Genomic DNA, 144,179 nt, shown 5'->3' with positions numbered 1-144,179 from the left:
AAATCAGCACAATCCCATGCCATCCATGCCCTCAATGATGTTTACATTCAAGACACCCCACAGAAAGACTAGGCCCATGCACCACTCACTACCCCTGGGCATAATGGATGAAAGCTAGGCAAAATGGGTGCAGGCCTGAGAACACTGCCTGCATTCAAAATGGCCCCTTGCCTCCCAGCACATGGCCAGGGCCCACCTGTACCAGCACTCAAAAAGGCCCCCACCCACATGGCCAATCCCCATGAACACCCCAGAAAATCGAAAAACACACAAAAATTACCACAATCCCATGCCATCCATGCCCTCCATGATGTTTACATTAAAGAGACCCCACAGAAAGACTCAGTCCATGCACCACTCACTACCCCTGGGCAAAAGGCCCCAACAGCAGCCAAAAAAATCGAAAAACACACAAAAATCACCACAATCCCATGCCATCCATGCCCTCCATGATGTTTACATTAAAGAGACCCCACAGAAAGACTCAGTCCATGCACCACTCACTACCCCTGGGCAAAAGGCCCTAACAGCAGCCCAAAAATCGAAAATTCCAAAATTGTAGTTGCAGCAACTGTAATGCCCCAAACAAACTTACTTGTGAAATTTCTGATCCAAAAGTGATCCAAAGAAAGTCAAAAAGGCCTCAAATCCAAATATCCAGCAGCATCCACAAAAAGTAATCCTTCCAGGTCAAGATCCGAATGAAAGTGACCAGCACATGAAGAAGGAGTTATTCTGATAAAGAGCATCATTTTCAGAAGGTTTATGCTGCTTGCTGGTGGATTTCTTGTGCATAATTGCTAATTTTGTAATTTCGCGAGTGCGAGATTGTTGCTGCCCGCCGCATCAACGTGTTCGCAATTGCGAACTCCCGCGATACGTGAACACGGCGTGCTCGCGTTGACAAACTCTCGCTGTGCAAGTTGGCAAGCCGCGATGACGTAATCGCGGTCGCCAAACTCCCGCGGGATCCCGCAGCAAGATCCAAAATGGCGCAGCACTCGCAAAATATCAAGAAAAACAACTCGGCAAACGCTGAATGACAGTAAGTGAACACCGTGCACAGCAATATTGTGTCACCAAGCAAAAAAATCCGCAGCGTGCGAATTTGCGGATTTTCAGCAAATTAGCGAGAGTTCGCGGATTGCGAATTTACCGAAAATCCGCGAAATCCGCGAGCGGAACGGATTTTACGCCCATGCTTACTGAGAAGGCAATCTGCTGCGTCTGGACCTTCAACCACGTGGACATAGGCTTGAATCTGTCGGTCTTTATAAGATAGGGTTGTGCTGAACCGCCCCAGTCACGGTAGTGGTTTTCTGGACATCCAGGTATAAACTCGTACAGCTTTTGGCTTCAGTTTCGGCCGGGGTTTCATGCTTTGATATTCCAGGGCGCAGATGTAGTTCAGGGATGCTCCTGAGTCTAGTACCAACTTGGCGGGATGATTCCCTATTTGAATGTCCAGTTTTGTGTCTTAATTATGTTGAGCATTCAAAATGTTTAGTATCGTATGTTACATTATCAGGCCGGGCGGCTCATAATATTTTCCTTGTTTGTTTCAATTTAGACCCCTGAGGAAGGGTCCCAGATGACCCGAAATGCATTGGGAAGATACAAATTGTGTTTCGTGATGATGTGAAAATCACTAACAGAAAGTTCAGAAAGAAAAATTATAGAGAAAAGAAATTAATGAATAAACAAACATGGTTTGAAACTATTTTTGGATTTGGAATAAATTATTTTGAACAAGAATATAAAGGATTAAGACCTCCCTGGTCTGTGTATCACAGTGCACACCACCTCTGAAAGCGGCAGCACCGCTTTCCTCCAATCACAGTATTCAGAACAGTGGGGCATATTACCAAGCAATAGCGATAATTATCGCTATGGCTTGGTTAGCGGGAAAAAAATATCGGCGAGCACCGAGGATTTTTACCGCTGAGATACCTTGATATTATCAAGGTTTATCTCAAAAGCGGTAAAAATCCTGCGAAATGCATGAATATCGCTGAAAAATCAGCGATATTCATGCATTATCGTGACAATGCTCTTAGCCATGTTATCCATCTTCCATTGGATAACATGGCTAAGAACTGCTTTTAGCAGGATTTAGCTTTTGGAGATATTCGCGCTTAGCGCGAATATTTCCAAAAGTTGTTAATAGGAGTTAGAGATGTTAGCGACTGTTTTCAGTCGCTAACATCTTGGCACGCCCACTTTGCATGTCATTAGCGATAATTACCGCTGACATGCAAAGTGGGCCCCTAAATGCCCGCTATCGCCTACCAGCTGTCGCTAACTGGTGTTAGCGACAGCTTGGTAATAGGGCGATAAAATTATCGCCGCATTAGCGGGAAAAAGTCCTGCTACTGCGGCGATAATGCCCTTGGTAATATGCCCTAGTGTGTTTAGACAGCACACTAGGTAGGATGAGCACACAAACAAAGTACTGAAAAAAAACACTTAAGCATATGAAAAAAAGAGTGCCGGATGGATTATCAGTAAGTTTTACCATGCATATGTATTCATCGCTGTGTTGTGAAACAGGCGTGGGAGACGATGATTCCCGGGATGTTGACCTCAGGGATCTATATGAGCTGGCTGATTTGAGGCTCGACCTCGACGAGCTGGATGAGCGACTTCCTCTTCCCTTCACCGCTCTGGCTTGGTGTCGAGTGTCTGAGTTTGACTTGGTTGTCGTTATCTCTGATCTTCGTGTTTGACAGGTTGCTTCAAAGTGATTTTCTCTACCACAACGGCGGCACTGTTGTCCAATGGTGGGGCACTGTCCTGAGTGGGGGTAGTCTGGTCCACACCTATAACATTTCGAGGCCGGATTGTTTGTTCAACTTCTTCGCGGTCCCTTGCGCGAAGACGTCCCCCGGGAGATCTGCGTGGATCTTCCTGACTTGCGGTGATCCGACCGGTGTTTCGGGTCGGTGTGAGACTGCATTCGGAACACTTGCTTGATCGTTTATGCGTGTTAGTTGTTCTATTTCTTCTAGTGTGTAGTGTTTTTTTAACAACCGCGGCCTAATGGTTCTGACTGGCATCCTGCAATTATGCGCAGCCGCAGTGCGTCTTCTGTGTTGAATGTGTCGAATTCGCAGTATCGGGCTAGACGCCGAATGCGAGCAATGAAATCGCACACCGGTTCATCCTTCTTTTGTGACACAAGGTTAAACGTGTACCGCGCATAGTCTAAGTTTAGCTTGTGCAGAACCTTCCGGTCTAGAGCTCCTTTCATATCATCATATGAAGTGGCGCTGGCGGCAGGCAGTTCTTTGATGATTTGTGCAATGTCTTTCCCTATCAGGTTTCGCAGAGCTATCAACTTCTGCTTGGGGTCTTGTACTTGGGACCCTGTCATGAAGTCTTCAAAATCCTCAGCCCAACTCTTCCATTTGGGCCCCGTGCTGGTCCCTGAAGTCAGCTCCAACGCTTCTGGCTGGCGCAGATACGACACTCCCAGTAACATCAGGTGTGGTTGCTGGGGTTGTAAGGCTGATCCCATGGCTGCTGGGCGTGAGGTGTCAGGTTCTGCTGACATCCTGGGCTCAGGTACAGGCTTTCCAGGTCAGGCGGTGCTTTATTTGCTAAGAATCTGGTGATTTTTAAGGTTTTTTTGGGGGGGGGTTTGCCTGACTTCAAAAGGGCCGCCGAATAAATGTCAATGCAGTTGTATGTCGGGCGCCTGACTTCCAGATGGCCGCCAAAAGGGACATGAATCTCTGTCCTTACAGTGGCTCTGGGTTCTTATTTGCCTTTCTCCTCAAGGGTAGTCAACACTCTGAACTTGGACTCACCCTCTGGCAGCTCCAGTCTTCGTAGGGTGGCGCTCACACAGCGCTCGCCTCTCCTCACGATTGCGATCGCGTTTTTGTGCTCTTTTCCATTTCGGTGCGCTTGGGGGCTGTTCTTTGGCTGCACGATCACATGTAGGGGGCAGCAGCAGTGGGTGGACAGGATCCCACCCTCGTCGCCAGTGTAGTGGCCCCGTTGACCCCCAATGAAGACTCGATCACGGAACTGATTCTCGGCACTTCTTTATTCCTCACTCTCATTTTCGTAGTCTCGTTTTTCCCTTCTCTTCCCAACATCAGGGTCAGGCACGGCGATACGACAGAGCCCAGCTTGGAGGTGTCTGTCTATCTCCCCTGACAGACAATGGACAATAATGGAAATCTTTTGAAATAAACTCTCCGCTTCATAGGGCCAAGAGCCAGTTGCCCTTGCCAGCGGGGCCCATCTGTGGCAGGAAGCAAGCAAGCCGCTCACATTGGTGAGTGGTTTGGGAAAGATTAGTTGAAGTTTTGGAATAAGGAAACCAAATTAGTTAAGATCTATATAATGGATAATTAGGAGACAGGGACTAAGGTGTTCTACAAGATGCTGCACATCCTGACTCTCCATTGTGTGCATTGATTATTCACGCTGGTATCACAGTGGCTGTGGGTATAGTTAATTCTGGCCAAGCCAGTTAAGTATCACGCAAACGTCATGCTGACCTGGACCTAGCTAGCGTCCAGCCCCTGCCCCCTTCAGCCCCCATATCTAGTGCACTACATGGTATACATTACAACAGTGAAGTGCCCCACAGACCCCTGGGGATGCATGTACTCGTGCATCATGACAAAGGTGAGATGGTCCCCCAACATCCACTAACTTATCCAGAACAGCCAGCGCAGGATGTGAGGATGCTTCGGGCAAGGGACATATAAGTAATGACTGCATTTACTGTTGATAGGCCTTCTTTAGTGTTGGGCACCCCAGAAAAGGAGGCACAGAACTCTAGGGCAAGGGAGACCCCAGATTGAGTGGGTATGCCGTCTGCTGATCTGCTTCCAGGTTGGGCTGGTAGCCTGGTTTAGATGTAAATGGCATAGCTGAAAAGGTCATGGGGGTACACAAGCGTCCAACATGGCAGTGGGACAATTGGAGCGGCACACGTGTCAGAAGGTGAAACACAGGTCATACTTAATTTGGGCCAGTGCTTACAGGGGGGATGTACGTTGTTACAACGCATGCTTTTACCACGCATGCCTTTAAAACGCAGGTTTTTCAACGCTAGTCGTTACAACGACTTGCGTTGAGGGGTGCTGGATAGTGAATAGTTTAATTTACTATTCCAACTCCAGTCCCCGTGGATAGTAGGGAAGGTGTTGGATAGTAAATTAAACTATACCTATCCTAGAGCGCCCCCCAGCGCAAGTCATTGTAATGACTTGCGTTGAAAAACCTGCGTTGTAAAGGTACTGCTTGGTTAAAGTTGTGTCGTAAAGGGTGTTTCCCTACAGGGGAGGTCCCTTATCACTCATTCGAGGGGTCCAGCATATACTTTGCTTGGCAGCCTGCTGAATTGGGATGATACGGGGCGCCAGGATTCTTCAATGGTTGTGCACTCATGTGGTACCCTCTAGCTAGTGTGGTCCCCTTCCCCCCCAGAGCGAGGCTGTGGCCATAGCAATCGTCTTCAAAGATTCTGCCTGGTAAGGCCAAGACAAGAAGCTAGTCTGTCGAATGATGGCAGGTGTCAGTTATTTTAACAGGCATAGGTATCCAAACCACATGGCTTGGAAGCGAGAGCATTCCACGAGGGAGTGGCTTACAATAACGGGGCAGGGAGTTTCAGCCTCAATGGTCTAGTACCAGGAGTTTCAGGAGTTGACTGAGAAGTGGGTCAAAAGCCTGGAGTAAGTGAGGGGTGTGTTGGGCACTCACAGCATGCAAGCTGGCCTGGTGTAGACAAGGGTTGGTCTACAAGTATTAGGCATATCTACAACTGAGAATTGGTCTTCGAGTGTCGGCAGCACCGAGTCCACAGCAGTATGGACGGTGGGTTGTGCTGCTTCGGGGAGGCACTGGTAAAGGGGGCCGATTGGCTGCCATCAGCCGTTAAATAGCTGGTGGGGCACCAGGCTGGTGGGAGAGTGGGCTGTCCTGCTGGCGGTCCCAGACTTTCTGGCCAACCTTTAGAAGGGATGATCCTTGGAGGTGGCACCCTGTCGGGACAATCCTTTTTTGGAGGTACTGGTTTGGTAGTTCTCTGAGGGAGGATAATGGAAGTACAACTGGGCACTGGGTCTTGTCCAGCAGGCAGGAATTCCTTGGGTGGAAAAATGGAGATGGGGTGTACGGGGGGCTTCCCTACTCAATGGGCACTGATATGGGCCTCGGGGCAAGGTGCTACTCCTGAGGTATGAGGCCAAGAATTATTTAGGATGGGGTGTATCTGTCAGAGAAAGGGCAGGAGCTTTTTATACAGACTATACTGGGGGCTATTGTGGAGCAATAGTCATGCTATCAATTCAGTCACCTAAGCTGTCCTACCTCAACGCAAAGGAGGAAGGGAAATGACCATCATCGGATAGCCAGTTGTGAGCACCACTTGGGGGTTCTCACGGCTCATTTACAGGGAGCAATTGATAGGGGCATGCCCATTCCGGATGTGCTGGTGATTCATGCGGGTGGCGATAACATGATTCCGGCAGGCAGGAGGGGGGTAAAGGAGGCGTCCTCTCTACACTCTCATGGGTAAGGAGCTATCTGTCGGGTACCACCATATTTTGGTCAGAAGTGATCCCGCTGCAAGTTTGGGGGGACAATGCTCCATCAAGAGCAGTGAGCAAGTCTGTGAGAAGATTGAATCGGGTGGTGGCAAATCTGTTGGCGGGTTCTTCCATACTCTCTATTAGGCATTCCTTGATACAAGTAGCAAAATCGGAATTGTATCTGGTGGATAGGGTGCACCTGTCCAATCCAGGGTTGGAGTTATTCATCCAAATGTTTTTGGGGGCCATGGTTTTCCATTTGGGATGTGAAGCAGCTTTTGGGGGAGGGCGAGAGCGCCAATAGGCTCCTCGCCCTGTGGCGTGGTCCCGGGCAAGAAAATGGCGGGGACTCCTTGTTGGCGGGGACTGTCTGATCTTGGAGCAGGGAGGGCAGTCAATTGGGCTCCGGGCTGGCAGGAGAAGGGGCCAGCCTGCTGGTGGTCCTGGACTCTCCATCCCTACCCGAGATGCCGGTGCTTGCTAGGAAGCAAATTGGTGAGAACCGGTGTGCAAGAAAGGCGCAAAGCAGTGCCCTGGTGGCCGTTGCTAGAGGTAGACGACGGGTAGTTACCTCACAGTGGAAGCAATGGAGATGGGTTGTGGCCTGCTGGTACAACCCGAATCAAGTGTGGCGTTGTAGCCTGCTGGTACAACCCGCGTCAAGAGTGGCTCTGGAGATCCAGATTTTTGAAATACAATGGTAAAATGAATACTGCACAACCCTATCTTTATTAATGTGTGTTTGTTGGGTTGGAATAAAAGTTGGTCCAATGATGTCTGTTTATCAGCATAAAGGATGGCGTTATCTGAGAATTAATAAAGACTACGCAGTGAAGACCAGCTACTTGTATGGTGTTTTTGTGGTGGGAAAAAAGGGGGGGGCAAAGTGTTGGGGCCGAACAGCACGTGATATGCCTACTATGAGAGGTACCCTCCATGCCTAGGGGGCGGGCGCCTTTAGTGGCATTCTTGTGCGAGAGGCAAGCATGGGGAGTAGGAGGGGTCACCTGAAAATTTGAGGACTCTGGGAGGCACCTAGCACATCATTAGGATGCGTAAGGCGGCCCCTCCTGAAAAAGTGATAAAAACACCGGACACAAGGGTGAAGCCCTCTTTGTCCTCTCGCCTCGGGTTCCCAGCGTGTGGCAGCCGGTAACGAGTTGCCCACCCACCCAACCCTAATTTTTAAGGTAGTATTGGCGGGGTCCCAGGCAAGAAAATGATGGGGACTCCTTTTTGGCGGGTACTGTCTGATCCTGGAGCAGGGAGGGCAGTCAATGGGGCTCAGCGTTGGCGGGAGAGGGGGCCGGCCTGCTGGTGGTTCTGGACTCTCCGGCCCTACCCGAGATGCCGGTGCTTGCTAGGAAGCAAATTGGTGAAAACCGGTGCGAAAGAAAGGCGCAAAGCAGTGCCCTGGTGGCCGTTGCTAGAGGTAGACAAAGGGTAGTTACCTCACATTGGAAGCAATGGAGAAGGGTTGTGGCCTGCTGGTTCAACCCGAATCAAGTGTGGCGTTGTGGCCTGCTGGTACAACCCGCATCAAGAGGGGCTCTGGAGATCCAGATCTGTAAATACAATGGTGAAATGAATACTGAACAACCCTATGTTTATCAATGTGTTTTTGTTGGGTTGTAATAAAAGTTGGTCTAATGATGTCTGTTTATCAGCATAAAGGATGGTGTTATCTGAGAATTAATAAAGACTACGCAGTGAAGACCAGCTACTTGTATGGTGTTTTTGTGGTGGGAAAAAAGGGGGGGGGGGATTGGTGGGGTCAAATAGCACGTGATATGCCTACTATGACTCTAGAAAAGTTTTCCCCCAAATTGCATTTCTCTAGTACCTTATTTAGAAAAGCCCAGTTTTCACGGTCGAACGCTTTCGTAGCGTCCAATGTAATAACAGCTAACGGTAATTTATATAGGGTTCCAAGATTAATAGAGCCGACCAGATTGTAAATTAAGTCTTGCATCCCTCTTCCTCTCACGAAACTCTTTTGATCCTGGTGTATCAGACCACTCATGATGCCATTCAATCTCTCTGCCAAAGATTTTATAATCAAGGTTTAGCAGAGATATCTGTCTGTATGAATCGCATTGGTTTGGGGACCTCAGTGGTTTTAATATCAAGGCCACCGTTGCCTCACCCCAAGAGGGGGGCATAGGCCCACCTTCCTCAAAGATATAAGAAAACAATTTGTCCATTACAGTGATCAAAGGTTCCGCTAAATATTTATATAGCTCGGCCGGTAGGCCATCTGGCCCTGGGGCTTTATCTTTCTTACCTGAATCTATTGCTTTCCTAATCTCATACTGAGATATAGATTTGTTAAAGTTGCCAGAGGACTCATCACTAATTCTTTTTACGGGATACGGCTGTAACCATGCTTCTATTGTGCCTTCCTGTGGGTTAAATTCTTCCCTATAGACTGATTCAAAATGTTTTCAGAAAACCTCTTCAATGTCTACAGGAGTTTGGCACATTTTCCCGGTAGAGTCACATATCACCTTCTTTATATTGCTTCTAACTAAGTCCTGTTTAGTTTTCCAGGCAAGAAGCTTACCGGATCCTTCCCCATATTCAAAATGTGCCATCTTGCTCACCTTCCACCTCTTTTGTAGCCTAGCATCTAATATCCTTACCCAATCTCTTTTGAGAGATAATAGTCTTTCAGTGATGTTTTCTTCTGTATCATCTTGTGCCATAGAATGATGTTCTAGCTCTCGAATTCTGTTCTCTATATCCATTATCTAATTTTTATATTTCTTTTGTCTTGCATTTTGAATGGAAGTTATACATCCCCTTAAGTAGGCTTTATATGAATCCTTCACTATTTCTATAGATGTGTTTTCTAAATTGGTTTTAAAATAAGCCTCAGTTTCTATCACTAATCTGTCTATAATTACTTTCTCTGCCAAAATCTTGTTCGGTCTAGGGTCCATCTTGCCTTAGTTGGGGCATTTGGAAGCTTCAACGTTAGTGTTACAGCTGCATGGTCCGATAGATGTCCACCTAAGTGTTTCGTTCTTGATACCCCTGACCTCACCGTTGCGCTAATTAAAAAAAAGTCTAACCTAGACTTGTGACCATGTTTCTTGTTATAAAACGTATACCTTCTATTCCCTCCCTCTCTTTCTCTCCATATATCCGTCGACCCCAATTGCTTCATTGTATTTTTCAGTAAAGATCTCATTTTACAATTCTGGAGTTCTACTCTTTAGAGACCTATCCAGCACAGGATCCAAGACTAGATTGAAGTATCCTGCCAGTATTAAAGGGTCTCGAAATAGCAGTAACTCAGCACATACATTTTTTAGTGGGTCCGGATCATCTAGGTTAGGACTGTAGTAACCAGCAATCGTAAATTTGTGTGAAAAGAAATTCACATTTGCTATGGCCCATCTGCCCATCTTATCCACTTTAGCCCCCTCTACTGAAATAGCTGGATGTTTCGTTATAAATATTGCTACCCCCTGCGTAATTGTTTGCTGTGTAGTGCAAATGACCTCCTTAATCCAGCTTTTACTATTACGTAAACTCCTCATCTCAGCATCTACTAGATGCGTTTCTTGTAAAATTAAAATTTGATCAGGAATGTTTTTGAAATATTGGAATATCCTCTCCGTCCTCTGTTTTACCCTCAACCCATTTATATTCCATGTGTTTACATTTTACTGAGTTAGTACAGTGCATTCTAAGTTGGAATGAGTTTGAGAAATTAAGAAAGCAAATGGGCAAATAGGCATGAAAAGAAAAAAAACAATCAGAAGCGGCTGAAACAAATAATAAACCACCACCCGATTCTTTAGATGAAGGAGAGACTCCAGCTTATCTATCTATAGATATTCCAGGTGAATGGTATGTACATATGGCTTGGAGCAGATGTGAACTTGCAGCATTCACAAATATTTTTCCCAAGTTGAAAGACATGTCTGTGAAATGGTACACACAAGTTGACAGGTTTGTTAAAATCTCAAAGGAGTTGTGGATTGATTTGAATGCTCTCTTTGATATTGTAGTGCTGAATGATTTGTGGGCAGAGTGCAAAGTTGTTGTATAGTGGTCTCGCAAAGAGCCAACAACAGATGCATGCACTAATGCACAATCTCTGGTAGTCATGAAAAAATACAGAGCAGTGATTACATTCCTAAAACGATTCAGAAAAGGGGGTGGTGATGAACAGAGTGTCTGAATTAAGCAGACCACTCTTACCCAGTCCAAAGATCAGGGCTTGATCCATCACCGTTTTTTAGCTCACTGCACCATCCCAGCTCAGAACCTGGCTACATGCAAATTAGTCTGACCATGGCCCAGTGCATCATGGGAACAGGGCAGACCAAACTACCAAGCCAATTCTTATACTGGGAAGGTAACAAGCTTCCGGGGACCGGTTTCTGGCATTTCAGCCGTCTTCGGCCCGGCTTGCTTGAATCCTGATGGTGCAATGAGCAAGGGACTCACATCTGAGTATACCCTTCCACGCTTATGGTGGACAAAAACGATTCAGAAAAGGGGGTGGTGATGAACAGAGTGTCTGAATTAAGCAGACCACTCTTACCCAGTCCAAAGATCAGGGCTTGATCCATCACCGTTTTTTAGCTCACTGCACCATCCCAGCTCAGAACCTGGCTACATGCAAATTAGTCTGACCCTGGCCCAGTGCATCATGGGAACAGGGCAGACCAAACTACCAAGCCAATTCTTATACTGGGAAGGAAACAAGCTTCCGGGGACCGGTTTCTGGCATTTCAGCCGTCTTCGGCCTGGCTTGCTTGAATCCTGATGGTGCAATGAGCAAGGGACTCACATCTGAGTATACCCTTCCACGCTTATGGTGGACAAAAATGATTCAGAAAAGGGGGTGGTGATGAACAGAGTGTCTGAATTAAGCAGACCACTCTTACCCAGTCCAAAGATCAGGGCTTGATCCATCACCGTTTTTTAGCTCACTGCACCATCCCAGCTCAGAACCTGGCTACATGCAAATTAGTCTGACCCTGGCCCAGTGCATCATGGGAACAGGGCAGACCAAACTACCAAGCCAATTCTTATACTGGGAAGGAAACAAGCTTCCGGGGACCGGTTTCTGGCATTTCAGCCGTCTTCGGCCCGGCTTGCTTGAATCCTGATGGTGCAATGAGCAAGGGACTCACATCTGAGTATACCCTTCCACGCTTATGGTGGACAAAAACGATTCAGGAAAGGGGGCGGTGATGAACAGAGTGTCTGAATTAAGCAGACCACTCTTACCCAGTCCAAAGATCAGGGCTTGATCCATCACCGTTTTTTAGCTCACTGCACCATCCCAGCTCAGAACCTGGCTACATGCAAATTAGTCTGACCCTGGCCCAGTGCATCATGGGAACAGGGCAGACCAAACTACCAAGCCAATTCTTATACTGGGAAGGAAACAAGCTTCCGGGGACCGGTTTCTGGCATTTCAGCCATCTTCGGCCCGGCTTGCTTGAATCCTGATGGTGCAATGAGCAAGGGACTCACATCTGAGTATACCCTTCCAAGCTTATGGTGGACAAAAACGATTCAGAAAAGGGGGTGGTGATGAACAGAGTGTCTGAATTAAGCAGACCACTCTTACCCAGTCCAAAGATCAGGGCTTGATCCATCACCGTTTTTTAGCTCACTGCACCATCCCAGCTCAGAACCTGGCTACATGCAAATTAGTCTGACCCTGGCCCAGTGCATCATGGGAACAGGGCAGACCAAACTACCAAGCCAATTCTTAAACTGGGAAGGAAACAAGCTTCCGGGGACCGTTTTCTGGCATTTCAGCCATCTTCGGCCCGGCTTGCTTGAATCCTGATGGTGCAATGAGCAAGGGAATTACATCTGAGTATACCCTTCCACGCTTATGGTGCACAAAAACGATTCAGAAAAGGGGGAGGTGATGAACAGAGTGTCTGAATTAAGCAGACCACTCTTACCCAGTCCAAAGATCAGGGCTTGATCCATCACCGTGCTCACTGCACCATCAGGATTCAAGCAAGCCGGGCCGACGACGGCTGAAATGCCAGAAACCGGTCCCCGGAAGCTTGTCTCCTTTCTGGTGAAGAATTGGCTTGGTAGTTTAGTCTGCCCTGTTCCCATGATGCACTGGGCCAGGGACAGACTGATTTGCATATAGCCAGGTTCTGAGCTGGGATGGTGCAGTGAGCTAAATAACGGTGATGGATCAAGCCCTGATCTTTGGACTGGGTAAGAGTGGTCTGCTTAATTCAGACACTCTGTTCATCACCACCCCCTTTTCTGAATCGTTTTTGGCCACTATAGGTGTGGCAGGGTATACTCAGACATGAGTCCCTTGCTCACTGCACCATCAGGATTCAAGCAAGCCGGGCCGACGACGGCTGAAATGCCAGAAACCGGTCCCCGGAAGCTTGTCTCCTTTCTGGTGAAGAATTGGCTTGGCAGTTTAGTCTGCCCTGTTCCCATGATGCACTGGGCCAGGGACAGACTGATTTGCATATAGCCAGGTTCTGAGCTGGGATGGTGCAGTGAGCTAAATAACGGTGATGGATCAAGCCCTGATCTTTGGACTGGGTAAGAGTGGTCTGCTTAATTCAGACACTCTGTTCATCACCACCCCCTTTTCTGAATCGTTTTTGGCCACTATAGGTGTGGCAGGGTATACTCAGACATGAATCCCTTGCTCACTGCACCATCAGGATTCAAGCAAGCCGGGCCGATGACGGCTGAAATGCCAGAAACCGGTCCCCGGAAGCTTGTCTCCTTTCTGGTGAAGAATTGGCTTGGTAGTTTAGTCTGCCCTGTTCCCATGATGCACTGGGCCAGGGACAGACTGATTTGCATATAGCCAGGTTCTGAGCTGGGATGGTGCAGTGAGATAAATAACGGTGATGGATCAAGCCCTGATCTTTGGACTGGGTAAGAGTGGTCTGCTTAATTCAGACACTCTGTTCATCACCACCCCCTTTTCTGAATCGTTTTTGGCCACTATAGGTGTGGCAGGGTATACTCAGACATGAGTCCCTTGCTCACTGCACCATCAGGATTCAAGCAAGCCGGGCCGACGACGGCTGAAATGCCAGAAACCGGTCCCCGGAAGCTTGTGTCCTTTCTGGTGAAGAATTGGCTTGGTAGTTTAGTCTGCCCTGTTCCCATGATGCACAGGGACAGACTGATTTGCACATAGCCAGGTTCTGAGCTGGGATGGTGCAGTGAGCTAAATAACGGTGATGGATCAAGCCCTGATCTTTGGACTGGGTAAGAGTGATCTGCCTAATTCAGACACTCTGTTCATCACCACCCCCTTTTCTGAATCGTTTTTGGCCACTATAGGTGTGGCAGGGTATACTCAGACATGAGTCCCTTGCTCACTGCACCATCAGGATTCAAGCAAGCCGGGCCGACGACGGCTGAAATGCCAGAAACCGGTCCCCGGAAGCTTGTCTCCTTTCTGGTGAAGAATTGGCTTGGTAGTTTAGTCTGCCCTGTTCCCATGATGCACTGGGCCAGGGACAGACTGATTTCCATATAGCCAGGTTCTGAGCTGGGATGGTGCAGTGAGCTAAATAACGGTGATGGATCAAGCCCTGATCTTTGGACTGGGTAAGAGTGGTCTGCTTAATTCAGACACTCTGTTCATCACCACCCCCTTTTCTGAATCGTTTTTGGCCACTATAGGTGTGGCAGGGTATACTCAGACATGAGTCCCTTGCTCACTGCACCATCAGGATTCAAGCAAGCCGGGCCGACGATGGCTGAAATGCCAGAAACCGGTCCCCGGAAGCTTGTCTCCTTTCTGGTGAAGAATTGGCTTGGTAGTTTAGTCTGCCCTGTTCCCATGATGCACTGGGCCAGGGACAGACTGATTTGCATATAGCCAGGTTCTGAGCTGGGATGGTGCAGTGAGCTAAATAACGGTGATGGATCAAGCCCTGATCTTTGGACTGGGTAAGAGTGGTCTGCTTAATTCAGACACTCTGTTCATCATCACCACCCCCTTTTCTGAATCGTTTTTGGCCACTATAGGTGTGGCAGGGTATACTCAGACATGAATCCCTTGCTCACTGCACCATCAGGATTCAAGCAAGTCGGGCCGACGACGGCTGAAATGCCAGAAACCGGTCCCCGGAAGCTTGTCTCCTTTCTGGTGAAGAATTGGCTTGGTAGTTTAGTCTGCCCTGTTCCCATGATGCACTGGGCCAGGGACAGACTGATTTGCATATAGCCAGGTTCTGAGCTGGGATGGTGCAGTGAGCTAAATAACGGTGATGGATCAAGCCCTGATCTTTGGACTGGGTAAGAGTGGTCTGCTTAATTCAGACACTCTGTTCATCACCACCCCCTTTTCTGAATCGTACATTCCTAAAAGGCAAGGTTCCACCAAAAGATATTGACTGAGTAAAGATAAAGAGAACTTCACAGGAGCTGAAAGAGTCAATGCATGATTATTATGAACATTTGCTTCAGGTGTTTCAGAAACAAATTGGAAGGGAATATCCTGAACCTATAGTGATACGGGATTTTTTGTGAGTCAGTTTGTTATTTGTTTAAGACCACCGATCGGTACACATATACAACAGAGTGTACTTTGCTGGCAGACAACATTTCTGGATGAGATCTTGTAATAGGCAATGTATTGCAGTGATGAACAGTAAATGAAGCAGAAGAGAATTAAAGAGAAGTTTGTTTTGGTACTAAAGAAATTTGCACAGAAAGGTTTTCAGAACCAGACAGTTGCTGAAATCCTGGTAGAATGCATGGTGTTAGGTTTCAGGTTCAAGGTCTGCAAGGAATTTCTCAGGGAAGAGGCAGAGGGTTTCTGATTGATCCGAAGTCTAGTGTTGGTGTTGCAACGTTGAATGAATTGACCCCTTGTCATTTTTTTAAACAAATATGGGCATTGGGAGAGGGAGTGTAGATCTTATCCTGATTTAGTAATTGGAAATGGTCAAATGCAAGGATGAAACCAGATGCAAAGGCATTATGTGCTCATTCAGGAAATGCAAGGGCTGATGCAGACACAGGTTTCCATGATGCAAGCCCTGCAAATGCCAAAGTTCCTAAAGCACATGCGAACTCCTAGATTTAACATGAAACAAAGGCCTAGATCAAATTCAACCTCATTTCAGAACTAGAATCCAACATCTATTCCAACAGTACCCCATGTTAGACAGTGACAGTTTTGGTTCTGATAACTCCCAAAGACGGTGCCTAAGGGGCTAGGAAGATTGCATCCTTGATGCAGTCTTAGAGGTAGACCACATTGAACCATTTGTAGAAGAAGAGGTAAATGGCCACCAAGTGTAATTTTTGACTGACACAGGTGCTACTGTTAGAACAGCGTACGGTCCAAACCTATCTCTCTAAGGAAAAAAAATCCAAGTTTTGGGAGTTATAAATAAACAGATGACAAATGCCATTTCAGAAAATGTTCAACTTAAGATTGGTTTATTTTTTTAAAAATCATCAATTCGTTGTTTGCGATTCCAGTCCTGTGAATTTGTTGAGAAGAAATCTTATGTGCATGTGAAATTGCATTATGTACTGCACATAGGATGGTGCTAGATTTGAAACCCATCATGAGGACATTGCCTTCAAAGTAGCTCAACATGAATGAGCTGTAGGGTTGTTTACAGTGAGGACAGCAGGTGAATTACCCCCAGACTTACAGATAACTGTTACCCAAAGAATGGAATTTAACAGGAAAGGATATCAGATTAATATAAGGTGAAAAACCAGTCCGAATCACAGTAAAGTTCAAAGCTGTGTACCCAAGAACACCACCATATAATTTGACTCCAGAAACAATTGCAGGAATAACATCAGTAATTTAAGATCTGCTGAGTAAGGGGCATCCTGAGACATCGTTGGGAGCACTTTCATCTCTCGGATACTGGCCGTGCAAAAGCCTAATGGCAAATATCAGATTATTCAAGACCTCCAAAAGAGCAACACCATTGTTGTCTCATGTTGTCCTGAGGTAGCAAATCCAGCCACTATCCTTTTCCAAACCGCATGTATTGCCGAATGGCTTACCTTTGTGGATCTCTGCCAAGCCTTTTTTTTCCATACCATTGCATGAAGAGAGTCAATTTTTATTCTCTTTCATGTTTCGAGACGGAGTATTGGCGTGGCGCTGAGTTCCACAAGGATATACATAGAGCCTGTTCTTTTTTTACCAAATTCTAAAGAAAAATCTTGAGTCTCTGCAGATGTCTTACAATCCAATTCTTGTGTAATACCTCGATGACCTACCAGTGGCGTCAGAAACACGAGAGGTAAACAGGATACAATTGCTTTGCTTAATCATTTTGCTGAGATTTGACATAATGTTTCTCCAAATAAACTGCAATATTGCCAAACAGGAGTTCAATATTTGGGGCATATCACTGAGAAAGGTACAAGAAAGGTGTCACCAGTGAGAGAGGAAACCATCCTCATGTAAATCCACCTAAAACAAAGAAGGGAATGGTTGGTTACTGTAGACAGCTAAGCCTTTGCTGAGGCTGAAGATGTGCCTGAACTGCTTCCATGGGACAATGAGTGCTTAAACGATTTCCTACAACTGAGAAAAAGTCTCTGTCATGCCCCGGAACTAGGAATGCCTGATTACAATAAGATATTCACTTTGTACTGCAGTCAGAGAGAGGGCTCCTCTCTCAACGCTTACTCAAATGCATGGCGTTGCTCGAAGACCAGTGGCTTGTTTCCCATTGCACTTTATCACATGGCCACAGAGCTGCTCAGCTACCTGAAATCAGTATCAGCTGTTGGAGTCAGTATGAAGAGACGTGAGAAGATAGTGATGTGACATCCTTTACTTGTCATTGTCCCTCATTCTGTGGAGCTTTTGCTAACCTGAACCAAAACACAGTGCCTGGCCAATAGCCTGCTCATTAAATATGAGCAACAAATGTTGGCAGCAGAGAATGTTATATTGAAACATTGCCTGGTTTTAAAACCTTCCACACTGCTTCCCACAAATGAGAATTGCAGTGATGATGATGTTGAACATGACTTTCTAGATTTCACGGATTTATGCACCAAGCCAAGGCTAGACAAAAATGTTGAGCCATTGATCGAGCCTGATTATGCATTGTTTGTGGATGGCTCATGCTTAAAAAAACAATGAAGGAACCTTGAGAGCAGCTTATACTATCTGCACAATTCAAGAAGTTGTAGAAACTTCATGGCTTCAAGGTGTTACCTCAGCACAGGTTGCATAATAATTGCACTTACAAGAGCCTGTAGTCTGACAGCCTAAATGAGAGTGAATATATTTACAGATAGTCAATATGGTTTTGGTGTGGTCAATCAGTTTGGACAGTTATGATCACAAAGGGGTTTCATTACCTCATTTGGAACTCCAATTAGAAATGGAGAACATGTACAAAAACTGCTGGAGGCATTACAGCTACCAAAAGAAGTCACAGTCATTAAATGTGCAGCTCACAGAAGTGGCAATGGATAAGTCACAACTGTAAACAGATTTGCAGATGAATTTGTGCACTTGTGAACAGCACATTTATTGGGCCTACACAAATAAATCTAAAGAGGACACTGCCTTCTCCATGTTGTTGTCAATAGCTGATACATAGGAAGAACCTAAGAGAGTACAGGAAGATGCTTAAGAAGAGGAACAGCAGATATGAATCTGAGCAGGATGTGGAAAAGTTAGAATGACATTTGGATTTCAGCTGATGTAAGACCAGTACGGCCAGATAGTTTATTGTTTCCCATGACACAACACTTCCACGGCCCAACAAATTTAGAAAGAGATGCAAAGGTGATATTATCAGGCCTGGCCGTAGTTCACTTAGTTTCGTTACGCGGAACTCCGCAAAGTGACAAAAAAGCTCTGCGGAGTTCCTCAAGTGGCAGAGTGCAGTGTGAACTACTGTTGGCACTGATCTTCCCGCCACTCGGGTAGTAACTATACCCGAGCGGCAGCTCGCACTCTCCAACTTACCATTCGCGAGCGTGGAAAAAACTCCACTGCACTACAGGGAAAGTAGTTTTCCACACTCAGCGGAGTGCAGAAAACTCCACAAGCTCCGCAAACGGACCGGAGTTTACACCCCAGGCCTGGATTTAATTCCAAATTAGTTTAACCCCAGATTCAGGATGCTAGCAGACGAACTATGTCATCACTGTGTAATATGTCAACAAATGAATGTTGGGAAAAGGAGACCAGTTACATTGAGCAATGTAGGCAGATCAGGAGTCCATTTCAAAAGAATTCAGATGGATTTTATCGAGATGCCTGTTTGTTACGGGTTGAGATGTGTCCTGGTCATAGTCTGCATTTTTTCAAGTTGTGTGGAAGCCTACCCAACTCGCAGGAATGACAGTCTCACTGAAGCTAAGTTGCTGTTACCTGAGTTAGTGGCGAGGTTCAAATTGCTTGTTTCTCTGGAGTCCGATCATGCGTCTGATTTTAACAATGAGGTACTAAGAATGATTTGTGTAGCACTACAGCTCGAACAAAGGTTATATTGTAGTCATCGACCAGAAGCGTCTGGAATAGTGGAGCAATTAAATGGCACCATAAATTCCCAGTTGGTGAAAGTATGTCCATCAACTGTGGCTTTTGCGAAAGTATGTGCTTCTACAGCACTGAAGTGGCAAGATGCTTTGCCTTTGGTGTTAAGGATTCCCCGAAGTACGCCATGAAATCCGTATGGGGCATGCAATGAGATTGCCTGCTGTACTTGCAAATGCACTTTTGAACATTACAGATTGCATGATACTCGAATACCGCATAGAATTGATTCATGTGCTGCATTCTGTTTCTCCCCAGCTTAAAGCTGTTGCCCAAATTCCACATCAAGAGCAGTGCCATGATCTCAGCCCAGGGGACTGGAAGCTTATCAAAAAGCATGTCTGGAAGACCTGCCTAAAATCGAGATGGAAAGGTCCCTTCCAGGTGATCCTCGCCACAAATACTGCTGTTAAGTGTGCTGGAGTATCTCGCAGTGTTTTATTGTTTATAACTTATTATTTAATGTTTTTTATGACATGCTCTCCCTACATACTAATGTAACCTTAGCAGCCTGTGTACTGATTCCCTACTGCTGAAGTTAGTAGCACTGGAATTCAGTGTTATGAGTACCACTAATGCACAATGTACTGCTACAGAAAATCTGTCAATAGAAATATTTGAGGGAAAAAAATGTGCTGGAGTACCAAACTGAGGGGCATATTTACAAGCCCCTATCGCTATCATAACATAATTTTGTTGATGTTGCGGTGGCGATACGGGCTTTGCCTTATTTACATGGCAGCGTTAAGCCGCTTAACACTGCCTTATAAATAAGGCCCCCTATCAACCTATACTTAGTGTGAAAGGGTTGTGCAATGGGTATTGTGGTGGGTGTTCTGCCGCAACACCCTTTGATTTCGATGCTGCCCCATATTTACAAGGGTGGCGTAAATATGGGGCAACGTCAAAATTAAGACCATGGAAAATATGGTCTTAACAGGGCGCAAAATGAAGAAATGCATGTTTTCTCCTTGTTTTTGCTGTTTCTATGTGTGCTGCTTTGTGCAGCACACATTAACCCTTTCCTTGCTGCCGTCGGCCATTGGCTGACGTCAGCACTACCTCCCCAGTGCTGCCATCGGCCAATGGCCGACGCGGCCCCGCCCGCGCACGGAAACGCCCGCACCGCGGCAGAATTACCGCTGCGGTTAACGGGTTAAAACAGCAAAACGCCATGTAAGATTGTTTATGTTCAGAAAGGGACACCTTTGTGCACATAAACAATCATTCCCACAAAGCAGGACCCTTGACCTATGGTGCAACGCGATCTGCATTGGCACTATGCAGCTAAATTTAGCACCAGCGCAGGGGGAAACACAGGGCTGCACCTCAGTGTTGTAAATAGGGTGCAGCCCTGCGTTCAGAAGTGGCAGAGCACCGCGCTAAGCCAAGAAGGCTAACTCTGTGCTCTGTCACTTCCTTGTACATATGCCTCACAGTGCATGCATTGCACACTCAGAGAGTGAGAGATCTATATGAAGAAATGCTGTTCTATGAACCAGGGGACTGATAGCACAAGTGACCAGACTTCCTCAATCTAGACAAGAACCAAAAGTGTTAACACAAGAAGCACAGCAGCAAAGAGAATCAAGGGGCGAAGAATTATAGGCATTTGCACCAATCCAGTTCCCTGGAATTTCACAAAGTGACACTGAAGTCTCTGTAGCAGAAGTGAAAGAAGAGACAAGAACTCATTCTGAGACTGCAGTTGCGGCAATTCGGGAATCAACAGATGATCAGGTGAAGAAATAAGTACTGGATCAAGAAGAATTTCTTACAATGCAAAATAGTCACAGTCATAGTCGAAGGAAACTGAGATCAAGTGTGTTAGTTGAATGCATACCACCAACAATCGCTGAAGAAACAGAGTCAAGCGGTATAAGTGGCGCAGAATGAGAAGATCAACAGACACCAAGAAGATTGAAATTCGCTATAGAAACTTATCAAAGGTATTCTGCACTTGAATGTACTTATTATGTTAAACAAGTGCTAAACACGTGAATAACAGATGTGATTGATCTGAGATGAGAAGTTTCAAACCCCAATGACAGCATTATAAGGATAAAAAGGTTGAACAAATTATTGCAAAAAGTAAAGACTGAGAAAAGAAAACATTAATATTATAAATGAATAAAGTGCCCCAGTTAGAGCTGCTCTGTTGCAATTTGCTGATATTGCACAGAAAGCCCTTGTATTATTGAAGATCCCTGTGACAAGTGCACTCTCCCTGGATCCTAAATGGTTTGATCGTGATTGTTCGAGGAGCCTCCATTGTTTGAAGGTGGCACTTAAACAGGTTCCCAGAAATAAAGTTTGGTTGTCGCTTGTCGTTTGGCGTATAAAAAGGCATTAGCCATTCGTAAATCCCTCTTGCGGGAAAATACCTGGGAGGAGCTAGTCCAGACTTGCGAACTTAGGGATAGCTCTCTTATTTGGAGGGTGATGAACAGGCCTTGTTTTGCAGAGGGAACTAAATATGTAATCATTTCTTTGAGCAACAATGGATTGAGCATTTTGAAGGGAACTATAACTTTAGGTCTGACAGAGTTGGAGTCGACAGGGCAGGAGCTGTAAAGAACAGGGGCAGGGTGGTTCTCACATTAGATGAAGTCTCTCAGGTCATTCGCACGTTATTGTGTAATAAGGCACCTGGACCGATCGGTATCCCCACTGACTTGTTTATGGAACAACGTTGAGAACGGGGTCCCAGTACTGACTTTGTTCTTGAACGCTGCTGCTCGGGCAGGGGAACTGCCCTTGTGGTCTATGACGGTTATTGTGCTGGTTTTCAAGAAAGCGGATAAGAACAACCCCCAGTGTTACCGCCCTATCTCACTGATTGGTGCTATAGTTAAGGTTTTGGGGAGGATAATCCTGAATAGGTTGATGGCGTGGACCGATGTAATGAGATATTCTCAGAGGTTCAATATGGCTTTAGGCGCGGCCGGTTGATGGCTGATCAATGTTTGAGTTTAATTTGATTATCAACACGTATAGGGTTGCCCGGTTGGGATCTCCCCATTTGGCATTCATGGGCCTCATGTCTTCCTTTGATTGGTTAATAGGATTAACTGCTTTAAGTTGTGGGGAATGGGGATGAGGGTGGATCCAAATATTGTCGCTTTCTTATCAGTCTTTCACTTTTCACAAGGTACAGACCACACCCAGCTGTTCCTATGTTCGCCAGGCATGCATTCTTGCAGCCTTCATGTTCACGCTCTCCATTAATGGTCTCGGGCAAGCCCTTCTCTCCTTCCAGGCAGATTGTCACGAGTGGGAATGAGATTGTTCCCAGTATTATTATATGCCGACAATGCGGTTCTCATGGCCCATACCACCGTAGGGGTGCAGCTAATTTTGGACAAGTTTGTTACCTTTTTGGGTAGGTTAGATTTGGCAGTAAATTTTACAGAATCATATGTCATGGTAGTTGGCCCTCGGTTTACTCGTTCTGAGACATTTATGGTGGCCTTTCACACCCTGGCTAAAGTCTCGGCATTTCCCTATTTAGGGGTAATATTTGATGTGAACAAAAACTGGAAGCCCGATTGATGGGAGGCATTGTGAGCTTCTTAAGGTCACTGGGGCAGTGGCCAGCTTTGCACCTAGATTGGGTTCTTGGTCACCACGCATTCTACTTAAGGTTGATCAGGCCAAATATGTTGCGCAGATCCTGTATGGCAGTGAGATATGGTAGTATGTGAAGACTTCCAAAATTCAGTCTGTCGAGGATCAATTTCTAAGACGGTTGGTGCAGGTCCATAAAAGGGCCCCAGCCTTTCTCAGTGCATGAGAAGGTGTAGCTGACATTATCGCCCTTAGTCCTTTGATGTGCTGGATTTAGATCTAGTCCGGGTAGGAAGAACAGACAGATTCTCTCAGACTGCACGTGCCTTGATCAAGCAAACAGAATTACCTGGATCACCTATGTGAAGGCAGGTGTTGCCAACCAAGGTCAAGCAGACATATTTTGAATCCCCACACACTGGCTCTTTTAGAATTGAGAAGGGTAAATAATTTGTTCTTAGATTGTGTCTCGTTAACTAGAGAACACCCAGAGATGATGAACCCTATGGTGCGTGGACATGTTTTTAAAACAGTTCAGGCCAGGAGCTTTACCTACCCCAGGTATCCAACGGGAGGGACAGATGTCATGGCCAGGTTTAGATTTAATTTGTTACACCATCTTCAGCCATCCCTCATTGGCTGGTCTCTCAATCTGGTGCCTTGTTGCCCTGTGGGTGCGACAACTCATCTCCACATGACACTCTACATTTTGTAATGTTCTGTAAATATGTTAGGGACACATAGGTACTCCAAGGTCCCCATCATATGGATAATTCCTGAGGGTTGGGCTCTGTGTCATTTCGTGTGTCTCAGTTGCCTTTTTTGTGCTAAAGATTGTGTGCTGGGAGTACACAAACGTAAACAACCCACTCATTCCTCTCATTCTCTCGACCCCCCCCTTTTTTCATGGATGGGTCATAGTTTATATAAGATCCCATCATGACTTCATCACAGAGAGGTGCTGCCCCAATACACTTAATGTAATGTAAACAGTGCCTATGTGAAATGTACACAGCAGAGAAACATTGTTCGGCTGTCGTCTTGCAGAATAAATTTGGTATGTCCCTAATGAATATCAGACCATTGCATCAGCTTTGTATTCACCACAGATCTCCAGAAACGTGTCCTTGCATTAGTGTCTTTAGATTTAGACTAGTTAAGTATCCCTGATTCAAATCATATCTCCGAGCTAGGATATACATTTAAGCTAGTGAAACAAATAGGAACAAGCATTCTGCTACAATTCAGTTACACCAGTTACTTATCACTCCTGAAGCATTAGGAGACACCATGCTTGCTCCTGCTACAAAACATTCTCGCAATATGTAATTGGAATGGTTGAAATCACACATTACCCCAATAGAGGCTGGTATTTCCACTTTCTAAAAATGTAAATGAAAATGTTCATAACCTTCATGAACTTTGTTTTGATTTCATCCTCCATCCCAATTAAATCTAAGGTGTGATCTTGCTCTGTCCCCTGGTCGGGCTTCAGCTTAAATAAATGAGACAATCTAATCTCAGGGTGTACTCTAGATGGAGGAAACATCAATAACCAGAATATGAGGAATCTTTTCATAGGCTGAGAAGAAGCTATGACTTTGGTGTAAAAGAAGCAAACAAATATAATTGGCTACTTAAATGATGGGAGCAGAAATCCAAACGAGAGTCCTCATTAAATTAATCAGCAGGGCCACCTCCTCTACCCACCATTACAATGGCCTCAAACCATCAAGTCCTGTGTGAAAACAAAATCTGTACTAATAACATTAGAAACATAAGACAAGGGATGGGCATACTAAATAGTTTTTTCTGCTCCATCTGGTTTCTGCTATGAGCACGTTCCCTCTTTTTTCCTTCAACCATCGATTTATGCAGTAGTAGCTACTTTCAGGGGCGGCTTGCAGAAGTAATGCTGTGGGTGCTGGGGGGGGGGAGTGATGGGGGAGGAGGGCGGTGGAGTTCGGCATACCACGGCAAAGGTGAAAGTGAATAAATAAATAAATAAAACCGCTTACCTTCCGCTCGCTGCATCACCGAGTCGACCTAAGGTAAGTGGTTTTATTTATTTACTTTAATCTATATGTCGACTCCACTACCCCACCACCCCTCCCCGCCCCACCCCTCCTCACTGCCCCAAAGCAATACTTCTGCGGGTCGCCACTGGCTACCCTATCCACCTTGAGGTCCCCTTAGGGTTCATCCGATCCCAGAACAGCATGACCTCCCAAGATAAGATAGTTTTGTGTGTGTCAATAATAGCTCCTCGCCACTTTATGCATTTCTCTTTACATCAAACGTTAGTACCTTAGTAAATTGAAAATTCTGAATACTGTAGCAGATTCTTCATTCGTTTGCCAATATAACAGATCTGAGAGAAAAAGTAAGGGGGGTTCTGTAATCCAAAGTACATGGGTGTATTATTTATTACAACAAAGAGATCCTATGAGGCAGCAACAAAGTGGCTGTTTTTTCTATATCAGACCCAACACTTACATAGGGCACCGAATGTAGCAGCCCATATAATTGCAAGGTGCAAAGATATTGTGTACCCCAAGCCTCCAGACAACTTCACTGTTTGCTTGTGTCAGGCAGCTTAATTCTATTTAGAATAGGTTGTAATATGTACACATGTCCTAAGAGGTTAGACCCCCAGATACCTTGAGAGTAAAATGACAGTGTCTCAACCTGCAAGGAACTGAAGGAGTACACATCAAATTCTGATGGCTGTTGTTTCGGGTAAGCTGAAGGGAAGAGGTGGCAGGCCGAGCCAGACTGGCCATAGCTGGCACCGGGCGTTTCCCCTGTAGGCCGCTAGGGCGGGGGCCGGTTTTGGGGCCCTGGGGGGCCGTTTTGTTACCGGGGGTCGGCAATATCGGCCCCCTGTAACAAAATCGGCCGAAAGCGGCCCTCGCAAACTGCTCGGCTGCACCCCCTCACCCCAGGGGGGCCAGCTGAACAGTTTGCCAGGACCAGTTTCTGTTCCCAGTCCGGCCCTGGTGGTAGGGGCACCGTTTGTGCAAGGGCCTACTTTTTGGAATTCACTACCCGAGGTATAAACAGAGATGGCATCTTTAAGACTAAAATCTTACTTATTTGTCATAATGCTCGATGAACGGGCCCAAGAAAACCAATCAATCAATCAGGGGTTTGTAAAGTGCAGCTACTCACCAGCGAGGGTCTCAAGGTACTAAGGGGGGTGGGGGGGGGGGGGGGGGGGCTGACTCCGTAGCATACTAGGGTCATCCGAAGAGCCATGCCTTGAGGTCTTTCCTGAGGTCTTTTCTGAACTGAGGTAGAAACCGACTGGGTAATGCGCAGAGCCAAGTGCCATCAACACTAGCTCTTGCTCTAAAATGCGGTGTTGCTTGAGATTAGCACACTGTACTTACCGGTCTAATGCAAGGCTTAGTATCCCAGCATTGCTTTACTTTATATTATATTTGATTTTTGGAACTAGTATCCTTGCCACCTAGACAGTGGAGCAAAACACGTCCAAAAAGAAAGACTGATGATGATGGCCCCTTCATGAGGTTTTGAAGTTAGATATTGAGTCTGTCTCTCTTTCAGTCTTTGCATGTAAAACAATGATGCTCCAAAATTAAGACACAGTAAGATATGCCGGCGATACACAACCTGGTACCCCCCATGAATGCACCACCCAGACAATTGTACTTAACTGGTCCCAACCAATGCCGCTTTCTCAGGCCTGCCACAAAGGGGGAGCCCTACCAACACCGGCCTACATGTGTGCCAACATCTCCACAGAATGTCAGATATAATTGATAAGAAATGTAACTCTCCTTGCCTGTGTCCTACCTCTTCTTTCCCCCTTTGTTTTCTGCCTTTTTCTGCCTGCCTCTCTCTCTCTCTTTCTCTAACTATCATCATGTGAGGTTTGCTAAACAAAAGTGACATAATGTCTTAGTACACTGGTGTATAAACTGCGCTTGGTATTACATATGCTAACCCTGTAACAGAATTGCTAATGTATTCTTGTATAAAAATAAAACAAGTTGAAATTAAAAAAAAATAAAAAAATTGACACACACTCTACAGTTCAGGTTTGCCAAAATGCATTTTTATTTTCTGATTGTCTCTAGGATCCAGATTCAGATACAGCTGTCTGCTCCTAAACGGAATGGGATCAACTCAGGTTAAATGTTCTGATTGTCAATGTTCCATTGGTAGGATTATTGAAGCGTTATGAGATCGGTGGAAGTAATCATATTTAGACTTGTATCTGGTAGCAAATGTATTTTTTCACATTGCTGGCACTGACGTCTCCAATGAAAGGTTTCCTCTTAAAGGGACACACTTACAATTGATATGATGTAATTTGCATAGCAGGACCACTAACCCTTCCACCACTGAGTAACTGTTTTAAAGTGTGGAAGAGACGTGAGAGGGACAGGTAACAGTACATCAAGAGAAGCAATAAATACAATAAAACCAGCGAGACATTAATAAAAACAAAATAATACTTGGAAACGCTTTTGTGTGAAGCAAGTAGGGAAATTTGCAAAGGGCGATTCAACTACTATTTGACGGTGTGCAGTTCAGCAATTCTTAGCGCAACGGCTAAGGGGTGCAAACATTAGATTCACAAACAATATTGTTGGCTTAGGGCCAGTGTTTATGGACACACTACTTATACATACAATACGTTCAACGAAAAATACTTTCAGTGTGACAACGTGGAATTGTTCTGTACACGACTGCACTTTACAGTGTTTTAGCACAGGTAATGCCGTCATTAGATGTTACATATTTACAACCGTTTTTTTTTTATTTTTTATTCAAAGTGATTGATAGTTGTCGATAGGACTGTAGGCTCAGAAGAAATATCTCTCTCTACACGATTTATTCTTGGGGCCACAATTCAGTTGCAGGTGCGTGACCAGAATCCCAGTTATAACTTCGCTGTCCCGTGTCTTCATGGCTCTGCTCCAAACTGCTTCCAAAAATTGTTATTGCACGTAAGACTGGAAGCTATGTAAAGTATAAAAAAGTGTCGTGATGAAGGCAAACACCTGAAACAAATTGTGAAGAATTAGTTATTTGCAGATAGGTAACAGAACTAATAATATAGGGCACTTTAAATTTTTTTGAGCATGTGCACATTTACTGCCGCATTAACGAAGGACCTCATTTATGAGGTTTTACCGTAGGGCAGCGCCACAGGCCTCCCGGCTGCGCTGCCCTACAGTAAAAGAACAGGGCAGGAATGCGCTGTATCCATGATATACAGCGCATTTCTGTCCAGTTCCCCTGCACTGGTGCACAACGGCTGCCATGTGCCAACGCAGGCACCTTTGCACACTGGTGCAAGGGTGCCTGCGTTGAGGGGAGGATTGTTTTGTGCAGGAAGGGAAACCTTCCTCTACAAAAACAATCACAAGAGTTTTTTTTTCCCTTTTCTATGGGTGCTGCAGAATGCAGCACACATAGAAAATGAAAAATGAGGAGAAATAAAGATATTTCTCCTCGTTGTGCCTCCCTTACGCCTCATCGTATGTTTTTGGCGCTGCATCGGATTTATGATTTCTCTTAAATCTAGGGCAGTATCAAAATGCTATGGATGTTGCTGGGAATGCCTGCAGCAGCACACATTGCATGCCCCTTTAACGCAGAAAACTGCGTTAAGGGAACCATATTTACGAGGCAGCATTAAGCCAAAATAATGGCTTACTGCTGCCTAGTAAATATGGGGCAGGCTCGTGCGCCACAGAATGTCACAAAAAGTGATGTTCCGATGGTGCAAGGGACTTCATAAATGAGGCCCTACATTCTCTTTCGTGCATGATTTGGTTCAGGTCTCCGTGGGATGGCCTTTGAATAAAATTCTAAAACACTGTACAACTGGACTAAAATGAAACACGAGTTGGATGTCCAAACAAGTAAAACCTTGTGTTCGAACTGCTTGTACCCCCTGGTCCATATATCATATCAGGTAGGTGCACATTGCCCGCAGCTATTCCGATTGGCTGTGCAAATATAAAGACGTATTCTTGTTAGAAGGGCAGCCAGTGTTCCAGCATTTATAACAGTACACCGTTCAACATATCAGAACTAATCTATGAAGCATATTTACAAGCCACTTGTGCCGCCAGTGTATCACTTTTTTGATGCACCAGCCGCGCAGTGTGCATCAAAAAAAACCCCAAGGGGGTTGGGGATTGGCCTTAGGTCATCCAAGTTTCACAAATCCTTGAATTTTCTAAATATTTTAACACAAAGCCATAGCCCCACTGCCAGGTTTTGAGAGCATAGTGCCTTTGGTGTTAGTTACTCCTTGATCGTAATCAAGGAGTACCTAACGCCTACGTGGCTTTTCGTGGCCTTGTAAATACGACCCCTTTATACGCAGCACATTGCGCGAAAGAGGCGTGTCATGGGTGTGGCTGTTCTCATGAAACACCCATGGATTCTGCTGTCTTCCCAGATTTGAAACATTTAAAAAACCTAAGAATGAGTCAGAATCCTAAGCCTCAAGGCGCAAGGAAGCGCAACGAGGAGAAATACTTATAAATCTCCATGTTTTTTCCTCTTTCTATGCGTGTTGCATTTTGCAGTATGCATAGAAAGAGGAAAACACCTCACATGAATGTTTGAACAATATTCCCTAAAATGCAGACACCCTTGCACCATGGCGCAAGGGTGCCTACATTGGCGCTTGGCAGCCAATAGGTCGCCAATGCAGGTGCAAGCACAGGGATGTGACATATTGTTGTAGATATGACGCACCCTTGTACTTTGAAAGTGGCGCAGCGTGACGCAGTCAAATGGCCTACAGTGTCGTGCTGTGTCACTTTCTTGTAAATATGCCCCTCTGTCTTCAAAAAAATGCAGCAGACTTTCCATGAAAAGATGGGCATGCAGCAATCTCGCAGGGGTCACTGGCCCACTGTGTTATATAGTCCTCCTGTGCTGTGATTTGTTAAAAGTTAAAAGGTCAGATTGGTTGGTGATCTGCTTCAGCATACAGACATTAAAACATTAGTGTCCATCCTAACCACTAAAATGACAACGCACACATTCAGGTGAAACAAAAACCACCTTAAACCAAATAATTGAGGCATTATACTTACTGTGGCTGCTGTATTGAGGCGGTAGTTAACCAACAAGCCGTTGCAATGCAGGTTAATGTCATCAACGCAGTATATTGTTGCATTTGCTTGCAAAACGGCAGCACTCAAGTAGAAGATTGCGGTGATTCCATGATAAATAACATCCTGGAAAAAGCAGGGTGCATATATTAAATATCAAACAATAGTCAACAACTGATTATGAGTTAATGCATCACTCTCCTCTCCCTTTTCTGCCCAAAGGGAAAATTTATGTCTCGAACTGGAAACCCTTGCCTTGCACACCCCCCTCCCCATATTTGGAGGTGTTCAAGTATCCTTCCTATCAGGAAAGGGGATTCATTCCTACCCTTGAAAGAAGTAAACTTCTATTTTTTTCCTGGGTCAGAATGGGTGCAGAAAAAGTTTGTAAATACCAACAACAAGATCACATGCACGCAGGCACAAACTTTAAAGATATTTCTGACATGGAATGCCCACTCCCTGCCCCCGGTCTAAATTTACTCACACGAAAAACTTCATGTGATTATAACATTTTATATATGTAAACCACATTTTGTGAATTTGGAAAGTGAGTTTATACTCATAAAATAGCTATTATTTGCAGGTGTAAGCTACATTTACAAATATATACTTAGCGAATCATTACTTTTATCAATTTATATTGTTTGGAAACAAGGTGCATAGGGACATACAGACACACATATAAAATGAGTAACATGTCGGAGAATGAGGGAAAGGATTGGGTATGTGAGGTTTTGGGAGGGAGGGAATGATGGAAACAACAGATCTAATTGTATAGGTGTACATACGTCCATGAGATCATGGTGGCGTTGGTGGTAGTTTTTTGCATAGGACCTGATGGCAAAATGCTGCCACTATCCTGTTGGAGGTGATTCTTGGCAGAAAGGATGACAGCTGTGACACATAGGAGGGAGACAAACATGGCAAAACGTTGGCCCTATGATACTAGAGTTAAATAAGTTGGCATCCATGGCATATAGGTGGTACCCATGGCAAAATGCTAGCCCTAGCACAATGGAGGATATATTTGGCATACGGGCGCACCCGCTGCACATTTTGAAAAATAAGGGGTAAAACTCCTTTGGAGCAGCAGGTTTCTTTGGCTTGGCTCCCTGTGAACGGACTTATATCGTTAATCAGTGCCCTTTCATACCCACAGCTTTTTAGCAGATCTATCTGAAAAGTTTTCTTTAAAATGCAGAATTTGGCACATTTAAAAAGAAATTGCTTGTTGGGAGAACCCCTTACTCCCGAACCCATTCAAAAGAGCTCTGGCTCATTTGCTTTGCTCAGTACAATTTAGTGCAAATATTGTATTACACCTCACTATTTTCAAAGATTATGGAGCCCATTACGATGCTGGATGTAAGGCCACCTGTGCTGGTGGCGGTGGGGAAAAACGTTAATTTCCCTGCCCCAGGTGAGGTCATTGCGACCACCAAATTACAATGGTCCCACAGAGGCCAGTTACCGTCCGGCGCGGTCTGTCAAGCTCCGCACGTTTTCTGCTTACGCAAGGGTGGCGGTCGGAGACAATAGGAGCAGGACCGGCGTGCGGAAACACGTTTCGTCCTCCAACCAGATTATGATGTTGCAAACAGCCCTTTCCAACGCCGCGTAAAACCCACCACGTTGCGGATGACAGAAATACAACGGAGAGGAAGAGCCAAAACAGAAGCCATCTAAACCACTGGAGCTGCCATGGATCCTGCGCTACAGGCCTTCCCACTGCACCACCTGCTGCACCTCCGGCAGACAAAACGCTGCTGCGCTCAACAGCAGGGGTACATACCAAACATCCTCATGCATGCAACCTCTGAACAACCGTAACTCCCAGCAAGCATGGCAGCAGCACGATGAATGTGGCAACCTGGTAAATGCAAAGCGTGAGGCCTGCCCACTCCCCATTAGTGACCCTCAGTGCCCCGGAAGGCAATTGGAGCCAATGACGAGCCCTGCATTTGCAGAGCACGCACACCGCAATTCCAAAATATGTATGCCGTCGAAGGCTCCCATTGGCTGATCGCTCATTTGCACAGTGTGTGTCACACCGCGGCAGCCCGGAAGCTGCGTGCGCAACCCTGCATCATTCAATTGGGGCCAATGCGTGTCATCGCTGTGGATGCCAGCTACAGCGCATGCAAATACATACTGCATTTGCATTGGCACTCTGCCAATTACATCACACATCCCAACTCATTTGCCTAAAGTGATTGGTGCACCCCATGTGTAATGTTGTGGGGCACAAGGCCCCGATGCATATCAAGTTACCACATAGACACTGTACATGTATAGGTGAACTGGCCCAGGGTACGTGTGTCGTGCTCCGTTTGTTGGTAGGGTCACATGTCCAGTGACGCCTGTGATGGGTGGCTGCGGGGGCGGGGTAAGCCAGCCCTCTGGGAGTGGCAGGTACATCCGAACAACTAGAACAGTGACCAGCTGCTTTCTACACTGTGAAGGTATGAGAGAGTGAGACCTATGAGCCAAGTCTTCACACACATGGAATGTCCAAGAAAAGGAGAGTGAAATTATATACATTGTCATGCCTCATAGCCAGCCTGGACTGAAATGAGGGAAGGAGTCAAAAAGGACAAAGGTCTCTTGCACTGTACCAATGTTGTCTAAAGAAACATCCAAACTGTGAACCCCACTTGAATATCCCTTGACATCTGACTGGCGTCTCTTGGCCAGGTGTTGTCTTGTGAAGGGCCAATGATGTAGGCAGACAATAGGAGGTGTCTATTGTCCTGCAAATCAAACATAACTGTAATCCCTAGCACTTCCAACTCACGTACTGGTGTGGTGTGCAGTCTGCCCAGCTGCCATTGCCTGTAAATGTACCCACACACATCCTGAGTCAGTACGGCTCCTGACCAAACGCCCTCATTGATCCTGCCACTAGTATGGATGCTATGTGATTACAACACCTTGTAATCCTCATTGGCTTTTGTGACTGATGTACTTCCATACTTCCATAATTGATTGTCTCTGAACAATGTGTGTATAATGTAAAGTACTGTCACAGCCCACACTGACATCAGTAGCAACCATACAACAGATGAAATGCACATGAGTGAGTGGCTATGGAGCAATGAGGTGCGCTGGACGATGGTGGCAAACGGAATCCTAGGAGAAGGGCATGAGTGAGAGCATGAGAAGTATCACTTGCCTGATACTCTCACCTCAGGAAACCTCCTACTCCCATCAGGAGGACCTTTTATGGAAAAATCACTACTTGAGAGTGATAACATCTTGAAAGAGAATTTGGAAGGAAATAACTAATCTCCCTGGCCCTTGTAAATCCGAGGACAGATACAGGAGGGCCCTGAAGCAGGCATGGTGAGAGACAAAAGTGCCAAATCGGGCACTCAGTGCCCCACCTGAATGCCTCGTTGGACCACACAAATGAAGATTCCTTGAGCCAGACCTGCCTGGGAGGCATCACAAATGTTGATGGGAGCCAATGATGGTACACACATTGGTCCCATACCACCACATGCAAGTGAACCCATCTATAGGAACCGCAAATACTATCACTCCATCAACGTGCAAGTGGTATGACAGGCAGATCGGATCATACCAAATGTGTGTGCAGAGTATCCGGGGTCGGGACACGACTGCTACATCTGGCGAACCAGCAACATCACCCTGCTCCCAACCCACACATGCCCAGTGACGATGACAGTGGTGAGGAAAAAGGCCCTGACCAGCGTCAACAGATCATGGTCAACTACTTCCGTTGAGTGTGATTTAACATGAGTGACTATGACTGTGTCTGTGTGCCTTGCTGTTGTCTCACAGACTATGACAAATGTCCATGATATTCCGTACACATACTGGACTATGCACAGGATTTGAGAACTTGTGCATGCAGGGACTGAGCACCCCTACGTACCCCTACGCTCAGGACACCATTGCCATACTGCCTCACTAGCTCTCTTACTCACTCTGAGGCATTCAAGCGCCTGTACACAAGCAGACAAGTTGAAGACAAGAAACGTTTCAAAATGCGAAGCTTTTACTACAGTGTCAAAGCTTGCAACATACGTGCCACAACAGGTTGAAAATGCATGAGTACCTAACCAGTAACCACAGTGACATATCCATTTAAAATTCAACAAGATGTTGCATCAAGAATCCCTCTGGACGTAGAACAACAACATAACCCCCCACCCCTTGCAAGAAGGAGTTGCATGGGATGTCCCTGGTCTATGGGCTTTGTCAGCAGAACCCATCACTCTGCACATATATGGTGAAAGTTACACCACATTTGCTGTGTCGCTCTCGTCACTGGATGGCTCACACTCAGAGTGTGGGGCATCTAGCCCATATTCCCATGTCATCTAAAGGAGATGTGTGTCCCCTTGCAGCTGTGAAACTTGTTTGAGTCGGGGTGCTATGGCATGAACAGAACAGAATGACAAGGGACATTGTTCACCGACCATGTACAGAATGTTAAGGCAGTACTCCAGGACCGCACAGAGAACAAGCTCTGCGGACACCTCACATGTGACAGACATGTACTAAGGTACTTGCAGGGCACAAGTCCTAAACAAAAATGCAAATAGCGTCACGACGTGGCGCTATTAAGGAAGTAAAATATTGCGACCAACATGATTTGTGCAAATACTGGAACAGACTAACCCATCTGACAGTCTTACAGTGTCTGTATTGATATACAGGGACAGAACTAATGCAAAAGCATGTCTCCTTTAAGTACCTGTTAAGAGCAAGCAAGCTGTGTGCCTATGTTTCCCTCTGTGGCATTTACATTTAAATGTAAGGTTCCAGGCGGCCCCCAGTCAGCATATACAAACAAAAGGAGGTCGAATGGCCCCTCAACTTTGGCCTAGCTGGAGGTGAAAAAAGGCTCCCTTGCTGCATGCATGTTGCTGCTGGGAATGGAAAGCAGTCAATGTGCAGGTGCCGCTGAAGGTTTACCGGTATCTGGAAAGTGCACCTCAACAAGTTAAGCATATTCCTGTGGTGGCCAATGTCCTGGCAGGGGGGATTGGCGTCCACCCCGTGCAAAGAGGTACCTGTGTGTACCCCTGACTCGAGCCCTGGGTACTTGCAAAACAACAACACCAAGTAATCTTCGTGCGCTACAGCTGCATAATGGTAGCCGGGCTCATGCCAGACCACAATGTCCACAATGGTAAGATGGCAGCCTCCACTTGCTCAGGTCGCTGGTACCAAGTGAAACAGACCGCAGAGCTCAGCATAGTCCAAGCCAATGCAGACAGGGCTAAAGTCAGAGAGCAGGATGACAATTCTTGTCAGAAGGCGTGAAGAAAGGGTAACGATAATTGAATTTGTCACCAACTGTTCCTGTTGCTGTAAAGTAGTTACGAATTCAAGAAGGCACAACCAGTTCCAAAAGACGATCCAATTCACCTTCAAAGAAGAGGACCACCATCCAATCCAGCAGTATGAAGGAACAGATGTGCTCCTCGCACCATGAGATTGCTAGGAACATCCCATCGCAACCTGGGAAAGGTTCGATGTAGGCATTGCATAGGACTTTGTGGAAGAGGGATGTGCACCGCCTTGTTTTAAATCTGTTTTTACTGTGCAGACACGGGAATCACTCCCCTCCTGGAGTGTATGTAGTAGAACAAACTGGTTGCGCACCTATGAACCCATAGGTGTGTCTCCCATGGCACCAGTGTTAATGCTGTGTAATCCAGCTGAAGTTTTATTCACAAATGAAATTCCAAACAAAGGTAGTTTTGTTCAACATAAATTGTATTTCCAATTGGTTCAAAATGTCATCACATTGATGGTTAATGGCAAGTAGCAACAATGTTGTTTAGTTCCTATGCATTTCGGTGAAATGTGTCACCTTCTTCAGGGAACATCTATAAACAAACGAAATATGTACATTGTAACCTTATGTGATTGAACCAAATTTTTGTCACTAATAAACACTACTTGTGCTCTCTCAAAAGTACGTGATAAACATGCTTAACTTAGTATACTCAAGCGCCTGTCCTTAAAACATTGCTATCCTGCTGTTTAGAGGCTTCGGTTATGACATAGCTGGTTACGTGTGTTCATGCGCGCGTCTTTAAACTTTAACGCTGATTAGGGGCATATGCAATGAAGTTAACTGGCGGTTAACAAAAGGGTCGCGCTGCCGCTTACGCTTTGGCTCTGTGGGTCTAGTTTTAGCTCACCGTTAGTTGCTTGCGATCTCTCTCGGGTACTCTCCGGTTCAATGGAGAGTCTGCATATCGGGGTTAGGAAACGCCGCGGAGTTAGCGCATGCGTTCTATGTCGCTATATGGGAGTGGTTTCATTAAAGGTGCAGGCTGTCCTTGCTGGGTCGTTTTTTTTAGACTAGCGTGAAATTGACAAAATAAAGCTTTAGTGACAATAAAAGTGCAGGTTTTTTTGCCGATGCGTGTTAGCAAAGTGAAACTATTAGTAAACAAACACGTATTCGGTGTTGCAAGGTGTGTTTTAAACATGTGGAGAAAATCAATCGGCCCCCTATATGAATTACTGGAAGATATGTTTAACAGGTCGTATGTTATAATAGGTACTTGTCTCTAAGTTACAAGTAACACAAAAGTTCTGTCCGATCATTGAGTCCATGTGGCTTAAGGCAGTTCAGGTAATATATCCAGTGGTTTTCTCTTTTGAGCAGGTTTTTTTTGTTCAATGTTCCTTCTTTTTTTGGTACCACCTCTAGGATGCAAGCTCTCAGTTGATTTAGATTATGGCGTTTTTCTGTGAAGTGGGTAGCTACCGTTGATTTGGTCGAGTGTGTGCGGATGTTACTCTTATGTTCGGTTAGCCTCACTTTTAGTTTTCTTTCCGTGTGACCCACGTATACACTTCCACATGGGCATTTTAAAAGGTATACCACATTGGTGGTGTCGCAACTGGCGTTTACTTTAAGTGGTATTTTGTGTCCTTTCATGGGGTGATTTATCGTTGACCCCTTCATGATGTTGTGACAGTTTGCGCAGTTCAAACATGGTACTGTTCCTCTGAAAATTTGATGCGGAAAGGTCTGTTTAGGTTGTTTCAATAGCTCTCCTAAGTTTTTGCCACGGGTATGAGCAAAGAGGGGTTGTTGATCAAATATGCCGTTGAAATCACTTTCCATTTGCACAATTTGCCAATTCTTGTAAATGATTTTCTTGAACTGGGAGCTGACATTTGAGTATTTACTTACACATGTTATTCTCTGTGGCTTAATGGTGGTTTTATATGTCAATAGTTCTTGTCTCGTTTTGGTAAGCGCTCTTTTTTGAGATTCCTGGATAGTTTCTTTTGGATATCCACGAGAGGAAAATCTTTCTGCCATGATTTCAAGTTGTTCTAGGCACTTCTGGTCCTCAGATACCACTTTCTTCACCCTAAGAAATTGAGTGAACGGTAGGTGTTTTTTCAGCGTTGTGGGATGGTGGCTGGTGTAATGTAATAAGTTATTTCTGTCTGTGGGTTTCCGGTATAGGTTTGTGGTGATGTTGCCGTTATTCAATGTTATTTCCACATCCAAGTATTGAATGGTGGTTTTGTCGATCTTCCATGTGAATTTTATTCTCTCGTTTTTCTCATCTAGAATCATCAGTTGTTGTGTCAGTGCTTCCTGTGTTCCTTTCCATATAATGAACATGTCGTCTATGAATCTCATGTACGCTAATAGGTGTGTTGCCCATTCTTGGTTGTTATAGATATGTTCTTCTTCGTAAGCTCCCATGAACAGATTAGCGTACGCCGGTGCGGCGCAATTTCCCATGGCTGTGCCATTTAGTTGGATGTACCAGTGTTTGTCGTGAATAAAGTAGCTGTTCATCAAGGTAAATTCCATCAATTGTAACAAAAAGATTTGTAGATCTTGTGGGTAGGTGCTGCGTAGTAAGGCTTTCTCGATGGCCTCCAGGCCTTCTCTGTGTGGTATGGACGTATATAATGTTTTTACGTCTACGGTGGCCATAATGCAGTCAGGTTCCATTTTTACTGCTTGTAATTTTACCAAAAAGTCTGTGGTATCCTTTATATAGGAGATGTTTTTTGTGACAAGAGGTTGTAGGTACCTATCGATGAATTTGCCCACTTGTTCATGTATACTCAATTTGGTGGATACGATAGGCCGGCATGGTGGTTTGTTGGGGTCTTTATGCACCTTTGGTACGAGATATATGGTGGGACTTTTCGGGTTCTCTTGTGTTAGATACTGCTTGGTTTTTTCATTGATAATTCCCTTATCTGTGGCTTGTTTCAACAAGATCTGTAGGGTTCTACGTATGTCCGTGGTTGGATCATGGTTTATTTCCATGTAAGTATCTGTGTCGCTTAAGTGTGCTTGCATGGATTCTTCATAAAAACTCTTATTCATTACCACCGTAGCTCCTCCTTTATCTGCTTTTTGACAGATTAATTTTTTGTTGTTTGCTATACTTTCTATGGCTCCAAATTCTTTTTTGGACATGTTCAATGCTTTAGACCTTTTGTTGGTGTTGATTTTGTTGATTTCTTGTTTGCACAAGTTCTCAAAGAGGTCAATCATTTTGTGTGATGTTGGTGGCATGTAGTTGCTGGAGGTTTTTAAACCTTTAAGCTCATCATCTTTCGTGGGTAGTTTTTCCGTTATGACGTTCTCAAAAAAATGTCTCAACCTCATCTTTCGTGTGAGTTTAAAAAGACTTACTTCGAGTTCTAGTTTGTTGGTATGGGTTGTGGGCACGAACGATAGTCCTCGTTGTAAGGTGTTTATTTGCAAGGCACTGAGGTTTTGGTCTGAGATGTTCAATACCAAGTTATCTGGGCTCGTCAGTGTTTCTTCCTGTCTTTCCTGGTCGTGGTAGTCTTCGTTTGTGGTGGATTTATTTCTTTTGTTTTTGTTGCGTCCCCTCCTGGGTCTTCTATTTCTGTTGGGCCTACTTCTAAAAAAGGCTCCGAGGTGGTTGGTTTATCGGGTGTTGTACTTCTGATCGTTGGTTTTTTTTGCTGGGTTCTATCACTGTCCGTGGATGATGTGTCTGTTTGGGATGTATATTGTCTCGTTTGTCTCCTCTTAGCATATATTTCAGCCCATGTATAGACTTCTTGTAACTTGTAGTCTAATGTGTCCCTTCTGTATTTCCTCAGTTTTCGTTCATTCACCTCCTGTGTATGGTTGGCTAATTGTGTGTTTATATCGTCAAGGATCTTTTGTAACTCTTCTCCAGTGACGCCCTTTTTTAATTCTTCGGTGACTGTCTCTATTTCTGCTTTCAATTCCTCCAATATTTTTGCCAATTCTTCAATGATTAATAAAATCAAGTCTAAGCTGCATTTGTTTAGTATAGCGAACCACCGTTCTGTGAACGGTTTGGAGTTTTTGCAGAGAGATGGTCTTAGGGATATTCTGAGGCCTCTGGGGATTCGTTGTGCCTTGTGGTATTTTATCATGGTGTTTGCGTGGAGTCGTTGATTGATTTCTCTACGTGTTAAATACATTAATTGTTTGATTTGTTGTTCCTTGTTTCGCGTTACTCTTGGTTCTGAGGTCTCCTCTTGTATCAGAGAATAAATTTTTTCACTGGCTTCAGTTCCGTAGGCAAAAGTCTCTGCTCTTTGATCTGTCGAATGGGTTATTTCGTCGTATTGCATTTTAACTTTCTGGTGGGCGTGCTGACTTCCCTGCATAGGAGCCATTGCGCAAATGCACAGGCGCAGCTGTCAGCCTGCCTGACACATTGAATGGCATCCCATAAACGTGTCTCACTAAAGCAGTCTTGGACGTGGGCCAACAAAGGAGTCACCCCCAACTCATGATCCAGGTCAGCAAGGTATTTGTTTGAAAGGCAGACATCCATGGCCCACTCCAACAGACATCTTCTGCAGGAAAAGGCAGGTTGCACGCAGGTGCAATATGCATAACGAAACGTCAGACTATAACTGATGAGATCAATTTACAGTCACACAATGGCAGAGGTAAGACGGAGATGTAATCATCTCCACCCGCTTTTTGGTGAACTTAATGCCCCACAATACTTTCCCTTAACTAATAAAGATTTCCTTTTAAAATTACTTTACAGAGAACTCAAAGGCATTAATACGCCTGGAGTCCATCACAAAAAGCTTTGCCAGAAGGCGATCGGCCCCGGCAATCGTTTCTCAAATGAGAAAAGTTGAATAATCACAGAAGACCCCGAGCGCCAGATGCCGGAGGTTAGTAGCTAACATGTTTGTACTCACTAACAATCTACCACTAATCCTGACTACATGTAGTCATAAAAGGCAACTAATTGCAACTATCTTTCATTTACATAGAGTTGCAGACACGCTATGGCACTGAACCTTAATACAACCAGCTTATAAGGAGAGTTGTTTTTTGATTCAGGTACAGCCCCTGCAAGGGCGTAATGTATAAATATTCGCAAGACTGCTCTGTTTCGAACACAGGTCTTGACGGTCATCCCAATTTATATCTACCAGGCCAATCATATACATTCTGTTCAAGCTGCCATGCTGACAGTACCTATGCTCTGATATCCAGGTGGAATCTTAATTCAAGGTGAGCCAAGACACAGGGCCTTGCCGTATATTATTAAAATGCCCAACCCCATCTAAAATGCGCACATTTTTCTTGAACAGGCCACACACATAATCTACATATAGTCCTGAAGAAGACCCCCCCTTAGACAATCAAATTATCGCAATAATATCTGGGGTTGAAACATCGACGCATACTTTCAAGTGTGATTGATCACCCATAACAACCGCGAAAAACCAGATCGATTACACGTCGGGTTGAATCAGATTTTCATTTTTCTCACACTGTGTTTAAATGTTTTGTCTTGAATATATGTGCATTTGTTATGTATATATTGTGTTGTGATATGTAAATAGATTTCTTTATTTTCACTTCACATTAGGTGTCAATAAGTGTAAATACACATAATATGTCTGTGCATGCATTTATATATGTCCTGTTCTCAGTTTATTGAATACATTGTTTTCACCGAATTTGTTATAAAATCACAAAATACATGAGTTTCTGTTTCTTGGGCTTTATTTTGATTTCTTGCATTAAATGTTATTCTCATCTGAGAAGAGGGACAAATTGAGTAAATACGTTAGATGCGGTCTATAAGCCGATGGGTACTAATCCCCAGGTTCTGCACATAACTGGGTCACCCCATTGCTTTATACTAACTTATAACTGATGCCCGGCACAGCCAATGGGACACATAAAAAAGAGAAGCTGCATGCGGTCAAGGTATAGTTGCAACTGACCGGGCTCGTCCTGGCCCACTGGACAGGCAGACATAGTGGGAGAGCAATCTCAGAACCAGCGCTCAGCTGTATTGCCAAAGTTATGATCTGTAAATGCTAAATGCAGTTTGCAAAGTGGAGGAATGACACCCGGTGGTACTCCCGGAAAAGCATGGAAGGAAGGGACAAGGCAAATGCCCACAAGTCTGATAAAAAGTGTGCAACAGCCTTCAGGATCAGACGCTATCAATAGTTTGTGCGTCAGTTTACTGCGAAAATAAAGGGAGAGCTGTGTGCAGTACTGACTAAATCCCGCGAGACGGTGAAGACACCTGGAAGTCGAATGTCTCTGGTCTGTTGTGGAAGCGTATACTTGTCTAAATAGAGGCCCATTGTGCCTGCACACTCATTGAAGTATGCTTTCGCTGTGGGAATGTGAGACCACAAATGACTATCCACAATGACTTATGGGGGAGTTAGCAGTTCATTGCCATAAAAAGGACACATTGTGCAACTGTTCTATATATGTGATACCTGGCCTGTGCAGGCAGCTGTAGTGCTCATGCAGGATCGGCTAAGTATGTTTGGAAAATAAATTGGGAGTGGGTATGTTGTCAGGGACTGGTATTCATGTGGTGAAACATGCAAAAATCGCACATGTCACATGAAAAGTCTTAGTGTGTGAATGCAACAATGTCACCATCGTCCACATAATAGGATGTGGTGTGATGCTGGCTCTTGGGGGCATATTGCTATGGAATTCATTGTTCTGCGCTATATGATCTATGACAACTTCCGTCATGTCCATGTTGATGTCATGAGGGGGGTGGGAGCACACTGCTTCACCTCCCAGCACAGGTTCTCTCTTAGCATTCTGGTAAATGCAGTCCAATCATAATGCTTACTGGTCATGTGACTGAGGTGTTTCAGCTGAGTTGGGGAGGGAGAGGTACAGAGACCGAGTGGATTGTGGCAGCTTCCTCAGCAGACACCGATCCCAATGTTTCTTGCCTCTACTGATGTAGGATGATAACGCAACACAAATGAGTTGTTTTGTGCCCTGCCACAGGTGGTCCGTTCTTTTAGATGGAATGCATTGACACGAGGTACATCAATGTGCGCATGGTCACACTCCTCACTTCTCACTGGTGGAGTAGTTATGGTATGACCTCATGCCAGGTTAGCCTTGTGGGGAAGTGAAATCCTTTGAGGATTCTCTTTGTATCTGGAATTCCCTCATTTGGAGACTCATGTGCAGCAACATTGTTGTGGTGTCATCAGGGCTTTGAGTGGAAGATTTGCCTATGTTAGATGCAGGCCATAGATGCTGCTTCTTTATCTTATGGCCCTGACAGACATTGACAAGGCCAGTAGTCCAGAGTTGTAGTAGGTATCATGTAACTTGTTGTATCATATGTCTGGGTGCAATGGCAGTGACAGAGAAACGCTGGTGCGGTAGCCCAATCTGCTAAGCACAGATTTATGTCAAATGTTTATAGGCCACGCACTTCATTACATTGGCCAGGCCCCTTTGAGAGACCCCCAAGTTTTTTCATCCCACTTACAGCCCAGGGTACCTACATTGCTTGTTAGCCATGTGACATGGCTAAAGGGCCAATTTCATAATTACTGATGTTGTATTTCCAAGGACATGTCCTCTGGCACTAACTTGTTGCTCATCCAATGCAGTTAATGCTTGGACATTTGTGTCTTTTCGATGTGTATCTGACTACTATGCCGCCACATCATGCTTTGTGTTGTGTTTTTTGTGGTTACCTCCTGTGGTTTGTTAGGTTTGACAAGTTTCCATGCATGTGTTGTATTGACCCGAGTCTTTCTGTTCTGAGGCAATGTGACTTGCACATTGGCTTTTTGTGGTCGCCGTCTTATATTCTGCTTTGCAGCTGCATGTGACTTTATCAGTGACACTGTGAATAATGTGGACTCTCAATAGTATTAGCTGTATTTGAACTGCCTACAACTTATGGGGGTTTCCGAAGTTGGCTACTGAGTGCGGGATGTGTGGTCATTTGGTTCCATGCTGTTTGTGAGGGGAAACAGAGGGCCTTATGAGAGTTGTGGTCTTGCTGTCAGGGCTCAACATCCCCATCCCCAGTGAGATGGCTAGCTACCTGTTGGGAGGCACTGTCGATGGAGTTAGCTGCCACATGGCTGTGGGGTGGGGAGGGTGAGCCATGCTGTTTGGGAGGAGGCCATGGTGCATGAGCTGACCACCTACCTGTGAGGTTGAGCTGATTGAGGAAATGCCATCCAAGTGATCCATTCATATTGTAAGCATGCATTCCATATGAGTTTTATGTGGGCGGGCAAATGGGGCTCACTTGTTGTGCAAAACGGTGCGTGGTAATGTGATGGGAGACATTTGTTAGTACTTACCAGCCTCCACTCTCCCCTTGATTCCTATGGCCGCCACATGGTTCCTCTGGGCCCAATGCTTGACCCGGCCCTTGAGGTCACCCCACCGCTTCCTGATGTCACACACAGTGCATAGGGCGGTCCCTACGGCATTGCCTTGGCTGTGGATCCTTGATCACATCTGATTGTTGTGCACAAGTGGGGTGTGTTGGACCAGGTGCCCAAACAAATGTGGTTCTAGCCTGATTATCTTGTCTACCATCACTTTCAACTCTGAGTCTTTGTATTTGTCCATTTTCTTGGGGGGCATGGTGCTAATAAATGAGGGGTGCAGGCTGCAAGGTGGTGGTGGGGATATGTGTAGTGTGTGAGGTGGGTGAGATTGTTGTTGTGTGGAGATAGGTGGGTGTGATGTTGGGCATTGTGAGTCAATGGTGTCCTGTCTCTCTGTCTCGAATTGTGGTGCGCAAAGAATGCTGGTCCAGGAAGGGTTTGGTTTTATACAGTGGTATGGGGGTGCGTCCACATGAGTGATGACCTCCAGAAGTCTCTTCCATGCTTTGCATTACTTTCCTTATCAGGAGCAAGTTGGGGTGTATCGTTGTGGCGTGTGTGTTGTTATTGAGGGCGGTAGGGAGTACTGACACACTTCGGGCGTTGTTGTGATGTTGGTTCCGGTCGCCATTCATTTGGCCTATGTGCCTGTGCGGCGGTCGGACGCAGTGCTCGGTCCGCCACCTCTGCAGTCATAACGTAATTGGATGTGTGGTAATGCTGCGGCCGGAGCGGACTTTTCAATCCGTTGTACAGCTTTTCCCGTCCACTACAGTCGGATATGCAGCTTTTCCGACCGTGGTAGACGGTATTTGGTGACGTCCGTCCGCCGTGGTCTGATTTTGAGTACATTGCATCCTAATTTGACAGACGGAAATGCCGCGGGTCATCTGTGGGGATTTTTTCCAACTCCATGGCGGACGGACAGATTTTCCGTCCGGCATCGTAATTGGGCCCTAAGTTCGCACCCTAATATAGATGCATCCAAAAGGGGCATTTGTGTGGTATTTTTATTTTAATGAGAGTTATAATGTAACTTCAGTCATATCAAATATTGTGATAACATCTGGGTTAAGATCAAGTGACATCACTTCCTGGGAAGATTCAGGGTCAAAGGTCATATTATGAAGGGTGTGTGATGTCACTTCCCTTACCCCTGGCATTTTGGTGAATCAACGTCAATGCAAACTGCCTAATCTTCCCAGGTGGTGCTAGTTTGCACTTCAGTGGCTTTTACGATTATATTACATTTTGTAAGGGTTAGATATTTTGTTCCGGTCATGTTCTGGAGACAAAAATCTATTTTTGTATTTTCGTATGAATTGTGAGTATTGATTGTTGCTGCTTCAAAATCCCACTAATAACTACAAAGAGAAATGGAACAATAAGGAACAGGCTCGCAGAATGTAATATTAGGCTAAAATGCATCTTGGTGCCAATTACAGTGATTCAAGGAATTAGGTATTGAAGGACTGAAGCAAGCAACAATGATAGTTTTATTGTGTGTACTGTGTTGTTTTTGCAGGTAGCTATGTGGCCTTAGCAAATTAACAGGTAGTAGCAGTGGTAAGTGCACGCTGGGCAGGAACGAAAATATACATAATGTGTCCTTAACGTGCCTCGTCATTGAAGCACACGAGGAGCATCTGTGATTTTAACAACATAAATAGTAAATGTAAGAACGGTCAAGGCTGGAGTCAGCAATAGCATGTGTCACAGTATTGGTATCACTATAATCCAAGAGCAGGGACCTACTTTCAATTAGTCATTTTAGTTAACCACTACCCCAGACATTGACATCCACACTAAGAAAAAAAAAGGAATACATTAAATAAAGTCCTACTGAAAAAAGATGAAAAAAATTAAAACCTTACCTTTTCACTGGAGTACCAAAGCAGTCATGTGCACTAACGTATGTAATGAATAATTGACCCTTCCCTTGGTTGAGTAATAGAAGAGAGCCATACTTGTGGTTCAGTGGTCCCCTACTGCACTACAGATGGTTGTGGCACTGTCTTCTTTTAGTGGTATTCTGCATTAACAGAATTCTGAAATCAAGCAGAGGTGTTGAAACACCAGCAATTAATTGACACAGTGATACTTTAAGAACCACAGGGTCATTATGATGGTGGAGGGCCCAACACCAACACCCTGTTGGTGGCGGGCCCTTTGCCATCGCACAGAGATTTTCCTCCCGCCAGATTACAATGGTGGGCGGAAACGTGGTGGTGGAAAAGACCGACCACCACGGTTCCGACTGGCGGTCCTTTTCCGACCGCCTGTCGCAGCAGCGACATTGCCCAGCAGTGCAGCGGTGCCCGTCAGGATTATGATATCCCTTTCCGCAAGTCATTTCGTGACAGTCAACCAGCCATGAAGTGTCAGGCGGAAACGGATTTGGGGGCCCGTAGCGGGCTCCCCTTCATTCCTGGGTCTGGGGCAAGGGCACTGGGGGGGCACCTAAGGTGCCCTCCTACAAATCTTTGCACCATGTGGCAGACACAGCATGGCACCTGACACGTAGTGCAGGGATATGCAAGTGCCGTTTTTTCTATTGCGGCGGGGCCTGCTAACCCCATCCCCACCTCAATACAGTAGATAGGCAATGCGACACCTATGGCGGTGGTCTCATCCTAATGCGGTTGGTGGGTAGACTGCCTCGTAGGCGGCTGCTCCCACTACCACAACGGTGGCGGACGGACTGAAGTACGCACAACTTTATCACCCAATGTCGGGGACCTGCTAGAAGGAACTTGATGCTTGCTGGGGATTTTAATGTCCACCTATGTGGTGACCCCATGCTACACACCTTAGCGGACATGGGCTGTCCACTGTCATCGGGACTTCATTTTGAACACAAAACCCAGGGTAATGTCTTGAACCATCTAGTAGACGAGCAAGACCTTCTGTTCTCTATGAACATCGCCCCACCGATTACAACGCAAAAAGAACCCACCTTCAAAGGAGGAAGACACGGAACCTTCATTGATTTTATCCTAGTCGACAGAAACCTTATGACACTCCTATTAGGTTATCAAATAGTCCCCAGTGCTTATAGTGATCACAACCCAGTTTGTGTCTTGTTAGGAGGGAACCTCATGAAAAAAACTAAAAAGGATAACACAATAAGAGATAACCTGCTGCAACCCATTAATGGCGGGCGACGCATAAAATGGAACAAGGTGATACCGACCGAATTCCACGAAAAATTAAAAAAGGATTGTGAAAAGGAATTTTTAACTTGTCTTAGCTCTAACCCCGAGAGCGAAGGAGTCCTTACAGCCTTTGAGAGCATTGCCCGAAATGTAGGAAAGATGTTGGAGGTATGGGGGGGTAAAACCACCTCTGGTGGACCCAAGTGGTTCTGCAACAATTGTTCCAAAGCAGGAAGAGATTTGAAAGAGGCCCTCAAAATACTTCCCCGAGATAAAGTCTTGATCAGCTGACTCCGACTAATTTATAAAAAGGCGCTGAGCTGAAGAATGCATTATGGGAGGAACTCTTAAATCCCTTGACCCTATCTAATAGCTCTAGATTCTGGTGCACAATCAACCAATCACCTCTAGTATCGTCAGGGGCTACTGAAGTGGGGTCAAACATTACGGAGGATGAATGGGTGAACCACTTTGCTACCATCTTCGAGGATAAAAATGTACAACCCTTCACCCTCACACGAGAGGTTAGGGCAGGACGCAATGGTATTCTCAGTAGGGGAATTAATGGAGGGAATAAGTAACCTTTCCAACAAAAAGGCCCCAGGCCCTGACGGCATCCCTCCTGACCTTTATAAATCAGACCCAACATTTTGTGCCCCAATCCTCACAGCCGTGGGAAACGCCACAGCAGAAAAGGCTTGTCCAGCTTCATGGGGTCTCTCAACAATAATCCCCGTATTTAAAAAGGGAGATCGAAATTGCACACTAAATTATAGGCCTATATCCCTGATAGACTCCATTGTAAAAGTCCTAGGGGGCGTTATCCTGAAGAGGCTGTCCACTTAGGCAGAGGAGAATCAGATCATCTCCGATATACAGTATGGGTTCCGCGCAGGTCATTCTACCATGGCCCAATGCCTCAATCTCTACCTAATCCTGTGTAAATATTCCATCGCACGACCAGGAACCGTCTACATGGCCTTCATGGACCTTTCCTCGGCTTTTGACTGCGTCAACCGGGGAAAGTTGTGGCAGTCCATGGAGGCCATGGGGGTAGAGCAACATCTGGTGAATTTCCTAATGGACCTACATAGTGAGACAAAGGCTAACGTCATATATACTAGGGACCTCAAGGTCACACAAAGCTTTAGTACCAGACGGGGGGTCAGGCAAGGGTGTATCCTGGCCCCCTTTCTTTTTAACTTATATATTAATGACCTATAAGATCATTTGGTTAAGACGGGGGTGGACTACCCGTATGTGGGACGTCGGGGACGTCGGGGCCTGCCAGTCCTACTGTATGCCGAAGACGCTGTCCTCCTAGCCCGCACCCCCAAAGGGCTACAAACACTATTGGACGCCTTCTATGGATTTATGTTAACACAAGATTTACATATGGGTTTATGTTAACACGAGATTTACATATAAACAACACTAAATCGTACGTGCTGCAGGTGGGGACACTCCAATATGGCGCGACCCGGAAGAACTGAATATATGGTAATCAGGCGTGCATCAAGCCGAACGAGTAACCGCGTCTGAGCAGACCCCCAGAAGCCGGCGTTCACCGATGGCAGTTCACAACTAAGGTAAAGGGCTAATCAGACGCTTGTGGGATGAGCGCAAGTGACTCTGTGCTGAAATCTAGGATAGCGATACTACCAACCGGAATGACACGAACACACGTTTTGTCATTACAGGATACCATCGTTCAATCCAAGCCGGCTTGCAACAATGGCTCTCCTTAACCAATGTAATCAAATTATAGAAACGGATGACTATGGCTCAGAACGGTCGTTCACAACCGAGAATCAACTCCTTTGAGGGCATTTGAGTAAATAAAACACCTGTTTGTTATTACAGGGACAGCATTGAAAAAACAACCCTCCAATACCATATGAAAATAAGAAACACATTAGATAAGAACTTAGCCAAAAAAGGTTCTTAAGGCTGGGCTTTTGGAGAATAGGTAATAATTCTGTCTAACACAGATCCCATTGTTCGATTACCGGGAGAGGGTGTGAATATCAAGACACACCGGTGAGTAAGAATTTTCTACTCTGAGTACATGCACCATGCATAGAGTATTTGGTATAGCTCGGCTGAGCTTTATGTTTTAATGTCGTTTAGGTTGTCCCGCGCCGTGGGCTTGAGGACTTCTACAAATTGATTTGTTGTACAAATTTGAGGTAAGAAGCGTAGAGGTGGATGTTGAGCCACCTAGTGAATTCTAATATGGTTCAAAATACACACCTAACATAGGTCTCCCCCTTTTCATTTCACAGTGTGTGGTCCTGACGAGAACTCGACACTAAGAAGAGTTCGAAGCCCGTAGACCTTGTGTTTGCCATGCCATAAGAACATCAATCAATAAATGAGATTTTGTGAAATATAGAATTAGGTGTTAATTATAATCTATGGCATTATACATAAAACAGTGGACTTTGAATAATTGTAAATATTAATGGTTTAATGGTGAGTGCGTATGAGAGTGTTTGACTGTGATTCACAAGTGAGTGTATGTGTGAGTGTTGGAAGGGGAATGTTTTAATGTATAGAGTGTTTTGCATATATTGTATGTCATATGTTTTTTTGAACTGAAACATTTGTCTAAAAAAAGATTTTAAAAAATCCAAATGAAGTAAAAATTAAATAAAACTCAGGATTTATTCAAGACATCCAGATCCCCTCACTTTATGTTTCAGTCAACTGTGAGATGATAAATTTATGGTGAATTGATAAAGGCAGCATTGACGTTTTTCTATTGTGTAATATATAAGGCTGTGGCTTGGCCTTGCTGCTTGGGAGCCCATACCCAGTGGTGTTTATTTGCAGGTGGGGAAGGCAGGCAGAAAACAGCACCCATTCAGGGTAAATGGAATTAGGGTGCCTACATGCACTTCCTTTTCTTACCTGGGGGTACTTTTAGACCAACAGTTTAACTGGGTTGCACTTATGAACAGGAAAAGGGGAGAAGTAGCCAGGGCCAATGCTGCGCTCTTTGATTTTGCAGCCAGAATGGGCAACAGACCGGTGGCGGCCATGCTGAAGGTCTATCGCTCCAAGAGTCTCGCGATAGCTACCTATGGGAGCGAACTCTGGGGATACAGCAATCACGAGTGTTTACAAGTCATTGAAAACAAATTTTTAAAACAACTCTTGTGTGTCCCACAGGGAACCCCGAACACATCAGTGCAAGAAGAAGAATGGCCTGCCTTTCATCAGTGATACTCTGTCATTGCATCCCCTTATGTTCTGGTTGCAATGTTGGCTCAAAAAACACCTTGGGCTAACACACGGCTTGCTAAAAGAATCCCTGAGCCTAGAAAAAATGTCTAAAATACCTTGGCTGAGATATCTTAGAGATAGTTTTGGCAAAGAGGGGCGACCAGATTTATTTCTAAATCCGGCAGGAATATCGAGAAAAGATCTTACATTCATAAAACAGTAATTTATTACTCGCAAGAAATCGGACAGAGAGGAAAGGGATTTGTTGAAGCCCAACGTGCGCCTCCATTTAATGTTAATAACTTCATCCGCCAAGGAGCAATATTTACTCTGGCCATTACCAGCATATGAGCGTTTTCTTTTAATCAGGTTTAGGTTTAACCTGTTTCATCTTTTATTGGCAGTCCCTAGAGGGTGTCACAAGGGGACGGCGGTAGCACCCTGTGGCTGCGACAAACTGTCTCCACAGGATCTGCTCCACTTTATGGCCCACATGCATCAATCTCGGCTTTTGCGATTTCTAAATTGCGATAAATAGCGATTCGCAATTTAGAAATCGCAAAAGCCTATGCATGATTATTTTTTTCACTTTTATGCAATTCGGTAGAAATCGCTATTTTTACCGAATCGCATAAAAAATGTGATTTTCAAATCGCAAAAGGCCCATAGGAATGAATGGGAATTGCGAATTCGCAATTTGAAAATCGCAATTCCTCAATCCATTTCAAGGGTGGAGAGGGGGGTCTAAATGACCCCCCCATGCACCCCTGAAATGTATTTTTCGCATCATGTTGCACACACATGTCCTAAGCACATGTGTGTCCGTAACATGAATGTTTTAAAAATGCATTTTCTGCATTATTTACACTTTTTGCAAATTTACCGAGTAGTTCAACTACTCAGTAAATTTGTCCCTCTAATTGCGAATTCGCAATTTAAAAAGTAATCATGCATTGCTTTTAAGAAATCGCAAATTTGCGATTTCTTAAAAGCAATCGCAATTTTAGAAATCGCAAAAATGTTGCGATTACTAAAAAATTGCTTGATGCATCCAAAAAAGCATTTTTGGAATCGCAAACGGCCGATTTTAAGGGATCGCACCGTTTGCGACTCCAAATATGGTTGATGCATGTGGGCCTATGTTCTTTTGTAAATACTACGAATTCCCCAAGGCTTTTTACCTTAAACCTATTTTAAAAAGAATGAATTTTGTACAAGCTCGCCCTGCGTTATTTTATTTACAAATGCTGAACCCAGAAAGTATACCTCATGTGGCTGGTTTTTTTAAATGCACTATGAAGTACAGGAAATATCTGGATATGTAAGACCGCTAAGAGTAAAACCTTGTGTCTTCTGTTCCCCTTTGACTGTGCAATAGTTTAATACTTTATGTTACGAATAGCCAGACTTTTTAAAACTGTATTTTGCCTTGTATATTTTTATTTGATACCTTGGAATGCTATTTTTAATGTTACATGAACTTTTATGGTTTTGCACTAAAAAAAAAACGAATAAAGTACTTTTGAAATTGAAATTTGACTGAAGTACGCCCGCCATCAAAACAACTCCCTAGATACCTTTTTAAGCAAACTCATTGCTATACTAATTTATTTTACCAGGAAACAGAACAGTGGATAGTGGACGCTATTGTTAACACTATATGCATTGTGAAATACTCAGACTCATGCTTACCACTATTCGCCAAGTGCTGCAGTTATGTTTATGAAATCCAAATAGGTACACCATCAGCAGTACCAAGGAAAAGAAGAAAGAGCTGACCGACACGTACATCACCCATCCTTGGCTAATCGTTATCCATACTCTGGTAGCAGCAACAAGGATCCACACCCAGGCTCCAAATATCTGTGAAAGAAAAGGGACAGTGAATGTTACACTCTATATCCTCTTTTCATCCTTTTGATTTCATTCACTTCTACCCCGCCTAACCAAAATATAAAAGCGTTTAGGGCCTGATTTAGATGTTGGTGGACGTGTTACTCCATCACTACAGTGAAGGATATCCCGTCCACCGAAAAATGAATCCCATAAATTATAATGGTATTTATATTTCGGCGGAAAGGATATCCGTTACCATTGTAATGGAGTAACTCGTCCACCGAGATCTAAATCAGGCCCTAAGTCCGACACTGTTCATCAGGTTCGGCGATCCACCATTTTGCGACTTTTGTTGAAAATAGGAGGAATATGTGAGCAAACGTGCTATATTAATGCACTATCTCCCAGTGTTTCACTTCAACTTGAGACACATTTGTGAAGTGGGTTGGCAACTGAATAAACAGTTGAAACAGAAAGAATGGTTGAGAATGGAGATCGCTTTTGATGGAAGTGGATCAGCAGATGTAGCAAGAATTGGTAGCGAAGCCCATCCTTGACAGCACCTTTGTCAATGGCATTGCTGAGGCTAAAAGGGTAGCTCTGTGATTATGTGCATCATAATGCGAACTGCAGCAGAGATGATACATAAAAGGATGCAAGACAAATTGATTAACAAAATTTGGGGCTAGATTCATAATTTGTTTTGAATTATGCTTGCAGAACTTCTGGATGAGACCTAAAATCCAGAAGAAGGCCAGGAATACTACAAGAGAGCCTTTTGAAAAGCTGTGAAAACTCCATTGTTGGCTTCTGGTGAGGGCCCGACAATTGAAGTAGCCATAACAGAGGAGCAATGGTCAAGTCAAGTCAAACACGCTTGATTCGACATAGTCATAAAAGCATTACAGATAAAAATATATCATATATATAAAAATAGAATTAAGATTTACAGAAAAATTTAAAAAGGGTTTTTACAATTCGAAATTCATTGCAGTGTTAATTAAAAATCATCATATTAAAATACATCAAGTATTCAGGTTGAAAGTGCATTATTAAGAGCCTATCCCTTTACATTTTTGTTTCTAATAATCCAGGCCCATCCTAAAAATTTCGCCACAGCTATATATATTACAGGGCTTGGGTTAGCACAGATGATTCTGGCAGCCACAATTCCACTCCGAGTGCCCAGCAGTTTGACCATGGGTCGCAGCCAAACTCTGCGCGGGGCAGAGTAAGCCGGACATGCAAAGAGTAAATGATTAACTGTTTCTTTGGGATCTGGGCAAGATGGGCAAGAGATGCTCCCACCGTTAGACCATCTGGATGTGAAGGCTCTAACAGGAATGCTACCAAGTCTCAGTTGGAAATAGAGCTTTCTATCCAGTGGCTTTGTTATGTCGTCCCAGAATGTTTCGAAAAGGGTCTCATCTTTGAACTCCATGAAGACCCCCGTTAGTGAGAGTGGGGGAATAGTCCTAAAGAGTTTAGAGAGTGTCATCTCCCAGTACAATCCCTTAATAGCCTTTTTCGAAGGAAATATAGCATTAGTTGGGTCTTCCCAGATCTCCATCAGAGGAGCAATGGATTGAGCCCTTCTCTACAATGTATAATGGTATGGTGGGTACCAATGTTCCAGGGACCCAGGATAATAGGGATGGCACCCTGGTATTCCTGATCCAGCACACCGGTCTCCAGTTTACAGTGGATGAAGTAATCTGTGGTATTTCAGCGAGTCTGGGTGGTAAGGCTGCAGGGCCGGATGGGGTCCCTGTAGACCTTTACAAGTCAAATGTGGCAATATGGGTCCCGTTAATTATCCATGTACTCACAGCAAGTTGCCTCTCCCCTTTTATATCAACCTGGGCGGAATCGATCATAGTCCCAATTTTCAAAAAGGGGGCTCGCCAGGACCCCTGCTGCTATAGGCCAATATCTCTGTTAGACTCCCTGATAAAGGTGACTGGCCAAATTATTTTGGAATGGCCAGAGGATTTGGCCAAGGATACTAAGGTATTATCTGATCTTCAGTATGGTTTTCACGAAGGCATAAGAACTGTCAAACAGAGTTAAAATTTAACTACTATTATTGGAAAGTATATGCGGGTTAAGAAGAGTACGTTGTTTTTAGCTTTTGAGGATCTCACTGCCGCATTTGATTGCATTAGGCATAGTAAGCTTTGGGAGATCCTGGAAGGCCTGGGAGTGGAAAAACAAATCATCCACTTTCTTAGACGGCTATACAGCGATGCCAGGGCTAGAGTGCTGTTTGGTGTGAATGGTAAGTGTTCTGCCCCGTTTCCAATAAGGAGGGGGGTAAGGCAAGGTTGTATGTTATCCCCCTTTCTTTTTAATCTTTGTATTAATGGCTTGGGTGAAGCACTGGTTAAGGATTGCCAAGACCTACCTCAAGTATGTGGACGTCCTATATGCGGATGCCGCAGTTTTGATGTCACACACCCAGGTGGGACTGCAAGGGGTTTTAGATTGTCTTTCAGCTTTTATGTGCAATCTTGGTCTCAGGGTGAACACATTGAAAACTTTTATAATGAGGTGTGGCCATGGAAGTCAGAAATGTAGGACTATGTTTATTGACCAACAGAAGATAGGGTTTACCAAGAGATTCACATATCTTGGAATATTATTCGATCAAAAAGACACATGGGCCCAAGCGGTCTTAGCCCAGAAATCGACTTTTCTAAAGACCACAGCTGCACTTACTAACTTTGCAAGAAAGCTGTGTAGGAGGCCATCTGTACACTCTTGCAGATTTATAAGTCAAAATGTGTCTCAGTGGCCATGTATGGGGCTGCGGTCTGGGGCTTTGCAGAGGTCTACCCCCTACAAATGGTGGAAAATGCGTTCTTGCGCTATGTTTTGGCAATTCCAAGTGGTGCATCATTGTATGTTTGCCATTCGGAACGGGGCTTACCACACATTGCAGACCTTATAAAAATGGAGCCCATCCTCCTATGGCATAGAATCTGGTCATCGGCAAAAGCAAAGCTTAATCAGGACATTCTAAGGGAAAATTTAAGACTGGAAGGGGCTTCTTCAATCCCATGGCTATGGTATGTCCATGGTTTCATGCGCGACCGTGGGCATTCAGAATATTATTCTGAGCCTACACTATGTCCACCATTTCAAGGAAAGAGTTTAAAAAAAAGGTCTTACGTTATTAGATTCACTTCGAATATCGGGAGGGATCATAAAGCCCACAGTGTTGTTGAACCAAATGCTTTTAACAACTTTTAATATTTAAACATATTTAACCATGGTACCGGGTAGATATCTATTGACCAGATTCAGACTTGAGATTTTTCATAAGCTTGTAGGTTTCCCTAAAATGAATGACTGGTCACGAGTAACGCATCTCTGTCCCTTTGACAATTACTCAGTACAGTCCGCTATTCATGTTGTTTTATTTTGCAGATTTTATTCTGAATTAAGGAAAATGTGAATTATCACAATTTTAAAATCACTGGGATTTAGACAATGTCGTCCTGCGTTCATTGCTTTACAACTTTTGGAAAACTAACATATAGTCTGGAGGGTAGCCATGTTTTTAAAGAGTGTTTACAGACACAGAAAAAGTATTATGATATTAATGTTTAACAAACCAAGACTTAAGGGATAATGATCTAATATAATGAATTTTATAATTAATCATATGTTTTCAAATTGTTTTTAATCTTATTGTGTATCAAACTGTGTTTTTATATGTGCTTTTATGATTGCGTAAAAAGCAATCAAATGAAGTTTATTTGACTTGACAACTACAGGAGTGAGTCATACTTACTTAAATCAAAATCTTTGTGAATTGAACCTTAAGAGTGTCCTTGAAGAGGTGGAATCTAATATTTTATGTAGCCAAGCATGAAGGCGTGATTTTGGGCTGGAAAAACCTAGATGGGAGGGAATGTTCAATTGGCTATGAAGCAGGTCAGGGGTTTTGTGGATATTTCACTCTCCAAGTCCACAAATAGGCAAGATGGTATTTGAACAAAATTTAGATTTAAAAATATTGGGAGACAGATATATCTGAAATGAAATATTGTGGCACACAAATATTGTGATGCACAAATATCGTAGACAAGAATATCGCTTTTTGAGGTAAGATCATTGTAAATAATATTGATATTTTTAATATAATTTACAGTAACATAGGGGTATAAAATAGATTTTTATAAATTAGTTGAATGTGTTTTAGTTAAATGTTATTTTTTTTTAATATAGCTTTCAATTTAAATAATTTAGAATGTTTTTATTAATGTTTAATAGTAATTGATAGTGTTGTAGCAGGTTGTTGGGTTTGTAGGGGGACAGGGTGGGACGTTAGGTAATGATTAATTAAGAATGATTAAATACATTTTATTTAATTACATGATTTATATTGATTATGTAATTTATGCACTGCTGATTTATTTTTTATACGTTATTTGTGGGCTATTAGGTTTGTGGGAGTATAGGGTGGGAAGTTAATTAAGTAAGAATTAATTACCAATTACTTATTAATGGTTAATTAAATATTTAATTGATGTTTAATTATGTATTTTATGGAAATGTATTTATTTGACTTATAACTTTGTTGTGGGCTGTTAGGTTTGTAGGGGTGTAGGGTGGGAAGTTATTTAAGAAATAATTAATTAACTAATAATTATTATTTGTAAATTAATTATTTTATTTTAAATATGTAAATTGTGGAATAATTTCCCTACTCTTGCTTAGACTGTAGTAGGAACAGTAAAATTAACCTCTTTGCAGATCAACACTTTCTCTACTGTTGTGTTGCTTGGAGTGAGAATAGTAAATTTAATCAACCAGAAATCCTACTTTTGCAGGGACTGGAGTGGAAATAATGAGTTTTACCTCTCCAATGTCCAGCAGTAAGGATACTGTTGCGCTGTTTGCGGTGGGAATAGTACATTTCACCCCTCTGAAATCCAACGCTTTCCCTATTGTTGCAGAGATTGAAGTGGTAATAGTAAACTGCACTCATCCAAATCCAACACTAGCCCTACTGTTACGGTCACTGGAGTGGGAATAGTAAATTTCACCCCTCCTCAATTCCACACTTTCCCTATTGTTGTGCTGTTTGGACTGAGAAAAGTAACTATATTTAACCTCCCCAAATTCCAACACTTTCTCTACTATTGTGTGGACCGGAGTGAGAATACTACAGTTCACCCCTATAAAGTCCAATGCTTTTCCTACAGTTGGTTAGACTTGAGTGCGCATAGTAAATGTCACACCTCCAAAGTCCAATGCTTTTCCTACTATTGCACTGACTGGAGTAGGAATAGTAAAGCTAACTCCTTCGAGGTACACACTTTCTCTGTTATTGCTGTGAGTGGAGTAGGAATAGTAAATCTAATGCCTCTAAAGTTCAACACTTTCCCTACTGTTGCATAAACTAGAGTGGAAATAGCATATTTCCTATTCTTAGACTCCTACAGTTGTCATAATATAGGTTGATACATTTTATATCAATAGTTGTTTTATTTTTTTATATTTTATAATATTTGTTTTTCTTTTTAAATGTATTTTAATATTTATAGTATTTTTTGTAAATGTGTTTTTGAGATTTTTCAATTTCTAATATTTTATTTATTGTGTACATTAATTAATATGTGTATTCTTATTCAATTGTTTATATTTGTTATGATTTTATTGTGTATGTATTTTATATATAATATGTGTATGAAACTCTGTGAAGTCACGAGTAACTCACATGCAGAATGAACATCTAAAGATTTAATACAGGTGCTCCAGCCTGTGCCACGATTTTCGCCCCCACGACCTTGATCACGCATGGGAGATCAGGGATACGGAATCATTTATACACATACATCAAGTGCATGACAAAGTGGCAAACATGAACGGAGGACTGGTGTTACATTCTTCAAAATATTTAAAATGTATTACTCCAACTATATATATATGATCAAGGTGACTGGTTTGCTGAAACGCATTGAGCTGTTCCATGTATCTGTGTTTTGGAACAGATGTAAATTAAAAGCAACTTGAAAAGTACACCCGACTGCTGGAGTAATTGACAAAGACGTGTTACCTGAACGGAGTGCATCGGCACAGTTTCTACTGTGCTTTGTGAACTACTATATATATATATATATATATATATATATATATATATATATATATATATATATATATATATATATATATATACTCTCCTAAACAATGGCTTTGCGTCGCAGACCCTGGGCGCTTCTTTTTCCGGTGTGAGTTCCGCGGCAGAGCCCCACCGCACTTAGTATTGCCCACAAGATCCCCGTTTGGAGATCAAAATGAAGACGCACTCACAGGTTTTAATTTTCTCCGTTCTTTCAGTTTTTAATCCATTTCAGCACACGAGGATTTTCAGGAGACAACCAACGCGTTTCGCTATCTCAATAGCTTGATCACCGTGATCAAGCTATTGAGCCTTCTGTGAATACCAAAATTAGTAACTTACTCATTTTGGTATTCATTGAAGGCACTTACTCATGAATACCAAAATGAGTAAGTGCCTTCTGTGAATACTAAAATGAGGAAGTGCCTTTTGTGAATACCAAAATGATAGTAAGTTTAGGATTTTGTCTTAAGTTAGTTCTGTGAATTAGAGCCGATGTGTGTAACTTGAATCTGTTCCCCAAACACAAAAATGCCTACTGTGCATCGTTCCTCATCTTCGGATTCCAAAATACATGATGGTATTGGAGGAAGTGATGCTGTGGAAACTGGAGAAAGTACCAACAGAGCTCCACCAAGACCCATGACATCTTAGTGGAGGAAGATTTCCTCACACCAAAGAACAAGAGGTAAGCCCATCTTATCTCTTTGCCGTGCAACCGACACCCAGTCCAGAGACAGTGTCTGCCAGTGAGTCCAATAACGAGGAAATGGAGGACTTCGATCTGACGCCAAAGGCTAGTGGCCCGCACACAACAACTACACCTAGGGTCATGAGTACGCCATAGGTCCACACCACCAAGACAGAACCTCAAAAGAAGTCCCATGCAGAAGTAGAGCACCTCTTCCATGAGAGATGGGCATCAAGTCTGAGCACAGAGACACAGAAAAGTCATGCCAAGGGAACTCACCAGCTGAAAGCTCCAGTTGGTACCTGCAAAAAGCTTTGGAACAGGGCAAGCCTCTACCAAAGTATTCCGACCCCCATCAGCAATCAAGCCTGAGCCACATCAAGGAAAATAAACACCAACAATCTCCAAAGACTCCATCTATGCCTGAGCACAAGACTCCAGCAGCACTAAAGTCCTCCTTGAAAACCAAGCCAAAGCTGAACCCAAAGCCTAGGCCTACGTGGACTCCTGGAGCCAAGGACACCAAGGCCTCGATACTCAAGAAACTTCAACAACAACACGATGCCAGGTAAAAGCACATATTCATTCACCCTGTTACTGGAAAGACCTCAGTAAAGTGACCTCCAAAGGCACCTCCAGAACTTCTTCCTCAATAGAGAAGACTGTCCTTAGAAGGAGAGACTTCCTACAAACCTTCCTCACTGGAGCTGACACTGAAAAATCGAAAGGACAAAATCATAAGGCCTCTTCTGCTGCCACAAAGGCCACCTCTTTCTCCTCCACCACCGTTATGTCCTCTCACCACCACCCCATACACATCATCCTCAATGCCTTCTCCAGAGTCAGCAGAGGGTTCCCTCTTTGATATTCATACCCAGGCATTTCTTGGGCCCCTCCACTATTATGATCAGCAATAAAGGCCAGGGTCTATTGATGATCTCTGGGACAACAATAATGTAGACCTCCTCACCCCCCAAGTGATTCAGATTTGGTACACTATCCAATATAAGGCATCCACAACACAACAGCCTTTCATGAAGTACTTAAAAGGGCCGAAGCCTTTCATAAGGTGGACATGAATGTCACCTAAGAGGAGAACACCTTCCTTGTGGAGACACTCTCCAAGTCAGAGCACACCATCTAATTTGTACCTATGTTGAAGGCCATGCTAAAATCTACTCCTGATAACTTTAGGGAACCTGTTAAGGCCAGGCTAGTGACCCAATAGGTTAAAAATAAATTCCCCTAGGGACCCGCTGTACATAAAGGGTCAGGTTTTTCCTGACTCTCTGGTGGTCCACAACATCCACCAGTGTGCCTCTGTCCAGGCCACAATCCATGCTTCTCCTTCATACAAGGAGAGCAAAAAGACTGATGCAGGGAGCAAGAGTAGCAATCAGAGCAGCAAACCATTGGCAATTGGATAATTCTGTGGCACTCTTGTGAAGTTATAATAGGACTTAGTGGGAGGAAATGCAAGAACTTTATAAACATCTCCCAAAGAATTACAGAAAACGAGATGAGGAGATAGCGTCTGAAAGCAAAGTTATCTCGAACACCAGCATTTACTATTCATTAGATGTTAGGGACTATAGGGCCAATAATACTAGGATTATCCTACGGGACCATTCTTTGCTCTGTATCTCCAGGTTTAAACTTAAAGTCCAGTAATTTCTCCTCAAACCTCTGTACAACATGGCACACATTTTCAGGCCGCAGGATGATTAAATGCTGGGGGAAAAAAGAGAAAGAGAAAGCTAAATCCATGGTTGCCCTCTAATACACTCCTTAAATGGGCACCTTTTTCAAACAGCAATCCAGGAGAGAAGCAAAGATAACCTCCCTTGAGCAACCACACTCTACCAGTAGTAGCAGATGTCCTTCCACCAGCAGGCTGGGAGGGGCTACAGCAGAGGCTGCCATCTCCAAGCAATGACTTGCCCAGCCTCATTTCCAATCATAGATTAACTGTCTGGAGACAATAAGCAATTTGCTCTCTCTTTCTGTGGAAATCACATCTGACAAGTGGGTGCTGGCAGTAATCCTACACATTTATTGCCTCATACTATACACAGCCCCTCTCAATATACTACTACATGCGCACACTCTAAGCAAAGAACACGTCTCCCTTCACCTACGAAACAGCACAAGAATGGACCAGAACATTGTACCCCCACAACATTAAAAGAGGGATATCTACTCTCTCTACTTTCTGTTCCCCATATGGATGACTCTCTCAGGCTTATGCTCAACCTCAGGCCTCTTGATCACTGCTTTGTATCAGAATATTTTTGCTTGACATCTCTGCAAGATGTCATCCCCCTCCTTCAACAGGATGATTTCTTGATGGCTCTAGATCTCAAGAATCCCTGTTTCCACATACCCATCCACCCAGCTCTTCTACTCAACCTTTTCTTTGTGGTAGGTGGACAACACTACTATTTCAGACTACTTCCCTTCCGGGTCGACACAGCTCCAAGGGTATTTACAAAGTCCCCAGAAGTGGCAGCTTCCATATTTGTAGAGGGAGGGTAATCACATCTTCTCCTACCTCATTGACTGGCTGATCAAGAGCAGAAGCAAACTGCAGTGTCTAGTCCACCCACAAATAGTGGTGTTCCTGCTCCACAGAGGTGGGTTCACCGTAAATGTCACCAAATTACATCTACAACATCTACTGATACAACCATTTCTAGGTTCTATGTGGGACATGGTCACTGGGAAAGTTTACCCAACCAGCAGAGAGTGGTGATCTTATAGCAGTTGTCACCTCTTTTTCAACCCTCTCGCCAGGTCACAGTACTAAGAGTGATGTGCCTTTACGGGATGATGACATTATGTATTGCTGCTTGCCCTCATGCAAGGCTGTACATGCACCCCAATAAAAGAGTACCTTGAAGCTCAAAGATTTCAAGCCGAGGATCACTGTGAATATCTAGTGTTAGTTTAGATCAGTGCTCATCACTTTCTCGAGTGGTGGAATAGCAACAATCTGTTACAAGGAACGTCTTTCGCAGACCCCATAGTGCAGGTGAGCATTACCTCAGACACCTCTGTTTTAGGATAGCATGTTCAGCTCTACAACATGAATCTACAGGGAATGTGGTCCTGTCAACAGCAGGTTTGCCAAATCAACTACCTGGAGCTGCTAGCATTTCACTGCTATGTACTACTTACAGAAACAGGGCAGGACTCACTCCCCTAAATGGCTCATTTTCTGCAAGGGTTTTAGAATAGGGCACTCTGCCACATCATTTGCCTCTTTGGGGAGTATTTTCCAGGGCTGGAAAGGCTTTGCAGACTAGCGCAGCAGGCCTCCTCAGCAAGTAACCATTATAATAATGGGGTAACCCAAATGGCCATGGACCTGGGCGTAATTCGATATAAAAAAACAATGGTCCTAGACCTTGAATGAAATACAGAAAAAATCAGTACATAGTCGTTGATTTAGGGAAAATGGAGCATACTATATAAAGTCAGCTCATAGTATTCAATACTCAATAAAAAAATCAGAAACCGCACCAGACAAAAGACTAGCAAGCAATTTTAATTCATTGCATTGTCAATCGATTGCTCATAATTTACAAATAGAAAAATTGTTAAAATATTAGTGAATGCGCCTCAAAAAAGCACGCAAGCGGGCTTGGCATAATCATCGGGAACATCTATTGACTCCAAAAGTAAAATCAGGTAATGAAAATCAACTGGTATGTGTTACCACGTTTAACACCAGGAGTAACGCCATTAAGAAAGCGATTAATCGCCATTGACATTTAGTCACTGACGGACTAGGGAATATACCCCCCCCCCCCCCTCTACATGCTTTTCGTAAAGGGAAGAACGTCAGGGACCATGTGGGGAAATCCCTCTTACCAACCACACGTGTAAGTAGTCAGACCACACTGTGGGGGCTCCCACCGGTGGTGGGTTATAATAAGTGTGGGGCTTGCAAAGCATGCCCAATGAGTGAGAACCTAACGTCTTTCACACATAATAATCAGTTGCATACATTAAAACAGCACAGTAATTGTAATACATCTGGTGTAATCTATGCAATACTCTGTCCATGTGGCTTTATGTACATTGGACAGACCATACAGAGGATCAAGTGCCTTATTTTACAGCACTGCAGTCGGATTCACTGTAAGGTGCAAGGTGCACCACTCGTGGATCACTTTACCACTTTGGAGCATGATGCTACGAGCCTAAAATGGTGGGTGATCGAAAAGGTGCTACCCAACCCCAGGGGTGGTAACCTGAGTATCATTTTGAATAAAAGAGAGTGCGGATGGATACATTCTTTGAACACAGTAGCTAAAGGGCTTAATGAACAGGAGGAGATTAACAAACAAGTTGCTCTTTTAGGGCATTAAAACCATTCCTTCCTGTGCAAATCGGATGTTCTGTTGGACACGTTACATTATACTAAAATGTATTCAGGATATGCTAGTACATATTCTTGTCAATTGTTGACATTTCACTACGGTTAGAAGCAACTGTGCAATGCATTTATCCTGAATAACCTGTTTGTCCGTATATAATTGACTTTTTTCTAATATCAATATGGGAAATGTATGTCTTATGCTCCCATGTATGCTCATATTTACTTTTCTTAACCATTTGATAATTCCATAGGTAACAGTGGTTAATGTATGCCCTGTACTTTTTCTATAGCTATTTTTCCAATGTGTATTGTACATTGCATTCTTGTTTTCATTGTTATCACTATATAGCAAAAATTCTACATTGTACCGTTCTTCACTGTCTTTATAAATGTCTTGTGGGTTTTTGTTTTTGTTAACTACGGTTAATATGTACCGTTTTTATTTATGTTATTACGTGTAATTTCTCTAGCTACGTTAATGATGTGGCTAACACCACAGACCTCGATGCTCGACTAGTCTTTCTTCTAGTTTCACTCAGGCGTCTGACGTAGTCTAGCTTTTAACGCGAGGACTTCCGCGTTCTTTCTACCACGCTGAGAACTTACGTGGATAGCTAACTGACAGTGCAGATAGTGGTAAGCGGTGCTTGTGAGTCGTTCCTTTGCAGCCCACATCGTGTGTGTGGACCCAACTGACCGCGTCCCCTTTTCTTTTGTTTCACAGTCGTAAATAGTAACAGTTGAACGGCTGTGGAGAGGACTTACTGAAAACCGGTACAGCCTTCGGTGAGCGTTTCATGCTCCTTTCAAGCGTCCCTTTTTCTTAATTGACTCTTGCTTTGTGGTTGATTTACTCAATCTGAGTTAGTGGGTTATTGATCCCTTTCCCCACTCTTTCCCATGTAGCCGATTGAATGGAAGGTTTTCCATATGTGTAATCCACCCCGCGATCACTGAGGGGACCTATCTTCAATACAAGACTCTGGTCGCGTTTGACTACCAGTTAATTGGGATGTATGTCGTTACAACGCATACTTTTACAACGCATACCTTTACAACGCTATTTTTTTACACCGCAACATCCATTACAATGCATTCCACTACAACGCATGCCATTACAACAAATTCTTTGAAACTACCTTTACAACGCATTCCACTACAACGCATACTACATTTACAACGCATACCATTACAACGCATACCATTACATTGCATGTATGGTAAGTATTGGATAGTGTAGGGGTAAAAATTACTATTCTAACTCCAGGGCGGTGCAACAGTAGGGTAAGTGTTGGATAGTGTAGGGGTAAAAAGTACTATTCAAACTCCAGGGGGTGCAACAGTAGGGTAAGTATTGGATAGCCCCTAATTAATTTATGGACCGCGTATTTCCTCATGTGTGGGAGGTAATTAATTGAATCCTTTTTTCATACTGCCATTTATCACTTTGGTGGAATATCATTATTCTAAATATAGCTTATTGTTTATGTATGTGTTAAATTGCACCTTCTTATTGGGTTGAGTTTTTTCCTACCCCTAACTTCCACCTTGATGGATATCTGATTTAATCTATTGGTAAGCATCTTAATTAATGGATGTTTGTCTTAATAAAATTGTATTCTTCCGCAACAGCCTCACTCTTTCCCTTACTTATTTATTAGGGATCTCCACCACCTCATAATCCCCGTGAGATTGCCCCTGAAGTCCTGATGAAGACTGCATGGCCAAGGTTCAAATGACCTATTAGGCCTCAAGACGAGTCGAAACGTCAACGCATTTCCCTTGATAGTACCTGGACCCATTTTTCTTTTATACCAAGCATGCTTGGAAATTGGAATATGTATCTAGATTGTTAAAACAAATTATATAAAATTGTCGAAACTATTATTGTGGCCCGATTCGGGAGGACGGTGATTTGTTTTGAACTTATCCTTCTTGTGTATAACATTGTTAAAATTATGGATGTCACTATTCTAAACCTTTACCTCTATTTTCCGTATCACATTTTAACACTTTTCAACACTACTATTTCTTCTTGCACGTTCCCTTCTCGGGGGCAATTTTGCTTACTGTTTAAAAAAATGTTAACAATTTTTCTATTTGTAAATTAGGAGCAATCGATTGACAATGCAATGAATTAAAATTGCTTGCTAGTTTTTTGTCTGTTGCGTTTTCTGATTTTTTTTATTGAGTATTGAATACTATGAGCTGACTTGATATAGTATGCTCCATTTTCCCTAAATCAACGACTATGTACTGATTTTTTCTGTATTTCATTCAAGGTCTAGGACCATTGTTTTTTCATATCTCATCAGCAAGTAGACACATGGAAACTACCCCTGCAAGTCCTAAACAGATACTTTTATTGTTGGATTCATCATTGGGACACCCCTAAAATAGACCCGTTCACCACCTTAGAAAATGCAAAATGCTCAAACTTCACCTTAAGATACCCACACCCACAGTCCATTGCAATGCACTATGGATAACTTGGTCAGGGATATTTCCCTCTGCTATTCCACCTCTCCTACTGCTTCCCAACATGGTGAGAGAACTGAGGCAAAAATCCCTGATACTCATTCTCGTAGCTCCAACCTGAGCCAGAAAACCCTGGTAATCCAGTCTCCTGGAGATGTCTGTCATCCCTCACAAGAGAATCCTGCTCAGGCTGGACCTTCTGACACTGAAGGAAGGTTACGTCCGGATCCCCGACAGCTCACCCTTCAATTTGGCAACTGAGGGCCTAAAATTTAGGTACCTCAACCTTCTCAATCAATGCATGGTCATCTTACAGGCAATACGACAGAGCACAACACAGGGCTGTTGTGTGGCAAAATGGAAAAGGTTTGCTCACCATTGTATTTCCTAAACTCTCGACCCTCTGAAGCTCACTGTAGAGGACTTTATTGGATACCCCTTGCACTTATAGAAAGCAGGCCTTACCTAAACCACCATTTAACTACACTTAGGTGCAATTGCAGCCTATGTGCAGAATAAGGAACACTAGTTCCTCTTTGGAATTCCATTTGTTAAGGCCTTCATGGAGGGTCCAAGAGAGTTGTACTCCTTGGAGTGCCTCCTGCTCTCATGTGGAGTCTTACTGTAGTCCTCACCGGGCTCAAGGGACCATCCTTTGAACCTCTATATTTATGACCCTTCAGTTCCTTTCCCTGAAGGTGGCCTTACCTGTCTCAAACCCAGCAGTGAACTGCAAGCGCTCACTCTACAGTTCCACAAAGGCAAAATATTTTTTTAGGCTAAGCCTAAGTTCCTCCCTAAGGTGGTATCACCCTTCCATCTTGACCAAACCAGAGAACTCTGTCTTTTTCATGCATCCAGACCCGGGTGCAGAAAGGGCATTACACATGTTATATGTCAAAAGAGCTCTACTGTATCACATTATCAGGTCCAAGCCGTTCCATAAATCTGATCAGCTCATTCTAGCCTTTGCAAAACCTCATAAAGGGCATCTCATCTACAAAGAATGTATAGCTTGGTGGATAGTTAAATGCATCCAGACCTGCTACAACCAAGCTAAGAGTATCTTACTTGTTCAACCCACGGCTCACTCCACTCAAAACAAAGGAGTGACCATTTCATTAGCAGATATTTTTAAGGCAGCCATTTGGTAAACACTACACAACTTTACCAAGATTTACTATTATGTGGACATCTTAGCTTGTTAAGATGCAATAGTAGACCAAACAAAGTTAGGACCTTGTTTCAGACATCTGTATCATCCACACTATAGCCACCACTTCAAGAGGGTTCTACTTTATAGTCTATGCTAAGAATGTGTATCTACAACCGCACATGTTATTATTGTAAAATGCAACATGCAGTGCTGGAAAGTAGGAGTATCCCAGTGGATCATAGTTCCAACAGCTATCTGGCCAATCCAGGGAAACAAACGGAATTTGTCCCGGTGTCATTTTTCAACACTGGGATGTAATTCAGCAGTGCCCGCATATTGTCTGCATTCCCTTCAGAGCAACAACCAGTAAGCAACACAAGGGCTTTTTGATTTCAGACTCCAGCTGGGCCAAAAGCAAAGGCCTGATTCAAAGGGCCATCAGCAATCCTTGTGTTCATGTATCATTCTGCCTGGGAGCAATCTGGCACCTAACACCTAGACCCCAATACAATGGAAGGAAATAAAGGTGCACAGTTTCCTACCAATTCACAGATACTGTATTGTTTTGTATGGGGCATTTATTGAGCGCACTGTAACTAGAATGGTAACCTTGTGCTAATAATGCTACTGTCCAGGCAAAAAGACAGAGGAGGGAAAGAGAAGCAACAATGTGGAAGGAGCAGCTGTTGTTCTGGTCCATATTATTTAGGAAAAAGTCAGGTCTTGAGTGTGTTCCTAAACTTATACAGATCAGTCTGGGATCTTTATTGAGCTGGTAACATATTCCATGTCTGCACAGCTTTAATTGAAAAAAACGCATTCTACTTGACGCACCCTACTGATTCTATATTCTTGAACAAGATTGGCTATAGCATGGCATAGAGCCTTCCTTCAGTGTATTTGATCAGCCCACACGCCCTAGCCTCACCAAAATACATCCTCCTAGGGGACCTGAACTTCCACCTAGAGAAAAACGACAACAACACTACCACCCTGCTCGCCAACCTGGCCAACCTCGGACTCAAGCAACTGGTGGACACACCCACCCACCGAGCCGGCCACACGCTGGACCCCATCTTCTCCGCCAGCTACCACGTCTCCTTCAGCCACTCCATAGAACTACACTGGACCGACCACAGATGCATCCACTTCACCTTCAAAAAGAATACATCCCACCACCGCACACAACAAATCCCCCGCAGATGCTGGAGCAAAATCACCACAGACCAGCTCATCACTAAGCCAGAACCAGCCAGCCGACACCGCTGACACCAACATCGCAGCCCACAACCTCGCACAATGGATCACCAACTGCGCTGACGACCTCGCTCCACTGAAGAACCCCCCAGGCAAGACCGGCAACAGGAAAACATCATGGTTCACAGACGCCCTCAAAGAATCAAAGAAATCCTGCCGGACCCTCGAAAAAACCTGGAGCCACGTTCGGACTCCAAAAAACATGACAGCCCTCAAAAACGCCACCCGCGAACACCACCAGCTGATCCACACCACCAAAAGGACATCGTTCAAAGAGCAACTAGACAAGAACACCCACAACAGCAAGGAACTCTTCAGCATTGTCAAAGAGCTCTCCAACTCCAGCGCCAGCAACAACGATATCGCACCGTCACAAGACCTCTGCAACTCCCTCGCCACGTTCTTCCACCGTAAGATCGCATATACAAACAACAGCTTCGGACCCCAGACTCCGCCTCCAGTCACAGAACCAACGACCCCTACCACCACCCTCAGCACATGGACACCCATCAGTACTGAAGACACCACCTACGTCATGAACACCATCCACTTCGGCTCCCCCTCTGACCCTTGCCCCCGCCCCCATCACATCTTCAACAAAGCCAACAGCATCACCGCAACCCACCTCCGGAACGTCATAAACAGCTCCTTCACATCAGCCACTTTCCCAGGGAGCTGGAAGCACTCAGAGATCAGCGCCCTACTGAAGAAATCCACGGCCGATCCCAAAGACCTCAAGAACTTCCGCCCCATCTCTCTTCTTCCCTTCCCGGCCAAAGTCATCGAGAAGACGGTCAATAAACAGCTGACCGCTTTCCTAGAGACAAACAACTCGCTCGACCCGTCCCAGTCCGGATTTCGAGCAAACCACAGCACCGAAACCGCTCTCATCGCAGCCACCGATGACATCAGGACCATGATGGACAACGGAGAAACAACCGCCCTCATTCTCCTAAACCTCTCGGCAGCGTTTGACACCGTTTGCCATCGCACCCTAATAACCCGCCTCTTCCACACTGGGGTCCAAGGAAAGGCCCTGGAATGGATCACCTCCTTTCTCTCTGACAGAACCCAGAGAGTCCGCCTCCCTCCCTTCCGCTCAACGGCCACCGAGATCATCTGCGGCGTACCCCAGAGCTCCTCGCTCAGCCCAAAGCTCTTCAATATCTACATGAGCCCCCTCGCCGCCATCGCACGCAAATACAACATCAACATCATCTCCTACGCCGACGACACCCAACTGATACTCTCCCTCACCAAGGACCCAGCCACCGCCAAAACCAACCTCCAGGAAGGAATGAAAGACGTCGCAGAATGGATGAAGCTCAGTTGCCTGAAGCTGAACTCAGACAAGACAGAGGTCCTCATCCTCGGACAATCCCCCTCCGCCTGGGATGACTTCTGGTGGCCCACAGCGCTCCGATGAACCCGGAGAGAACAAGGAGCAGGGAGGCCGAATCTCGGACGAAAGGTGGTGAATGCGAAAAATACCTCCTAAACCCTGACAAGGAATCAAACCCTCCCATAGGATAATAGCCTGACCTCATCCAGTCACGTGCTGCATTTCCTGCTGGTCCCTTACTTGAAAGGGGAACTTTGACAAAACAACAGTCCCATATACCGGTGGCTCCTTGTTCCTTCATAACAAAGTCATCTCCTTTATACTACCAAGACATAAGGATACTCCATTAGAACTATTGAAATTGACCCGATTGACATGTGATGTCCTGTGATGCACTAAGGACTACTTCCCTCAAATTGATTTAGAGGAAGTTACGGCTCGAAGACTACACGAGTCCGTGTTTCAAACCCTGTCCTGATGAAGGTGTCAACTTAGGAACCGAAACGCTGCGTCGACAACTTGGTTTTTAATCTATTGCCGTTTTGAAATTGTGTAATGTGTATACTATAGAGATGTACATCATTTTTGCATGATGCTGACACTCTTTTTTAAAATTTTCTACTGTGGCACAGTTATTTGATGCTTGATATTGTACAAATCTTTTTAATAAATCTGTGAGATATTTTATCTGAATTGTATTTGTATTTTGTGACAATTGTTATTAGTGGCTTTATTTGTGAAGATCTCTTGAGCTATGGTGGCACGATATAAACAAGGTCTACCCCCTTTTTCTTAAATCAATAAGAGGGAATACCCTGTTTTTCTGTTGTTCTTTAGCTCCTCGTCCCTGGATTGGTTTCTTGAGGAGACCTCCCTTTCTGTTTTTTATTTTACAATTCCTAATTAAGCAATTAGGAGCTCCCAACTGAAGGTCACTGCAATAGTCCAGCCTTCTGTGCACTACACACCTGGCTATTAAAGATTTGGCCTCGACATGTAACAGTGGAAAGAGCTTTCTGAGGCTTCAAAGAAGACCAAAGAAGACCCCAACTAATCCATTAACATGCTTTTCAAGTAAAAGATGTTCGTCTAGCGTTACACCAAGATCCGGACCTTCTCAGAGGCATCAAGAGGAGTCTCTGTGGACTGTGGCCAAAGGTTGGAGGGCAAGGGTACCGGCACTCTACTGAAGGGACAGCAAAGGAGCTCTGTTTTACCTCCATTTAGCTTCAGTGAATTTACACTCATCCAGTTTGAAATGTCCATTATGCAGATCTGATAATTGCAGATCACATCAGACTGATTGTTGAGAGATAAAATGAGTTGAGTGCCGTCGGCATAATTAATAACTGTGATCTTCTAGGTTTTAATAAGATAAGCAAGATCAGTAGCTTAATATAGACATTAAACAAAATAGCACTGAGTGCAGAGCCCTGTGGGACGTCATTTAGAGTAGTTCTGAAGCTAGAAAAGAGGGGGGGCATAGCCATGGCCTGACAGTGATCTTGTAGGTAAGATTTTAGCCATTTTGACACAAGACCCCCAACTCCAACTGAGGTTAAACTGGAGAGTAATGTGTGGTGGTTCACTGTGTCAAAGGTTGCTGAGAGGTCGAGGAGGACAAACACCACTGACTGACCACTGTTGACCAACCTACGCATTTTGTCGGTGGCACAAAGTAAGGCGTTCTCAGTACTCTGACCAGGTCTAAAACCAAATTGCTTCTCCACTAGCAAGGAGTGATCGTCCAGCTGGCAAGACAAGATTTTGCTAACTTGTCATAAAAGAATCTTTATTGGAAATGGGAGGAGAGAAATTGGTCTATACGTGGCCAAGATTGTAGGGTCCACTATGACTTTTTAGCAAGAGCCTAACTATAGCCTTTTTCCAGCACAAAGGCCCCACCCCAGATTCCAGGGGCTGTTAACATAGTTGTAGTAGTGGGAGCAATAGTTCATCCTCCCATTTTTTCAATTGATTAGGAAGGAAAGGGTGTACAGGGGATCCAGACCTAATGGATCTAAACAACATATTAAAAGCTTCTATTGATATTAGGTCAAGGCTATTCAACCTTACAGTAGAAAAGTCGGGGAGCTTTGATCTGTCATTCTGGGGCTCAGTTGTAACACTGTTGAGAGGGGTAGAACAAGAAATTGAGATATTTTTGTTGGAAGAGTAAATCTCCAATTCCTGATAGATACTTAAGAGAAATCATTAGAGGCAGGTTTTTAACTTACTTCAACTCCCTATGTAGGAAAAGTGCATTCACTATAAGAAATGTATTTGTCTGCATGAGTATTCACAGAAATATTGATTTAAATGGCACCTACTATTTTGTAATTTAATTCTTTTATAGTGCTACTCATCATTGTGGAGGGTTTCAAAGTGCTTTACATCACAGACAGAGGCCCAATACATCATACAAGTGTCTAGATCAATGTACAGGAAATATTACATTAGAGATTGAGGGTTATACGGTGTACAAATCATTTACCATCCATACTTGTACACATTATATGTTATTAGTGAATGACCAGGAGAAACACAAAGTCAGGATATTAAACATAACACAGTGATAGTGCAGTCTGTACTAACAAGACTTTATTACTATCCAAAGGAACCGTTCTTTGCAATCTTAGAACAACAACAGACTGAGAAAATGTATCTAAACCCATGACTTACAGTTTGCATGCAGCTCCTTGATGCCAACAAATATATCACTCTGGTATATTACAAGGCTTGCAACTTATTTACAGAAAATGACAGAATGATTTCAGCATCAAAAGCTGTAGCCCACTTACCTCTCAAAATAAAATGCCAATCTGCTGTGCAGGCACATTAACCCTCTATGCTACTTTATGAGTCAAAACTGTGACTGGACAAAACACAGACTTCTTCCAGAACTTTGCCACCCACTAGTTATCTTACTGCTATTAAAATCCCTACAAAATTGTGGAACACACAATGGATCCTCTTTGTCACCAATCAAGAAATTTAGAAATGTCCCGAATGCCAATTTCTGTGCAACAGTTGTTTTAAAATAAATGTATAATTCGACTTCCAGGCCCTGCTTTTCAAGCGCTACGCCTCGTGTGGAATAATTTTGTACTGCTGGGAAGTATTCCTATTTAGGATACATGGTCATCTCCTTGAGGTTGTTTGAATTCATTCTTTCATGATCTGATATCATGGGCACCGCAAAAATGTGTGATATGAAGCCATGGGCCCTTTTGGGGAGAGGATGTGTTTTAAGGGCTCGACATATATTCTGGGGAACCAGGTTCGAGTCTCAGCAATGACATCCTGTGATTCTGGGCAAATCAATTAATCTCCCCTTGCCACACCCCGACGCCTGGAATGACACTTGGTGGCGCCCCGCTCTCGGGAACACCCCCCCCCCGCCCCCACAGACCATGCATGCAACATCGGGATCATCCTGGACACCGAACTCAAAATAGACCGCCAGGTCAACCCCATCACCTCCTCCTGCTACCACACCCTCCGCCTACTCCGCAAGACCTTCAAGTGAATCCCCCCCCCGAATACAGGAAAACTGTCACTCACGCCCTCATCAGTAGCAGACTGTACTACAGCAATGCACTCTACGCCGGTATCAACAAGAACCTCACCCACAAACTCCAGAACGTCAAGAACGCTACCGCTAGACTAGTCCTCTAACTATAACGCCACTACCACATCAGCCAACATCTACGGACCCTACATTGGCTCCCCGTCAAGAAGAGAATCACGTTCAAGCTTCTCACCTACGCACACGAGGCACTACACAACGCCGGGCCAGCCAACCTGAACCACCGCCTCATGTTCCGTGCTCCCCAGCGCTCTCTCCGTTTCGGCCCAACTCTCCCTCGCAACGTTACCTCGGCTGAAGAAAAGCAGAACAGGAGGGCGCTCCTCCCTCCTCAAGGCCAAGGCATGGAACTCACTCCCTTTCCACCTCTGACAGAATGCTTCGCTCACCAAGTTCCTAAAGGACCTCAAGACCTGGCTCTTCGATGAAACTCAGTGAACCCACAGGAGTCTGAGGAACCCCCCCTTGCCCCCCTCCTCCCTCAACACCTTGAAACTCATTCCGGGTGAGTAGCTCGTGCTCTACAAACTCACTGATTGATTGATTGATTTAAAAAAAATGAATGTGTCCTTGTGTAACACAACTGGGTCTCATGTAAAGCACTCCTATACCTTCCGGTCAAGTTTGCGCTATATCAAACTCCCAAAAATAATGGGTTATTTTGGGAACACCGTCTTATCTTCTTGTATTAGTTGAAAATAGAGAACCCTGAAAAATAAATTCTGCTAAACCATTGAAGTAAAAGTTAAGAAAAGGAACATCCATTCCGAAAGGTAATACCTTCAGGCTCATTTTGATTTCCTTTTTGTAGTACCTTGTAACCCTGCCGCCACATTCCTCGAAATTACTGATACTTGGGCATGGGTCTCTTTGCGGGACTGGAGATGGTGTTATAGGGCATTATATATGGAGCTTAGAATTGGTCATTCTGTCCTAATTCCCCCGGTTATTTCTCATTTATCCCTGTATGAACTACATAGATTCTACCTTCTTTTAGTATATGGAGTCTACAGGTGAAATACAACAGACCCTTGTGGTTACAGAGGTATTTCTGATGGGGCTGGTTGCTTTTGTTACCTGTCACATCGGAATTAAAAGGCCTCTCTTACTGAAAGCCTTTACGGATGACTGGAAGTAATCCTTCATGCTTATCTGTATAACGCCATGTCCTGAGTTACTTAACAAAACCACATTAGCTTCCTGTAAAACAGTTTTCTCAGCTGTCTGACTGCATACATTCCTTTTGAAAAGGGTGGGGAGAAGTTTGTCTCTGTTTATATTCAATGACTGTCTGTGCTGTACTTGGATATGACAGCATAAATGAGCAATAAACAATGCTTTTGTTTGAATACAACACAATATAGAGTAGTCCATTGGCTGCATCGCCATCGTTCCGCCATTCGTCTGTCTTTCTGATAGACATTGAAACAAGGCATTTTTAAGCTAGTTCCATCTCACACTGGGGCATATCACCAACAAGTAGCGATAATTATCGCTAAACTAGATTAGGGCGTTTTTCAATATCGCCGTGTATCGCTGGTTGACATCACCGTGTTAGTGGCGTATAAGCAACACTCAGCGCACAGGCGATGTAATTTTCAGCGTTACACAGCGACAATCGGCATTAGCCTGTGAAATCCGGTGAAGATTTCACAGCGCTACTGAAATGCTTGCTGATAGGGAAGTGTGGACCTAACCAGGCAATCCATCTCCCATTATCAGTCTGGGTAAGTTGATTTGAAAGGAGACGTTAAATTACAGCGATAACCACGGTTAGCACACTTTTTTATATCGCTTCGCGGATCTGCTGCTGGGTTGTAAATATTGCGAAACCGTGTACGCGAGTATTTACATGGAGTTGTGGGCAGGAATGCCCACTTTGCATGCCATTAGCGATGTTCATCGCTGACATGAAAAGTGGGGGGAAAAAAGCAGCTAACTCAAGGAAACTCTTGTTAGCGAGTCCTTGTAAATAGTGATTTACTGGAACCGCTGCTTTTCCGGCGCTATGTGCCGGAAAAGCAGCAATATGTTTTTTTGATAATATGCCCCACTGTCTCTATGTACACTACAATAAGGATCCTAAAAACAGAAGAAATTACCGGGCAGGTTACAATAGACATAATGAGACCTGAAAAATTCCAAACTGGATTTAGATCCAAATTTTGACCAATCAAATTCATTTGAAACCTCTCTGTTTTGCTGGTTTGGGAATGTGTGGAACTTTTCCTAAATCGTACATACACTGAATTTCAGTTTTCCGATTTATAGAGTCAAAAATAAACCAGTCCAGTTTTTTCTCTTCAATCTGGTACTAGTAGTTCTGCTTTTATAAAAACAAGCCCCAGGATACAAAGAAAAGAATTGGGCTACATAAACATATCACACCTGACACAGTACAGCGCTCAATCTCCGTGTCAGGAATTTATTACAAAAAAGTCGGGCAGATCAGCACAGCATGTCACCTTGCAGTGCTGCACTGTGTGACAGGGAAAATGCAGGAATACACTGTATTTAAAAGAATATGACGCATTCCTGTCCTTGTCTCTTCACCAGTGCCACTTTGACTACCTAGCGCCAGTGCAGGCACTCTTTCACCATGGTGCAGGCACTCTTGCACCACGGTGCAGGCACCCTTGCACCATGGTGCAAAGGTGCCTGTATTGCATGCAGGATTGTTTTGAGCAGGAACGGACACCTTCCTGCACAAAAAAATCCGCTGAGGCATATTCCTCTTTTTATATGTGCTCTAGAATGCAGAAGACACAGAAAGAAGAAGTATCAAAGAGAAATAAAGATATTTCTCTTTGTTACTCCTTCCCCCGGAAGGCATATCTTTTTGGCGCATTCCAAGAATTAGCAGTTTTGGAAAATCTGGGAATGAATCAAAATCGTGCGAGGTCAATCAATCAATCAATCACAGCATTTATATAGCGCACTACACACCCAAAGGGTCTCAAGGCGCTAGGGAGGGGGGGTCCGCTACTGCTCGAACAGCCAGGTCTTGAGTTGCTTCCTGAAGGCGAGGTGGTCCTGCGTCCGGCGGAGGTGGGTCGGGAGGGAGTTCCATGTCTTGGCGGCGAGGTAGGAGAAGGACCGTCCTCCTGTGGTGGCTCTTCGGATGCGGGGGACGGCGGCGAGGGCGTGGCCGGTCAATCGAAGCTGGCGTTTGGGAGCGTAGAAGTTGAGGCGGCTGTTGAGGTATCCCGGGCCTTGGTTGTGTAGGGCTTTGTGTGTGTGGGTGAGGAGTCGGAAGGTGATTCTCTTGTTGACCGGGAGCCAGTGCAGGTCTCTCAGGTGTCCGGAGATGTGGCTGCGCCGGGGGATGTCCAGGATGAGACGTGCTGAGGCGTTCTGGATCCGCTGAAGTCTCTTCTGGAGCTTGGCGGTGGTTCCGGCGTAGAGGGAGTTGCCGTAGTCCAGACGGCTGGTGACGAGGGCCTGGGTGACCGTCTTCCTGGTCTCGGTGGGGATCCACCGGAAGATCTTACGTAGCATGCGCAGGATGTTGAAGCACGACGAGGAGACGGCGTTGACTTGTCTGGTCATGGAGAGGGAGGAGTCCAGGATGAAGCCCAGGTTGCGTGTGTGGTCTGTAGGTTGGGGTGCGCTGCCCAGGGCGGGGGGCCACCAGGAGTCGTCCCAGGCGGAGGGTGTGGATCCCAGGATGAGGACTTCCGTCTTGTCCGAGTTCAGTTTCAGGCGGCTGTTCTTCATCCATTCGGCTACCTCTTTCATCCCTTCGTGTAGGTTGTCTCTGGCGGTGGCGGGGTTGTTGGTGAGGGAGAGGATCAGCTGGGTGTCGTCGGCGTAGGAGATGATGTTGAGGTTGTGCTGGCGTGCGATGTCTGCGGGGGGGCCCATGTAGACGTTGAAGAGGGTTGGACTGAGCGAGGAGCCTTGAGGGACGCCGCAGATGACTTCGGTGGCTTCCGATCTGAACGGGGGGAGGCGGACTCTCTGTGTTCTCCCGGCGAGGAAGGAGGTGATCCACTCCAGTGCCTTCTCCTGGACTCCGACGTTGCTGAGGCGCTGTACTAGGGTACGGTGGCAGACAGTGTCGAAGGCCGCAGAGAGGTCTAGGAGGATGAGGACCGCTGTTTCTCCGTTGTCGAGCAGGGCACGGATGTCATCGGTGGCTGCGATCAGGGCGGTCTCGGTGCTGTGGTTTGCCCGGAAGCCAGACTGCGAGGGGTCGAGGGATCCGTTCGTCTCGAGGAAGGCGGCCAGCTGCTTGTTGACGGTCTTCTCGATGACTTTTGCAGGAAACGGGAGCAGCAAGATGGGGCGGTAGTTCTTGAGGTCGGTGGGGTCGGCTGATGGCTTCTTGAGTAGGGCGCTGAGTTCGGCGTGCTTCCAGCTCTCCGGGAAGATAGCGGTGTCGAAGGAGGTTTTGATGATGTCCCGCAGGTGGGGTGCGATGACAGCGTCGGCCTTGTTGAAGACGTGGTGAGGGCAGGGGTCGGTCGGAGATCCGGAGTGGATGGAGTTCATCGTGCGGATGGTGTCTTCGGTGTTGATCGGAGTCGAGGCGCGGAGGGTGGTGGTGGGGGGCGGGGGTTCGGTCGTGGCGTGCGTCGGTTGAGTGCTGAAGCTGTTGTGTATGTCCGCGATCTTGTTGTGGAAGTAGGAGGCGAGGGAGTTGCAGAGGTCTTGCGAAGGGGTGATGTCGTTGTTTCCGGCGTTGGGGTTGGAGAGCTCTTTGACGATGTTGAAGAGTTCCTTGCTGTTGTGTGCGTTGTTGTCCAGTCGTTCCTTGAATGCGGTTTTCTTGGTGGCGCGGATGAGTTGGTGGTGCTTCCGGGTGGCGAGCTTGAGGGCAGCCTTGTTGTCCGGAGTTGGGTCTCTGCGCCAGGTTCTCTCGAGGGCTCGGCAGTTCTTCTTGGAGTTCTTGAGTTCGTCGGTGATCCATGGGGCTTTCTTGCTGCCGGGTCTGCTAGACGGGGTCCTCAGGGGGGCGAGGTCGTCAGCGCAGTCGCTGATCCACTTGGTGAGGTTGGTGGCCGCCTGGCTTGGGTTCGGTGTGCTGGTGGGAGGTGTGTGGGAACACTCATGGAATGCATTTCCAGAGCAGCGAAACACAGCACAGCGATTTGCCCTGCATTGCGTTACTCCAGATTTATAAAGCAACTCAGTGCCACGTATGGTGACCTTGCTTGGCTTCATAAATCTCATTTTGAACTTCGCCACCCAGTGCAAGAGCAAAACAACTCGTGTCATAAATTTTCCCCTTAGTATTTAGGCCCACATGCATCATTGTAACATTTTGCGATTTCTTTAATTGCAAAAATTAAGGAATCGCAATCAAGAAATTGCAAAATGCTATGCATTAACAAATCGCAATATTTTTTGCGATTCTGTATTTTTCCTTAATTGCGATTCACAATTTGCGAATCGCAATTAAGGAAAACCCTTCCCATTGATTCCTATGGGTCAAAAGGCCCATAGGAATGAATAGGAAGGCATTCACATTTTGCGAATTTCAAATTGCGATTCGCAAAATGTGAATGCAATTTCAATGGTGCAGGGGGGTCTAAAGAACCCCTCCCTGCACCCCTGAAATTTAACTTTAAGTGCAATTTACACACACACATGAACCAAGGACATGTGTGTGTGTAAATTAAAACTTTCAAATATGCAACTAGTGCATGTTTGAAAGTTTTCTGTAAATTAGCATGAAGTTCAACTTCATGCTAATTTACCCCTTCCAAAGTGCGTATTCGCAATTTAAAAATAATCAGGCATTGCATTTAAGAAATCTGAAATTGCGATTTCTTAAATGCAATCGCAATTTTAGAAATCGCAACATGGTTGCGATTCCTAAAACTGCGAAGTGCATGATGCATTCCAAATTAGTCAATTGCATTCACAAACGGCCGAAAATTGCGATTCGCACCGTTTGCGAATGCAATTGACTTTGATGCATGTGGGCGTTAGTCTTTATACAGACATCAACGCGCTGATGGGTTATTGAGTTTTTTCAACGTCACTGCACACAATTAAATACCCCCATCAACTACTAGCCGATAGTATAGACAAATGTGGTAAATTACCAATGGGCAATAGTGGAGTGTCTAAGTTCATCTGTGGGGCATAGTCATTCTTCAGCTCTCCAGCTATTGGAAAGAGTTGCAGACACCTACGTAATCCAAAACAACGCGTCAAGTTGCTCAAAACCCTTGATCAAGAATGCAAAGGGGGCAAAACATGACGGAGAAGCACTAATACCCCCTAGGACTTCACTTCAAGCAAAGCAAGATTTACTAAACTAGCCTGACCTGCCTATGTGTGGAATCCTAGCTCCAAATTAAATCTGACGCAAACAGTGGGCAAGCAGGATATATTATGATATTTCCACGAGCATTATGTGTCATTTCCACATCTAACACAGTTAATACAGCTTACCCTTCAGTGGTTATCTATAAATACTGGAAGGTGAGCCCTGAGTACATAAGTCATGCAAGACCCACACTTTCACCTCTGTGCTATGGCGCGACTCTAGTCTCACTCACAAAACAGTGTGAGCTCGGCCGTTGATGTCTTCAGAGTGCAACTCTTTGTAAGTATGGGGGCGGCACCATTTTTTACCGTTGAGCAACACAGTGCTGCAACTTTTCACATAGTGCTCTATTGTCGAACTTTTAGTCAGTCTGTATCTGAATTTCTAAATATTGCATGTTTATAATGTGGGAAAAGTATTTTTTGAGTACATTGTCTAATGGCATGCTGTTTCTCAGACTCGGTGCACATTTACTCAAGAAAATGTTCTCCTTTATTTTCCCTATTTGCCATTTTCCTCCTTCAATTGTGGGGCACTTTCATGTGACATTTTGGCACCCCTGACTTGGGATGCCCTAAGCAACTGCCAAGAATTGCTTTCTTTAAAAAAATAAAAACATCCCAGCAGTAAATGGTTGTCACTGGTGTGTAAATTGTGATTAAAAAGAAATGCAGAAATGCTACCCGAGGCCCCCCTCTCCAAGCCTCCACGATAATTTCATAAGGGTGAGGGAGGGAGGCCATGCAGCCTCTGTCCCAGATCCTCCAGAAGGCCCCAGGACCCCATTCCCCGGGAAACTCTTTCAAATAAAGGGGAGGGGGGTAGCGTCACACTCTCCTTGAGCCATTCAAAGACCCTGTAGACCCCATCTCCCATTGCCCACTCCATGACAGTGTCCCGAGGTCCCCAACTCCCGGGACACTGGTTTATTTCCCTGCCTGCAAGTGCAGGTAGGGAAAATATAATGTTCTCCCACCTGGGGCTACCCTGTGTTCCCAAAAATAATAATGGTGTGGGGTGCCTCGACTGGGCACCAGGGCACCGCTTTGATAAACAGAAAGTGCTGGCTCCTGCACGCCCCCATGATATGGAGGCACTTGCCGGAAGCTGGCGTGGCTGCAGGGTCCCTGGGTCTACCCCCGCAACCACTTAAAACAAGCATAGGCATAGCCATTATGTCTCGCCTTTGGGAAATTATAAGTGTTTAGCCAGATATATTGACTTTACCTATGTCTAAGCTGTGCTGTACAGAAGTCTGCAGCATGCTGAAAAGTTACAATAAAAAAGTGTCAGAAGCATTTTTTTTGCTTATATATGAGCAAGACGGCATTATGTACAACTGAACGACCATATTAAAAAAGTATTAACAATCAATGTCTGGTGTTTTTTTGTCCTTTCAATGCTGGCAACTTCTATCTGCCTGTCCCAATGGTTGCTTGTTGTGGTTTTTTTTGTTATGGGGGGAATAAATAACAAGAGGGGGAAGGTTAGGAAATAGTACCTGTATAACAGTCAGTGAGAGAGTCTGTCAGTTAGTCAATCAGTCAGTCAGTGAGAGAGTCAGTTAGTTAGTCAATCAGTGAGAGGGTCAGTCAGTCAGTGAGACAGTCAGTGAGAGAAAGAGTCAGTCAGGGAGAGAGTGAGAGTCAGTCAGTCAATGAGAGAAAGAAAGTGAGTCAGTCAGTCAGTGAGAGAGAGAGAGTCAGTGAGAGAGAGAGTCAGTCATTGAGAGAGAGTCAGTCAGTGAGAAAGAGAGAGAGTCAGACAGTGAGAGAGAGAGCCAGACAATGAGAGAGAGAGAGTCAGTCAGTGAGAGATGAGGCTTACACACTCCAAACAAGGGTGTGTACTAAGGTGTGAGACTGTGCTGTTGTGAGAGACCATCAAACTTAGTGCCACAGTCTCTCACTAACATAGTGAGGCTGTGCTCCAAATAGTGAACACCACATCCACTGAGTGACAATACTGCAATGTGTACGACTACATTAGAGTCTACAGGGTGACCAAGCATGGAGCGAGACAATAAACTAAGCGTGAGACACGCGTACACTCAGTGAACAGAGGTGGGAGACTCAACATGCAGTCTGATTCCGCCAACATGTGCAGCTCCGTTAATAAGCAGTTTCACATCAGCTGGAGTTGGTCTATGGCTCACTGTGAGACCCATATCTGCCTAGTGAGGCTTTTCATTAGCGTGTAAGACTCACGCCAAAAGCGTGAGGGTTGCACGCTCACTGATCCGAGACCGCACCAAAACCTGTAACTCCACTAAAGACGGTGGCGTCATTGCGCGTGGCACGAGACTGTGCGAGACTCACACCCATTGAGTGAAACTGCACCAAATGTGTGAGACCCTCGCCCACTCCATCCCCTTCTTCCCCTTTCAGGGTTCGTAGGAGAACATTAACCTGACAAGGCCTGGCAAGGACTGACTGGTCTTTCCCGCAAGCCCTCTGTGCACGGAGGTCACCCTGACAAGAAGGAGAACACCCTTCCGAGAAACCGGTCGCCAGAGCCCAAACAGGTAGGGCAGCTGGGTCGCGGTCTCGGCAACCATGGGTGAGCACAGAGCGCAATACTCACTGGAAGCGAGCTGCGCAGACTTGGTCCAACAGGAGAGGCGCTATCCAACAAAAAGCGCTATACATGGTACAGAAGTCCATCTCTACCCCCGGGGGCATTAACAGCTGCTGCCGTCGTGTTCTGAGGGTGGTGTAAGGCCACCTAGACCCACCCGCAGTATTATCCAACAGAGGGGCATTCCCAAACCCCCTCCATCTAGGGTAGTAGCATGCTGCTGCAGGTCTGGCCCTACTACACCAGTTTCACTTTTAGGGCCTCATACTCTTCTCTGGGAATGGGTTAGTGTACATTTAAAACTGGTTTCTTTCACCATCATGACCCAAGGCTTCCTCAAAATAAACACCAGTGGAGGGTAAAATTCTCAAGGTCACAGGTTACTTGCCACGTGACTTCAAATCGAAAATCACACCCCCTACAAACCTACCCCCAAAGGCTGTGAACACGAATGAGTCCGCGCAGCTAGTCTCTTTGGGGCACTGGTCTGATACGTAACAGAATCGTCCCCGCCCCTCCTCGCCTATCACGTGCCTTGCAAAGATGCTGACTTCCCGACAGATAAGAGGACAGCGTTTAATTTTGGGAGGCAGTCCGCGCGCACACCCACACAGCTCACTGTCCTTGGCCGAACTTCTTCTGCACAAGCTCCAGCTGCAATCCGTGCAGGGTTTCCGGCGCCCGCTGAATGGATGGCTCAAGGCCTGCACGCGCACAGGACCAACAGGAAGTGACAGGACAAAACAGGATTGTGTTAATGTCGGGATGCAGCTGCAAAAAAAAAACACAAGCGCTAAAAGACAATCTCGGCCACGCAAGTTCAGAGTACTCGTGCATGCAGAGCGTTTGCCTTGCGGGAGCGAGCAGCAAGGCACGATAATTGCAAACAGATGGCGCCGCTGCTCGCTCCCCCAAGGCAAATGTTCTGCATGCACGAGTACTCATTGGAAACAGTGCAAAACATGCACAAGTATCCAAAAAGTACAGAGCAATGCCAAGAGGTCCCTCCTAAGTAACGTTCTTGTGCTGCGTAGGTAGGCAAGACATAAAAATATATAGTGGGTGTCCCAAAGAGGACCGGGACATGCAGAATTTCTTTTTTTAAAGCTAAATGTGAATAATAAATGAGCTGCCACAGCCACTCATTTATTATTCACTGCTCCTTCAGTGAGAACCCCACAATGCCCTAAGAGGGCTACATACATACATTTTGGTTTTGGTGATGGCTCAAGAAGGGGCGGAAACACCACCAATTTTTTTTCTATGTTATTGAGGAGCTGTAGGAATCTGTAGGAAGCTGTCTGATGTCATTGTCCCCCCTTTTGCTAAAGGCTGCTAATTTCACCATCCTTGGTGACCTTAATTTGCATTTAGATGACCCACAGTGTAACATTAATAAAACTTTCCTATCTGACTTACAGGCCCTTAATATTCTTTTGTGCAATTCTGGACCTACGCACACAGCAGGGCACCTTTTGGACTCTATTCTTTCTAATCTCCCGTTTAACTGTGAACCCTCTGCTCGCCCCTTGGAATTGTCTGACCATTTTGCATTCCAATTTCTTTTGAAATCTACTGAAACTGTTGTCAATGGCGGGCGAGACACGGATGAGAGCTTTCGACGCTGGGGCAAACTTGACATCAAAGATCTTAACATGCTCCTGTCTGAAAATCCACCGGACGCTAGTCTGCCTCTACCTTTGCTTGACTCAGCTGTCTCTAAATGGCTGAATGTTGCTGTTGACAAACTTCTCCCTTTGGTGCCTAAACACTCTTTGCCTCACCGTTCCCCTGCGTTGTGGTTTTCAGAAAACTTAAAGGTTATGAAGTCCCAATGTAAGGCACTTGAGAAAAAATGGAGGCGCTCTTATTCGCCGTCCTGTAAAGTGGGCTACAAAGAGGCCCTTAGAAAATACCACAAACAGTGTAAATTGGCCAGAGCCACCTATATTGCAAATACTGTGATACATGCTCAAAACTGCTCCCGCACGCTTTTTTCAGTGGTGAAGAAGCTGACAGGCTCCGACGCGGTCCCTGCTCCCCCTGTTTTAGATGAGGAACAATGCAACTCAATTGCGGAATTCTTTATAGCAAAAGTTGAGCTCATATATGACTCCTTGGGCCCTCCTGCTCCCATTGGAGAGTCTATTTTGATCCCAGTACCTGCTCTTACTAGCATGCCTTGCCCGGTAACCAAACTTGCTGCTTGGCTACCTTTCGATGACACTTCCTTTGCTCACTGTCTGGAAAGCATTAAATCAGGCTCCCCTCGCGACCCTTTACCGGTCAAAATCTTGAAACAACTCGACCTGGACTCCCGCTGTGTTTTGAATGAGTTTCTTAACTCCTCTTTGAAAGAGTCCCATGTTCCACAGGAGTGGAAACATGCCATGATTATTCCTCTTTTAAAGAGGGCCGGAGCCGATCCCTCTAATCTATCTAACTTTAGGCCTATCTCGCTGTTGCCTATCTTTTCTAAGATCTAAGAAAGGCATATTAATACACAGCTTACTCACTCTGTGGAAAGCTCTAGCTTTCTGCACTCATCCCAATCAGGCTTTAGGTCGAATCACTCCACTGAAACAACGCTTTTAGGAGTTACCGATAGATTGCGTCACTGTATCGATCGCAGAGAAACATCTGCACTCATTCTTATTGATTTGAGTGCGGCCTTCGATACGGTGTCACATTCCATCCTTCTCGCATCTCTTCGGTCTCTAGGAGTTGAGAGTCCTGCTCTGGCTTGGGTGGCCTCCTTTTTAAGTGGCCATACTTTCCAGGTCTTTTCTGTAAAAGCCTCTCCCAAAATTTGCTCTTCGGCGTACAGCGTTACCCAGGGATCTATCCTACGCCCTTTATTGTTTAATATCTACGTTAGACCCCTGGCCACTATAGTGGAGGAAGCTGGCCTCACTTTATTCTCGTACGCCGACGACACACAAATTATCTTTTCTCTCTCTAATGTGGAAGGTGGCACAATCTCTGTTCTGAAACAAGGATTGACTCGGTCTCCGAGTGGATGCGGAGTAATTTCCTTAAACTTAATGGAGATAAGACCGAGGTTGTTATCCTGGGCAAGGGAAGAGATTCATGGGGTCCTCAACATTGGCCCAATGAAATGGGCCTCACTCCTCAACCTGTTGCCCAGGTCCGCAACGTTGGATTCCTCATCGATGAAAAGCTCACGGTGCGTCAGCAGGTAGTAAAGGTGGCTTCCATTTGTTTCGTCACTCTAAGATGGCTCCAAAAAATCCTCTGGATGCTCCCTGTCTCCACACAGAGGACTGTAGTCCAGGCGTTGGTTGTTTCCCGCCTGGACAATGGAAATGTCCTTTACCTTGGAGCCGATCTAGCTACGTTAAACAAACTTCAAGTTGTGCAGAATGCGGCTGCACAGCTTTTACGCCATGCCCCTCGGAGAGTCTCTGCTTCCCAAGCACTCTACGATCTTCACTGGCTAAGGATTGCCAGTCGAATTAAGTTCAAGGCTCTCTGCTACATTTTTAAGATTAAACAAGGCTCAGTCCCTGCGTACTTACAAGACCTTATCCAAGCCTATCATCCCATTCGCTCCTTGAGATCCTCTGGGAAAGGTGATTTCGTGATTCCAAGATTCAGGTTGGTAAAGATGGGCGGCCGCTCATTTTTCCACCTGGGTCCGAAATTTTGGAATGCTTTGGCTGTTGTCTTAAAAACAGAAACAAATCTTCTCCGTTTCCTCAAGGGACTTAAAACGTGACTATAATGACTCAGGGTGTGTCTTTTCAGCAATGATTCATGGTTGTTCTTTTTCCCTCTCTTAATCTGTCCCTTGGCGCCAGGAAACCCACTGCGGGTAGCTGCGCGCCTCATAAGTTTAAATAAATAAATAAATAAATAAAATAAATAAATAAATAGGAAGATCTGCAGCCCTCCAGCAACACTAGAAAAAAATATAAGTCTTTTAAGTCATTGAAACCATGAATCCAGGAGAAATTACCATATTTTTTTAAAGCATTTACCAAGCTGTTGCTTTTGCTATACAACTAGGATTGCAGTGCCACATAGAGGCCTGTTAACATTTACTTTTTGAAGATATATCACCTAAAATACAAGCCCTTTATGTGTTTATTATTTACTATTGCATTTTTGGGATGTAAAATGTTTAATGGTAGAACAGAGCTATTTTTTATTATTTTTTTTCTTGAAGAAAAAAATATCTCTTACTATGTGGTTACGCTCCATATTGTTTACTTCAAAAATTCCACCTAAACCCCCTTGGGCTCAGAGAGGCCTTTGTTTTAGTTGTTTAAGCATTCTGCCCTCTAGTGGCAGAATGTTCTAATAGCCTTATAGCCTTCCGTAGCAGGTTATACTGGCCAATAAAGGTCCGCTCCAGTGTTAAAGGCCCGAGGCGAAGTCCTTTAACAAGGGAGCTAAACTTTAATGGCCAGTATAGCCCAGCTAAGTGGAGCTATAAGGGTATTAGAACATTCTGCCACTAGAGGGCAGAATTTTCTAACAAATAAAACAAAGGCCTCTCAGAGTCCCAGGTGGTTTAAATCCCCTCGGGATCCGAGAGGCCTTTGTTCACAGGAACAGCTGTGAACAAGCACAACCTGGAATGTTGCTCTGCTGGCATTTTTCAGCCCGTAGAAGCACCAAGCACTCTATAGTATTCAATAAAGTGCTCCACATTTCAATGATCTAATAAAATGTAAATAAAAAGAGTCACAGACATGTAGCTAAGTAAACTTTATTAAATATGTTTTCAGTCATTATTGAAATATTGGTAATCTTTGGAGAAATATGCCAGATCTGCTTTATATACAGAGTGTTATATATAGGGTGGGTGGTGGAGGTGAAGATTTGGCTGCCTGTGGGGGTTTTGCTAGGCGGTTGGTCGAGGGCTTTGCCCCAATCCAGGCCCCTGTGGCCAACCGCCGCCATACATGGCCAAAGGCTGTGTGCAGCATGATATTGACTGCCTGCCCCCTTTACTTTGCCTGGCCTGTGCGTAGCAGTATGTTGGCTTTAAGTATGGTAATAAAATATTACTTTACGTAAAAAAAAACCTAGAAATTCACAGAAAAAATAAAAGTTAAAGTAATGTTATAGGTAGGTGAAATATTCTGTAACGTTTTAAACTGTAAAAATCACAGAAAATCACCAGTTATAGTTAACTTCAGTAACTAAAACTCATGCCCTATGGTGACTACAACTCGCGCCCTCGCTATGCACTGCTAATTACCGCACATATTACATCACTCATGACATCTTCTATGACATTGTTGATAATATCAATGTAACATTTGCAAATAAATTATTCATGAAAAAACTGTGCATTACGTTACTTTAATCTTTGTGTTTTTCCACTGAATATGTATATTTTTATATATTTATAACTTTTTATATATATATATATATATAGATATATAGATAGATAGACAGACAGACAGACAGACAGACAGACAGACAGACAGACAGACAGACAGACAGATAGATAGATAGATAGATAGATAGATAGATAGATAGATAGATAGATAGATAGATAGATAGATAGATAGATAGATAGATAGATAGATAGATAGATAGATAGACGCACACTGTTGACATATCCTCCTGAAGTGCTATGCCTGATTCTCACCACTTTCAGAGGAACAGAGGTCCATCGGTTGTGACTTCACGCAGTTACTGCAGCATTTTAATGTTTCCTCTTTGGTCCTAGGGCAAGACAAGACAGTTGAAAAGGGCGCCATCAGCAGAGTGAAATAATATTACCACTGCAAGTAAAAACGTTTGCCTCGACTGAGGTAGGATTTTTTTGCTCGCCAGAATCTCCCGCCTACTCTAGATTTTGGATGTAACACTTAATCTTATTTCATACTCAGGCACACCAAGATTCATTGTGCTTCAGTCTTCAGACTACCCTTGGCAATCCGCACTATGTCATGGTGCACGGTTTGCCTTCATTGGCACTTGTACCCCAAGGCCTGGTCGGTGGAGGACTTGTGAAAAGAAGGCCCTAACTGCATGTTTATGAAAAAAACATGTCAAGATGGAGAATAAGGCATCTTCAAATGTTTACGATGAATCTTCAAGATTTCCGTGTACTGGGTTTTCGCAATGTTTAGAAAAAAGGGCGGGTTTATCTGACCATTGTTTTCATGGTACAGCTGTTCTAGACATTAGAAACTATGGAAACCGGTTAAGTTCCAGACAAAGTGCCATGTACTATGTCGAAAATGCATCTAACGAAGGTGTGGCAGAAAAAGCTGTTTGCTCCGTTTTTGGCAATCACAAGCTCTCAATACTAAGCCACTTATTATCCTCATCAGGTGTGGCAACAGGGAGCCACTCTGGGGTTCTTCACAGAGCAAAGAGGTGAGTAATGAGTTAGTCACGTAACTGGCACTGCTGCTGCACCTGTACAAATGCACTCCAGGGCACCCACTGACTGACTGCCAAGCCTACAGTAGTCACTGCAAGAAGTCAGAAGACGAAACTGATTTTTTTAAGTTTGAAAAAAGAAAGAACAATTATTTATTTAAGTCTTTGTGACTATCAGGCAGAGACGTCACTCCGCTTCCCAGGGGTGAGTCCTTTGACGAACTGTACCTGAGTACGTGTGTGTGGTAACTTGCGGCATTTATAAATGACAGTGACATCTCACGTTTTGCGACGCGTTATGCATTGCTCGTCAAAGAAACATTCCGTTAAGTATGTTTATCGCTGGAATGAAGGGCGCGGCTCATTGTTGGACGAGGTACAGAAGAACCGGCTCTTTCCGCTGAAAGGTACCGAAGGGTGGAGTTTGTGAAGGTCAATCTTGTGGCGGAGCAACTAAAACAAAGCTGAAAAGAAGCTGCTGTCATCAATGGTTAGAGCGGCAGACCCTGATGCAGAGGTCTGGCCCGGGACCAGGGTTCAATTCCCGCCTCGCTGAGTCTTGGGCTCAATTTCCTCGGACCAGATAATTCTCGCCTCGGTGCCTATTCTAATCATGGGTCCCACTCTGCAACTCTGGGCAATAGCTTGCTTAATCTCCACAAGGGCCCCAACAGCGCTGGGATGCCTGGCTTCACCTTGGGGCTGCCCAGGAGTGGACAATTCACAGGGAAAAGCCAGGAAGGGTTCCACAGTGGTATGCGCCAGGACTCCCCAGTTGGGCTATAATTGCGCTTTACAAGTACAAATTACATTTACATTTACATTTACATCCATGTGTGCTGCAGAGGGGGAGGCTTCGTTATGCGGCACTAAGGCGAAATAAAAAAACGTTATGGGTGCCTCTGGATTTTTCACTGGCAACACTTCCTCTTGTTTTATTTCATCCTCTCGCGCGCAAATGTCTCAGAAGGGTGACATTTTACTTACCTAACTGATGTAAGTGCTTAATTAGTGACGGTGTTTGCAGCTGGCAGGGCTGGCATTAAGGTGGTGTTGAGTTCCCAGGGGAGGGGGAAGGAGGATGGGCCGAGTTCTAAGGGTGCTGTTAGGAAATAATTTATGCATTTAAAAGCACCTGCTACAGAGTTCCTTTTTCTGTGTCTGGCAGTTTTCGGGAAACAACAAAAATGTCAAGATAATTCTGGTGATTAATGTTCCTGCTGGAGAGAGATCTGAGTTTTGTCTAGTGGAAGTTTGGACTCGACATAAAGTAGCGCAGTGGGTTGCCTGCTGAAAACAGCATGTACAGTGAAGATCACAGAGCTGGATTTATATGGATAACTCAGTTGATTACTTCTTTGTCACAGAGATCTTTTTGTTACCTGCAGTTCATAAGTTACTATTCTAACATAGCACAGTACATATGAACTGTCATCAAAGAGCTGCATGCAAACTGCTTGGTATGGGTTTTATGTGAATCTTACACCTTCAAATCCTCATTGTCTTGTATAATATTTCATATGAGCTGATTTACACACCGATGATTCATTGTCTCTGCATAAGGTTTGCGTGATGTATGAGTAGCCCTAAAATAATAAATTTAAATGTATGTGTGAGAGAAGCTCTGGAGATATGAAGGGCGGTGTTGGAGGCTGGTAGTGTGGGAATTCATGAAGAAGAAGGTCATTGGGAGAAACCGAATAAGATTGTCCCACCGGGCACCACCAGCGCTAAAGTGGGCCCTGTTAGGCTCTTGCATCATTTTTGAGAATCAGGAATTATTTTTCTATATTAGACTTTGACCCACACCAAGAGATAAAAAGACAGAAAAGAGAGGAAGGAAGAGGAAGCAAAAGATGGGAAACGCTATTCAGCATTCTTTAGGGTGGGCATCTAAGATAAACCTTTGGTTCTGGCACTCATACTTTAAAAATACACTTACTGTAGTGATTGAGTATTTGAGTGTAAATTAAAATATTAGAAAGGAGACCAATGGTTTGCCCTAAATAAAAAAAGGGCTTAGGTTGGTTATTGGTGATTTCACCCCTAGAACCTCCCCATGAGGCTGCAACATAAGCTGTGACAAAATAAAAAAATAACATATGACACCTTCACAGTACCTATTATTGCATTATTTATGAGTATTCACTGTGAAATGATGCGTAGACATAAGGCATGGCTTCTTGGTCCACTAATACATTGAATCACCTCTAATAAGCTTCAAGGGTCTTTGTTACCCCCACAAAGAGACATTTTACCACACATGCTCCTCAAAATTGTTGTTTGTAAGAGCACTCTTGTGCCCCCTGGAAAAGCCTTGACCAAGATAGCGCTGGTTAATCTGAACATAGAACAGTGCTTTTACCCAAATATATCTTTTTCTGGTTAAATAATGGAGAGTGAGGTGCAAACCACTGGCATACACCTGGAGATATATGACATTCCTCACCTGGGCAAAGCCTTTTACAGCTTGAAAATGTTCACCTTTCAGGGCAATGAAAATTACTGTCTTAAAAAAAAAAAACTTTAGAGCTCCTGGAACGCTGAAATTTGCTTTTCTTTCTTTTACGCTTTTATGTCCATATAATACATGGAATTATGCAAAACCTATATAAAAATGCATCTCTAATTTCTTTATAATCGGCAACTTGTGATGCATTCAGTCAGTGATTATAAAGAAATGACATAAGAACTCAAATGTAATGGCTTATTACAGTCTCGTTCTGATTTCACAATGAATGTATCTGAGGGGAAAGGCAAGTCAGGTCACAGAGCACAATTAAAGCAAACAAAAACAAAAATGTTGCTTGTCTTTCTTAAGCTCTGATTTTTTTTTAACTGTACAGTGTCAAGCAGTAAGTAGATATTTTTATGGCATCATGTTTCATTTTTGCACTCTTTGAGAAACTATAGAAAAGGTAAATGTTTTTTGCATGTTAATGCTGCAATTATTTGTTTTACTGGCTGCTATTCAACTGCTTCTAATATATTTTTCACTTACTAAGACATGTTTTTGGTGTGTTTAATTTTGCACTCGTGATTCTATTTTTATTCTTCATGTTTGCAAACATGCTCTCTCAAATGAAAGATCTACGCACCAAGGATTTAAGTGGTTTGTGGCAAATGTGATGGCGTGACCATGTATTATAAAGATTAAACTACTCTCTTTCGTGCTTGATAAGGATATTGCAAGTCACCTCGGAGTTCCAGAACCTTATAAAGGAAAGCAGCCTTCTGATTCGTTCCTCTATATGGTCATGGATATCCTCGGTGGCCTGAAATATCCTTAAAATGTAGGCCAGGCAGTACTTTAACCCAGATATATTTATATATGAACCAGAATATTGTTACTGCAACTATATCACAGCAAAAATTATCACAATCAAAATATTGTGTACTAAGTACTGGTAAGTATAGATTTAATCTGCTTATGCCACATCATGCCTTGAATAAAATGTGCGTATTTAAAACGAAGACCCTTTTTTAAGGGCTCCTTGTGGAGACCCAGCCGATGGTCACTTGGAAAGATTAAAGAGTTAAAGACATAGGCATTGACATTTTCACAAATGTGGCCTCTGTGTCGTTCAAATAACCGTCTCATTCTTCTTTTCTGTGTCTTTTCTGTGTCAATGCAAAAACAAAGCAGGATTACTACGTTTACTACAGTGCTATTTGTTAACTCTTTCTTGTAGCGAAGGTACATTAATGAGTAGAGTAAATAGCACAGATAAGCCTACCCATCTGTCCCCGGTGCAAAATCTGAACTCAGTGTCATGAAAGAGAGTGTAGCAAGCACAGCTTCATTGGGAAAAGGATGCAGTCAAATGTGTGCCTTCCACACTCCAGTTTGCCTTAAAGCAGTCCAGCTGCCCAAACGCAGGAGAAGGCGCAATGCCAAGGCACAGAAATGTCCCCCATCTGCATTTCAGATCCCACCACTAATGAAAATGCATGAGAAAGGTGAGTACAGAAGTACATTTTGAGTTTAGGATCCTTTATTTGTAGCACTTTGCTTTGACGTCTAGAAGCACTTTAAGCACCTTACATGGCCTCCAAGCACTCCCAAGGATGACTTTCGTATAGGGAACGTGGGCCCAGCAAAAATCAGCACACCCCCTAACTAAGCCAGCCTGGGTCTTAGGATTCATTGCTTACTAGAGCAATGGGGTGAGATATGGGAACCTAACTCTTTATGTTGACATATATATTCCCCACGTCATGCGGACCCGGTGTTTCAAGGTCCGTGCCCTCCTCAAACCAGCACGCCCTCATCACTAAACCCGCGTGGCTCAAGGCAACCAATGCCTATTAGACCAATGGACACAAGTCTGGGACTGCGAGTTTGAAAACTGAAGAAAAAGAGAAACAGGAATAAAATCTTAAAAAGAAGATTTAATGTAATCCCTGATTATGTGATCGACAACACTGTATGGAGCTGAAAAAGAGTTTGGTGCTACAAATAGATTCATGATACAAATGCAAGCATGCATAAAGTATCATAAGTTTAACAAACCAAAAATAACTAAAATTAATACACCTCATTGAACGGCGTATGTGCACAATACATGCTACAAATGCCTAGTGTATGGGCATTTAAATTGTAAATAGTTATGCAAAATCAGCCTGACTCAGACGAGTGTAAAGGGGTGCCAATACAGGTAATGGCCAACACCGACGAAAGAGTAAATGTAGAGCAGGTATGAAGATTCACAGAACAGAAGTAGATTTTCTCTAGTTTTCCTCAAGTACTCTTGATTCAACCGGGAATAAGTAATTTTTGCTTTGGAAATAAATGGGAAGTAACTGAACTACTGCACTTTATGAACTTCACTCACATTAAAAATGTTCACTTTTGTAATCATGAGGTGAAGTATTGTTTTTTCAAATTGTAGGTGGCCCTGTGAGCTTTCAGTGATTGTTTCTGGCACTCTTTGCATCCATGAATCATGTACAATAATGCTAGATCTGCCCTTCCCAGGCACCACACTTGCAGGTAGGATGAATCCCGCATTTATTAATAATTCCACATTGGTAAAGCACGAATGTATCACCACCGAGGGTATTTTCAGTTTTTATATCAACGCCATCCTCATTTTCACTGGTGGCCATATAGTGACTTTTGACCAAAACTTACAGCCTCTACTTTATCTAAAATAAGGTAAAATAGACTAGGCAAATTATAACGATACATAGATCATCTAGACGTTCTTCATCAGATAGTAATACAAAGTCCGTCGATAGCCTAAGTCTCCCCTTTATGGTTTATCAATAAAGTCACTCTTAAATGAATACTTCTCTTCACGTGTACAGTCCCAGCATAAATACACACATAATGTTCCAACTCTACATGTTAAAGATACCCTCTTTTCTTAGCCTATCATTTTTGATTTACCTTTATAAAAATCTGTTAGTGTGGCTATTCCTCCAGTCTTCATCCTTACCTTTTCTTTCCTCTCACTTCTTCTTACCCTTCCTTCATGCCCTTTTCTATTCTTAAGGAAATGAATTATGATTCTGTAAACCAATTGGTTCATCATGTGTTAATAGTAGACACTTTGTTAGAAGAAAATGCTAATAGCGGTATATCATGTTTCATTAATCGATTCTAAGGCAATGTACTGTACAATAAATTACTCGATGTATATGCACTTGATATTATAGTATGTATATTTTTTTTTAAATTGTTCGCTTGTTTGTAGATTCATTACCAAAGATGGTATTTTCCTGATGAAGACACGCCTGTGTCGAAACGCGTAGAAGAAACCGTCTTGTCTTCCCATATGAATTGGGCTATTACCATCAATACTGATTAAGCTGTACTCAATTATTGATTTATAGAACTTTTTATTCTATGTACTTTTAAGTATACACATGACAAAGTACTTTTATCATTTTATATCGAACTTATTAAATTGAATACTTTCGTTACTTTCAGTGCACAATTTGTCTCTTTTGCCTACATTGCCTTTCCCATATCTTGCCTGGGCCTGTTACCTTACACGAATTGTCTTACCCTGACCCAGGAATTTAATTCATAATCAGGGGGTCCTTGTTATTTTCAAAATAATCACCCTCGAGGGTATTCAGGCGCTGTGGGGCCGTCTGGTAGATTAAGTGAGCTATTGCCGAGAGTCACATGATACTGAGCTGAGCTGATGCCGGTAATCGAACTGTGAGCCCCACGCTCCGGAGTCAGCTGCTCTGGCCGCTGCCCACACCTCTCCCGCCTATGAGACAAAGTCCCCGTTGCCAAATTCTTCTAGTACTGAAATGTTGTCTCATCCAGCCAGGATGCCATAAAAAGGGACAGTATATCAAAATTCTCCATAAGAATACTGACGCCACAAAGAGAGACAGATGATTACAGCCCCAAGGATAGCCAGTGGAAAGTACCTTTACATGGAGATGGGTAGGGTGTGAGGGCTTTGACAACCAGGGATGTGTTTTTGGTTAGGTAATGTGGATGTTACCACATCATTCCAGTGTTCACAAGGGAGGTATTCCAAATTAGAGAAAGGCTGTAAAAAACCTGAGCCCAAGACAAGACAGTTCTCCAAAAACTTAATTTACACGACTGAAAAACAGAATTCACTTTGTTCCTGTCTGAAAAGTTCTGGACCCCCAAACCTAGAGTTTCAGCCTAGATCATCTGAAGGCAAGATTGCTAAGCAAAAGTGTTGGTGGAAACCCTGCAAATATCAACCAAAAAACGCCCAGTGCATCAGCCATTCATACTGCCACTCATACAAAATCTACCCTATGTCTTCCAGGTAATAGAACTTGGACTATGGAATATGTTTAGGAAAGCGGTATTCAGGTAAAATATAAAGTCAATAATATCAACGGACACAAATATCGAGTTGGAAATATCGTGACTCAGAAATATCGAGAGCAAGAATATTGTGGACAAGAATATCGATTTAAAGGTAAGTAATATTGATGTTAAAATGTTGTTGTTAATAATATTGATTTTTAATTATTTGTTTGTATTTTTATATATGTCCGGTAATTGTATATGTTTTAAAAAGTTTGTTTAAATATTGTTCGTTTTTTAATATGGGTTGTAAATTAACAGTAGTTTTTAAATTTAGTGTAAACATTTTTTGTTCTTTTTAGAAATGTAGCAGGTTGTGGAGTTTATAGGGGAATAGGGTAAGAGGTAAATTAATTAAACATAATTAATATTTTTATTATAATATGAATTATTTAATTGATAACTATTTATTTTAATTGTATATAAACATTGTTTGTTACGTTTTTGGTGTGGGTTGTGGGATTTGTAAGGGTAGAGAGAGGGAAGTAAATTAATTATAATTAATTTATTAATATTTTTAAATATAAATTATTCAAGTAAATTAATTATAATTAATGTATTAATATTTTTAAATATAAATTATTCAACGTATAATTATTTATGTTAATTGTATTATAATTAATGTTTTTTGATTGAAGTTGTAGGTGTGGGTCATAAGTTTTGTAGGGGTATATGGTGGAAAGTGAATGAATTATAATTAATTTATAATTACATTTTAATTATTTATATGATAATTATTTATGTATGTAGTCTAATTATTTTCTTTTAACTTTGAGGTGTGGATTAGGGGTTTTGTAGGGGTATGGGGGAGTTAATTAATTGTAATTAATTAATAAATAACGTTTAATTATTAATAATTATTTAATTGATAATTATTTATGTTACTTGTACAAATAATTTTCTTTTTAGGTAAATTTAACGTGTGGGTTATGGGTTTTGTATGTGTACAGGATGGGAAGTAAATTAAATATAATTATATAAAAATATGTATTATTATAAATCATTATTTAATTGATAATTAATTATGTAAATTGTGTAATATATATTTGGGGGGTTGTGGTTTCTGTACGGGTAAAGGATGTGCAGGAAATTATAATAATTTATAATTATTGTCCTTTTTTAATAAATGTTTAAATAATAATTATGTAAATATTTAAATATAATATAGTTTAGGTTATATGTCTGAATTGTATTTGTGGGGGTAAAGGGTGGGAAGTTAATTAAATATAATTCATTTAATCATAGTGAATTAATAGTATTAATTATTTAATTGGTTATTAATTATGTAAATTCTTTATTTATTTTTTAAAATATTATATTTTAAGTGAGGGTTGTTTGTTTTGTTTCTGATAGCAACAATCTTATGGATTTGGCTCGGAGGGCCAGAGTCAACGTTGTTGGTATAATTATAAGTTAGGAGGAAGGCTTGAATGTCACTGAAGCTAGTCAATCATTCAGATTAATGGGCCAGGAGGGGGAGTTAGGGGAGGATATGATTATCCATCTTGGGAGAGGCGAAGAAGAGAGGTGGGAAGGCAACCAGGAGCAGAGGTTAGTGGATTGGGTGTGGTTATGACTACATTTCATTAGAGACCTGTTGGGACACCGATTGATCACAAGTTCTATGGTGATGCTTGTGAGGCTTCGTAATTCTGCCTTGAGTTGTAGAAGGTTAAGAGAGATCTCTTCTAGTCTAGATTTGATAGATGGGGGGAAATGCCTGGTCATTGTCTGGAGCAGGGGCATAGGTGATGAGGGGTGCCTCGAGTTGTGGTGTAGGAATTTTGCTGGTCTAGGAGGACCAGTGGGGGGTAGGTCTGGGTGTGGATGGAGTTCGGTGGGAGAGGGAAATATGAGGAGATCAAAAGCTGGTTGAGGGTCACATGAGACAGGTTGGGAGTCAGGGTAGGGTATTTGGACTTCAAGAATGTCAATGATTGGGCCATGGGGGGAGTTGCGGGAGCGCAAGCAGGTCCCATGAGAGTGTATTTGGAAGGCAGTGACATAGTTGTGGGCAAGGTGTTAGTTCCAGGACTGTGTAGCTCTGTGCTTCCTGTTCTAGAGACGTGGTGTGAACGAGGTCTGATACAGCAATTCATGTGGGGAGCCACGGACCCCACAGAGGGTGTCATGGAAATGGTGTTGTAGGTGGGGCTCGAGGTGGGGGAGCAGGGGCAGGAGGCGAGTAGGGGAGTAGGTGTGTCGAGGGCCAGCTTGGGCACTAATATGGGTTCCATGAAAATGCCTGCTGGATTAGGATCATCTCGGGAGGGGGAGAATTCATTACTGGGCACAGCGTTCTTGAAGGTAGCAAAGATTTCACCAATATTTCTAAGGTGTTATTTGAAGATTGGATGAGGATAATTCCATTGTTATATTGGGATATGGTTGCATTTGCTCTACAGAATGAAGGTGCACCTGAAAGTCTTAGATCAAGAGGAGTTTTCTTGGAGGTAGTGACCAGGAGCATGGAGTATAGGACTTTCCTCCAGTGCGCTTGTCTTTTTCTGTAGAAGATAAGGTCACTAATTATAGCTCCTTTATTGAAACTGAACTATGTGGCATAGATTAGCATTTCTGGATGAGATTTGACTACTACCCAATTGGAAGAAAGGGGTTGATCGAGGGAGAGGGGAGGTTACAGATATAAATCAATACCAATAGATATAACCAAAGATACTACAATGGCGAGGGAAGTATCAGGTTTGAAGTTCGGGGAGAGAAGGTAGAGAGGAGGCTGTAGGTCATACCTTGGGAAATTGGGCTGAAAAAGGGAGTGTAGATGGGGGAAAAAAGTTGGAGCGCAGTCAGAATAACACTATTCCCGGATAGCCGCTCCTGAAATCTCAGAAGTAACAGTCAGAAGGTAGAGTCAGAAGTCAAATTATCCTGTCTATGGAGATTCCGTTGAGCAGTCCTATGTCACGTTTCAATGCAAGTCCTACTTTCCTTTCAATGAGTGAGTCAGACAGCAGTAATTACCTAATGTAGAGGAGCTAGTTAGCAGTCCTGTGTATCTGTTTCAGTATCAGTAGTGACAGGGCAGCCATTTTAGAGAGAGGTCCTCGTGTCTGAGGGGAGAGAAGGAATCCCAAGATGGTCAGAAGGCAGCAGACTGAGCGAGATATGTGGAAATGAGGGCCCCAAGAAATGAAAGGACAAAAATGCCTATTCGTAATTATCCGTCCGGTTCAGTGTAATGTTGTGCTGCTACCACGATTCAAGATAAGGATACCAACTTTATTATTAGCCCCGAATTTCAATTTCCTTTAAAGTTACAGAGTATTTTAAAATGTGCAGTTTTCAATGTTGCTTATCTATGCATGTATAATTCATTAATCGGTCAATGTTATTCATTTTCAAAACATTCGTGAACCCCCTGAATAGCAGTCATGGACTCCAGGGGTCCGCAGGACATAGGTTAAGAACCACTGGCGTATAAGATTTCTATTTTTACAAGACTTGAATCATAATTTGGGCACTACCTGCTAATCAACAAAACAATATTTTTTCTTTTTGCAGCATTTATCAGTCCCAAACGACCCCAAATGAAATTTCCACCTCCACATTTGTGTTTATACCTCACATCCCCAACCCCACTACTCCTGCCACTGTAGATTCTTGGCCACAGCACTCTGCAAGACCTCTTCACTGGATACTAAGTTATCTACTGTGGACACCACAGCACTTAGTAGACTTTACTTACATTTCTCTTGCCCATTTGCAAAGTCAATAAATTCACGTTTGAGCTTCACAAGAATGTGGCCACTGGATTCTTTTTCTGTTGTGAATGTAATCTACTTCATAATTAAATTCCTGCGTCAATGCAATTCCTCTCTAAATGTTTGGAGTGTCCTGGCCTGGTCCCTTAATGGTGAGATGATGAAATAACGGCTTATGAGCGAACTTGATTGTCAAAGAAGGATCGACTTGACATTTCCTAACATGTCCAGGTCGCCTACAAAAAAATGTACAACTGTTTGGAAGTTTTCTGAAAATTGGGAAACAATTATAGAAATGTAGCACTTTAGCACATTGCACTTTGTGTTTGTATTTCAAGGGAAAGCACAATTGCATCTTAATGTCGCAGTTCTTTGCATAGATATGTTTACACCACTCATATAGGGATGTATATGGTTATTTCTTTGTTAACTCTCAAGGATCAAGGGAACAAGTGATCAAAGGTCAACAATTATAGGTTATCCTGAGGGTATGTAAATAATTTTAACAATGTCTGCTACCATGTCAATCCTGCGATATTTCAGCATGTAGCACTTTAGCTCTTTAGAAATGTAGGTAGTAAGATCATGTCTTTTTTAAATTATTGCATGGTCCAGCCAGACTCTTGTTGTCTTTTTAAATATTTGGTGATTAGGTGCGGTTATTTAATCCATATAGGTTCTATCTGACAAATGAATAAGAACGTGTTTTATTGTAAAATGTCGGTTTTTACTCCTAACGATCAATGATATCACAATGTATTTATTGCCTTTATGCTCTGCTCAACAACAAAAAACAACAAAAAAATATGTCCAGGTGGCCTTCTCTAGCATAGAATATCTTTGGACATTTATTAGTTATCCAAAGCAAGAGCCATTGCTCCTTAGCACATGCCTGTGGGCAAGATTATTTACTTATTTAAAAGCACTAGAATTAAGTGTGAGTAATATTAAGTCAAGATCATAAAAATAATCCAGTTAGGGCGCTGCTCACACTCCCCTCCTCCCCCCAATTCATTGCCTCTCATACTTTATGATGCCCATCAACCCAATGAAATATTAATCTTTTCTTTAACATTACCTTTAAATCCAGAGTCTTGTTGGAAAAATACAATACCAAAATTATAGTACTCTATAAGCCAAAAAAACCGTTGTAACTGCTCTTTATTTTTTACCTTCATTATTGCAATTATCAACATTTCTTTGGGTCGCATTGCCTCTTTAAGTGGGTTTTTAGCCAGATACATATTCGATCACCTTGTTCTGATATTTTGCTGGTTTTTATCAAATAACATTTATTTTTTAGGTGCATGAAAATGTACTTAATGTGTTGTCATGCTCCTCTTCTGTCCCTGCTCTCATGGTAACGTTTTTCTCGCATTAGGTAACCCCATAAATCTTTTAGAATAAGCTGTCCATCATGTGTCGAAAGACAACAAATGGTGATGCAAGATCATTAACACCAAACTTAACAAGTATTAGCAAGGGCAACAGGTCTAGCTGGCTTCAATGTGTCAACGCATGCAAGCACAGGCATGCACAGAAGGGCACTGCCTATTTGAGCGGTGACTCCGAACAACCTCTCTTTCTGTGCCTACTGTGTTTGTGACCTGATGTTTCAACCCAGAAGTTAACAGAAAGTGCTGCTGTGTGTTTTCATTGCTTCTGCTTGTGGTCTTGCGGCCATGCAGTACAGTGAGCTTGAAAAACAAAAATGAGAGCAGAGATACAGGAGACATGGAAAGAGGCAGGCTGCAAGCAGATACAGGACAAATTGTCTGTGCACTTTATGCATGCCTGTGTGGATGTGTTTGCTTTTGACTTTGCCAACTTTTTTTTCGATTGTCTATCCCATCCATGTTTAACACTGCTTTGTTTTAAAATGCTGTATCTTTCAGAAATTGGTTCAGTCATATTAATTAGCATATGAGAAAGATAAATATGGGATTACAATAGATAAAATAAATGTTTGAAATACTCTTCACGTTTAAATGTGTGAAAGTATTTAATTTACTTAATGTTCTGGTATAGTGCTCACACCGCCAAGAGGTTACTTCAGAGCGCTGCATGAGACCCTAATGGAGCTGCTGATATGGCGTGAGCTGAGTGGAACCAATAAATTAGTAAACGTGGCTGAGCTGTATTGCTACAAAATAACAGGTTTTAGGTAAAAGGGTATGGAAATGAGGTTTTAGGATTCACAGGAAAACATTATTTGGGTTTCTCAGTATGTTACTAGGGCGGCAGTGGAACAGTAAACATTTGGGGTCTGATTCCCAAACAGATCGTAAATAGCGAGAAGTAGGTAATTGGATTTTCGTACATTCATGACTGGTTACATGATTCACTAAAATCCCATGTTTTGTTGTGTTTTACTTACAACTTTTGAAATTCAAAGTTGTAAATGTACAGTATAGACTTCAGCCCTGCACACGTTTGACTGACCAAAGAATATCTGAATTAATAACTTTAGGAGATTAGTAATATTTCATCAACGCCTTTTTTTAATTTACTTTTGCCTTCTCTTAGAAACCATTTTTCCATGCGAAGTCTTCCCTTTGATCTCACCCCCTGTGACAATGAAGGATTTAGATGCTTTTTGCTGCACTTCCTGTACCCTGTCCAGCTGGATCAAGTGTGGAAGGGCAGATAAGAGTAGAAAAGTCATTGTAAATGTTTCTCAGTATCCATAAAACTATGACTCTGGGAGTTCACCTCCTTGCATTTGTCACTTCTTGGATCTTGCCTTTGTAACACCCATCAGCCGTAAAGAAAAAGGACATAAATGCTGGGCAGAGCATCTGCACTAGATAATGGCCTGCAAGAATACACACCCCATGCCTTTATGAGGTGTTGTACCACAATACTGAGTTTTTAATATCGACCTGTATTTATCTCCGCCCCAACAATGTTGACTTCCACTATACCGTGAAGGTAAGTAGATGCGGAGTTAGAATCGCAAAGGGCCTATTCGCAAAAGCCTTTTAGAGCTCTCCCATAATAATCTTTCTATGCGCTCTCACATACCTTTATGAATTTGTCCTAGAACATTTGAAATGGGAATAAAATAGGACAATTCAGGAGTGCCTTCTTTGCACTTTTACTCGTAGGGAGGTCAAGTTTTCAGGACCAGTTGATGAAGGCATATAAGAGTATGTAAAGGAGTACTAGTTCCCTACATGCCCTGACATTGATGATATGGTGGAAGTGGATATTTTGGAATAGATATAATTGTAGATTGATATTATTGACCCCGATGCCTTCTGATCGCCAAACCTTTGTGATTCAAGAACGAATTTTGTGTGCAAAGTGTTCACCTTTTTTTACATCTAGGTTTGACTTATGCATTGAAATAATTTTGAGGAATATGCCCTTCATCGCTATAGAGGCAATTCTGTCCAGTGAAGTTGGTAGGAATCTGAGGCAGTGAGGGGTCTGTTAACTGCAACACCTGAGATTATTTGCTTGCATTAATCCAATCCATAGCAGGCAACACTCAGCAATTTCACAAATGACATCCTTTTTAGGATTCTCGGCAAAAAGGCCATGTTTTTTAAATGGGGAAAGAAAGAGAAAGGCTCTTACCATTTGACATATTATTGGTGAGGTGATATAGAGGAGTTGGTGGTGCCGCTAGGGTACCTATTCATCACAAACATGGAAAGGGTTACATCATCTTTCCAGGGCAACTGAGTCACATACAAGGACAAATTCACTACTTCTTAGAGTCTGACAGACTCAGAGCCTGGTTCACAAAGGGTCTTCTCATTGCACAGGTTCCGCCCGAGTACGGTGACCCACCCATGACTGCGGCTCCTCCGCCACAAGTGCAGAGGCCCTTTGTGAATTAGGCTCGCACTGTTCAAATAGTTGTGGTGATGAGTGCTCGTCTGTCTCGGAGGTTGGTATGGTTTGCACTCAAACATCTCTTCAATGTTTAGATGCTAGTACCCATTTGTGGGAGTCCAACAATAGCGAGGAATTCTTCTCTAAGCAATGGGACAAATTATTGAACTTTGTCAATTCCAGACTGAGCTGAAAACTGGGCTCTGGGGCAGAAACTTGCTTCCTCAAGTTGGGCATACTTCGTAGTTGTGTGTATAGATGTATGTATTTTTTAGAGGTTTGGTTAAGCGCTCCATCACTCTTGTGGAGTCTTTTGACATGGTAGTACCGCTTTAAGAAATTAATTAAAGCATGAATATAAAACTTTAATTAATGAGCTGTTAAAAAGCGAGGATTTGAGTTTTCCAGAAGTTCAGAGGGTTGGGTATCTCTGAATTTCTAGGACAGTATTGTTCCACACTACTACGCTGAAAGCATTGCCACCCCACTGCTGCTACATAATTCTTCGGGTAATTAGTAGCATCACTGATTGTTTATGATGGCTAGTGTATGAAACATTTCTGCTGGAGGAATCTGTGTCCCATGTCATGGTAGGTACAGTGCACAATGCATGCTGCCTTGAAATTGACTCTTTTTTCTGAATGATGATCAATATAGATTACACCAATGATTGGAAGCATGGTTAAACTTGTTTAGTCTTAGCAAGTCCTCATACAACATTTTGAATATCTTTGATGAATTGTTGAGAAGACACGCAAAAGAAAATTTGTGTATAATATGCATATAAATAGGGATATTTAATTGCTGTAGGATGCGGGCTTATGGGTTAACATAGAAATTAAACAAATTAGGGGAGAGTGGTGGACGTTATGGGGTGCTACATTTAACAGAACTGAAGATTGTTCTAAAATTATTGAGTTGAACCACTTGGGAGCTCCTTGCAAGAGAGGAAGCTTTCCATTCCAAAGCATTCATGTGTATTAAAAAGCTTTCAGTGATTCAAAAGTAATGTGCGGACAATAATCTAAAACACTGCTCTGAGGTCTAACAGCATTGCAGCACAAGTCCCCCAGCATCTGAGGTTTTTCTTTGGTCATCTCCTGCTCATAGAATGACGGATTCCATTTCCATCTGAGGCCTAAAGCCCTCTTGGGCTGAATCTAATATCTAGGCTTCTTCCACTACTTATTATGGAGGCTGAGTTGCTGCTAGAATAGAAAGATGGAATTAAGGACATTGATACAAAATTAATTGGATATGCAAAATGCAATGCTTTTTTCAGAAGAGAATGGATTATATATATGTTTTAAGTGTCAGGAATTTTTCTGGTCCAGAAAGCAGTGTTCAGGGGGTCACACAATCAAGACTATGGTCGTTCCTATTTCCCTAATTATTTTACAAGGGCGGGTGTCAAGAGGAAAGACAGATGCAGTTTTTTTCAGACATATCACCTCTCTATGCAGTGCAATATGAGTTTTGTCTATGCAGAGTAAGGCCTAGCATCCTATGTCCTTGTAGGCAAACAAGAGTCGTGAATCTAACTCTAATCCAACCACTGGATTTGAAGATTGTCTTCTTCATGAGATTAGGCAACTGATAAGGAATCTTTGAGGTCACTCACATGTGACATCTCTAGAAGTGAGGTGCTTTGAAAAATGCTCTTCCTTTGTGGAGTTGCCAACCTGAAATCAATATTCCTGAAGATGACTAGTGATCAGTGGCAAGGAAGTGACCGATGGTTCTTAAAGAAGCAGGGGATATCCCTCACTCTACTTGTCTCGTCTCATCAATGTTTTAAGTCCTTGGAGTGTCTTAGAAAAGCCACATAGAAACCCAAAGCCAATGATACTCGTCTTTCCATAGATAGAGGCCTTCTCATTCTCCACCTGCCCTCCTCAACAACAGCTATAGAATAAGGTTTGAATTTCACTGCAATGGTGCACCACAGGTGCTAATTTAAGGATAATTTATTGAAGCCTTTCATTGGAACGTTTTATTGGAGACACAACACTTTCACCGACTGCAGAAGCATGACTCAACTACACAACTACTTGAAGAACCTACAAGCCCTAATTATGAAGGAACATGTGCATCTCTTTCACCAGCTCTTTACTGCAATGGTCACCTACTTGAACAGAAGCCAATCAAGCCAGGCTTTAGCTATTCCTCTTGCCAGCAAAATACAAAACTGCAATCAGAGCACTTGCCAGTGGTGCTACCGGGATTTAGATCAATATCACAGACTACATTTCTACCTTTTCTATCCTTCTGACTTTCCAGCTATCCTCTGCCTCTTCAGGTCCCATATGACACTTGATTGATCTATGATTGTTCAATTCATTACTTTTGATTACTTTTTCAACTTTAGGCATATACGTAGAAATACATTAAATACATACATTCATTTATTAGACAGATCATTTTAGAAAGATTATTTCTTCAGACAGTTGCATTGTTGTCCTCTATGCTTGAGACTGAGAAATGAGCAGCACCGCCACGACTCTTCTACCTACCTCGCCATAGGCAGATTGAAGTTCTGACTGAACATCTCTGCTTTCAACTGTGAAATCCATATGGATTTATGACTAACTGTACTGTAATTTTGCATTTTGAAGATCACATCCTTTTGTAGTTAAGCAAACTACAGATATATGTGGCTAGTAGATCCTGAAGGTAACAATTGCACACCTCAATTGGCTTGGAAGCTTTAGACTTTCAGTAATCAACAGATATTTGTTTGTTTGGCTGCCTGCAGTCCTCAGAACGTCTTTGGCAATCGATTCTTGTGAAGAAGAACTCTCCTTATTAGGGAGGCAGACTCTTTTCTGCTCAAAATGTTGACAGTTGTCCAAATATTCTTAGTCCACCCTTAAACTTGCTTCAACACATGTTAATAGGCAATACCATTCTTTCTTTCTCAATAGCCCCATCTTGGGGGACCACAAATCTCGGCTTGCTTGTTTTATGTGGGGATTCCTGTTCCAACCATTGTTTGCCTCCTTTATAGAATGAGACGCAGGTCCGTGATAACCTGCTGGAACCAAGAAACACCTACATATGTTTTTTCTACATTTATTTTCCAATTTTGTGTACCACTGAAATTACTTATTTAATCTATTTTACATTTTTGGTGGACATGTGTAACCTGGGGATCCATTTGCAGGTTATTGAAGCAGTATCAAGCTCCTCACCCACGCACACAAAGCACTCCACAACGCCGGACCAGCCTACCTGAACAGCAGACTCAGCTTCTACACCCCCACCCGCCAGCTCCGCTCCGCCAGCCTCGCCCTCGCCGCTGTCCCCCGCATCCAACGAACGGCTTCCAGCGGCAGATCCTTCTCCTAACTCGCCGCCAAGACCTGGAACACCCTCCCTACCCACATACGGCAGACCCAAGACCTACTTGCCTTCAGAAGACTCCTCAAGACCTGGCTGTTCGAGCAGTAGCAGCACCCCCCCCTCCCCATAGCGCCTTGAAACCCTCACGGGTAAGTAGCGCGCTTTACAAGTACTCTGATTGAGTATTCAAACATTTAAAAAGATGTGAAAACACATCTCTGATGTCCCCAAGTGGGCAAAAACTCTAGAAAATCAGATGGTTGAGGGTGGGTCAGTGGATTCGAAAACTAGTCTCTTGGACTGGTAAAATGAGGGCACTTGGATATCCACCCCACTCGGCACTGCGATGGGGATCTCGCCATCATTAGGCAGAAGATGGAGTTCACTCTGAACGGGATGCAAAATAAAGCCTAGAAAAATACTGAACACGCTACTCATTTGAAACCCTATTCAATTAAAAAAGTTGTGTTTCTTCTGCACTGCGTTGTAAAGAAATGTGTAAATCAACAAAACAAAAAAACAACTTATTTTCTCTGGTGCACACCTTGACACAACCGCACGCACTTTTTGAACCTTTTACAAAAACTTTGTTCACCTCCCTGAACCTTCTGCCCTGAAATGACATTCAGAAATGTCAAATGTCGCATTTCTTAGTGTTATTTCACCACCTATGATGGAAGTGTTTTTGTATTACTTAGGAACAAAGTCAGCACAACAGAGACAAAAGGCCAATACCTTCCACTTTGTGCCTGTGATAACATCTATGTGTTAATTTGAAACATCTTATTCATTAAGTCTGTTGTTTCGTGACAGGCTTTCATTTAAAAAGGGCTTGGGCGAGATAATAAATGGGCGGGGAGCAGGATGTGCACTGTCAAGCAGTGTCTGCATGAAACTAGGACTTATTTCTCACTGCCCTGCCCAGCCCTACCCTTGCTTCTAAAGGCAGTGGTAGAAATTCTTGTTTCTTTGCTTCTGTCATCCACAAATCATTTTTGCGTCAAAACTGTTTCGCCTGCTGTGTGGTACAGACAGCATTTCCCAGTGGTTTTATAAAGCATGTTTAAGAGTCACACGGAGTTACTTCACTGTCAATCATTCCCACACCTTCACAAAATGGCCGCTCCTTGTCTCTTAAGTGAAATAAAAGTGTGTGATGGACATATTTCCCTACTTGACCGCATATTTGGTGCTCCTGTCATATCTGCCTGCTCTTTATAAGTTTAAGAAAAGTTATTAATTTCAAAACGCAAATAACCTGAACTAAAAACCGGATACATAGAAAAAGTTCTGAGGTAAGGATGTGAGGCTAACAATTCATTTTGAGTGCTTCTTATGACAGTGGGCCTGATGCACTATAAGCGGTTCTAAATATCGTTAAAATGCAATAGAGATAGAATTTTAAAAAGTTATATATGTAAAGAAACACATTATTTAATTGTCCATATCGGAAACTTTTATATCACTCAAAAATGGTAATACACCACATGGTAATATGTGGGGAAGTCAACAGTGGACTAAAAGGAGAAAATATAAGGTAGGGATTGGTAACCAGTATCGGTGGTAAATTAAGGGAGGATAAATAAATTACTAGTGTTAGCAGGGTCCTAAATGTTAAATGGAGTTGCTCTATCGTCCTCTGATTGGTGCTGGTTGTTTATGAATGTATCATAAATACATTATAACAAATGCCTAGTGTAACGTAAAACAAGACACATACATGCATGTCTATATGGCAGCTATCTGCGCCCTGTGCAAGTAAGAGTGGTGGGGGCAGGGTGAGGGGGGATTCGACAGACAAGACAACCACGAGGGAAAATTAAATAAGTAACTCATTTTCCCTTGTCGTCCATCAAAATCTCACCCGGCCACACCAACTAAGACTAACATTTGGCTGAAATATCTATTCAGCTGCTCTTTGCTAGGACTGAGTGACCCAGTGAGGCCTGCAGGGCTCCAGAAACAACTACTAATCATATTAGTATCTTTGCTATAGATTATCAAACCATGAGGCAGCTTCCTCAGCACTTTGCAAACAAATGAAGTATCTCAAGAGCACTTGTCCTACGTATGTCTTAAGACTGTACTGGGAGCTTTGCTCAAGAAAAGCAAACGTTTATCTTCTTTATATGTAAATGTATTAGCTTATCTTGTCCTTGACAAGATCATAATAGAAACCAACCGTATGCATTATTTCAAAATGTATTCATAATTTTTCAAAAGCTGGGAAAGTGGAAAAAACAGGAAGCTAAACATTGGTCTTGGATCTACCTTGCCTTTATGGCCTATCTTATTGTAAAATGTAGAATACTTACAGTACTTATTGACTTTTTCCAGCAGGCAAGTCTGTCTCATTGGCTTAGCAGTGCACAATGCTTCACCATTCAAAGGACTGTGCCTTGTTTGTTCAACTTCTTAATGAGACCCGGAGCTTCAATGCTACCCTTTTAAATTTCCACAGAGGCTTCCATACTTGGCCCTTTTACAGTGTTTTTGACAGTCTGTCAAGAGTGAGGACTGGTGTTTTTATTCACCAAGACCTTCCCTGGTACGACCATTGGAATTTGAAGAGCTGCTATGTAGTTCTGCACCCCTCCGAAAGGCAGCCAATGTAAACAGATGGACACAACCTGGTATTTGGAAGCTAGTATCCTAGACCCTGTACTCATGAGATGTCCGTCCTGGGATAAGGACTAATGAAGTACAACTGCATAGCTTAGGATTTTGTTATAGTGCTACACACGAACATAAACCACCTCAGAAAGCACTGCAGGAAACCATAAACCGCATCATAAAGCATCGCACACTACCATAAACCACCTCAGAAAGCACAGCATGCAACCATAAGCCACTTCACAACCATAAACCACCTCAGAAAGCACTGCAGGCAACCATAAACCGCACCAGAAAGCACTGCAGGCAACCATAAACCGCATCAGAAAGCATTGCACACTACCAGGAACCACCTCAGAAAGCATTGCACACTACCATAAATCACCTCAGAAAGCACTGCAGGCAACCATAAACCACCTCAGAAAGCACTGCAGGCAACCATAAACCGCATCAGAAAGCATTGCACACTACCATAAATCACCTCAGAAAGCACTGCATGCAACCATAAACCACCTCAGAAAGCACTGCACACAACCAAAAACCACCTCAGAGAGCACTGCAGGCAACCATAAACCACATCAGAAAGCACTGCAGGCAACCATAAACCACCTCAGAAAGCACTGCATGCAACCATAAACCACATCAGAAAGCATTGCACACTACCATAAACCAACTAAGAAAGCACTGCGTTCAACGATAAACCACATCAGAAAGCATTGCACCCTACCTCAAACCACCTCAGAAACCACTGCACACTACCATAAACCACCTCAGAAAGCACAGCACACAACCATAAACCACCTCAGAAAGCACTCCAGGCAACCATAAACCACATCAGAAACCACTGCAGGCAACCATAAACCACCTCAGAAAGCACTGTAGGCAACCATAAACCACCTCAGAAAGCACTGCATGCAACCATAAACCACATCAGAAACCACTGCACACAACCATAAACCACCTCAGAAAGCACTGTAGGCAACCATAAACCACCTCAGAAAGCACTGCATGCAACCATAAACCACATCAGAAACCACTGCACACTACCATAAGCCACATCAGAAAGCATTGCACCCTACCATAAACCACATCAGAAAGCACTGCACGCAACCAAAAACCACAACAGAAAGCATTGCACACTACCATAAACCACCTCAGAAAGCACACTACCATAAACTATCTCAGAAACCACTGTACACTACCATAAACCACCTCAGAAACCACTGCACACTACCATAAGCAAGCACTGCAGGCAACCATAAACCACCTCAGAAAGCACTGCACACTACCATAAACCACCTCAGAAAGCACTGCACGCAACCATAAACCACAACAGAAAGCATAGCACACTACCACCTTTGTGTATATATATTGCTTATGATATAAGTTTAGCCGCAACTTACTATTAACGCTAACTGCACATGTGTTATGAATATATATCATCTACCTCATATCTGTTGTGCTTATAACTGTTAATATATTTGTTAATCCTTTACCTCTTCTATGTTAAGCGCTCTGATACCCACGGGTCTTGTTCGCGCTATACAAAACTTTATAATAAATAAATAAATACCATAAACCACCTCAGAAAGCACTGCAGGCAACCATAAACCACATCAGAAAGCATTGCATGCTACCGTAAACCACTTCAGAAACTTGAAATCTCAGAGTGAGAGTAGTGCTACTAATTATGTTTGTGAAAGTGCTTCCAACCAAGGGGAATGGCATTATAACTCTAACACATATTAAGTCTGAGTCAGCTGTAATAGCATATCAGTAATTGATGCGAGCACTTTCCCAGGCCATAAAAACCTGTTAGCAAAAAAAGAAAATAGGAAGCGGGGAGTGTGAGGGAGGTGGTTGTGAAATGGATTGGGCCTGATGTACAGACGAGCGATTATGTGTTGAAGAATAAACACTGAAAAATACTACAGAATGAGCATCAATCGAGGGATTATTCAAGCAAAAGAAACTTGACTTTGTTTACGGCTATGGGTGGTGCAGTTTTGTAAAACACTTGACTAGTGAGTCATTGCTTTCTTGTAAGATTTGTTGGCAATGTTTTAAATTTTTGTAATGCCCTACCACACAGAAAGTATTATTTTCCGTTTTAATTCAACCTAATAAAACATATGGTACAAACATGCCGAGCACAAGAGCTACTCTTCGAACTTATTTATTATACTTTATGGCATCGCTGCTTTAGCTCTTGTCATTGGGTATGTGCAGGAGATCGGTGGGGTGGATTACAGATATTTGAGCACCTTCATTACTACTGTAGTCTGTAATAACTTTAGATTCAGCTATCTTAGAAAGCAGGGTGAATGCTTCTGCCATCTACCACCTTGATAAATGTACTTCCCAAGTGTCCACCACCCTGGTGCCCAGTCCGGAAGTACTGTTACTCTTCGTTACCTCATTCTTCACGGTTGATAGCCCAACGAGCAAATAATGTGTTCATAGCATGTCTTATAGTATTACATTTGCAAGTGATCTTTTATTAAGCAAACCATGTACATCTCTGGACCATTAAAACTGATGTATGGGAGGCTGATCCCCTCTTCAACCACCTAATGCGCCGTTATTGGCTTGTGGCATCGATTAATTAAGCATACCAAATAATCACACATAACTAGACCAAGGAAGTATAGGTGAAGAGGCAGGTTTGGAATAGTTCCTAACTGTAGTCCTTATCTGGTGTGAAGAGGGTTCCAATAGACATCTAGCGCCCTACAGAATATACCTCTAGTATATTAATCGGATGATATACTCAGTCGCAAAAAAAAGCAAGGCTGTTTTGTATGTTGGCTTGGACCACACTCCAGGGAAAATAGGCATCAGTAAGTGGCAGTGGCCGTTTGCGTTTGCAGTGTTTGGTGTTCCACCGCCCACCAGACCTGAGGAAGCGCCTGGGGAAATATGTCAAAGTATGGCAGCTTACTTACCAATTCTGGTAGAATGAAAGCATAGGGTAACCTCCTTAGAACTTCAAGCCCGCTGGGGATGTCGGGTACTTCATAGTTGCCTGGCAGCTGGATACCTTGTGAGCCCATGTTTCCTCTCTCCGAGCTGGCAGTGCTCTTAACTCCAGTGCAGCTGTCCCAACAGTCGGCGAAGAAGCTCTCTCTATTGTGCTTGAGCGATGACAGTATATATACCAGGGCACACCTACAGGAGCAGGCACTGTCAAACCTGTTCCAGCCCAGCAGGTCCTGTACACAAAACAGCCGAAAGAACCTGCATCAAATCTCTAGGGCCAAGTATGTTGAAACTGTATCACTCCAAGGAGGGGTTGCCCTGCTCCGGGTGGGACCTTTGCAGGGCGGATATTGGAAGAGGCAGTGGCAACCTCAGCTCCCAATCGAGCACGTTCCTGACATTCCTGAATACCTGAAATCAGCAACATAATTTTGTCAGCACGTGCGCACACATTAGTGGATTACTGCAGGTGTTGAAGACAACAGTGATATTTCCACACGTTTATTTCAAATATTTGATCTTCTCTAGTCAAGTGGCACAGTGGAATTTAATGGAATCGTTTTTTTTTTTAACTTACACTGTCACACCCTCCAGAGATAAGCCGTAACCTGTTCTGTTCGTTAGCAATGTGTTTGGAGAATGCCTTGGACAACCTGTACCTTTAGTTTAGAGGGAATATGTTCTACTGCCATATTGACACCAACTTTCCTGGAATTTGAATGGACATTTAAACGGCCTCAAATCTGAGCTCTGTAGTTATGTTTCCCAGTAACCTTTTCTTGATTTTCTCATGATATATATTTTTCAGTTTTTAATAGTAATGAAACCTACTTTAGACTGGAATATAAACATAGAATATGTTGGCCAACCTTGCTCCCGAGCCCATGCAGTCGCAGGTGTACCTAAGAACTATCAAAGATGGCTTCCCAAGCCCCACTGGCTCTCTGGATAGACATAGACAAGAAGGCCTACCTCGAAGGTGGCTGTGATGCTGAGACGCACGGTACTATTCAACGCAGTTATCACAGTTTGAATTTCCAGGCACTGTTATGAGAACAAAACTCATTAATATATGAAAATATGAAACAGTTAATGACCATGCCTCTGTATTTGAGGTTGAGACAACATTCCAAAGCAAAACCCACTCTTACATTGTCAGTAACTTTGCTCCGCTGTATCAATTTACCTGCGAACCTTGGAAAAATATTTTACAAAATTCTGTATTTGATATGGCCAAATCTGCTGCTCATTGGCCAAGCGAGAATGAGGGTCAAAGGTACGAGAAGAATCACACAAAAAATTATTTTTCCATTTAACATAAAAATACCGTTGGGATTTTTTTGTGTAAAAATTAGAAAAAAATAGTAAGTGTAAATGCATCAAAGTTCGCACAGGTAAAGTGGTCATTATGAAATGGTACTCCGAAATATAAGTGTCTATTGCACAGACATGGGTTATGTCTATATCCGTTAGCTGTTCAAGAGCATCAGGAACGTTTGAAAAAAGTGAAGAAGTGTTGTGACAGTCATAATTTTCTCAATATCTGCTAACATTATAGAAATTATACAATAGGATTTGCTGGAATGCCTCTGATACATTTCAAAGGGCGCACATCTTGTTTCTCTCATCTCGCAAACACCATCATAGGATCACAGAGATCAAAGAGGGAAACTACATAAATTAGTTATTAGACCCTCCCAAAAAATCTACAATTTAAAACCAGAGGTAAGCATGGATAAAAAAGCTCAATTTGAGAACTGTTGCTTATTTGGCATAAGTAGGGGGACAAGAAGGTTAAAAAAATGAAAACACTCTTCCTACTCACCTAGGTAGCATACCATATCTAGGGGCATTTAAAACGCAACACACCTTTATCAAAGAGTCTGAGTGTGAAATCAGCCCCCCACCGCCTTGCCAACAGACCAAGGAGTTTTAGTTGGCCTTTTCAACTTCTCACAGCTCTTCCTTACTCAAGGATGGGTGACTCTGCATTTTCCAGAGCAGTCTTGCCGAAGAGTTTTGGAGGGTTAATTTCCACCCGGCAGGGGATGGTACTTCTTGAAGTACCATCCCAGCCCTTTCCATGAACTCTGTTAGTGATTTTTCTTGTGCACATTTTGGGGCCATAATGCAATCGGATGGGTCAAGGTCCGCAGCTGAGCTTAGTCAACAAATTAAAATACATTCAATAATATGTGAACCACAGTAGGTTTTTCAAGAAAGAGAGAATATTTAAGTTTCAAACCATAAAGGTTTAATGAAAATCTAATGGTACTGACAGAACGCATACCTTGGGACACGATGGAGGCCTGTCTCCTAGGGTTGTTCCCGCTCCCTATGAAGGCAATATTATTAGGCCGTTTTGCAGGATTGGCCCTGATGCTTGCCAAAAGATTGATTACACAGCGCTGAAAATCCCACGCGGTGCCACGTGAAGGCAAGTGGAGAGAGGAGGGTATCAGGTGGGCGGTTGCAGAGAGGGAATCACTACAGCGTGAAGACTATAGAGGACTACGAAACGTCCAATATCCTTAGACTGGGCACACCTGATAGAACTTTTTAAAGTAGACACAGGGGGTGAGTCGGAAGACTCACAGGCTACAGGGTTAGAATGCGGTGTGGACACTTGATTACTGCCTGTGTGTTGGTTGGATTTCTAAGGGATGTTCTGTTCCCCCACTTCCATTCTCAATGTTCCCCGAACGTTCCCCTCCTTCCCCTTTCTACCCATCCCCATACCTCCCCCTCCCCCCTCCTCCTCCGTGCCTCCCCTTCCCTTTCCCCTGTGATTTCGGACCTGACAAATACCCAATACAAAACATCTGGTAGGGTGTATTGTCTCTGTAGCGGCAACAGTTTTCATTGTTTAGTTTTAGTTTTGTTTGGGGTGCGTTCTAGTTGGGAGGGGGACAATGGGTACTGGTACTTCTGACATTAATCACATTGTTACAGTTTATGTACTTCAGGTTTTAATGTCTTTATTTCGATAAATAAAATCATAAAAGACAACTTTAACGAAACATTTACAACAATGGCAACAGCAATTCATGATACAAATCAGAATCTTATATATGAAGAAAAAAAAGTTAGTATAAAATCAACACTATGTATCAAACTTAAATCCAAGGTTTAAAAAGTTATTAAACCATTATACAACTAAATAAAGACATTACGTGTTCCATAAAAACTATAAAATAGGTGTAACAAGTATTGGTGGTGGGCACTATACAGCTTACACTCTTTGTTTAATCAGATAGCAGTTGGATTCCTTCTTGCTCTGATTACCCAAGCCCAACCTAGATATTTTGCCAAGCATATCACAATAAAATCCGTTGTGTTTGTTTTTAAAACCCATATTGCGTCTGAGGATTTATTACAGTTCATGCGTTTAAAAATGGGTTTTAACCATTTTGAACGGGGTTCGCTGTATCGTGGGCAAGCAAACAAAAAATGACCCTCTGTTTCCTCGCACCCAGGGCAGTGGCTACATTGATTACTAGTTTTGTTGTTCCACGTTGCTGTAAAGTGATTGAGGGGTAAGGTGCCCACCCGAAATTGGTGATACAATTTTTTATCTAGAGACTTTGAGATAAGGTCCCAATATAGCTCACGGACCGGATCCAATTTAAATCTCAAAAAACGCCCAGTCAGATCTTCAGAACTGGATGCTTGGGCCAAAGAATGGCGGGTAGAAGCCCAAAATAGACTCTTAAAGTCCTTTTTAGAGGGGAAGTTGCTAATACTTGGTGTGGACCACAGGTGGCTAAGACCCATGTCAACCAGGGTCTTTCTCACCATCTGCAGCCACGGGATTCTTTCTGAGCCCCCAATCGCCTTCACCTCAGATACCTCCTTTGCAAAGAGTGACAGCTCCTCCGTAGTCCAAAGACGCCTCCAGGTAGACACTACTCTGTATCGGGCCATGTCCGTTATTGGACGGCAGCCCATATCGTGACAAAGAGGGATCAGTGGTGTTGATTGGGGAAGTCCCACCAAACTGCGAAGGAACCTACACTGGATTTTGTACAGGCCTGAAAGGTCCATAAAACCCCATAGCTCTGCCCCGTACAATGTCGCAGCATTGATTTTAACATCATAAATTTGTAAAGCCGGGGCTACCCTTTTGGTAATCGATTTCTTTTGCTCCCGCAAAAGGCAGCCAGTGAGTTGGGACAGTTTTAAATGCTGGGTCTCTATTTGTGGTTTCCAGGACAATCGGCAATCCAGAGTGACCCCCAGATACGTCATCGTGTCAACTTGTTCTAGGTTTACCCCATTAAGTTGTACACTACTACGTATGGGTTTTTTCCTGGAGAAAACCATAAATTTGGTTTTCCCCACATTTATCTGAAGGTCATTACGGTTGCAGTATTCCTCAAAATGATTTAGTGCCCTCTGCAGACCCCCTCTCGTCTTAGATAAGAGGAGGGTGTCGTCCGCAAAGATCAGCAATGGGAATTTTGTCCCCGCCAGAGACGGAGCATCGGTGTTGATTGACCCAAAAAATTTCACTACCTGGTCTATAAAGAGCAAAAATAAAGTGGGTGCGAGAACGCACCCCTGGCGGACTCCTCGGGAGACTGGAAAAGAGTCCGTAAATTGGCCTTGTGCCCCCCATCTGACCCTAGCGAAATTATCTTCATGAAGTCTAATGATAATTTCCACTAGCTCCCCCGGCATTCCTAGGTCCCTTAGTACCTGCCATAGCTTACCCCTCGGCACCAAATCGAATGCTGATTTTAGGTCTATAAATGCAGCAAAGATGGTACCGCCACCAAGTATAACAAATTTCCAAAAAATCATGCAAAACCTCAGGACCTGGTCTATGGTGCTTGTACCGGGTCTAAACCCCGCCTGTAAGGGGGATAAAATTCCTTCTATTTCCATCCACCCATGAACCCTCACCAAAATCATGCGGGCAAAAACCTTTTGGAAGCAGTCAATTAGGCTAATAGGGCGATAGTTTCCTGGGTTTGTTCTATCGCCCTTTTTGTGTATGGGGAGTATCTCCGCCCCTTTCCAAGTCTTGGGAATATGGGCGCCTCTCGCAATGGTGTTAGCTATATATGTTAGATAAGGGACCCATAGACCTGTATTCGCTTTAAAGAGGTCTGCCGGGATTTGGTCCAACCCAGGTGCCTTCCCCCTCTTAGTTAGCCCCAGTGCATATTCTGTTTCTGCTTCGGTGAAGGACAGGGTCAAATTCAAATTGCCAGAGGTTGTTACCGGCTGCATAGCCAATCTGGACGGGGAGTCAAATGCTACCGGACAGAATTGGGAGGAGTAATGTTTGATCCAGTCTTCCGGGCAAACGTGGTTGGATGGAGTACGAGACTCACCATCCTTTCCACATTTGACAATGTTCCAGAATTTAACCTGGTCGTTCGATTTACTGGCTTCCAGAAGATCTGCCCAAAATTCGTCTTCCCATTCCTTTTTTGCCACCCATTGTACTTTTTTGTACCTTTTCCTGGCCTCTTTGACGGCACAAGTATCTCCGGTTTTAACTTTTTCTATGAGATGACTATGTGCCTCTCTACATTCTCTGTTATACCATTTACTTCTTGGGGGGTTCAGATGCCCAATATTATGATTGCATGGCTTTGATAAAATAAATTTAAGTTCGGAAAAACATTTTTCGTGAAGATCCATCAATTTATGTAAATCAACCTGACCCTTTTCAACAGCGACAGACTTCATTTTGTTTAGAGCACATGTCACCACATTTTCAATATTGGACTGAATTGTTACATCATTTGAAATTAGTGACCACTTCACTCTCCTCCTGTCGTTTGATATAGATATCACCCCTTGACCCCTATGATCAGGTTCCCTTAACCTTATCTGATCACTCGTTAAAAATTTCAAGGACAAGGGGTTATGGTCACTCTCAGGTCGTATTATAATTTCCATATCATTGATAACGTTCCAATGTTCCATTTTTATAAAAATGTAATCGATGCGACTCTTCCTCACCCCATTATCAAAGGTAGGTTTTGCTCCAAAATCTGATTTTGTGCGGCCGTTCACGGCCCTTAGTCCCCATGTGAGGCAGAAGGCTGTCCAGTTCAGGGCGGCCTCCGTTGTTTTAACTAAAGTTTTATTGGAAAGTTCAGGGATTTTCCACGTAATGTCTTCTTCGAACCCCCAGTTGTCCTCTGGCTGATATAAGGGCTCAATCGTGCAGTTGATGTCACCTGCTATCATGATAAGGGAGGCTTTGTCCCAACCCGTTAACAGTGTATCTAATTCGCCTATCAATTTAGGGCATCTGCCGCCGGGGAGACCTCTGGAATATATGTTAATAATAAGCGAAACCTGCCCCCCTGCATTACTCAATCTTACAGCCAGTATGTCGGGGTTATCCGCATATAGTTCAGAGGCTGAAAAGCCCCAGTCCTGTTTAACCCATGTGGTTAAACCCCCGGACGCCCGGCCCTTTACACCCTTTACAGCCGGTTTAAAAAAATTTATGTAGCCAGCCATGTAAAACGGGGTTGTAGCCCACGTTTCCTGCAGTAGTACCACCTCATAGTTACCTATAAACCCCGACCAGTCGTCAGATACCAAGCGTGACTTGGCTCCAGCGATGTTCCAAGACACCAAGTGTGAAAGTAACAAATCTGATTCTGCGTGGTTATCACTGACAGGGAAGGGGGATTGGGGAATCGGTAGATGGTTGTTTGTTAGACCTGATTCTTCAGCCTTGGGGAAGGTGCCTTTAACCCCCAAAGATCCCCTAACTGACCTACTACTATAGGGCATGAGCTGCTGCTGCTCTTCTACTGGTTCTGGGGTGTTAGTGAATGTGGTGTGGGCTCCTTCTTCTTCCACTTGTGCTAGATTGGGTGACTGATTTGGTGCACATAGTCAGTCAACCCATTCTAGGTCAGACAGTGCATCAAAATGGTTGTAGAGGGGAGGATAATATGGGGGGTGATGAATTACGGGCTCTCTGGGTCTTCCCCCTTTGGCTTTCCACGGATTATATCCCATATGGTTTGTTTGATGTGTGTGGGGATAAAAGTAGCTAAGATGTAAAGTCTGGACATCTCCCGAACGTGCAAATCTAGCTTTCCTTTGTATCCTATCCACTACCCATGGGTCTCTAAATGAAATTAAGATACAATCCCCTTCCAGGTCTTTTTCGCCCTTTCCAACCCAATCTACTCTCCTTGCATATAAGATTTCGGTGGGGGACGACGGAGGGAGTGGACGGTGTTTATTCAACCAGAATGTAACCTTGTTCCGCAGGTCCACCTGGGATTCCCTAATACCCTCTTTAAGTGGGGCCACTCCTGTTAGCACAATAGTATATTGAGCCGCTTCTGGTGGTAGGTTGACCCTCTGAGGCTTTCGTGTGTTTCTGTTATCAAACCTCTTGTTCCTATCTGAGTATGGGGTTTTACTCAAGGCAGGGGCGTTTGCTGGGGTGTTTTTTGGTTGCTTAGGTGCAGCATTGGTTTGATGTTTTACCCCTTGAGCATTATTGGCTACCGATGTATGTTTGGCCTTCGGTGTGTTTTTAATGGTAGCTCTACTTATAGCTGTTGTATTTGCCCCTGTTAATGGTTTCTTATTGGTGTTTGTAGATGATGTCACTACGGGAATAGCTGTGGTTGACCCTGTACTTTGGGTAGAACCCCCTTTTGTGATTGGGCCCCTTGGCTTAATGCCGGAGAGATTTTGTAAGAGGTCCATATTAATGTTAATTGCCGCTTCTAGTACATCTATTTTGGCGGACATTATCCTTATATTTTCTAGAGCCGGAAGCAGTAAATTTTTAACTAATGCTTCCATTTTTCCCAACAGGATGTCATCACTGCTGAAGCAAGTTGGACAGGAGTTTGAGGACCCTGTATGGGCCAAAGATGGACAGTACACTATCGGGGGTAGTTGGGTGGACTGAGTGTCAGAGGGACTAATCATGGAGTCTATTTTAGGTTGTTTCTGTGTCTTTCCTCCCTGGGGGCTAGATACATGTTTTCTTTTCCTTGGTGCCTGTTTGGTAGTTTCTAATGGCGAGGCGGGGGTACCAGGTAAAGCGGTGGCATTTAACTGAGATGCTTCAAGCACAATAGACCCATCATCTTTCCCAATAGATTGGCTATTCTCATCTATGCTGGTCGCATTGCTATTGGAGACCACATCCATATTTTCATGTATCCTAGGTGTAGTGGCTTCGATCCCATCTTCATGGACAATTATATCAGTATCTGATGTTGTAATACAATTAAAGGCTGCGTTAGTTAAAGGGCTTTTAACTCGTGCTAGATCTCCTATTGAGGAGCGTTTCCCAGTGACTAGATCCAAGGACAGTCTATGCTCAACCAGTTCAATTTCCTTTTCCAATATGCCGGTAGCTCTGGTAATAAAAGCATCTAGGGGGCCTGAAACAACCCCCTTCGAGGTTTGAATGTGCACTAGGCGCTGTTTACCAGATCTAAGGGCCATATTTAGGGGCGGATGTTTGGGCCTCTAGGTACGTATTCGCAAAATTATTATAACAAAATTTCAACGATTCTGGACCCAACCCAACCTCGCCCGACCACGGACGGCCACAGACGGTCCCGCCCTTGTCCCGGGCTTCTCCCGGCGCCCTCCCGCGCGCTCCCGCGCAGCGGGGAAGTTACTTTGCTTTTATGTCTATGAAACTGCCGAGTAAGGGGGTGGAGCCGGCAGGGAGAGCAGCCCAGGTGGTAATGGGCGCGCGGGGGCTCCTGGTCCTCGGAGTCCCCCGCGAGGAGCTCGCAGCCCTGCCGGTCAACAGGAACGCCCAAACCTTTGCTGGAGTCACAAGGTAGCAAGGCTGCTAACCGCGCAGCGGGACCCGCGAAGCGGGTCCGGCCAGGCGTCGCGGTAACAGCGGTAACAGGGAGCTGTGTTCACCAAAAGTCCGAGGTGAGGCTGGAGACTGTGCAAATTGCGTTAAAGGAATCCACTGGTCAGAAGTTGAGCCGCCGTTTATGAAGGATGGGGGTGGGGCCGGCAGGGAGAGCAGCCCAGGTGGTAATGGGCGCGCGGGGGCTCCTGGTCCTCGGAGTCCCCCGCGAGGAGCTCGCAGCCCTGCCGGTCAACAGGAACGCCCAAACCTTTGCTGGAGTCACAAGGTAGCAAGGCTGCTAACCGCGCAGCGGGACCCGCGAAGCGGGTCCGGCCAGGCGTCGCGGTAACAGCGGTAACAGGGAGCTGTGTTCACCAAAAGTCCGAGGTGAGGCTGGAGACTGTGCAAATTGCGTTAAAGGAATCCACTGGTCAGAAGTTGAGCCGCCGTTTATGAAGGATGGGGGTGGGGCCGGCAGGGAGAGCAGCCCAGGTGGTAATGGGCGCGCGGGGGCTCCTGGTCCTCGGAGTCCCCCGCGAGGAGCTCGCAGCCCTGCCGGTCAACAGGAACGCCCAAACCTTTGCTGGAGTCACAAGGTAGCAAGGCTGCTAACCGCGCAGCGGGACCCGCGAAGCGGGTCCGGCCAGGCGTCGCGGTAACAGCGGTAACAGGGAGCTGTGTTCACCAAAAGTCCGAGGTGAGGCTGGAGACTGTGCAAATTGCGTTAAAGGAATCCACTGGTCAGAAGTTGAGCCGCCGTTTATGAAGGATGGGGGTGGGGCCGGCAGGGAGAGCAGCCCAGGTGGTAATGGGCGCGCGGGGGCTCCTGGTCCTCGGAGTCCCCCGCGAGGAGCTCGCAGCCCTGCCGGTCAACAGGAACGCCCAAACCTTTGCTGGAGTCACAAGGTAGCAAGGCTGCTAACCGCGCAGCGGGACCCGCGAAGCGGGTCCGGCCAGGCGTCGCGGTAACAGCGGTAACAGGGAGCTGTGTTCACCAAAAGTCCGAGGTGAGGCTGGAGACTGTGCAAATTGCGTTAAAGGAATCCACTGGTCAGAAGTTGAGCCGCCGTTTATGAAGGATGGGGGTGGGGCCGGCAGGGAGAGCAGCCCAGGTGGTAATGGGCGCGCGGGGGCTCCTGGTCCTCGGAGTCCCCCGCGAGGAGCTCGCAGCCCTGCCGGTCAACAGGAACGCCCAAACCTTTGCTGGAGTCACAAGGTAGCAAGGCTGCTAACCGCGCAGCGGGACCCGCGAAGCGGGTCCGGCCAGGCGTCGCGGTAACAGCGGTAACAGGGAGCTGTGTTCACCAAAAGTCCGAGGTGAGGCTGGAGACTGTGCAAATTGCGTTAAAGGAATCCACTGGTCAGAAGTTGAGCCGCCGTTTATGAAGGATGGGGGTGGGGCCGGCAGGGAGAGCAGCCCAGGTGGTAATGGGCGCGCGGGGGCTCCTGGTCCTCGGAGTCCCCCGCGAGGAGCTCGCAGCCCTGCCGGTCAACAGGAACGCCCAAACCTTTGCTGGAGTCACAAGGTAGCAAGGCTGCTAACCGCGCAGCGGGACCCGCGAAGCGGGTCCGGCCAGGCGTCGCGGTAACAGCGGTAACAGGGAGCTGTGTTCACCAAAAGTCCGAGGTGAGGCTGGAGACTGTGCAAATTGCGTTAAAGGAATCCACTGGTCAGAAGTTGAGCCGCCGTTTATGAAGGATGGGGGTGGGGCCGGCAGGGAGAGCAGCCCAGGTGGTAATGGGCGCGCGGGGGCTCCTGGTCCTCGGAGTCCCCCGCGAGGAGCTCGCAGCCCTGCCGGTCAACAGGAACGCCCAAACCTTTGCTGGAGTCACAAGGTAGCAAGGCTGCTAACCGCGCAGCGGGACCCGCGAAGCGGGTCCGGCCAGGCGTCGCGGTAACAGCGGTAACAGGGAGCTGTGTTCACCAAAAGTCCGAGGTGAGGCTGGAGACTGTGCAAATTGCGTTAAAGGAATCCACTGGTCAGAAGTTGAGCCGCCGTTTATGAAGGATGGGGGTGGGGCCGGCAGGGAGAGCAGCCCAGGTGGTAATGGGCGCGCGGGGGCTCCTGGTCCTCGGAGTCCCCCGCGAGGAGCTCGCAGCCCTGCCGGTCAACAGGAACGCCCAAACCTTTGCTGGAGTCACAAGGTAGCAAGGCTGCTAACCGCGCAGCGGGACCCGCGAAGCGGGTCCGGCCAGGCGTCGCGGTAACAGCGGTAACAGGGAGCTGTGTTCACCAAAAGTCCGAGGTGAGGCTGGAGACTGTGCAAATTGCGTTAATGTAGTTTATGTACTTATAATGTGTCCACATTCATATCTATGCAATGTTTCCACACCTAATATTAAATTGATACATCGCAACATCCTTTACTACGCATGTCACTACAACTCAGGCATTACAACGCATGACACTACATTGCTTGACACTACATCGCATGTCACTATGGAAAACAGGATGCATTTAAAAAAGAAAAGTTTAACTTTTCTGTTTCATTTTTTAAGGGCAGGCAGTGATCCCTGGGACCACTGCCTGCTTTAAAAAAATATTTTCGCACCCATTCACAAAGGGAAAGGAGTCCCCTGGGGACCCCTTCGGTTTACTACTTGAAGTAGGTGGTAAACTGCGAGTGTTTTGCAACCGCAAATGCGCTGGCAAACGTTATTTTGCGAGTTTGCGACTCAGAAAATAGCGTTGGTACATACCACCACCATTTTTTGCTGTCTTCCTTTTCTTTGTATCCGGACTTCACAGTGGTGGTTCAGGAGGCCCGTCGAATGTTTGCAATGGTTAAAGCCACGTTACGAAAGGCCGGCTTCAAATATGGACTGCTATATCCAGCTCGTTTGAAAGTTGACGTCGATGGCAGGTCTAAGATTTTTGACACTCCAACTGAGGCCCAAGACTTATTTTTGTACTCTGCCCCAACGTTGGCCCGCCAAGGAAATCCCCCACGCCAGAGCGATTGCCACAGATGCCGAACTCTGGCTCCAGTATGGAACTGTTTTCAGCCAGCTGAAGGACTTACAACAAAATGACTTTGATAAGTATCAAAGTGTATTTGACTTTATGTTTTTCCTTCCAGGTTTTCCTATTCCCGATGGTTCATAATTGGGGACTCTGGTCTCTGGCCCAACTGTACTCTATTTACAATACATGTTTAAAGGTTTCCGGGGACAAGGCAAGGTGTTGCCTCTCCCCCGGTGCGATTGCACACTTTATGTGATGTTTAATTTGGTAAAATTAAGGTTTGCTTGATACCATTAGGGGATTATGGGTTTTCCCCTTATTTTCGATGGAGGGGATGGGTGGGTGGGGGGTAGGGTTTCTATTTGTATCAATGGTCTTACTTGTTCCTGTCTAGATTGTTATCTTGTGATGTTCTGCATGCACTTGTCAAAGCATTCATGCCCTTTATAGCTATGGCCACTTGTGATGATGGCGGGTAGGCTTCCACCATTTCTGATGATAATTTTGTTACATGGAATGTGCGGGGTTTGAACAACACTAGGAAAGGTAAAATTGTATTGAATTATTTGCAGCGCTATAAAGCAGATGTGTTTTTTCTGCAGGAAACGCATTTGTACCCCTCCTCTCCTACATCATTTGCCTATGGTTGAGGTGCGCACTGCTACTTTGCGAACTATAGCACGTCCTCCCGGGGAACTGCCATACTTATACACAAACGTCTACCCTTCCACTTGTATAAAGTGATCACTGATTGATCGAATCATTATACATTGGTGACTGGAAGGTTGATGGATACAACCTTGCTTTAATGTGCATTTATGCGCCGAATGTGGATGAGCCTGATTTCTTTCACTCTCTGCATGCCTTATTGCTCCCTGTGGGTGCTGATTATGTTTGATTAGGAGGTGCTTTTAACCTACTTCTACAACCCGCCCTAGACAGTACAGCGGCTTCCCCTGCCATGAAACCCCGAGCCAACAGGGTACTTAGGGACATCTGTGACTCCCTTGGTCTTATCAACATATGGCGCATGTGCAGCCCTGACGACTCTGCTTACACGCATTACTCAACCCCATGACACTTGGACTCGACTTTTTGCTTGTCTCCCTTACCATGGTTCCTTGCCTTCCAAATATGACTCATCTGCCTAGAACGCATTCTGACCACTCACCGGGCTGTATGCATATCCGGATCCCCAGGCCAGAGGGAGCTGAGCAACAGTGGAGGTTCCCGGGGCAAGCCGTAAACGATGCAGTATTCTCGGGCAAAATACGAGAGACCATAATGATTTACTTTGATCTCAATGTGGGCTCTGTCAGCATATGGGCAACTGTTTGGGAGGCATTTAAAGCGTACATAAGGGGGGAATGTATTGCAAGCACTCTGGGGTTTTGAAGTCATTGAGGGGTACACTGGCTCGCTTAGAGGACCAGCTGAAAGCATTAGACGCGGACCTACTTGTACACTCAGACCCAATTAAGCAGGTCAGTCGCCTGTTGCTGCCGGCAGAATTCCAGGAGACGGCAGAGAGCGAAACTAACTTCCTGGGGAAATATGCAACTGCCGAGCGATACGGTGAGGGGGACATGCCGGGTTGTACTCTTGCTCAGTTGTAGCGGCCTCGTGTGGGGAAGTCTTACATGGCAACCATTCTTTCGGAGGACGGACAGCTTCACACAGATACAGCAGAGATCAGGACGAGTTTTGTCGATACTACACAAATGTATACAATACGCGTGCGTAGAAGGACGAGAACAACTGCAGGGCCTATTTAGATGAGATTGCTATGGTATGGCTTGAGGATTATATGCAAAAGTTCTTAGCAGAGCCATTGTCTAAGAAGGAAATTGTCAGCGCCATCGATACCTTAAATGGCACTACAGCACCTGGACTAGATGGCTTCACCTGCGTTTTTTATAAACATTATAAAGATATACTGGCACTTTATCTTCTCAAGGTATATAATGAAGCCCTGAAAAATAAATCATTGCCCCCAACACTGCGCGAAGCCGTAATTGTTTTATTACCTAAGCCTGGCAAAGATCCATTGAGCTGCGGTTCTTATAAGCCGCTATCGGTTCTAAATTTAGACTACAAAATCCTGGCCAAAATGATTGCGTTGAGGCTTATTTTACTCTTGGATCAAATGATATCGTCAGTGCAATCTGGTTTCGTTCCCCATAGGTCCACAGCGCTGAATTTGTGTACATTGTTTGCAGTACTACATAGATTCACTCCAGAGATCTCGGCTATGGCACTCCTGGAATGGACTTTTATATGGGCCGTAATGAGGAAACTAGGCATTCCCAAGGGTTTCATAGACCTTACGGCGTTGCTGTATGTCCCTCCCACCACCAGACTGGTACTTTATTCCCCCCTTTTACTCTCACACCTGGCACCAGGCAATGATGCCTGTTGTTTCCTTTACTTTTTATATTGGCATTAGACCGCTTACTCCACCACTTACAGGGGAAGCATCTCCACAGAGGTATACAGTTCAAAATGGGCCCCCTCCTTCTATCACTCTATGCTGACGGCATTGTTTTATATGTCCGCTGCCCCCAAACCAATCTAGATCGACTTATATTAGAGATTCTTCGTTTTGGTGGATACTCTGAACTTGGTGTTAACTGGAGTAAGTCCGTCCTGTTCCCTTTGACCACTGGCACCATTAAATGGGAATGCGAACTCCAGCTGAAAAAAGAGAGAGAAAAAAGGATCCTGATGAAAACATACTCCCTGTCCTTCGCAAAATTACTAAATTCTTTAGTTTTTCTGACATTTATATAAATTGGGCAAAATCAACACTCTTTCCCCTAACTGAGCTTTGGAGCATGAATTATTAGCGCACTATCATCTGATTGGAGGGGAAGTTCAAAACCTAGTCCAAATTGTCGCTGTGTCTAGCAGCAATAACAATAGCCAAAACGGTCGTCCTTCCCACATTTTTGTATAGTTTTGTGAACTTTCCTCTTCCATTCACTCAAGCCTTTTTAAGACACTGCGCTCATTGATGATCTCACTGGTATGGGCGGGCAGGCAGGCGAGGATCGCTTGGGAGGTACTCATGCTGAACCAGGGTGGATTGGGATCACCGGACATTCCCCTCTATGCCTTCTGCGCACATGCCCAATTCTTCCTTCATTGGCTGTATCCAACCCGTTTCAAGCACTCCAACTCATCATTCCTTTGCTCACCAATGCTACCTCAGTTTGACCCAGCCATGTGAAAAACAGCCTTGACCCCCGCTCCTCGTGGGAACAGTCCATCCGAACACCGAGCCAGGTACTCCCTGAACTGGAACACAAGCAACCTAGAATTGGTTAACAGCATCTTATAAAGTTCATCCACACATCACTGTGTCTGATGTTCTAATACATTTAACAGTATGGCAGCTGGTTTCCTTAAAAGTTTCATAAACTATTCATTCACTTGTTAACTCCACTATAGCTTTAGACAATAATCAGAATGGCATCAATTCCTTCTCAGTTTCGGTGTTTATAAGTAGGCTGTGGGGTCTTAGGTTTAAACCTATAATAACTGATAAAACCCCACTGAAAGAGAAATAGCCCTCACCATTGAAAACATATAAACACTGACACCTGCACATCCACAAACTAAATGCCATTCAAAGGAAGGAAAAAGAGAGTGAAAGAGTATTTTTTTTCATCCTGAAGGGGCCAATACAATGTAACTTTGTTATACAAGCTAGCAGTAAGAAAGGCTGGTTGAGTTTTGTTGTTTAGGGATTTCACTAAAATATTGTTTCTTCCTTTTTCTTTTTTCAGTTTTGTGGTCTTTGGTATGAAGATGCAGGGTTTAGAAGTCTCATTTAATTATTTTATAAACTGCAGGTAATCAGGAAATATCAAAATCATATTTGATATTTTGGCTGCATTTGATTCTTTAACTGATAGGTAAAATGGCTGGTTTCATAAGAATCTTTCCTAATATGTGTCATCATATGTACCCACAGAGAATGGGTAAAAACCCTTAATACAGCAGCCCCCATATTCTAGTGGGTCAGTATTGATTGTAGGTGAATTGCCAACACCTCAGGCTTTAAACTTTCAATGCAAGATATAGTGATGAATGAAAAATGGCTTGCAATGATGCATAGAAATGTCCCTTCACCACCAATGGTATTTGAAGTCAATGAAATCTCACTGTGGTACTCTGTACAAGTTCTAGATCCCTTCAGTAAAGGGGAATTTCCTCCGTAGTTTTAAAAGTGCTGCTTCATTTTTGACCGCTTCAATAACTGAGGATATAAGCGCCCAGCTCAATGCAAATGTTGCAGAACCTGCCCTGAGAATCGCAATCTTCAAGTGCACTATTATTGGCACGGAAAGCTATGTCAGTGGCTAGAGTTAACAAATTGTGTACTGGCTGTTTTGGCGTTGTCCATCCCAAGTGCCATTGTTGAGAGGGCCTTTTCACAGAAGTTTACATGGGAAGGAAAGAGCGAGGGCACATGACTAAAGACTCACTGAAGAAGTCTTGTATGGTGTACTAGAATAAATTTAATTTGCAAAAATCTAATTGGACCTCATATACACGATACATACACTGTCTATATACCATGTGCTATCAGTACAGAAAGCAAGCAATAATCAAAGCAAAACGTTTCATAAACACCGGAAAAACACCTTTTCTGTTGTTTTTAGTGGTGCGAAAATGTGTAACCACTGATGATGACTGTTTTTTTAAGGTCTTGAAATCACTTGAAAACACTGAAAAAAAAACACCAGAATTGACCAAAAATAGAAACTGAAAACAGGAAAGCCTATTTATAAGCATAGTTTTTCTTAGTAAAAAGCTTTTTTACCTTTGTAGCTGACACATATTTCATTCTGATAAGATGTCAATTCAATCTTTTCACAGTCTAACTGTGTTTTCATTGTTAGATCGGGTACAATGTTAATTACAATTATTTAAAAGAAGCATCTGATTGTGGTTAGGTGCGTCCATTATCAAGTACGGGAATCATGTTTCTTAGATGAATATTGCAGAAACATATTTGACAACACAGGCCTTGCTACCCATTTAGGAAATAGTTTAATGCCATGTTAGTCAAAATATATTTATCAGTGTAGTTTTAGCTTTTAATCTTCGGTTCACAATTACTTATAAATATCTAGTGGCAAAGCTACCTCCAAACAGGAATGCACCTATTCCATAAAATATACAAGCATTGACAGCGCCAATAATCAGTTTGCATTCACACAGGCAAGCATTCCTCACTGTGCACTTGCATAGGCAAAACACACACCCTGCACTCACACTGTTGCGCACACCTCACTTTGCACTCACAGAAGCACACCTGCTAGCTGACTTACCTTGAACTTGTCGGGGAAAAAATCCTTTAAGCAGATAAAATGTTTTAATCACCACATCTGCAACAAAGGGAATACAAACAGGTTAATCACATATGCACAGAATAAGACAGCTGGGAGAGTGACCGAACCATAAGAGAATGGATTGCCAATACTGTGCAATGATTTGATTTTTTCAAGGGAGTGAACTATCTGTCGCTCATCCCAAAGACCACTCTTTTATCAAAAATAAATGAGTTTATTTTATTTTAGTTATGTTTTTCTTTTTCTTTTTAAGTAGGAAAGTTTTTTTGGTTGTAAATACAACACCACATGTATGATTTAACTTGAATCAATTACATTTGTCATATACAATCAAGGAGGATGAAAAAGGACTGATGGGCTGAGGATTTAAGAAAAAAGAAGAAAAAGGAGGCAGGAATGCCAGAGATTGTACATTTAACACATAACACTCGCAGACAATACATTAACGACAGACAACAAAAGATATATCAGAATTAGAAGAGAAAGAGGGGACTTTTCCTCTATCAAGAAATGATTTTTTTTATTATTAGAGGCCCTATCAGGGTCCTGTTTTTAGTTAAACAGGTGGGCCTAATCCACTAAATGGAAAGATGCACGGATCTAGATTTTATTCACATTTCCTTAAAGCGCAACTTTTTTCTGTGTTCTAGAAGTCACGTTACATCCTCTGCTGCTCTAAATTTACTACAACATATTAAAGTCAGGAAGGTTCTAAGCAAACATACAATGGGAGGAAAAACACTTGAGTCAGACCACATTTAGACCTTTTTTTGAAAGCAGGCTGCAGGTTATTACCAGATAAAATGTACAACTTAAATATGCACTTTTAACAACACATTTAAACCGCCTCATATAAAAGTTCCTTCTTTACATGATAATAATGTTTCACAGTTTGTGGGCAAGTGACAGGTAAAAAAGAATAATGAACAGAATTATTAAGGCCTAAATCTAAATTAGGGTTTTGATTTATTTCAAACTCACTAAAACAATGCTTACCCTGCAAACCTACATGCAAACCCCTCACTGTGCACTCACAAAACGCTGCAGCCACCATAGGTGTACTGCTCACCGTGAATTTACATAGGCACACTGCATACCAGATACACATACTCAAAACACACATACACCATACACACGCATGCACATTCCATTCCTAATCCCACACAAGCAAACCACTTAATATTTAAGAACATATTTGAGATAGACAGGGCTATTTTCTATGAAGTGGTGGCACAACACCTGGCAATGAGCATTTGCGGAGAAGAGTGCATTGCGATTTGCAATGTGACCCAGGAATGGGCCAGGTAGTGCATGGGATTCCAAAGCACTTCGGATGCTGGTGCTCTGCACAACTGTTTTTACTGATGAACTGGTGATGTCATAACCGGAAATAAGCTTTGTGTTAATTAAGTGTTAGAATTGAAACGTATTACTGCCATATTACTCGTATATTACTTGGTATTATGTTAGCATCTATTTAGCTATCTCATAATACATTTTTGCTGGATGCATATGCAATTAACAAGAGCAGATGTGATGTAAGTTAGGTTGACATCTGTGCCACCATTTTCTCTACGTAGACGCCATCTTGTATTATAATCAAAACTGTTACTGTATCATTTACGAGAAATAGTCCTTGCTGAGTTTCGTTTTTCATGTGTTGAGTCTTGCTCATTAACGCATGCCTTTCACTCTGCGTAGAGGCCCTCTCCCACCTGCCTAGTAGGGAGGATAAGCCAGACGGCCTTGCGCAGTAGATAGCTTGTCCCAGCCTATAGAATTAAAACTTATGCTCTGTACCCCCATTGTATTACGCCATCTAACAGTGTTTTTCCATGATAGGCGTTTCATTGTGGGCTCAGCAAAATACATAATCTAACTGTATGCTTGTTAGAGTCAGTCCCTCGTCAGCCACCATAGGAGGCTGGTCAGACTGGACTCCAATGCAGTGTACCTTGTGAATAAACCAGTTAGATTGCATTCTTTACTGCATCATCGACTCTTCATTTTCTTGGAAGGTAGTGAAGGTCGAGAGTGACCCTAGTTGGATCACTACCTTCATAAGCAGCACATCAGTGAGTCCAGGGCTCTAAAGACCTGGGAATGCAGCTGTACACCCAGGGTCCTGATTGAGTGTGGACATAAAACTGGGACAGTAATCATTGGTGTAGGGGCAGGGTGAGGAGTCAGCACTGACTGGGTTGTAAAACAAGTATGGTTAGGTGGCATAACATTTTGCAAATAGTTTTTTTTAATGTTTTTCTCCCATGTGCAGTCTGTGAAAAGTGTGCAAGCATATTATTCAAGTGAAGCCCTGATTAGGTCACGGTTCAGCTAAGAAGCACTTGTTAAAGCTGAACTCAGCAAACTAAAACACAGATCTTGACTGCAGTGGGTGCGAAGTCAGGTAGGAGACAAAACTTCAGCAAGTAAGCTGCTGGCAGTCGCAAGCAAGGAGCTGCTGAGCCCTCCCAAAAAACAGAATCCTTGGCAAAGCTAAAACTAGTTAGAAATAAACCAGCCCTTGCTCTGAAGTTCGCTATTTAACTTGACAGCTCAGCAGGCTTGGTCTACTCAACATAAACCCTTATGCTCTCAACGGTTGGCAACAATTAAATTAAACTGTAATTCCTACTGTCTCTCTCTCCTTACCTCAAGTCACCTCTTTAAACTCCCCTTTCTCTTGTTAACTCCCTTCAATTTTCTCTCTACCTTTCTATAACTCCCTTTGTACCTAATACCTCTGTCTCAACTCTCTACCACTTCTATGTCTTCTTCGCCTCTCTCAAACCACCTCTCTATTCACCATCTCTTTCTCACAACCTGACCTCTTTACCATTCTTTGTGCCTACATCTGCCTCTCTGTACTCCATCTCTTTACCTCACCCCTCTCTCTGCTCCTGACTGCTCAGTATCAGTCTCACCTCTCCATATCTCTCTATTCTGTCTACTTAATTTCTCTCACGCTCATCAATTTTTACCTGACCTTTTTATCTCTTTCCAGCTTTCGATATCTCACCTCACTACTTTTTTCTTAGCCTTCTCTCTACCACACTACTTTCTATGGGCCACATGCACTAACCTTTTTTTATTTTATTATTTATTATTTATGACTTAGAAACGTGTTAGTCAAGCTATCACGCCTTACCTCACACAAGACCTTCTGGATGACATAATCCCAGTAAATTCCCTTGATCCAATTAGCTGAGTTTTTTCCCAATTTGCTATAGTCTTTCCACACATCCTCTATTTTCAGTTAGCTACACAAAGCTTTAACATATCTCATCCATGGGGTAATATAGCATTCATTTAACACTATTATCTCGCCCTACGTGACTTTCTGTGGGCCCATCTCAGGTGTTGTACAAATTCTGACCCAGTGGAGTAAGATTTTGGAAGGCCTAATGGTCAATCCTTTTTAGATTCTGATCCCACCTGAGAGGTATTCATTGTGTGTTAACTGGGACATTCAAGAGGAATCTCACAAATTCATTTTACAGAAAGTTTAATTGCCTGCTGTTCCAACAACCTCATATTTCTGCCCTATACAATGCCTTTCCAAAGGTCACAGCCCTAAAGACCTCAATGACTGGTGAAACAACACTACTAGTTGTTGCCTTCAATTTTCTCACAATGGCCTCTGATTTGTGTAAAATGGATAGATGTGCTCTTATAGAGCTGGAGGTCCTGGGAAAGTGTGTCCATGAGCCTGACTACTAGGTAGTCAAAGTTTCTGACTTGATCAATCGCTACCTCATCCACACCCATTTTTTAACTAAATGTGCAATGGGGATTTCAAGGCATGAACTTAGACTTCCCTGCATTTATCTCCCGACCCCTAGACTTACTGAACCCTACAAGGCAGCTTAACAATTCCTGCAAGCCCCTTGGAGTATGTGGCAGAAGGAGAGTGCTGTAAATGAATAGCAGGACAGGGGTGCTTGTACCCGCTATCTTAGGTGCATTATGTTGGCGCTTATTCAATAAATCCACCTTGCCATTCATATACTGGGAGAACAGTGTGGGGACCAAAACACACCCCATGCCTCACCCATCACTTTATGGGAATCCTAGTAGTCAGCTCGCCTTGGTCAGAGAAATGACTTTCATCTTGGCTGCTGGCTCTAGCAGGAGGCATTGTGACATCAGAACTCGACTGTAATAACCTATAATAGTCAAGTTCTGGCATCTTTTCTTTATGATCAGTGACTGGCTGCATCACAACTAGCCGATTATAAAGAAATTAGAGACAGACTAATATACAGGGATTGAAGAATCCCATGTATTATCTACGTATTTGATACATATATCTTCAGGGTACATATATGTGGAGTTAGGAATAATTAAATCTATACTTTTTTATATGCACATACCTTTTAATATTTTGTCTCTTGATATTCTGTCCTCTGAATTTGTGTCCAAAGATATTTTTGGGTACTGATATCATTAGTACAACCATATCTTTGGACCCATAATATGTGTCTGTGCCTTTCTATAAATGCAGAAGCACATACTCAAAATAGGAGAGTTCATTGCACATGTGTGGCATAGCAACACTAGTTTTGGGATTTACTTCATCTCTGACCCCTCCTAAACATAAAGTTATAGAATTGTATTGCTTTGCAATGTGAAAACATTGTTTTGGTGAGCTGGTCTTTCTCTTCTGCTGGAAATCCTTTGGGTTTTGCTACTGCTGCTGTTTCTTGTGCTGGACAATAGTGAAGCATTGGTCCCTCAAGGTACAATTAACTATGCATTTTCTTTTAGTACCATCTCAGTTTTTTACTGGGGACTGACAATCAATTCTGTTCTATTAAGACAATATATGTTTATGGTATTTCCTGACGTTCAACAGGTACATTTCTCTGTTGGAGGCACATTTACGACGATTGTTTGCGGTCGCAAACAGAGATTTAGGCCATTTGCGAACACTAAAATTGCTTTTGCCATGTACCAACCCTATTTTGCGAGTCAGTAACCTATTACCGACTCTCAGAATAGGGTTTGCAAGTTGCTATTAGGAACAGGCATGCTAAGGGTGAGTCACACATGGATGTACGATTCTTTGGTAAACAGAATGCGGTCGCAAAACAATCGCAGTTTCCAGCCTACTTCAAGTAGGTGGTAAACCCATCACAAATGAGAAGCAGTCCCCAGAGGCCCCTTTCCCTGTTGTGAATTGTAGCAACAACGTTTTTTAAGAGCAGGCGGTGGTCTCATGGACCACTGCCTACTCTTAAAAAAAATGAAAAGGAAACTTTTCATTTTTCTTTTTTAAACACATCCCATTCTCCTTTAAGGAAAACGGGCTTAATTGTAGGAAAAAAATTGCTTTATTTTAAAAGCAATCACAGACATGGTGATCTGCTGACCCCAACAGACCACCATCCCTGTGAGGGCAGGCCATTCCCAGTGGGTCAGCAAATTGTGACCTGCCTCATGAATATTGATGAACCCATTGGGAATCACTAAATGTGTCTGAGACTCATTTGTACCGTTCACTTTGCGAGTCTCAAATTGTGAGTCGCTAAAAATCACAGTTAGAGACTAGCAAAATGAAATGGTCGTACATGTGGCCCTTGGCTCTGATGTATGTTTTTGCGATAGATGCTTGCACTTCTCGTCAAGTTGGTAATGCTTTACTTTGTAACCTAATGGGAATATCCAAGTCGTCTTCTAGTGGAAGGCCTTTTTTAGCTATTCAGACGTTTCATTGGAGGCCTCCACAGTTATCATGTAAATGAATCAGTGTTCTCTGTAAAATTGAAGTTACTGTTGAATGTACTAAAGTTGATTAATTACCTTATGCTTGATCAACTATCCCGGAAGTGACATTGGTCATACACCATCACTGAATTTAAGCACATAGGGCGTTTCAATATTCTATCTACAACATCAAAGAGTAAAAAAGCTATTGTTTACAGAAAAACTGTAAATAAATATATATAATGTATATTCAGATGTACAGCGTTTAATATGATGTTGGCATTGTGCAGCATTCTAAAGCACTTAAATTGTGGCAATTGTTCAGCAGGCCAAGCAATGGGGTGAGGCTGATGATTAGCACAGGGGTGTGGTGAATAGAGCACGGCTTGTGAATGGCGTGAAAATGACTAGAGTGGCGTAGGGGAGAAGGATTACGTGGCAGGTGTGTAAATAAAGAGGAAGGAGGGTGGAGAGAGGGACGTTTTGCTGGCAGGTTGTTAAATGGTTTAGTACAAAATTAGGCACGAATCAGAGAAGTTGCTTTTCACACAGAGGGAATTTTAGAGTGAACTTCAGCGCATGCGTGAGGGAGTAACAGAAGGAAAGGCATGTTGACGCATTGTGCAGCAACACCTGGGCAGAACATTTTCGACTGTCTAGCGCATAATTCTGAGCCCCGAGCAAAATAGTGGTAAAGGTCAGAAAGCATTGGGCCACTCGAAATTAGCGGTTTTCTGTTCTGCCTTCAGTTTTCTGCTCTTACCAAGAGACCTTAGAGCAGATTTACGAGCCCTTGCACCACTTTTGCGCCGCTGTTGCGTCACTTTTGTGACGCAGCGGTGGCGTAAAGCTTGCGCCGTATTGGGCCCTATTTACAACGTGACGCATCTAGGGCGATACGTCACGTTGTGAAGTCATGTGCCACATGAAACCTGCGTCAGGTTTCATGTGTGTGGTCCGGCACGGGGGGGACGGTGTTCCGGCGCAGTAAAGCCACAGTAAAGTGCCTGAGTGAAATCTAAGGCGTGAGGCACCACGTTATGTATGGGTAGGCCACGAGCATTGCTGGAGTTGCGTCGTGCTTGCAACACGATTCCAGCAATGCGCCACCCTTCCGATGGGAGATGCGTCATGCGTCTGTTTATCCTTGCGCCACGATGCGCCGCATAGTAAATGCGGCACATCTGTGGTGGCACAAGGGTAAACTTGCGTGACGCATCTTTCCTGGCGCATCCCTGCTGATTTGAAGGGATGTTCAAGTCGTCATAAATCTGCCCCCTAAAGGATAATAATATTGTCTACTTCATACAATTACCTATTGCACTGGAGCATAGCCTGCGCCACGGGACATGTTGTGCCGGACAGGCCTCTGGACCAAGATTGCCCGAAGACTTTCACGATATGCTAAGCCTTGTCTGCCTTAATTTTAATGTGAAAGATGTCTGTTAATATTTTTGTAATCTTCTTTTCGGTAGAGTGTGCTGTAATCAGAGCTATCGAAATCCCTCATGTCTCGCTAGAACTCACTCTTTCTCTTCATCCGGCCCTCTTTCTCCTTCCCACCCCTTAAAATGCTTGTGAAGCCTGTCAGAGGGTGTGCAAAGAAGCCAGTTAGACGAAGCTCAGCGCTGAGGCAGGATGGACAGCTGGCATGCTGTTGAGTACAGAACGTGTTATGGATGGCGCTCAGAGAGCCATTAGCTTGGATAGCTGGATTCTAAATCCAGTGATTCACTGTGGTGTTGCAGCAACGGTGGGTAACAAAACCTGTTTCCCATCGTTTCTACGTCATGAAGGAATGCAAGGCTGCTGTATCTGGGTGATTCTCTAAGAGCTTATCAGAGCTTCTGGAGATGAGGAAAGGAAAGGCACAGAGAGCGGTGGGAGGGGGTGGCAGAGGAGAGGACCATGTATACATATTTTATATTTGGAACGGGAAGTCGAGGTATTTCAGGTAATGCTCCTGAACTTCTCAGATAATCTGGATCTGAAATACATTACACAAAATTATAGATGGATGACAGTGTATAACTGGAATGTTTTTCACTTTGGGATTCTGAGTGCGATCATAGACAGAGCGAGCTTTGCTTGCGTGTTTTATAGATATCACTCAGAACCCTTCGGTGTAAAGTGTCCCAGCTATAATTCTACATGTTATGTAGTTCTTCCATTGGAAGCCTTTAGCAAGAATTACTAGGTTCTAAACTTAGTCATACTATGATATGAAGTAAAAGCAGTGAGTAACAAAAGAGGTTTCCCAATGGTGCTACATCATAACAAATTCCAGACTGCTTTGACAGGGCTCTCAGGATCTATCATTGCAGTGCCGGGGAGCAGAGAGCACAGTTGCAGTTTGGGAGGGTAGGCACTTAGGGTGGTAGGGGTGAGTAGGAGGAGACCAGGGCTTTTTTTATCCATTATTTAGCCATTATTCTTATACCTTTGCATAGGAGCTTTGAGAATCTGGATTATTAGTTGGGGTGGATGGCCACCCACCACAAGCAATAATAGCACTGTTCTGGTTAAGAGCAGTATAGATTTCAGTAATTTAAACCCGAGCTCAACCCCTGGTAGCTCTGCACGAAGCAGACAGGCTCAACATAAGAAGATTTGTAAAGCATTTAATAGTTCCAACGCAGTTAAAAAGTCAAAACACACAACACAATAAAAATCCCACTCCATTTTATAACAAGCATTGGCAAACCCAATAGGTCTCACTTACACAAGAGCTATTGGCAAAGCTGATATGTTTCAGACATGTTGTACACCAGCATGGCAGCTGTTCAGATGGTTGAAGGTTAGCGGGGTAAAGAAGAGTGCTGTGGAGTGGAATGTTGTAAACTGGAGTACAGTGGAGTGTTAAGGAGTGGCGTAGATTGGTGTAGAGTAGAATTGAGTGGCTCGGAGTGGGTGAAGTGGAGTGGCAGGGAGTAGCATGGAGTGTTGTGAAGTGTTATGGAGGGAGTACAGTGTTATAAAGTGGACGGGTGTAGAGTGAAGTAGAGTTGAGTAGCATAGAGTGGAGTAGAGTGTTGTTGAGTGGAGTGGTATAGGGTGTTGTGGAGTGCCATAGAGTAGAGTGGAGAGGCATAGAGGATGCGTATAGTGGAGCAGTGTGTTGTGGACTAGAGTGGCTTCGAGCAGAATAGAATGTCATAGACTAAAGTGGCAGAGAGTAGAGTAGTGTACGAGAGTAGGATGGCATATAGTGGAGTAGAGTGTGGGAGACTCGAGTGGCATTGGATACAGTGGCATAGAGTGGAGTGGCGTAGAGTATAGTGGAGTGATGTGTCATAGATAGAGTGGAGGGTCATAGAGTGGAGAATAGTTTAATGAAGTCCACTATCATAGAGAGAAGTATCATAGAGTGGAGTGTTGTAGAGTGGAGTAGAGTAGACTTCAGTGAAGTGGCATAAAGTACAGTAGTGCAGAGTAGATTGACATAGAATGCAGTGGCATGGTATGCATTGGTTTTGAGTAAAGTGGTAAAGAGTGCATTAGCGTAGAGTGCAGTGACTTACAGTAGAGTGGCTTAGAGTGCTGTGACATACAGCAGAGTGGTGCAGAGTAGAGTGCAGTGGCAAGGAGTGCATAGGCATAGAGTAGATTGCTTCAGAGTAGATTGAAGAGTCACAGAGTAGAGTGGTGCAGGTACTACAAAATATAAACATAAGAAGAACAATTCCACCCGGCCTCGTAAATGTTGTGATTACTTACTTGACTCAGGGTGCGCCCTCTGTTAGCCTGCCTGAGCTTCACTGGGGATCGGGATTGTCCGACCAGGAGGGTGATTCCACTGCTCCTAGCTGCACCTCCGCTCTCCCAGCCGCAGCAACGGCGCGGGCCAACTCCGCTACTTGATGCACTCCGGCGGGGGTGGTGGGCCCCGTGCTGAGAGCTCAGCTGAGTTCTTCCACTTGTGCTCCTAGCTGCAAACAGGGCCCCGCCCAGGCTCTAATGAGGATTGGTCAAATTAAACCTCAGTCCTGACGTGATCGTGCGTGAGGTACCAAGAAGAGCTGTTTCACCGCGGACCACCAGGTCAGCAGTCAGGCGCGTGAGAGGCGAGGGAAGCGGCTTCTGTGTGCACAGGGCCGCCAAATCCTGCCAGGGGGCCGCCACTCCAGTGATACTTCCGATCCGATCCTCGTCGTGGCGGCCCCTGGGGTTGGCGGCCCTGTGCAGGTGCACAGTTTGCACATGCCTTGGGCCGGCCCTGGTAGAATTCAGAGGTGTAGAGTAGAGTGGAGTAGAGTGCAGTGGCATAGAGTGTTGTAAAGTGCAGTGTCATGGAGTCAGGTGGGGCACAATAATGGAGTGGCAGGGAGTGATGCAGAGTGGAGTGCCATAAAGTGCATTGGCATGGAGTTCAATAGAGTGGCGTAGAGTTGAGTGGTGTAGTGTAGAGTGAAGTAGAGTGCAGTGACGTAGAGAGCAATTGTGTAGAGTGGCGTAGTATGCAGTGGGTCAGAGTGCAGCCATGCAGAGTTGTTGGCGTTAAGTGCAGTCATGCAGAGTGGTTGGCATAGAGTGCAGTGGCATAGAGTAGATTGGTTTTGAGTAAAGTGGTGATTACTGCAATGGCGTAGAGTACAGTGGTTCAGCGTAGAGTGGTGCAGATCGCAGTGGCATACAGTAGAGTGGTTCAGAGTGGAGTAGAGTTGTGCAGCGTAGAGTGTAGTGATGTAGTGTTCAGTGGTAGAGAGTGTGTGTTGCAGAGTAAACAGTAGAGTGCATTGGTGTATAGGGTAGTGGAATAGAGTGGTGTAGAGTAGAGTGGCGTAGAGAGCAGTGAATAAGAGTACAGTGGTGTAGAGTGCAGTGGCATAAAGTGTTGCAGAGTAGGGCATAGAGGTGTACAGTGCAGCAGTGCAGAGTAGACTGGCATAGCGGGCATCGGATTTGAGAAAAGTGGTGCAGAGTAGAGTGGCGTAGAGAGCAGTGAATTAGAGTACATTGATGCAGAGTAGAATAGAGTGATATAGAGTGCAGTGATGTAGAGTAAAATGGTGTAGAGTGCAGTGGCATAAAGTGTTGCAGAGCAGGGTATAGAGGCATACAGTGCAGCAGGTTGGAGTACACTTGAGTAGAGTGCATCAGTTTTAAGAAAAGTGATATAGAGTGAATTAGTGTAGTGTGCAGTGATGCAGAGCAGAATGCAGTGGCAAAGTAGAGTGGAGTGGCACCAAGTGGAGTGGCGTTGAGTGCAATGGCATAGAGTAGATTGATTCAGAGTAGAGTGGAGTGTTGCACTGTAGAGTAAAGTTGCATAGAGTGCAGAGTAGGTTAGAGAGGCATAGGGTGGATTGGCATAGAGGGCACTGGCGTAAAGTGGAGTGGTATAGAGTAGAGTGCATTGGAGTACAGTGCAGTGGCATAGAGTAGATTGTTTCAGAGTAGAGTGGGGTGATGAACTGTAGAGTACACTTGAATAGACGGCAGAGCAGATTTGAGAGGCAATGAGTCGATTCGCGTAGAGTGCACTGACATAGGGTGGAGTGGTACAGAGTAGAGTTCATCGGTGTAAAGTGCAGTGGCATTGAATGCAGTCTTGTAGAGTGGCGTAGAGTGAAGTGGTGCAGAGTGGGGTGGTGTAGAGTGCAGTGGCAAAGAAAGCAGTAGTGCAGTGGTGCATAGTAAAGTAGTATGGGGTATAGTGCATTGGCATAGAGTGGAGTGGTGCAGAGTAGAGTGCAGTGATGCAATGTGGAGTAGCTTGGAGTGGCTTAGTGTGGAGTGGTTCAGAGTAGAGTGCAGTGGCATAGAGTGGAATATGCATGGTGAGGTTACACACTGCCATTACAGATAACACTTCTTGAATTGAAATGACCATTACATTTTCACAGACGTACAGTTCTACTGATAAAAGTATACAGCACACAAATGATAATGTAATGAAATGTCACACCCTAATGTATTCATTTGAATGTATTAAAATAGCTGTTTCCATCCCACTTCACAATTACTCAAAAATGTGCTCCATATGTGTTCTTCTAATTTTGATATATTATGAAATATCTGCACAGTTCATTTACAGACATTTCAGTTTTGTTGTTTGCTACATAAACAGAGGTCATGATGCTGGGACACAACGCACCCTCCTCGGTGGAGGGATGGTGGCCGGGTAGTCTTGGCCAGCCCCCCCCCCCCCCCCCCCAAAAGAGCGAATCAAGAGTCTCGGAGTCTGGTTGGACCCCACTCTTAACTTCATGGTGCAAGCCCGGAAGGTAGCAGCTACATGCTATGCCCTGATTAGATCACTTAGGAAAATTATTGGGTTCCTTCCTTTTGAGGCAAGGCGGATTTTAGTACAGGCCCTGATTCTATCTCGCCTGGACTACTCGAACGCAGTTTACTTAGGGGCCCCACAGGGGACAATCAAGGTCCTACAGACTGCACAAAATTGTGCGGCCAGGATGTTACTGGACATTCCGCGAAGGACCTCAGCCAAACCCGCGCTGCGGCAACTTCACTGGCTGCCAGTGCAACAAAGAATAGAGTTCAAGGCCATGACCATTGTTCATAAAGCCTTGGCTAAGGTTGGACCAGCTTTAATCCAGCCTATGTTCTACCTCTATCAAACCGGCCGAACCCTAAGATCCAGTAATAAGAATCTACTGGCGATTCCAAGGATAAAGAGAATCCGCATGGGTGGCAGGTGCTTTTCCCTACAGGCCGCAAAACTCTGGAACAACCTCCCAGACACCATCCGTTTGGAAGAGAACCATCTTAGGTTTAGGAAGATGCTAAAAACTTTCCTGTTCCTCTGAGCCATCAGGAATGAATGGGTCTTGAAGCGCTGGGATGCCTCCAGGTAGCCATGCGCTATACAAATGTGTAGTCATTCATTCATACATTCATTCATAAATAAATAACATTGCATAGCCTTCCTCAAGCACTTCCCCAGTAGCCAGCATGAGTGTTACATCAATCCTCTAACTTTGTCAGACAAAGGAAAGAAAACACCAAGCCTCCTGGAAGACAAAGTCTGACATCTGACCTTTGTAGTTAAATGCACAGCAAGTGTGACATTATAGGAACAAGATTTAAAGGCATGTTTACAGAAATACATTACTGGTGGAAGAATACAGTAAATAGGGTTTGGGCAAGGGAAGTGACGAACTCAAGCTGGACAGCCTAAAGCAAATAGAGTCAGCAAATAGAAAGCAAGCAAATCTGAGTTACAAACCACAAAGCCAAATGTAAGCAATGAGTGGAATGCATAACTAGGGAAGCTTTCCAAATGTCGCCAGGATATCGTTAACTTCAACCTAAAAATAGAGAGAATTTTAAGGACCGAAATGACAGCAAAACAAAAAAATCCAGCAAGGGGAACTTGAGATATGAATGTTTCAATTTTTTAAATAAAAATAGCGCCAAAAAAGTGCAAAGCTCCAACCATGGATAATTGGCAATGCTAGAGTGGAACAAAGGTATGGTTTAACGCAAACTGTGATGGAGTGTTGGTCGCACACAGAAACCAAGTTCATCGCAATCGAACGTTTTACCTTCAGACTGAGGGCCTGATTTATATTTCGGTAGGTGGGATACTCCATCATAAACATGATGGATATCCTGTTTGACGTATCACAAGTGCCAAATGATATAATGCACTTGTAATATGGCAGACTGGCTATCCTGTCTGCCGAAATATAAACCAGGCCGTAAGTGTCTGAAATGGAAATAAAAAATCCTCAGCTGGGCAAGGCAGCAGGGTGTGACCGAGATGGGTCCACAAGGCTGGATAGCCATCGGGTGTGTCTGATGAAGCCTTTGCCTTTTGTTGGGAAATGTCTGAGCAGGAGAAATTCAACATTTCCATCCAAGGAATGTATGTCATTTTTTGCTGTCTTCACCCAGTGATTTCTCCTTCGGATTAGTCACTTTTTTCTGAGCTCGCATTCCTCTGTGGGGCAAGGCTGCAAGTTGTAGCTGAACAGAGCTCCTTTAGGCTGGATAGCTTCTCCGCAATGTCCACTGAAATGGATTAGCTGCTGTGGAACATCTCCCAGAGGGAGCAATCTGAATCTTTGGCCCAGTGGCAATGCACCTACATCTGGTTGACTTGACAGGTTTATCCCAATTCTCCAGACAACGCCTTGAAAAGGTTTCTAAGTCTCATGTTTTAGGGTTAGGCGGAGACACTCTGACACCAGCCTAGGGTTACAGGACCTCAGGAACAGGACTTGAGAATCAGACCTCACTCCTCAGAAGCCACCAGCAGGATCTAAGACAGGTCCAGTTGAAACTAGTCAGCTGAACTCCTTCAGAAAAATGGGCTTCTTGCAGCTTTTGCATCGATGTAGTTTAATGGGAGGTCAGCCAACTGAGTCCACTTCTTAGTCCTGGGTACAAGTGGGAGCAAGGCCATCCTTCAGGGTCCTCCTGACAGGTAACTGCAGGTGGAGACATTTATCTGTCTTCCACAGGTCCAGAAATGTTCTAAAGAGGCTGCCCAGAGGTGCCACATTTATGCTCGACGCTACCTTGTGGAGTGGGGTGACTTCTGGCCCCTCCCTAACCAATAGGGAAACGTTTCCCAAGGGTTACCTACACACTTTTTGCAGCAGTTTCTGTGCACCCAGGGCCGGCCCAAGGCATGTGCAAACTGTGCACCTGCACAGGGCCGCCAAACCCCAGGGGCCGCCACGACGAGGATCGGATCGGAAGTATCACTGGAGTGGCGGCCCCCTGGCAGGATTTGGCGGCCCTGTGCACACAGAAGCCGCTTCCCTCGCCTCTCACGCGCCTGACTGCTGACCTGGTGGTCCGCGGTGAAACAGCTCTTCTTGGTACCTCACGCACGGTCACGTCAGGACTGAGGTTTAATTTGACCAATCCTCATTAGGGCCTGGGCGGGGCCCTGTTTGCAGTTAGGAGCACAAGCGGAAGAACTCAGCTGAGCTCTCAGCACGGCGCCCACCACCCCCGCCGGAGCGCATCAAGTAGCGGAGTTGGCCCGCGCAGTTGCTGCGGCTGGGAGAGCGGAGGTGCAGCTAGGAGCAGTGGAATCACCCTCCTGGTCGGACAATCGCGATCCCCAGTGAAGCTCAGACAGGCTAACAGAGGGCGCACCCTGAGTCAAGTAAGTAATCACAACATTTACGAGGCCGGGTGGAATTGTTCTTCTTATGTTTATATTTTGTAGTATGTCTTGACTTGACTTCCGTGTTCTTAGGATTCTGTAGAGGATGTACGTAACTTAATTCCAGTGCAGCATGCACTGGAGTAAGATTTCATACTTTAAAAGTTCAGTTGTTCCTCGCACTCCCCTCCACGAAGTATGAGATTCGAGCAACAGGCATTTCCGCCTTGTACTTCACTTAGGATTCCCGCTGTAATCTTAAAAATGCTACTCTAAATCCCGGGACGTCAGCGTCCCCGACGTCTTTTTTTTTTTTTAGAACTTGTGCCCTGATGATATCCACAACATTATACCGGGGCCGGGCCTGTGCCAGGCTCTAGACTTTCCCCTGCTGCACTGCATGAAGGCCCAACCATCCTCACGGGCGGGGGGAGGGAGGAGGGGGAGGTGTTTGCTTTGTAAGCTGTCCAGGCAGTGATTTAGATGATACAAATGGGGGTGGGATCTTGATACACTTTTTACGATCCCCTTGCCACTCTCCACAATTGTGGCGGGGGCATCAGCCTCTGTGCACGCCGCACACAGCTGTGCCCTCCAGGCCAGGCTGGCTCCATCATAGGTCCAAGTCAGCTGATCTTTGTGGATAGGCCTCCCCCTCTGTGGTGCTTTCACTGTGGGGGTTCTTGTTTGACTCCATATGTGTTTACAAGGGAGGTACGAGTTTATTTAGCTAATGGTGTTGCGCAAAGCAGAACCATCACGTATATAACTTTCTGATCCTTGTCACATGTAATTTAAATCACGGTGACAGTTTCACATGGGAGCAATGAGGCTGAACATGCCTTACTGGGAACAGGAGCACGAGGACCCTATTTACAAATCTTTTATTAAGCATGTGCTTTCCGAATAAGCAAGTAAAAAAAAAAAGATTGTTCAAAGTAGCAGCCCATTCCGTTAAATTAATAGCAGTGTCTTGCCAAGCATATGTGATTCACTATAACACACCATATAACAGGTATATTTGTAATGCAAATGTTCACCCCT

At 44.0% G+C, this 144,179-nt stretch overlaps 1 protein-coding gene across 1 annotated transcript; it reads right to left on the bottom strand.

Moving 5' to 3' along the window:
* Positions 1-26,706: 26,706 nt before the first annotated feature.
* On the bottom strand, positions 26,707-111,355 carry MALL (mal, T cell differentiation protein like). Its single transcript, XM_086926893.1, has 4 exons — positions 111,161-111,355; positions 51,485-51,655; positions 29,739-29,882; positions 26,707-27,680 (listed from the first exon to the last, which is right to left on the bottom strand). Exons 1-4 carry the CDS (start codon positions 111,266-111,268, stop codon positions 27,618-27,620), a joined length of 486 nt encoding a protein of 161 aa, XP_086783019.1. The 5' UTR covers positions 111,269-111,355; the 3' UTR covers positions 26,707-27,617.
* Between the last annotated feature and the right edge of the window lie 32,824 nt (positions 111,356-144,179).

This window comes from Lissotriton vulgaris, chromosome 6 (genome assembly GCF_964263255.1).
Source record: "Lissotriton vulgaris chromosome 6, aLisVul1.2, whole genome shotgun sequence".
NCBI classification, from domain to species: Eukaryota; Metazoa; Chordata; class Amphibia; order Caudata; family Salamandridae; genus Lissotriton; species Lissotriton vulgaris.
Note: the sequence above shows the minus strand (reverse complement) of the source record. Positions and strands in the feature narration are given on the sequence as shown.

Excerpts from the sequence above, each read along its gene's own strand:
- MALL (XM_086926893.1), bottom strand. The coding sequence starts at position 111,268 with ATGGGCTCACAAGGTATCCAGCTGCCAGGCAACTATGAAGTACCCGAC. Across the intron at positions 51,656-111,160 it reads CTTTCATTCTACCAGAATTG|ATATTTGGAGCCTGGGTGTG; the intron begins GTAAGTAAGCTG and ends TTTCTTTCACAG. Across the intron at positions 29,883-51,484 it reads GCAGCACTTGGCGAATAGTG|GATGTTATTTATCATGGAAT; the intron begins GTAAGCATGAGT and ends TGCTTTTTCCAG.